We start from the raw sequence: 144,179 nt of genomic DNA, 5'->3' as shown, positions 1-144,179 counted from the left end.
AAGATAGTGGGTATTCATTTGGTAAAGATTTCTCTAGATTGATGCTAAAGAATCCTAAGATAGTATTATCCCCGATGTTAATTAGGTTAATACGTCTTAGGAAGTGTAAGTGGTCCATGGAGTCAAGATATTTTGTAAATGAACGATTTTTTTTTGAATATAACCTTTGAGTTCCTAATCACGCAATTCCAAAACAAAGATGATTCTATGGTCCATGAAGTCTAAAAAGGTGATTACATAGTCAGGATAGGACTGTATGCCCTTCGTATGATGCAATGAAGTCCTTGACGGAGGTAACATAAATATTATCGTATGATGCAATGAAGTTTTATCATTTATTGATACATTAAAATGAAAAATTAGAATTTTATGGTTAAACAAACCCTAAATCATTTGAGAATCTCATGCGTAAGAAGGATTATACATACACATTAAATGATAAAGTTAAAAGGTTCTGTGAGAAATTTGAGATATTCCAAAAGTAGGAGGTGTAGCTGGACAACCCACGGTTTGACAACTCAACCTATTAATTAAATAATTTTTATTTTTATTAATTTATCTATATGTTGATGTAATTAATTAATAATATTGGTCAATAAAAATTTATTGGGCCAAGAAAATATTATTTAGACTCAGACATGGTATCAAAGGGTCACAAGTACAAGAATTTTAGATGTTAGTGCAATTTCTTATTCATATCCTTCTTCATCTATATCTTCTATCACGATCAAAATATGGTGAAAAAATCCAAAAATGTGTCATTTAAGGGTACAAGATGGGTAGAGTAGTTTTAGATGCCGAAAAAGTACTGTAACGAGAAAAATGAAACATATAATTTTCAGAGATGCACAAATTAGTAAAAAAGATAAAAAAATTAATGGCCTAGATTCATCCACTTTACAAATTAATTAAATAACATAGTTTGAGTATGAAGATGAAATTTAAGGATGGTTCATCACCTCTCCTTTTCTTGGACACAATTTATCCCCAATGATCCATACATTTTTAGACTGACTGAAAGAAGTTATTTTCCTTTACCCATGAAGTTTTTCTAGATGTAGTGACTTACATGGTTGTTGGAGTCCATTGAGCAGAAGACTAGATCGTCCAAAGGTAAGTTCTTCACTTCTAGTCATTTATCCTCCTTTCTTGTTAACTATCTTAGTGTATATATTTACATATATCTACAAAAGTATTTCATATAAACTATTCATTATCATCCATTACGATTCATCCATTTGCTCTACCATTTTATCAGCCATCAATTCATTACACAAACACATATGTATTTATATCTCTATACCCATTGATATACCATCTTTCACAATTTATTCTTACCTTACTAAATATTTCTTTCTTATATCCTTCTTCATCTAAATCCTCTATCTCCACATTTCATACTTAAACCTATATATTTTTCATTGATAACTAAGTAGATGATCCTTTCTTAATCCCTAGTTTCTGAATGAAATACCTTGACTCTCAAATATACTTAAAACACAGAACCAAAGCCCCAAAACGGGTCTGTGATTGGAACCAAATTTCATGTAGATGAAGCTGTAAATCAATAGAGAACCATTCTAATAAACAACAGATAACCATGTTACCTTGTTGTAAATTAACTACATCCTCAAATATCTCCTTGGGAGAGTCTCTTCAAGCTGATCATGTGTTGGGACCCTCAATGTATTGATGCTAGAATGGATCTCCAGTATTTCACCTCCAACTCTTCTTGAAGATCTAGTAGATCTGCTCACCATGAAGTCTCTAAAGTTGAGGGAGTGGACTAGTCTTTAAATCTGAGATACCAAAAAAATTATGGATGGAGGGTTGTACTTAAACTTGGACCTATGAGGCATGGAATTTTAAACAATCTTTGTTTGGGAGCATAGAGAAGTTTGTGAAGATGATTGAGTTCTCAAGATGCAATCTTCCACCCTTGTTTAAGGAGATCATTCAAGGTGCACGACTTGTTGAAGTCCTTGGCCGAGGTAGGCAAATATTACAGAAGATTTCTATGATGATTTCTGAATGCAAGAGTACTAACTCAGATGACTGATGAGGTTTCAATTATTGATTTTATGCTAAGTCATCTTGGGAGCATCAAGATGATGTTCAACTATATGTACATGGCTAAGATAAGGGCCCCAAGGGCTAAGATCAAATTTATTTGGTAGAATATAAATATGAATTTGGGTGTAAGAAAGAAAAAAGTAAATAATATAAAATATGTAATTACAATTATTATGATGGGCAGGTTCCATGAGAGATTCAATACACAATCCTTTGTATCTTCTCGAACACTTTGGCACCCTACAGGCGTAGTTTTAATTGATTTTTCATTAATTAATTTATATGATGATATAGGTAACTAATTTGAAGCATTGATATATGTTATAAGGCCATGAGATTCATTAACCAGAACAAGCCAATAGGGCCTTACACATTTGGTATTTTGGACGTCAAAATATATACTTAAAGTTTGGAGATTTATATGGAATATACTCGCATGGTATAAAAAGGGAAAGACTCTAAAAAATACTCACCTAAGCAGAATATTTTAGGTTTTTCCCCTTTTTCTCCCATATCCCCATAGCTCATCTCTATTCCCAATGCAATCACGATGACATGAAGAGAACGATGGATGAATCTTGTCGAGGTGAAGGAAGAGATTGGATGTGCTAAGGATCACGTGGATATTTCTAGAGGCTGCACACATGAGCAGCTCAATACATCTCACTTTAGGGATCTAAGAAACTACAACTGTAATTTGTGCCTAAGTGATTTGATCAATGTTTATGTTAATGTTGTTTCAATTACATTCAAAGTCGTTTGCTGTATAACTTCATTCTTGTTTCATCCATATCAAGGCCTTAAAACTGAACAATATCCATCTAATTAATAAGTTTAGTGGAACCAAAATATTTATTATCTATTCATATTATTTTATTATTTCAACATATGGATTAATTAAACAGCAATTGATTGTGCCCAATTGATAGATTAAGGTTCCAGTTTGTGGGGTACCAGGTTACACATCATGCTTTAGAAGATATACAATACTGATTGAATTATTTCATGAAACCTTTGCCATAATTTGTTACATTATATGTATATTGATTTGTTTGCGCGATACTCTTGAATGAGTTAAGGTTTAGTTCACCACCAAGCTGCAAATATGTCATTCAGTTAATAATAATGTGAATGGGAATTATCGGAGAAAGTCTTCTAATATCTACACTACCATATCAAAAGATCATTGGAGATCATTGCCAAATATTTAATGGATCTTATTCCTCAAGTCAATGTCCTCCTATACCAAAAGTAGGTGAACCCATCTTGCCCACTTAATCACCTTTGTGCACTTTGTTTTGTATCCAGGTTAACACATTTAAATCCCATGATAGGCCTCGTAAGTCAAGTCATAACTGAGATGTCTATTCATAAGATGTTTTTGGTGTCTCAGGTCAAAGGGGCACTCATAGGACAATGACATGAATAATCCTGATTTAAGTTTTTAGGTATAGTATTATTCACGGATTTGTAAGGATCAATTCTATGAACTATTTTCTCAAACATACACACTATTTGTCATTAGAGTTTTCACACTATGGGCACAAATCAGCCTCACTTATTATTATTAGTAGGATCATATAGGTATGAAAAAGTCATATCTATCTCAGACATCCGTTGAATATGAATATTTAGATTACATGTAATCTCGCAATATTATAATCTCATGAAAATCACACAAGTTATTGCATGTATTTAGGACTTCATTATGAACAACATAACTTAGACGTGTGACCGGTTCGATAACCCATTGATCATGCAATTACATCCATATTTGGCAACTAATGTAGAATAGTTGTGGGCATCTGTGACATTGGTAAATAGTTTTTCCCATTTATGAGCCTCAATATATTTCCTTAGTTTTTATCTATGACCAAATATTTAAGTATCAACAAGTTGCTTTGAACATGCAGAAACGAAAAAAATTGAACCCGAAATTTCAAATCAATAATAAAAATTTAGAAGTACTTACACAAAAACATCACGAGACTTCATATTTTTGCTTAAAAATATTGTTTGGTTAGTGTTATTATACAGTTGAATAGTATTTTTACTTCTCATCATTTACTTGGTTCTAATAAATCCTCATACATGGTCTGAGAAATTGATAGTGTCCATGAACATAATCACATCTGTTTCTCCCAATTCAGATAGGGTCTTAGATATTAAGCCATCAAAGAAGAATGTCCCTAAGACTTCAAACAAACTATTTGGTTAATAGGTTACCTGTTCAAACATCAAGTTGACCTCCATAATCAACATCTTAATGTTCAGGTTTGGTATCCAAAGGGCATTGCCGGTGAACTGATTAGGAATAATAACAAAGATTGTGAAGTTAAAATTCTAAACCATTGCACTACATGAACAGAAAATCACTACTCTATCCATAGAAGCCAACTCACTGTGCAACGTTCATTGAAGAGAAAAAACCCAATTTATTGTCCACGAGATGGACTGACAGGCATTTTGCAAACTTATCGAGAATTTTATAACATGATGCACTGATGGGCTTTGGATTAGACAGCATTGATGTCAGCATGAAAATATCACGATCATTTCAAATGTTAGGATAAACTGCACAGTACCTTCAACATAATCATCCGAATAAGTTATATTTCCTTGAGCAGCTATTTAATTTTGATTAAAAAAACATTCATCCTTTGAGAAAGAATTTGCTAAAATATTGCGGACACTTGGATATAGATCTCAAGTAAGAACTACATCGGGGATAATCTTGGAAGGGTAGAGAGAAGTAGAGAGAAATATAGAAGAAAAATGGTTAAAAGGCCCGGATTGATATCTCCCAGCTGATTCAAATACCACTTCTGGTCCACCCTTTTAAAAGAGGTGTGCCAAACAGACCCTTTTGAGGGGCTACAACCTATTTAAAGGGAAATTAATAGAAATAAAAAGGACAAAAACACCTTTGGTAGGGATCGTAACATACAGAAACAACAGTTATGACAAGAATGAAATGTGGCAATAACTCAAGCAAAAACCTATACCCAAATCCACATCGCTAGCAAAAATACTACAGCTGATTGACAATTGAATTCTGCAAATTTTCTAACGTTTTGAGCTTCAAATGTCAGAAAAACTTTCAAGGCCAAATCGGCGAAATGACTCACCTTATGCATGAGAGAGACTTATCCCAAAAGCTGAACAACTCCACAGTTTTATGGGAGAAACAGTAAGTCAGAGGTAATCTTTACATCATAAACTTGGGCGTCTAATTATAAGGCGCTTTCAGATCCATGAGATGAAAGGAAGCCCACAAACGCTTACACTTTGTCATCATGGAACCACCATCTTGTCTCCTTGGGAGACCTCCCATTCTGGCAGTTCCTCACGTAACGATCGTTGTCAGGGGGCTTTTGCTGTATCAGAAGAAAAGAGTTAGCCAAGTTCCACTCATTTCATGTAGGTTGTAAGCTGCTGCGAGAATTTTACTATATTATCTTAACTCATAAACTGCGCAAAATTGCTTTTATTATGTTTTACAAAAATACGAGTTGGAACCTTTGCGGTTGAGCTAGACAGCATGGAGAGAATACTGATGCACACCGAGCTCACAGTCATGGCGGGAGACCAGGAATCATAGAGTATATCTGTCAGACTCAATCGAAATGGAGAGAAGAATCAGAGCAATTTCATGTACATAAGACAAAACCCACATTGTTCTCATGCAACCATGGAAACAAAATGGCGTCCCCAGTAATTTGAAAAGATCCAGGAGCAAAAATCCTAAACTGAGAGCAAAATGCTTTAGCACAAATCGATGGCCTTGTTTCAGATAGGGTTTGATGTCCAGGATGACTATGACAACAACGATGAATCATCACTGTTGTCGCCATGTGTTCCCAAAACCTCCATTGACAAATTCTTCATCGCCCCCCCCATAATCTCATCATCGCATTGTCAATTATCACATACCAAACTTGGATAATGATGACTAAACAATGGCGATGACAATTTCATCGTCCTTGGTTGGCCCAAATTCCAAGGTTCAGACTTATTTACATGAGCCAGATAATTAACATTTTTCTTCTCATGTAATAAGAATAATTTAGTGCACACCCCGAAAACAAGTTTCGATCTTGGGAAAACCTCCGAAGGGTATGGTACCCATTGGGTGTAAAAGGATCTTTAAATAAAGATAGGTGCTAATGGACAAGTTGAAACTTTCAAAGGCAAACTTAATGAAGGGTTCTGACTAGCTGTAATGGTAAAGTCGACCAGTGTCGTTCTCAGAATAGAAGCACACCATGATCATGAAATCTGGGAAATGGATGAAGCTGTATATGATGCCAACCTAAAACTAAACGTCCAAGGTGTGAAATTTGTGAGGATCCAATTATGGACTGAAACAAGCTTCCCTAAGTTGGAGTATGAGTTTCGATAAAGTGATCAAGCCCTACTACTTTGTCAGTTTTTTGCCATGTAAAAACAATGTTAGGATAAATCAGTATTAAGTTTATATGAGTAAAGCTTATGACACTGAAACCAAATAGCAATGTTAAACTGAGAACAAAAAACATGAGATCGACTATCTCAAAGAAACACCAAAAATGCCTGTAAGACCCCTCAGCGACAAGCAACAGGAACAAGAGTCAGTAAGACCTAAAGAAGCTAGAATAAAGGTTACTAAAACATTGTAACAAGGGAGGATGCCAAGTGGAGAAATTTTGAGATGATAAAAGTAGAAAGTAGTTAAAGTAGTTGTCCAGTCCAACGATATTCTTTTCTGAGATTCTTCTACTGCAGCTTTTGTCATCCTTTTTATCTGAGAAAATACAGGGTAGCCTGGCGCACATTGCACAGCAATTACTTACTGGACGCATAAATATACCATAATTAAGAAATTAACAAAAAAATAAAGGAGATGGCAACAAAAAATAAATGAAAATTGAAGTGTCACGCACAATGCTGCCATGTACAGGATAATAAAATCAGTCAGAAGAAACCTCGCATCAAAAATACCAAAATTCTTCAATCCCACAACAAACTGTAACTACATGAAAAGAAGTAAAAGAGTAATTAAAAAAGATTGATGGTTGCGTTAAAATATCAATAAATTTGATACCTCTAGAGCCATCTTGTCCTTAGATAAACAAAACATTACTTCCATAATTTCAAATTAAAAGAATACTCAGGCATTCACAAAGAATCGCTCACACTCTGTTTAAAGTTTGAAAATGTTTTCCCCTTAAAATCAAGGAAACTCAAATAGAAACATAAATCAGGTGAGATGAGCGAACATGAAAACAGATGAAGGTGACCACAAACAACATTAATTGTGGCACAAGATAAAGAATACCATAAAAAATGACCAGTAGAAAAAAATTCTGGAGACTGTTAAAACGCAATGAATTGTACAGCACCAACCTCGCGGTAAACATACATAAATTGCTTACCTAGACATATATGGCCGTTGCTGTAAATGTGAGGATGTAGAGGAGCAGGATGAAGAAAAATGACCTAATCCATGAAAACATAGAAAAAATTAAAAATATGTAAAAAAGGGGGAAAAAACCCCAATATCATGTTTTCTATGAACAAGGAAATAAAATCAATCTTGCAAACTTCAATCAACCTGGGGAGCTTCCATGGGATAATGTTCAGGGAAGTCAACCTGCAACTGGTATGTTTCGCTTGCATAGAGAGTCCCCGGCGCGCCGGCCACTTCAATAATCCACCTGCACCGTTTGCAAAGCTCATAAATCAACGCCAAAAAAAGACAAAAAGATATATAAATCAAGATGGTCGTAAACGAAATCCCTGACGCAACCTTTGAAGATTATCAGAGATTTTGTGCTTGAATCCAAAAGGGGGGTTGACCTGCCATTCAGCGAGCTCCTTCTGAAGCCGATTGCACGCGATTTTGCTCAAAGCCTAAAGCAGAAAAAAAAAACGAAAAGACTAAACTTTTGGGTCATCAGAGCGGGATTCGCCAAGAAGATCGAAACCCACGAAGGCGAAAACAAAAAAAAGAAATGGGTACTAAAAGAAAATTTGAATTTCTTTGCCGGTCGGCCAGGATTCTCACTTTGTTTGATGTCGCGGACGTGCTGGTCATCATTCCGCCGGCCGAGAGGGGGATTGAAGACCGTTCTCCCGGCGGAGAGGAAGAGAGACCGACGAAATTCGAACCCAAGAGCAGATTCGAGGAAGCCGGGGAAAATCAACTGCTTTTCTTCTCCCCAATTTGACAAGACCGCAGAAAAATTTAAATAAGCGCGTTTTCACTTTATTTAACACGTCTCCTACTTTATTCCGAATCGTCAATTATGCCAATTACTTTTATTCATATTTTATTCAACCTTTGAAGTCTTTGGAGAAAATTATTGACACATTAGAAGGTAAACTATGAACTTTCAATCTATTAAGACTAATCAGAGGGTATATTTTATGGGGGGTGTGACCATTCAGCTCTTTAAGTTTATTTCATATCCATAAAATCAATCAGCCAATTAAGGGCTTCTTCAGTTTATTTTACAGGTGTTTTCTACTTTACTTATTCCAAAGTTTAGTTGTATTTTCATTAACAATTAGTAAGACTGATCAGTAGGCAAATAATGAACTCTCAGTCTTTTCAGATTGATTAGTGGGCTTTTTTTTGGGGGGGAGTGGAGTAGCCATTTCAGCTCTTAAAGTTTATTTAGTAGCAATAAACTCTAGCCGTCAACACAAGAATTATCTAGTAATTAGTCAATAATGTATGATTTTGTATTATCCAAGTCAATCAATAATTTCATGGATGAGGAATTTTAGAAAACAAGATAATTTAAGTGAAAAAATATAGTGAATAATTTTATGTATGATATTTCATGCTTTTACATTGCAGATGATTTTGTTTTGTTGTATGGATTAAATCAAATTTAGGGTGTTAAATTGTTATTGATATTTGAGTTCAACAATGATAATTTATGAGACCTTACTCATAAAATAACGTGACTAGTCAGTGATGAGCAAGGGTCGTCTCCACAAGGAATGGATATTAGGGTTCAAATAATTTTTGAATGATGATTGAAGAAGGATGATAGGAGATATGTATAAAATAGATGATTTTGATCTGATAAATCTGAGGTGATGAGAGGCTAATAAATATTATTTAATAAGGCTGATATGAATAATAATATGAGGAATAGGTAGGAGGTTGTGGATATATCAAATGGAAATAAGAGGGTGACATATATTAAGACGTTTTCTGCATTAGAAATATATATTAATGTAAAGCATGATATCTTTTAAATATAATGTTAGAAATATATAATAAATGTAAAATTTGATATTTCAGCCTCTTTTCCATTAAATAACTCTAAAAAAGATATTAATTCAGAAAACGTTAGAAACATATATTAATTCTAAAATATGATATCCCTTCGTATATAATGCCAAAAATTTTAAGAAAATCATATTTTGACTCAAAAGAATTACGTTCTTTCAGAATATGGCATCATAAAAAAATTGAAAATATCATTCTAAATATGGCACTATATATTAATTGTAAATATGATACCCCTTTGTATATAATGCCAAAAAATTCAAGAAAATCATATTAACCAACTCAAAACAGTTATATTCTTTCATAATATGGCATCATAAAAACGATTCAAAATATTATTCTAAAAAAATTAATCATTTTAGGCTTGATAACATGCATATATAATCAATTTAATGCAAAAAAACATGCAAATATGTGTCATATTAACCAACTAAAAATGTGTGTATCAAGTATGTTATTAAAAGCTCTAACTATTATGACTCACTCTGATATGTTTTCAGAGTTTACAAAGGACTGACACCAAGTTAACTGGTATGGTCTATGCAGAAGTTACAAGTTTGTTTGTTTTGTAGATGACTATTTAGACAAAAACTTTTATTAACACCATGTGTTGATATTTTAAAGAGTTAAAAACTGTAGAAGTAAAGATAATTCAGACATTTTGATAAGTGCTCAAAGTTCAGTTGGACCAATTTTTATATGCATAATAATTGTGCTACAACATCCTTGCTTAACATTTCAGCTGATATTTTAATTTTCTTCCAAGAAAAATGTCAACGTTGTGTTACTATTTTAGAAAAGTATGAAAATGAAAACATCCCAGTTACAACTACAATTCCATAGTTTATTACTTGATAAATCACATATACGACAGGTAAGTTAAGAGCGTCTGGAATAGAATATCTCATCATATCACCTCATTTCTACTTGTCATCTCTGCAAAACATCTGACGTGAACAACAATAGAACTGATTTCTTATTGGAAATTCAAGCTATCATTAAAAAAATTATAGGATCTAATTTTTTGACAAAAGGGTTGAAACTAGAAAACTCTTGAAAATTCTGAAGTCTATTGGAAAAACCCATGGTAAAAATGGACCCAGATCAATATAAAGCAAATTTAACTGCCCTTGAGGGAATTCTACAGATTTATTTTTTCACAGCTTTGCCTAATTCTTAACATGCTATAATTTTACGAGATATTTTGAATATTAAAATGGTAGTCAATTCCTCAATTCAAAAGAGCTCAAACTCCTTTAATTGAGATGTAATTTTTAATATGCATTGATATAAACTTATGTTTTGCGATTAAGTTTCAATATACATTGCTGAATGAACTTAATGATTCTAAACTTCCTTTTTTGCTAAAAAATGTGCTCACGACTTGAACATTTTAATGGTTACATCTTAATCATCTTATCAATGTCAGCCACTAGTCTCGCATACATAACTTTTAAAACATATTCCTAGGCCAAAGTATAATAATATAATCATTCAGTGAAAGCTTTTTATAGTGTAGTATTTTTTAAAATGGCATGTTTTAAAAATTATTTCATAATGTCTGAGCTGTGCATGACATATTTTTTACATCGTAATATATACACGTTGGATCAAGTAAAATACTGTGATTCATAAATTTTAACTACATTCTAGATACAAAAACTTTATCTTCATAGGGTATTCACACATAAAAATTCAAAGATGGTTATATTCACAATTAAAATCTAACTTCCAATTTTGAATTTAAGTGTTATATGAAGTATTATTTAGAAACACAGTTTTAAGAACTGAAGGCTAAGACATTTTTATGAAATTCTATGCATCTCTTTGTTAAGTAATTGTATATAAATTTAAAAATGGCGTGGTAAAACTTTTGTCAATGGGCACAGACTAGGGGTTACTTGTATACAATGTTTCAAGAAGTTCCAAACATCTCTAGAAGTCCAATGAAGATATTAATTTCACCTTAAACTGATGAAATGTGTATTTAATATATTTCATTACAATGAAGAGAGTTGATATTTTTATTACAAGGCCAGCAGGTTTAAAACTTTTGTCAATGGATACTGACTGGGTTTTGCACTTTGGCAGTTACAAGCCTTTGTCAGATCTCACGCTCAAGAACAAGAGAAGAAGACGGAAGGAAGAGAGAAAAGGAGGAGGAAGAGAAGGGGGTGGAGGGAAAATCTGTGCCACCGACGTTCACCGGCGTCTACTCACGCACGAGGACTTCATGGTGCCCTGGCCATTTTGTTGCACCGCGACTTCATGGTGGACGCAGCCTTACTTGATCAATAAACACCCTAGCTGTGTCAGTGGGCCTTCTTGGCGGGTGCTCACCGAACGCACGACTATCCTTATTTTTGCAAACTATAACCAACCGGCCACTCTCCTCCTCGAAGTCACCGTCAGTTTGGCCCAGCCGACGAATTCCCCTCTGGATTGTGGTGTTTGCCCTTCCGCTGAGCTGCCAAATAGGTTTGCTGCACGCTTGCTGCTGCCTAACTACATGCTCCGCCATAGTACTGCCCGTTCTCATTCACTTATGTGGCCTTACTCCGCCCCTGCTGACCATCCTTGAGGTCATCTGGTTGTGGTTGACTGAGTGACCCGCATCTTGCCGTGTGATTCCTCCTCGCTTCCAACCTCCGGTATCACACTCCTGCTCCGATTCATCGGAGCCAATCGAGCCAACCGTACCTCTCTACGGTACACCTCTCCCTACATCAATCCGCTCCAGCACTTGCGCCGACGGACCGTCCAACGATGACCGACGACACCAACGAGGTATGTTGTCCCTTGCTCGTCCGTTATATTACTTTCTACAGTATATTTTTGGTTGCACTCCACCACACTCGGGTTAGATTACGTGAGAGAGAATTATTTTTGAGAAAACTACTTGCCAGCGTCTTCCTAGGTACAGGTCGAGCCCGTGCATTAAGTGAGAGCCCCTACAGAAATATTTTGTTCGGCGCTGTGGTCGCCGTCGTCGCTCCGACGAGGGTCAGAAGGTCACCGTCACCGGTCGCCCATTTCAGAGCTCGGAGTTTGGCGAATCCACGAGTCAGGTCCTGAACGTACATCCGCCTAGGTTCATTCGCATCACGTAGTTACATTCTCTTCGTGATTTTACCCGTCAGACGACGCCATCGACGACATCCGACATTAGAAGTAGGCAGAAATAGCTGCATTGAAGGAGAGGGGACATGTGGCAGAGTCCTAACCATAGATTGAGAATGAAAAGGCGAAATACAAGCCAGTCATTACGTTAAATTTGAGATAAATAAAAGATCGAAAACCTTTTCCTACTGTGGAGGCTGTAGTGATCAGGAGAGAGAATACTTTAATACAATCAAGGAGCTAGGATTGCTCTAATTTCAAGGCTTGATATCAGAAGGTCAATTGAGCTGATTTTTTTCAGGACAACTTGTCTATACTCCCTCTTTCCACCTATTCCCTTGGATATATAAATTAAGGTCGTGATCTCTGTCAAAACTGTCTTTAACTCAACTCCTATTTTTGTAGGCTGATTGAAGGAGAGTGAACTCAGGGATCTATCAAGTGATTCATTGAATAATTGAGGAGAGACAAGAGAGAAGTGGATAATATTGCTTGTATTTGTAAAGCACTGTGTTCATAGTGGAATGTAAGGACCTAGGTTAGATATATTACTTCTTATTAGGGTTCGCCCGTCCCGATACCGGTACCGGATGCCGGTATCGGGACGGAGACTGTATTGGATACCAAAAAGGCATTTTCTGGTATCCATTTTTTTGATATCCGGATACCGGATATCGGTATCGAATATCAGTTGCTACAGTGCCGATATCCAATACCGATATCCATCTCAATGTCGGCATCCATCTCCGCCTCAACGGGGCAGATGACGATGTTGGCATCAAATTATAATAAAAATAATTTTATTTATTAGATATCTCGCATTTTGCATAGATAACGTGGGCACGGGTGAACCGGAAGCAATTTCTATTTGGTCATACATCTGAACTATTATATACAGTTGCGGATTTTTAATTTTTTCCATATGGGATAGAAGGATTCAGGTTTTCTGTTAAACTCGGAATGCCTTTATCCCATATGCAAAGATGTAGAAATTTTAGTTTCTATTTATTGGACGGTGTACTCATTAATTAAATAATTTATATATATAACGCTCTTAAAATATAGTTATAATAGGTATAAATATTATTTTAATATTAAATAATTTATCGGCCTCATTTAATTTATACATAGAAAATTTTCTAATATCTTCCATGTGGGATAACGGGATTCAGAGTTTACATTAACTTTGAATCCTGTTATAACTTATGGAAGAAGGAAAAAATTGCACACTATATATTAATGGGCATTGATCATAAATCAAAAACCATACAATGCGCTTAAAACTAACAGGTAGAATGTGAAATATAGTTTATTTTTATCGGTCGATACCGGTTCTGATATCCGGATACCGGTTCCGATATCCAGATATCGAAAACCGATATCCGGCATCCGATATCCGTCTCCGAAATCCGGATAACGGAAAACCGATATCCGGTATCCGATACCCTATTCGTCCTCACCCCCCCCCCCCGATATCCGATACTGATATCCGTCTAACCCCTTCTAGACGGATATCGACCGATATACGATATCCGGTATCCGATATCCGACACCGTCCCATTTTTTCCCGGATATAGGATAGAGGTTGTCCGATACCGGATGACGGACGGATATCAGTTGGGCGAACACTACTACTTATCATCACATCTAATGCTACCTTTGTCATTACCTCTTAACCCCTCATCATCATTAGCGTCCTCATTTTATCTCATCCTCACGTAGTCACTAAATGCTTTAAAGCATTGACATCCATTCACTAAACTTGTATTTCTCTATCCACCTCATCCCATAACCATCTTTTCACTCCATCTTCCACATCTCTGTCCCATTCTTTCTATCGGATCACTATATAGTATCTTCCCATGTTCATATTAATATACAAATATTACCTATCAAAACAATCTCTATCCATTTTGCTTGTCGTACTATCTTGTATTTAATGAATATATCATCTCATCTTGTTAAACCTTACTTCAAAAGTTTTAAATTCTGAATAACCGTTCTATGTGGAAGAAACCTTTACTCATCATTAATTGGATCTATTTTATTGATTAATGGTCTAAATAAATTTTATTGATTAAATTCAGTATCTAACAATGAAAATTAATTAACATACCATTTATTGCGTTTCAGTGAAAATTATAGAGTTTGCTGACTCGTGGATTCTTGACCTGAGCTCCTCTTATCATGTGTCAGCATGTTGTCTGGTTGGACTCTATAGAAGTTCAATATGGAAGGTTTGTAGGGCTGGCATGGGTAGCTGCATGGGTAGCTTGAAGATTCAGATTTATGATGACGTGATGAGTGTTGGGGAATGTGTAGCATGTACTTGATTTTTTATTTGCTATAGTAAAATGGATGTTCTTTTTGGGCTAAGAATGGGGTACTCAAGGTTTATAAAGGCTCACTTGTCATTATGATGGGGAGATGACATCAAACAATGATTAACAAGCTTGTGGGGAGCAATGATGTATGTTGAGCTACCATAAGAACACCATATGTGCCTATGAATGAGGACACCTTACTATGGTGCTTGTAGATAGGTCACAAGGGTTGAAAAAGGTATGAATATGCTTCATGCATGCGTGCAACTACCTGGAGTTAAATCTTAGAAAGTATATTTTTATAAATTGTGAAATAGGAAAGCATACCAAGGATAGCTTCAAAGTATAAAATCATACTACTCGCAATATTCATGATTATATTCATGTTGATGCATGGGGCCCTCCAAATGTATTGTCTAGAGGAGATTCTTGTTACACTTTTACCTTTATTGAAATTTTTACACAGTTTTTTTAATTATGTCTGCACAAATTTGACATGCTTTACCTTTTTTTCATTTATTATTACATATTTCAAATGTTTATTAATACTAAAATTATTATATGGTCATGTTATTATGGTTAAAATTGTTAATTTTAAATTTATAGAATTATTATGATTACCTAGATTGTTTATCATCTTTAGAGAGTTTTCAGATACTGAATATTGTATTTTAATTTAATGTCCCATTCAGAAACATTTTTTACTTACTCCAGTGATTTTATGAAACTTAGTTTAATTTAACCAATTTTTAATCCCAAGATGAAGTCAAATTTTGGGGTGCTATCCATTTTATATGAAATATGAATTTTCTACTTAATACTCCAGAATTATTATTGGGTAAGTAATGGATGAATACCAAATAAGGCAGAATTTGTTCTCAATTTTTTTCTGTGCTTATAAATAAAATAAAATAAAAATTATAATAAAAATATATATTTTACAAAATTTATGAATTTTTAAAAATTTTATACTTTTCAGAAATGTATATTCATTAGAAAGGCGAAATTTTTTATCTAAATCTATACTACTATAATAGGAATACATGTGCACTTCTGGCCTCTGATTGGCTGTCAAAAGAGTGAGAGAGAAGAGAGAGAGTGAGAGAGTCCCCTCCCCGCCGCCACCCCGCCCTCCTCCTGTCCTCCCGCGACCCCTCCCCGCCGCCGTGCCACCCTCCTCCCCCGGGCTCCCGCAACCCCTCCCTGCTGCCCGCACCCCCTCCGTGCCACCGCCACCCCCCTTCCCCGCCGCCCGCCCCCCCCCCCCCCGACCCCCCGAGCCCCCTCCCTCCCGCCGCTCCGCCCTCCTCCCCCCCCCCTCCCGTGCCCCCTCCCGTGGGCAGCCGGGAGAGGGGCAGGGCGGCAGTTGGGAGGGGGCACGGTGATAACACCCTAATTTCTGTCGTTATTTCATGTTATTAGCATGATTTTATGCATTTAAAGAGCTTAAAATTGGGCTGTTATCACATATTTACATGAAAATAATGTTTTCAAGTAATTTCTGATTTTTCCCTAATTTTCTGTTAATTATATGAATTTTAAAGGATTTATTGAAGCTCGAAATAATTATTTTTTGAATGAAAATGACATATTTAATATTTTATTTCGACATTTATCAGCATGGGAATGAATCAGTGAATTTTCTAGAATTTTTTAGAATTTTCTTACTAATTTTTAGGATTTTTCTGAGATTTATTCGAAGAGGAAATGTATTTATTTCAAGAAAAAAAGGTATTTTTATAATAGAAAAAGAAGTATTTTTATTATTTTTGAACTTTCAAGGGCCTTTTTGCGAACTTTCGTTGCAAAAGACCCTGAAAACAGCTCTCGATCACCACGGCAGGCGTAAAGATCCAATTTAAAATTCTATAGGGTTTTATTGCAATTATGTTTTAATGTTTAGAAAAAAAACGGAGGAGAGAGAATGCGGGAAGGGCATATACACGAATATTTTGAGGGCGGCGTCCACATGCAAATTTTAATTTTATAAAGGGTTTCATTGAAAAAAAAAGCAAGGAGTCTCTTTTCGTGTCGACGTGGCACTCTCGTGGCCGTCAGATGATGATCGGATGGGGCGTGAAGAGAGAGAGGCTGCGGGAGGTAAGTTCACCGCCCGTGCGGCGCATGCGACGTGCACGCACGGGCAGTGACGTGACGCATTATCAATGGGAGCTCTAGCGCCCAGACGCACGCAAAGGTGCGTATCGGTATGTATACAAATTCCGCTTTTTGAATTTTCCTTTTGTTTTCTTTGTTTTCACGAGGGGTACGTGGCGTGACGAGAGAGCATCCGCCCAAGGGAGTTGAATCGGCACACCCAATAGGAAGGCGGCACCTCAGCCTGCGGTTCAGAAAAAAAAATTGATTAATAAATGAATTAATACAATGGTTAACATTGGTTTAACTTCATTTATTAATAACGTTTGATCCAGAAGTCCGATTGAGATGATTTTTTAATGGATTTGTTCGTCTTGGCCCCCTCTTTCTATCTGTATTGTTGGATCATCAAGATCAAGCTTGTATTGATAGATATAGATTAATCACTCCTTAGGGGTAGAATGGTAATTTATTACATTTTACCTAGGTATAAAAGCCGAATTTCGAGAGGAGGGGGTCATTCTTGATGGTTCTCTATCACAGCTGCAAGACAGAGAGGACCCCAGCCTGGATCAACCCTTTTGGTACTTTTTCCCTTCATTGTATTTGAACTTTGATGCATTTTGAATGAAATTGGTTAAGTTGTTTGTTTCTTCTTCTAGATTCTAATCTGAACTTCTAAATCGCTTGGCTTGAGCGGCATGTACAAGCCCTGATTAGGATTGAGAGGAGAAATTGAGGGATTCATCCAGGCATTCAGTTGCATTACCAAAGAAAAACTCTAAAAAATTTTAGTTTTAATTCTTAGGAGATTGAATTACCCATTTCAGTTCTGAATTACCAAAGTTGCAAAAACAAACCAAACTCAATTTAAAAATTCCCTTTTAACCTCTCTAATTGACCTCTTGGATCCTTTCACTAGGATCAAAGAAGCCAACTTAGAGTCCATAATTCTTCTACTCATCTCACCTCTTCTACCCCCCTTTCTAAATTCTCATCTAATTAGGGTGACTTGATCCTCATTGAAGATTAAATTCACTCTAATTAGGATTAAACACCAAAAAGATCATCAAAGTTAATTTCTTACTCGCTTCCCTTGGACGACACTCGTACTAATCACTATACACCTTAAGTAGAGGTCAATTAGAGAGGTTAAACTTTGATGAGAATTTAGAAAGGGGGGTAGAAGAGGTGAGATGAGTAGAAGAATTATGGACTCTAAGTTGGCTTCTTTGATCCTAGTGAAAGGATCCAAGAGGTCAATTAGAGAGGTTAAAAGGGAATTTTTAAATTGAGTTTGGTTTGTTTTTGCAACTTTGGTAATTCAGAACTGAAATGGGTAATTCAATCTCCTAAGAATTAAAACTAAAATTTTTTAGAGTTTTTCTTTGGTAATGCAACTGAATGCCTGGATGAATCCCTCAATTTCTCCTCTCAATCCTAATCAGGGCTTGTACATGCCGCTCAAGCCAAGCGATTTAGAAGTTCAGATTAGAATCTAGAAGAAGAAACAAACAACTTAACCAATTTCATTCAAAATGCATCAAAGTTCAAATACTTTGATGATTTTTTTTTATAAATTTTATTGCTTAAGCCAAAATTCACAACGACATGGGCTAAAAATTCATAATTTTTACCCCTATTTTCGGCTTATCACACAGGCAGTCAAGGGAGGGCTGGGCCAGCGGCTGGGAGGGGGCACGGGTTGCCCGAGGAGGGGCGGGGCTGCAGTGTGTGCACATAACTGCACCACACAAACCCGTGTGCGGTGTGAGGTGCGGTATTGATTGGCTGACAAGAGAGTGAGAGAGAAGAGAGAGAGAGTGAGAGATCCCCCTCCCTGCCAGCGCCCCGCCCTCCTCCCCCAGCCTTCTGCGCCCTGCACAAAGGCACGAAATTCGCACTACACCCTGCACAAAGTCACAAAAAATTATCTAAAGCGAGCATTGCGAGCAGACCCCACTAGTATTACTATAATTCTATTTCATATTAAAAACATGAAATATATTTTAAAACTTTTGGAATTCAATTATAATAGCAAAAGACTAGAAATTATAAATATATATTTCAGAAATTTCATATATATTATTTGATATTAAAATGAGTATAAAAATATTAATCATTTTTGTATGTTTTTTGCTTTTACTGAATATTTAAATGATACAAGAGTGAAAATCTTATTAAATAAAATATAATAAAATTTCACTCTTTTATTATCTTTGAAGGAGATTGGATAGCTCGGGGCAGATTCATCCATCTCTGCCCCTAGTTGGGAAATGGACTATGGCAAAAAAACAAGACTACAAGCCATCCAGCGGCCCTCAGAGGACCACCCAAGGCTGGGTCATGAGATGTATGGCCATGGGAGATCTCTCCTTGGCTTTAAAAAAGGGTTTTCAGCCCAACTTTATGTATCCTCCAATGAACATCCAACGCTGCAGAAAGAGACCCTTTCAGTAGAGGCACAAGTCAAGAAAAGGAGTGACACCTCTCCCACTATTTCAAATTCCTAGGATGTTGCCTTAGTTTCTCTAGAGCGTACCAGAAGTGCTCTGGCACATAGGAGTTTAGCTGAGACACAGCAAAGTCAGGGGCATTGAACAATGCCCCCATCCTCAACTGCCCAAATAAGGACACTTATGGTGATATTCTGATTTTCTTTGGTAGAAATTGAGTACTCATTCCTTATTTTGTGTCTCGGATGTGATCTACATCTAAACTGAAACCAAAGTTTGAATATTTCTTCATAGTTAGGCTTCTTTGAGTCATTTTCATGCACACCTACTGGGCACTGACGATTTTATCAGATTTTCTCTTGAATTCGTCTTATAACAAATATTTATTAAATATATAAACATTGTAATTTTTACTATCTTACTATAATACATTCTCTATTTATATATTAATATTTATACATCTATAATCGTCTTGCTCTCTGTCATTGTCTAATTTTGAAACTCTTCTAAAAGTCAAAATAATTCTCCACCTACAGCTCTTAATCTTAAACTCTTATCATATTCACGTATTTCTTATTTCACTAATCTACATATCATTATATAATATATTTTCCCTTTCTATCCTAATTATTCTTTCTATTTGTCTCCATTATCTTTCTTATCTTCCCCTTAAAATAAATACACCTAGTTCCTATCTCCGTAATCTCTATAGTCCTGTACTTATTATATCCACCTAATATATTTTAAATGTAATCTAAATATCAATGGAAATAAACCATAGCACTAAAAACATCTTATACAAGGAATCTTCTTGCCTTATATTAAAAATCTAAAAATAATTGTTCCACTATATTTCTTACGCTCTTCATTTACTATAATATTAAAAAACACTTTTAAATTTAACACTTATTCACCATCTCTAATTTCTATAAAAATATTTATCCTAATAATCATATGAATAATATAATATTATAAATACCTTACCTCTACCTTTCCTTATTTCTTTCTAGCTCTTACCAGTTATATTCCACCTTTTCACTATCTTTCTATTATCCTTTTATCAATTATATTATTTTACAATATAACTATTTTCTCTTATTACTCATATTACCATTTTATTTTCCTTAACACTAACTCAACAATAGATATATCTTAAAAGGCCAGTCCATGTAGAGATGACCTAACTCCCATTACTCATACTTGAGTGAGTTTCTTTAATTATAAATTTTGTTTGAATTTGGCAATTAAATTTACAATAAAATACAAAATACATGTCCAACCCTGTCAAAGAGCACATCAACCCCACCCCTGTCATTAAATGCTTTCCTTACTCTCCACAATGCCCTACCACACTGCATTATCTTCACAGGACCAGTCTTTCCTCTTTGGTGATCCATAGTACTCCCTATAGTGTTTTCCCTAGAGTGTTTTCACATCCATCAGATTTAATAAAATAACTTAGTGGAATAGGTTTCAGTCTTTACATGATCAGTCATTTGGAATTTTAGATTTGGAGATTTTTCCCCTCTCGACTGAGGAAACATATATGCAACATAACTTTTATCTGTATTTACATATTCAAATCAATTATGTTCAGGCGTGTTTTATCCATCCCTAGGTTGCATTTGTTCAATCCATCTGCATCTTTGCTAGTCATCCTGCATTAGAGTGCCTATAAGATAGTGAAGTAATGTTTGACTGGGCTTTCCCATCTGCCAATGTAGAGATTATTAGAGCGTTCGAATCTTTTAGGATAGCAGGCTGCTTAGGCACTTTCTTCTTGCCTATTTAATGGTTTTATTTATTCTTATTTTGATGATACTTTAGAGATTTCCTTAATAGATGTCATGGAAAATAGGAGTATCTCCCTCTTGTTTCCTCTTTTTCCTTCACTCTTTATTTTTCTCTCTCCACTGGAAGGAAATTACTCTCTCGAAGGTGATGATGCAACTATAAACTTCAGCCACCTTTAGGGGAATATAGCGGATCCTCAATTCTACAGTATAAAATATACAAACCATGAACATGTCATTTTTTACAATGAAAAATACACTTGTACGACATGGTATGCTCCTTGTATTAATTACTTAATAATCCCCATCATCTTATAGATTTGTTATCGTGGGTATTAACTTTCGTGAGTAATTATTATCTACAGAGGACAACCAAACTTTGATTTCAGAAATTGGAGAAGGTTCAAAAAAGGCGCACATTGGCTGGTGAAAAGTTCTCTCCAACCCATCTTCCAAAATCACCATTGTTGATTTAGTTTCAAAATCAAACTTTCCTATGTTGGTTTTTGGACCTTTTTCCAAGTTACCCGTCTTGTCTTTCCCTTGGGTCTAGCCCACCAGACTGGTGAACCAGCAGCACAGCCATTCAACCTCGCTGCAGCAGCCATGCAAGAGGCCACAACCATCAGACACGTTGTTTTGTTGGCTTTGTTCTTCGCCTCTGCCTTTGCCACCTTCTTTGCATCCCACGCAGTCACCTGTCTCTCTGCCATTATCCTCTCATTCTGCACCCCCTGCATTATTATCATACGTTGATACAGTTATGTCATTCATCAACCAAAGCTTATTGAAAATGAAGGTTGAGGTCAACAGTCAATAATGATCCATCAACACCAGTTTCACTGCAAAATTTCGTTGACATCGTCATAAAAAATTAGAAGTGGCATCATCATCATCATAATACGAAATAGCAATGGCATCATCAGCAATGGCATCTTACTCGTCATCGTCATACAAAATTAGAAATGGCATCATCATCAGGGGTCAATGAAGTTTATGGAGTTGTTGATTTAAAAGCAATTTTTTTGTAAATATGACTGTTGAGAATTATTACAAAAGTCAATGATGATCCGTCACCATCATTATTGTCATAAAAAAGTTAACGGATTTGTCATCGTCAATGAAGTGTTTACACAGTAGTGGATGGTATCAATCGTAAAAGATGAATATTCACCATTCAGAATTGGTCAAGAGCATAATCATCGTCAATACGGATATATAACTTTGAAGTCATTGTCCATTTTCCTTAAAAAATTTAGTGAAAATGATGGTTAATGACAACAAATGGTTGATGCGAACCGTCAACGATGAACAGTCGATGTCCACATCCATCATTCAATTTGGTCAACACATTGTCATCGTATCCTGAACAATGTAGATCATCATCAACATCAATGTGTATCATGTCCTTGATGTACTGTTGATTAGGTGGTTGATTTTTCAATCAAGATTTATCATAGGGTGACTGTGGACAACAAATAATCAATGTCACAGTCAACATTTTTGATCCAGAATGAGTCAACGTTTTTCATCCAAAAAGGTCAATGTCATAGTCAACATGTGTCGTCCAAACTTGGTCAACGACATAGTGATTGTCAACCAAGGACAATGATGTTGACTTTGACTTTGACACACGATGTGTGCTGAGACCAAGAAAGAGGAACCTCATCTGAGAAGTCAATATATCACCAGAAGGACGCTTTGTAGTGTGATCCCTTCGGCGAAAGGGGGCAGCCGAGAGTTAACCCGAGCCGCCGCTTGAGCCCGGGACGCGACGTCTCCGGGCCTCGGAGAGGCTGATCCCATGGCGGACTGAATGGCTGCGGCGTCTGCAAAGTCAACGAGTTTTTTCCCAGCCACCTGTGCAGCTGCCTCTAGTGCTTCTCCAACAGTCACACTTCCATAGCCAAGGACCTGCACTCGGGGACAGACGAGCTAGAAGGCTTCAGGACGGATGACAGATGAGGGATGACGGAATGGAGTAGGGTTTGGCATGGATGACGATGAAGTTCCTCATTTACCATTATTTAGTACAGATAAAGGTGAACGTCATTATTCAATGATCTAGCATCGTCAACATAGGACGATGATGTTGACGCGTTTGTTAATGGCAACGTTCATTACCCAAGGTAGTTAGGAGACGTTGACCTGACGGTTGACGAGTGCAAAACCCTAATGGACTAATGGAGTAGGGTTGGGTATGGATGACGATGACGTTTGTCATTTACCATGAGTTAGTAGATACAAAAGTCAATGTGACTTCAATGATCTATCATCGTCAACGTAAGACGATGACGGCGTTTGTGAATGGCAACGTTCATTACCCAAGGAAGTTAGGAGCTGTTGACCTGATGGTTGACGAGTGCCAGACCCTAACGGACTAATGGAGTAGGGTTCGGTACGGATGACGATGACGTTTGTCATTTACCATGAGTTAGTACGTACAAAAGTCAACCTCATTATTCAACAATCTATCATCGTCAACGTAGGACGATGACGTTGACGCAAGCACCAACGATAGTTATCCCAAATGGTTAGATGACGTTGACCTGACGGTTGAAGAGTGCCAAACCCTAATTGAACGTTGGATGACGACTTGGAACGGGTCTGGAACGGGAGCCTTGGCGAACAGATGACAGATTGTCTCCCGTTCCGTTTGTTTCCGTTCATCATCCGTCCTTCAATGGGGACGGAAGGAGCTGTTTTCTCACCATGTCTTGGATCAACGCCACAACAGAGCGGCCGCCGAGAGGCTCGTTGTTGACGACACGGATATTTTCTGACAGTAAACGCCCCACCACGCTAAGATCAACAATGCCTTTGTGATTATCGTCGTCCATGTCTCTATCTCTCTCTCTATCTCTCTCTCTCTACGTATGTGTGGGTGTGAAAGAGTATACAGGAACGTCAGCTATGGTTGTTGAATAATAGAGGACGGATAATCACACACACACTCTCTCTCTTTACGTATTGAAGTTTATAAAGGAACGTCAGCTATCGTGGCACCATGCAAAATAATATGGGCTAGAGCGACTCCCGCTGATAGACACGTAAGTGAAATCTGTCAACATAATCTCTCTCTCAACGTTCGGGTGTATTAAAGGGTATACATGAAATTCAGATATCGTGGCAGCATGCACAAAGAGAAATAGAAGGCGAGAAGATAGAGCTAGGAAGGAAGAAGATAGAGAGACGTGGAGAGAGAGATAGATAGATAGAGGTAGAAGGAGAGAAAGAGTAGAAAGAGAGAGAGAAGGGAATTCCCTGCTCCAAGAGAGAGAAAGAGTAATAGCTCCAAGTTAAAGACAGAAGAATGGCAGTATACACAAACGGAGAGATAGAGAAAGAGATGATACTTCGAGTTATAGAGAGAGATGACTTGGCAATAACTCAAGTAAGAGAGAGAAAGAGTAGGGGTTAGAGAGAGGGGACAAATAATAGAATAGAATACATGCAGAATAATAAATGGCAGATCAACTCTCGCTTATAAACACGCAAGTGAAATCTGTCGACATGTCTCTCTCTCCATCTCTCTCTATCCCTCTCTCTATGAACGTGTCCGTGTAAATGTTTATACAAAAGCCGGCGATAATAGAAAAGACTGGCTCAACTCTCGCTGACAGACACGCAAGTAAAAAAATCGTTTAATATTATCTCTCGCTCCATCTCTCCATCTCTCTATCTAACGTATGTCTTCGTGTAAAGCTTTATGCAGAAATGTCAGCTGTCGTGACATCATGGATAATAGAAGAGGCTGCATCAACTCTCGCTCACACATAAGTTAAGATATCTTTCAATATAATCTCTCTATCCATCTCCCCATCTCTCTATCTCTCTCTCTACGTACGTGTCCGTGTAAAAGATTATACAGAAGCCTCAGCTATCGTCAGCTATAGAAGAGGCCGGATCAACTCTCGCTGACAGATACGTAAGTTAAAATATCTTTCGATATAATCTCTCTCCATCTCCCCATCTCTCCATCTCTCTATCTCTCTCTCTACGTACGTGTCTGCGTAATAGGTTACACAAGCGTCAGCTATCGTGGCATCATGGATGATAGACGAGCTTGGTTCAACTCTCACTGACAGACGTAAGAACAAAAATCTTTCAATATAATCTTTCTGTCCATCTCTCCATCTCTTCATCCCTCTATCTTTCTCTCTTCGTATGTGTATGTGTAAAGGATTATACAGAAATGTCAGATATCGTGGCATCATGCAGAATATAGAGGCTGCATCAAGTCTGTCAACCACTTAAGCTGGAAACTATAAGAAACTTGTCAAGTTAGGATTAAGGATTTTTTTTCTTTGAGGATCTACTAATGGGTTCTTGTGAATCTCTTGATGATTATATGTGTCGAACAAATTTTTCCCTTGTAAGGTATAATTTAAATCTTAACTCCTGTCTCTTTAATATTAGTGATGTGACCTTAATCAATGAAAATTAATTTTCTTTTCTTTTGTGTGGATTACACTGCTTAAGAACTTTGTTGTCATTAGATAGTGTTCCTGTTTGGTATTGGTCCAGCCGCCCAGGTTTACGTTTGCGGACAATATCTGGTGTCCGAGTAGGAAGGAATATATATAACATTAGTTTTTAGATCTGGCACTAACCTAATTATATATAAATATAGTTAACTAATCGGTATCTAAACTTTGTTGAAAATAATATGTCATATATCAGAAAAATTGCTATGTATGAACAAATATCATATCGGCCCAAATGTTACCGTGTTTAATATTGTCATGCGGGCAGGCAAGTTTCACTACTTGTCGGGGTTTCGTTGATATGGAATTCTCCAGGTTGAGGACTTCCTCCAAAACATTTTGGTAGATAACAATAATGTCACACAAGTGGACAAGGTTTTTAATTTTTCACCCTCCTTAGTAGGTGTGTATGAAGCTAAATTAGGGGTATTAATTTGTAGTTCTAATAAATTTCTGTCAAATCAAATAATATTTATTAACTTGTTATCTCACCCAGGGCAAGGTAGTCTCCTCAGGGATTGGTGTCTAGAGATTTGATTTAATAAAATATTAAAAGAAGGGAAGAAGAGATATTATGATCATAAGCCTAGTAAGGGATTTCATTATTAAAGCTCGAAGCTATAGGTAGAAATAGTTAGAAATGGTAAAGATTTATGTATAGGGGTTAGAGAGGAAATAGGGAAATGGTTAGAGGGACAAAGAATTTTGACAAGAGAGAAAAAAGTGAGAATTCAAGGAAATTAAGAAGACATTCCAGGTGTTTAGGGAATGGCAGCCATCATCCGTCATGTCACACGTCATGGTGACGGCAACATGACGGATGACGTGATGGTGATGGGGATGAACTTAGGGGCCCGTGATGGTAACAGTAATAGATGACAAACTGGGCGTGACGGTGACACGACGGTGACGGAGGGCCTTGGATGAGTGACGTGGCGGGACGGCCTTCACGGATGACAGCCGTGACGGATTTTTAAAAATGACCAAAAAAGTTTAAAAATCGTTAGATTTAAGCTTTTTGACCGCCGAGATTTTGTCACGTGGTGTCGCTAACTCGATTTCTTGGCATTTTTCAGAAAAGTCCCTGCATTAACTTGCTCGCGCAAAAGGATGCCATCCAAAGATAATTGGAGATATGCTCCTCCAATTCTCTTTCCTCCGGATGGTTGTTTTTCCCGTCACATGTGATGGTGACGCCATTCAGTGACGGGGACATTACGGGGACGCCACAAACCATGACGTGTGACGGGACGGTGACGTGACAAAATTTTCATCACGCACCTTCTGTCACAGATTGTCATCCATCCCGTCACATCCCGAACATGCCATTCCCTACAGGTGTTTGTCGACAAACCTAAATAAGAGATTGTTTATCTAATTTTTTTGAAGAAATAAAATTAATTTTTATTTTTTATAAGAAAATAGTTGAATAAGATGGGATGTTATCAGAGAATTTAGTTGTTTTTTAGAGATTTTTATTGAACTAAAGATGATGGAAAAAATGAGGAAAAGTAGTTGAAAATTCAAATTTTCGAGAAGTGTTCTACAAGATGCCTTGCCAAATTCTGGCTTCGATTCAATTTGTTTATCTTTTATGATTTTTAAGGATCATATAATTCTTTATGTAGGAGTTTATTCAATAAGTTTACTTACCGAAATTCCTTGTTGTGTTGGAGGGTCGCCATCGGCTTTACACCTTTCTGCAGTGGCATCTTTGTCTAGGTTAGCCCTCATTTTCTGTTGTCTCCTATCATATTCTCATTTTTATTTCTTTAGGTCCAAGCCTGTCACCACCTTTGACCAAAAGAATTCAAAGAGTAATGAAAATAAATATGAGGATCCTCTTCTGTTCACGATCCATAATGGTTTTAGATTATAATGAGAAGAGATGGCCGTAGCACATAAACATAGAAGATTTTTGTACATCAGGATAGGCAGGATTTTGTCATTTACGAATGTGGGATGATTCCTAAAGTTTCTTTTTGCTGTGGACCACTCCCTTTGCCTCTTTGTTCCCAGAGTCCACCATTCACCATGAAAAGGGCAGGGACCAATATAGGATCTCTAGAGACCCTTTCAAACCGTTCGATCTCAATTAGGATTCAACGGCTATGATTAAATCACAGATATGGAGTCCCTTTAGATGCAATGCTCCTCAATCCACATCATTCGTACCACATCAGCTTCTCTTACATGTGTTGGCTTCTGATTTAGGTGTGTCAGAGCCCGCGGTTGCCAACTCACAGCCTAAGACATATAAGAAAAAAATTACAAGGGATAGGCATAGATCTTGACTGTTCGATCTAATTTCATAAGATCAAATGTCACTATTAAGACATAAGCCTTCTTTTAAGAAGTCCCGCTATGTTCAGGCTTTGGGCCGTGACAGCACAAAGCCTGCATCTCACTTTATTTGGTTGTGTTTATACACTAAGGCCCATAGGCCTTGGTCAGCTTCTTCTATAAGTGATTTTGGATTGGCACACATTTCAGCTGAATAGGATAATTGGTTAATCTCCTATTCAAAGATGCCAAAAAATGATACACGAAGTAAATTTCAAAACCATAATCTTTTGGAATTCCAAAAGACAGCATTTCCCATGTGTTCACGCATGTGGCCTATGATACCGAATCTGTTGGCCACAGGCGGTGCTGCAGCCTTCGGGTGTGGCCAGTGGCCAGTGGTTCCCATGTGGCCAGTGGTTCCCTTTGTGCCCATGGTAACCATAGCACTTACAGTAGTGTCTACTGCTTTTGATTATAAACCCTTTTTTCCTTTTTTTTATGAATTATACTTTTTATAAATTCTTTGATGACTGTCATTACCTCATAAACTATCCAATATATTTTTTTCTTACAATTATGGGTCAAACAGTCAAATTCAATGAAAATGTTAAGGTTATATTTGTTGTCTCATTCACACATAAATCATTCCAAATTCAGGAAAAATATCAAAACTTATAGAAGATGTGAAATAATGTATGTAATGAATTATTCCTCTTAAGGCAAAGACTTGTATCATAATTCAATGTTTTAAATATGAAACAACATTTAACATAAGCTCATTAAAGAAAAAGTTTATGTCAGTTCCATAAGCTCGATGACTACTGATACCCAGATCCAATAAAGAAAAGAAAAAAAAGGAGTGAAATTAGTAGGTACATCTAAGGCAAAGTAGAGGCGAACAAACTGACGTATAATTTAAGTGAGGAGACTATCCAGCCATTGGTTGGTGATCAGGATACTAATGACTGCTAAGGGGGATAGAGAGCTGATGATTGGAATCCTTTCAATGCACTAAGTTATGTCCATATACACTTCTTAATTCAGTTCACTAGGGAAAAGCACATTCTTTACATACATCCAGCTTAAGGTCTACCCTTTTATGAATAGCTGTAAGTAAATTAATATGTATGAAATAACCATCTTGCTACTGGAAAAAAAATGCTTCAGAATATTCACTTCACAGGTTTGGGAATATCTTGGAAAAAACTGATCAAGTTTAACCATTGACACCATCTTTGATGGTAAAAGCTTACCAAATATCCAGTCCTCTTTTCGTGGGAGGTAGCATGTATTCTATTTATAAAACTTATGAATATAATTTGACCCTTGACATGCAAGCCTGCATCAAAATTCTCATTAACAAGAAGAGAATTGTTGGTAAGACCCAACTTTAGATTGCAAGCTGTTTCTCCCTCACACAGCTTGTAATTCCCTTTTTATAGGCAATTAATGAATTAGTATTTAAATCATATCTGATCAACAGATAGATCGTATCTGTGAAGGTATTTCTGTTTATAGATGACAGTATAGAGATAAAAATTCAATAAAAATATTTTCTATACAAATTCTTGCATTAAAGATAACTAGGTAGGTTATATTTTTTGAGAAGAATATTTTTTAATTGAAAAACTCACCAAAAATGTATTTTGGTACTGGGATGGATATTTGGTGAGAATAATATTTTTTAATTGAAAAAATCACCTAAAATGTCTTTTGGTACTGGGATACAAATTCAATTAAAAATTATTTTGTATACAAATTCTTGCATTAAAGATAACTAGAGAGGTTTTATTTGGTGAGAACAATATTTTTTAATTGAAAAACTCACCAAAAATGTCTTTTGGTTCTGGGATGGATATCCCTCATGGGCTTCTTGGGTCATATATACCATGTGAGGGGATGACTCAATCACCTCACATCTTGTTAATTTATGGATTTTGGCATAGGATTATATCTTATTTTTTCATGTAACAACATATGTTATCTTAGAGTTAAAGTTTGTTTAAATGTGGAGTAACTCTCAAACACACAAGTATGAGTCAGTCGATATAGCTTAGATACATAATGAAGATGTGGCTAATAAACACGTAGAAAGATCTATTGCATAAATTTAGTTCTAAACTCATATAAAGACCTATGATCACATTTGATTCGGTCATGTCTTGATACTTAGTTATATATTAAGGGGGGCTAGACTTAGCCCCCCTTAATATGAAAAAATCATATAGTGATACAACAATCATATAGTGAGATATGCTATGGTTATGGTCTCTCTGTTAAGAAAATTAGGCACATGCATGCTGCAGTGATGTAGTTACCTCCAGAAATGATTATTCATAAAAATGACTCAAGATATCTTCTCACTTCATTAAAATTTAATCATATCATAATTACAGTATTGTTGGGAATTTTATATTTATCCAAAAAAATCTCAGTTTGCCATTTAAGTATATTTTATCCAACAATGTAATACTTTAAAACATGTATGAATTGATATTGGAATGCATGTAGAGACTGAAAACTTTACTTTATCCATTGATGAAGATGATAAACCATCTAGAGCCATTGTTGTCTGTCATCTGTGGACATCCCTTACATCAATACATCACTGCAGCATGTATGTGCCTAATTTTCTTAACAGAGAGACCATAACCATACCATATCTCACTATATGATTTTTTTATATTAAGGGGGGCTAAGTCTAGCCCCCCTTAATATATAACTAAGTATCAAGACATGACCAAATCAAATGTGGTCATAGGTCTTTATATGAGTTTACAACTAAATTTATGCAATAGATCTTTCTATGCGTTTATTAGCCACATCTTCATTATGTATCTAAGCCACATCGACTGACTCAGACTGGTGTGTTTGAGTGTTACCCCACATTTAAACAAACTTTAACTCTAAGATAACATATGTTGTTACATGAAAAATAGGATATAATCCTACGCCAAAATCCATATAGTGAGATATGCTATGGTTATGGTCTCTCTGTTAAGAAAATTAGGCACATACATGTGCTTTTACATAGAAAAAATATCTTAAATTCCTTTCAAGGAGTCCATAATGAAAAAAAGGTTTAAAGCAACAATGCATGATGGCATAACCTTTAACAAACCATAAATAATATACAGTCCTAATATATAAATGTTTTGTGCCTGTTTCTTAATCCTCTTCAGTTTGCAAGGAAATAACATCATTCAAAAACATATTATTACATTATTCCCCATAAAGGTGAATACATGTGACATTGGCCTTGCATATAGTAAGTATTGAGCAAGTAACAAATGGTTAAATTGGATAATATGATTTTCAAGATAAGATTCTATTGCAATAGACGAACATACCAAAGTTGTCGTAGGATTTCAATGGGGAATATTTTATATGATCATTCTCCAGTTAATGTGAAAACCTTAGCTTCAACTGTAACTATTCTTTATCAAATCTGAGATGATGTGTATAAGTAGAATCAACACTCGTTTATATTAGTATGATCTGTAACTATAGTACAAAAGTTTACACCCATTTTATTTCGAGTCTTGAATACTATAAAATGCATAATGATTGTGGATGAGAAAACTTATGTCACGCTTATAACTTATCATGTGAAAATTAAATTATATGTATTTCTTAAGTTCCCACTTTAGTTCCTATATTTCATTATTTTGGTATGTGAGAGAACAGCCAACAGTATATCTTATAGTTAATGTTAACTAGTTAAAATTCTAATTATTCAATTTCTCTGGAAGAAGAAAAAAATTAAGAAAAACATATCCATGCAACAAGGTAAAAAATAGAGGGAGAGAAATCTAATTAATGCAGAGTAAATGTAATATAACGTACACCAACATATATCATAAACCTACATTTTGATCTAAACTAAAAGCACGTTAAGCCTAGCTTTTCCAGCCCAAGCTCAGACACGACTAGTCGAAGCAGCACTTGAACCAACTCCCTCACTCTAGATTCCCTTCAATTAACAATGGCGAGGATTAACTAATGAAAGTCACATATGATTTTTTTACGAAGATGAGATGATATAAAATGATACAAAACTATCAAAGAAAATTATTTTTGAGGATATAATTGCAGGGAGCTCTGGTATCAAATTACTATATCCTTTAGGAGTTCAAAGTGCAGAATACGTGCCCACGCCATATTCAAAACTTAAGGGTTGATCTCTGGTCCGGAAAAGTCAAAAATATATTTAACATGTTAAAAAGGTTTTCACAAAACATAACTATGATCAAGAGACAAAAAAGGAGAGATGCAGAAACCTAGAAAAAAACGAGGGTCAACCCTCATAAAACAGTTTTAGGGTTCATTAAATGGTACTTATCGTGGGGAGGAGAGCCCGATTTAATGAGCTATTAGATAGAGGGATAAAAGAGGAAAATAAACAATGTCATTCAAAAAGAGATTTTCCAGTGTTTTTCATCTCCACCTAATTTTTGTAAGAACATTCACAATGAGTAAATAAAATGAGAAATAAAATCAAATATTTAAATAAAACAAAATGAGAAAATAAGAAAGCACAGACCTTGACGAGACAAGCTCGCAAAATGATGGAAAAAGAAGCAAGAGGTGCGATCTTCGCCCGACCCCCTTTTCATTTGATTTGTTTTCTTTGAGATGCTCAGGTATAGAAAGAACGGACTCAACATCAGGATGAACAATCATCCTAGCAAGCTCTTTGAGAACATGAACTAGTTCCTTGGTTCTAACTGTAGGCAGCGTACTTTCGCCTATGCGAAAAATTAAGAAGACAATGGAAAATAATTTAATTAAAAAAATGAGTTTCTTGATTGAGTAAAATCAACTGACAATGAATATAAAAACGATAATGGGTTTGGAAAGAGCACCTAGATCGTTTTCGTCCCTCAGGTATTGATTCAATATGATGTTGGATCTGTTCATGAGAAACCTGATGGAGATTCTGCTTACCTCAATTCTAGTGGTGTGCCAAGAATCTTCCAATGCATAGCTGCTTTGAAAAATAAAAGAGGAGTTAAAAGAAAAGATAAAGGACACTGGCAGTACAATAATTACGTTAGCGACATCTTCTAAAGAAAAATAGTTTCTTGGTATATTTAATAATTTCAGACATTTTTGCCTGAAAACAACGATGTGCTAATAGAATACTGACCAACTTTGTTGCAAAAGCTTTACCTTCTTTTAATATTTTTTCTAAAAAACCATTAAAGCATTCAAAACAAGATGTCTGCGTTTGAAAGCTAAAAAGAAACAGACAAACTAACTGCTCAAGAATGAAGAGAAAGGAAGCAGGTTTTATGAGAACACAAAAGATAATAAACGAATGATTCTATTCTAACCCCATTTGTATGAGTGACAGTTCACGAAAACACTCAGCCATTTATAGTTCTATTTCTTCCCCTCTTGCTCCATTTCTGTTTTCTGATTTCTATTCTACCATCTATTTTAATATTTTTGTGAATAAGACTTTAAGTGGACTGCATTAAATGGTGAGTGCTCATGCAAAGACTTCCGCTGTACCAAGACGATGAGAAGTGTAACTGACATTTACAACCATGTTACAACCATTATCAGACTTTTTTTCAGCTGGAGAACCATGTTACAACCATGTTAGTGGAGAAGCGGCATTTTTTTGAAAAAACACATGATATCCTTCCATGATAAAAACTGTTATGGCGTAGCATGGGTCTGGTACGAACCTAATCTAGGCTCGTATCGAAAGGAGGGTAGAGAACGAGGCGAGGTAGAAGTTCCCGGGGTAGAGAGGTGAAACGGGAAGGATCGGAGAGGAGGCCCAACAGAGGGGGTAGGGATCGGCTGAGGACAAGCTGCCTGAAGACGATAACGAGGGACGGGAATCGTTGAAGGAGAGAGGGAGACAAGAAGACCTTACTTCAATTTACTTCTTCTTCGCTGCCATCCTAAAAGGAGGGCATCCCTATTTAAAGGAAATACAAAGATAGCTAAATGACTGAAATGCCCCTGTGGGCTAACATGACGAAACTACCCCTAGATAGGTTGAGGATCCTATCAAGGATCCTATCAGTGTCACTTAAGCCGCAATTTTACTTAAGCCGCAAACTACCCGCTAACGATCTCCCTAAAAGTGCAGTTGTTTAGGTGGCTGCTCCTTAGATGAAGATTGGTGATGCAGGCCTTTAGGAAGAGATGGCTTACAGAAGCCCCGAACTGAGGAATTGTCCCACATGTGTGGTGCCTGCGGGGCGAAGAAGGCTACTCCCAATTCTCTGTGAATGCCTATTTGCCCAAGCAGTGTGGGCCAGCCTGTCTACCACGAAGGTGGATGTCTCCTCAAAGGAGGCCTTCTGGGACTCCCCACGAGAAGTGGTATCTAGGGAGTTGGAGGACCAAGGATGGCTCGGTGTAGTGCTTTGGGTAATATTTCTGCATCTTCATGAGGTTATTCCCACTAGTTGCGATAGTACATGAACGTGGAGAGTTTAGTCTCCTTTTGTTTATAGGGAGGTGAGAGGAAGGGTGGAGTCTTATGGATTAAGTGTGAACTTATAATTTCAACATGATAAGTATATAGAGAGGATCAGCGATTTTAGGTGGCCTTTCCCTCTTTTTCAAAAAATATATGAAAAAGAGAGACCAAGATTCCAATGCTATCCCCCTCTTCGTAAGAACACTGAGCCATAAAAACTTTGATTAATTTTAAAATGCTTCTAAATTTGAGAGTATTTTCTCAGCTATATTGAAAAGGAGAAGTCAGTCTGATCCAGTTTAAAAATAAGAACATTGAAGCCCACTGAAACTATGCCATACAAAAGTTTTTCAAGGTAAATGGAAATACCTTAGTCTTAATGAATGTTCCTATAAAATATGCACCCACGGAGAAGGAAATAATGCAGAACCAAAAATACCAAATTTAATGAGTCAATACCTAGCAAGAGAAAACAACTTCAGTAAGCAACTCAAGGAAAATCTGCTGCAGCGTGGCGGAAGAAGACTGACTGTCTCTAGTGGCAAAGAACCAGTTCGAGATGCACAACGATCTAAAACTGAAACAAGGCGCTCCAAATTCTGAAATAGCCACAATAACCAAATCTGATGTAAGACGGTAATTTAAAAAAAATAAAATGACATAGATGAAGTAACGAAGTTACATCAAATGGTGAATCTAGTTGCGCCTTTAAAACAAGATCTCCAAGATTGTTTAATATGGCTATCTCCAGTGATTCATCGGCACTGAGAGTTTCAGCAGAGAGGGCACCAGATGCAATGACTCTCCCACACGAACCAACTAAAAATGTATCATAAATATCTGCAACTTCCTTCCACAACCGACTTCTCAATATGAGATTTTTTTTCTCGATCTCGTCAGATTTCCCCCTGGTCACGACATCAACCATAACATGGTTGAAGCCTTCTGCTGCCAACCTCCAAAGCCTCCCACTAGGATTGTCCCTCCTAGTGCTCATGCACCTAGAAGAAATTAAAACAAAGATTGAAGCAAAAGAACTTGGTTTCATTTGAATAAAGGAACATGTATTTTGCCATAGGAACATATTATTTGAAAGGTTAAATAAATCTTCAGTTGTTATTGCTTTCATAATAAAACTTCATTTTGACAGATGAACACATTACAATTGACAAATGTTTAAACTCTCTTAAATGTCTGGATGCAAGCTGAACCAACTGACTGGTTAGGTTAACTACCTGTAGACTGCACATTAAAAGACATTCAATTCAATAAGATGATTAAGTTAGACAGAATTCGAAACACTTTATTCCAGGAATTGACCATTAGAAGAGTCTGCCTGCTGGCTCAAGTGCCATGAGTAAGCCATATCAATACAGAAAAAATGGCACCTAAATATAATCAAAATCAAGGATTTATGAGTATTCTCGGATGCAGAATCTTTTCCCATAAATGATTTTCCTTTTTAACTAAAAATAATCAAAATAGTACATTTTGTATTCCTAAAAAAGTCCACTTCGGAAGAAAAAGCAACTAACCTTCCAAGACAATGAAGAAATTCGGGAAGTGTTATTTCCCTTTCAGTCTCAGGAGCTCGAATAAACATCTCCACTACTACAGGAATAAGCTTCTCTCCAAACACATTAGCTGAACCGCATGCTGCAGCATCCTTGGGGCTTAGACTATTTCTTGCCACTTGGTTTGGTACGATTAAATCAACATCAGACAGTGCATTCCTTTGCGCATTAGAGGAATCATCTCTTAAGCCCTCTGAGTCATGTATTTTCGCTGTGGAATTAGTCTCATCTTTCTCATCACCTAAAGAAGACCATGATCCTGGGAGAAATGTGAGCAATTTTTCGAGAAGCTGAGGCCACATGGAAGATAAATGATCTTCAGGGCATAACATGGGTATAACCTCAAATATTGTACGATACATAGATTGAACATTTCCCTGCAATAATACAATGAAGTAGGAACTAAGTAAAGATAGAAGATATACAGAATTAGCTACAGTTGATGCAGGATTATGCAAGTAACTCACTTTCTCACATTATTTAAGCTTCTCAACATCAATCAATACCAAAAAAATAGTTAGCCTCCAAAGCATAATAAAGTTCAGACATGACAAGAGTATAGCGGCATAAAACATATGGAACCAAAAATTGATAAAAGCTAGCAAGGCTAGTAGTCATACAAATTCTGCATCAATGCTCTCAGAGGGGACAACAGAACGTCTGATAGCCAGTTGAAGAATCACAAGAAGCTGTGCATACATATCATTGTTGAACATTAATCTTGCCTCAACAAAGAGGCTGCCTGAAAGCCATGGAATTTCTTTCAGGGGAATCAAGCATTAAGCCATTTAAACCAAAAGGGAAAACCTTAATTTTCAAGAATGTGATTAGAATATATGATACCCAGTCCAGTTAATATCTCTTGCGTCACTTTGTGGGCAGCAGTGCTGGTGTAGGAAGGAGACCTTTGAAGAACGAGTTCATAAACATCAAGAATGGACTTAAGCTGGGACACAGAAATATTTCCCTGATTTATGATGCAAAAGCAAAAAGATTTAGAATTATATCTACACCAGAAAGTTTATCGGACCATAGAACATAGAAATAAATTAAAATTTATAATGGTAATCCAAAAAACAAGCCCCACCTTAGCACAATTAGACATAACGGTTGTCTGCAAACAGCTTATGGCAGCAAAGGCAACCTCTTTGCTACCGTTGGAAATACTATCTTTCACAAAGTGAAGCAATCTTTCCCACGCTGTGAGCATGAAAAGGATGTCAAATGTGATTAAATGAGTTGGAAAACAGAGACAAGTCAAAGTCATGACGATACTCACCACCAGAAAAATTGTCCAAGGTTTGGAGAAAAGGAAAAAAAGAACGTAAAAGCCGGGTGATTCCACTTAAGACAAGTACAAGGGTCTCATCCCATTGCTTCTGTGCGGTATTGCGGCTGTAAAATATAGTTTTTATTCTAAGACTGAGATATGATACAAAGCCAATCTAAAATTTAATAAACACTACAAAACAAAATGAACCTGTGATGAATTAGCATGTGAACTGCTTTCCCCCGTCGAGTGCCCAGTTCTTTACCCTGCCATTCATCTCTGGACGATGTTGTAGCCTGCAGATTACAACATTAGAATATACATTTTCACACATATCAGCAAAAATTACGTTCAAACCAGGACCCACCAAATGATTAACGTCATCAAGAATTGGAAAAACATAAGTCCAGAGACAGTCCTCCCACATCTTTCTCGAAAGTTTCTGACCATAGCTACCAAGAGTTTGAAAAAGTGTACGAATTACCGCGTTCCTTACCTGCACGCCAAGGATTTCACATAAATTCAAGCTTCACCAAAAAGCATCCACATGTCATCAATGAGTTCAATGAAGTAAAACACAAATTATAGATGCAATAAGGTTGTCATTAAAAAAAATAAGTTAAACTCATATAAAAGATTTCTGAGCAATGTATGGCCTTCAATATCACACTATAATAGCATGCATCATAGTAAGCCCTCTATGTAACTCTGTAGTAAGCATTATTTCAGGATCAAAAGATGCAGAAGTATTGAAGAACTGCATATTTAAGCCAGAAAATATGGGATTATTTATATGCTGAAATGCCAGAAAGGAATTTAATTTTAGAGCAATACTCGCTAAAATATAGCTGCTGCATGATAAATCCTCCCCAAATGAAAAATAAAACTGCTGATACGAGAAAATCCAGAAGCTTATGGCCTCTGCGCAATATGTTAATTTACTTCTACTTTGTTGAATTTCAGTTGAGCCAAACAGATAATTAATATACTCTAAACATGGAGTACAGAAAGAAAAATCACAGGTCTAACAAAAAATGGGTCCGAAGGAGAGGCATGTACCTCAGGTCTTTCATCTGCTCCAAGCTTTCTAAATATGGAGAATACAGAAAGTAGTAACTTATTACTATGAACACTACTCAATGAGGAATTGTCTCCTCTAGATTCTCCAGTTGGCTTTCTTTCAGATTCATCTTGGATATTCTCCAACTTATCACTCATTGTATCATATGTCACGTTACGTATCCCCCCTACAACAGAAAAAAAGGTTAGGAAGGTCTGCGATGCTCCATTCATGAGAAGTGGCTTCTACTGAAGCTGCAACCAGGAAATGGATACCAGTGTCCATGTCACCAATAGTTTTGTCACGAAGTCCTTTGGCAATAAAATCAGATGATGTCCACAGTAAACCAATAGCGGTCAAACTAATATTTAAGTCTGCTTGTTGTTCACCATATGACCCCGTCACTTCAATACAACTGCCATTTAAAATCATTCAAACTCAACATGGAGCAAGTAAAGTTAGGTCATAAATAAAAAATGCCCTCAGGATTCTATTCAGGTGCGTGTTTACCAAAAGTTCCATAAGAGTTAATAGAAACACATACGAGTTAATGTTGCCGAGAGAAAGGATCTCTTGAAAAAAGGGAAAATTAGAGGCCAATATAGTTTTATCAATCTTTAATTAGAAACCTTCATTAAATTAAATACCAATAATCATATCACACCATAGAGAATTTTCATTAAGTCAGAAAAAAGGTCAAGTCATCTCTACAAATTTATTAGTAATGCTACATTTAAGATCAGCAACATCATTTGGGAGAATATTTGTAAGCTCTCCAAATCACCCATCAAAAACTGGTTGGGATTGCATAGATTACTGGGGCAATCTATATCAAAAACTGAGCTGGCGTTCAGGAATGTTTTCCCAGAAGTTTGAGAATGCTTCTGTGCCATGCTACACTGGCTTTTTCTGGAAGACTAGTCAACTTGAGGCAACCTAAGAAAAGAGTTCCCACTCGTTCCTCCTCTTCCCGAATCCTAAGGCCAAATTTTGGGAAAGATGGAAAGACACGTGAAATCCATGCTTGGTAGACACCCTGTCAGACTGCAGAGTGGAGGATTATATGAGGATGCAGCAGTTCTTACAAGATATACAACCACTGTGTGGTACAAACAATGGTTGAGGGTGGATAGCCACATCTTTCTCTGTTGTGGAAGGGAAGAGGAAGATAATGACATTCACATAACTGAGTACATAGGTGGGAATGTATACCCTAAGAGAGAGAAGGATAGATTGGCTAATGGGCTTATAGAATAGGGCCCATTAGCCCATAGTAGCTAGTCTCTCACTAACACCCCCCCGCAAGCGAAGTATGAATATCTTCCATGCCGAGCTTGGAGACGGCACGTTGAAGAAGTGGGCGGGAGAGGCCCTTAGTGAGGACGTCCGCTGCCTGGTCGGAGGAGGCAACAAAATCAAGGTCAAAGATCCCTTCGTCGACTCGCTCCTTGAAGAAGTAGCCGTTGCGCTCCATGTGCTTGATACGTCCCTGTTGTCCAGGGTTCTTGGCTAACGCGATCGTCGATTTGTTGTCGCAGTAGAAGTGAATCGGGCCGGCGTACTCCACGCGGAGATCGTGAAGGATGCCATAGATCCACTGGCCCTCGGAGGCCCCATCGGCGAGTGCGCAGTACTCGGCTTCGGCACTAGAACGGGACACTTTGTCCTGCTTGCTGCTTTTCCAGCTGACAAGACTGCCAAAAACAAACGTGCAGTAGCCCGTGGTAGACCGATGATCCACAACGGAACCGGCGAAGTCAGCATCAGTGTATACTTTGACGGTCCGGTCAGTACTGCGAGGGAAGAGCAGGCCCTTGCCGGGGCAGCCCTTCAGGTACGCAAGAACCCGGTGGGCGGCCTGACGGTGAACCTCCCGGGGAGAATACATAAACTGACTGAGCAAGTTGACGGCGAAGGCGATGTCAGGCCGAGTGTGCGTCAAGTAGAGGAGTTTCCCCACCAGTTGCTGATACCGGTGGGAATTCGTCAGCGGTGAATCTTGTCCTTTGCCCAACTTGACGTTGGGATCAATGGGAGTGCTCACCGGCGCACAATCGGTCATCCCAGTCAGTGCTAGTAAGTCGACGGTGTATTTCTGCTGTGAGACGAAGATCCCACGAGGAGAGTAGGCCACCTCGAGACCAAGGAAGTAGCGAAGAAGGCCGAGGGCCTTGATCTCAAACTCCTTAGCCAAGGCGGCGCTCAGGCGGACAGCTTCAGCAGCATCAGACCCCGTGATGAGGATGTCGTCGACGTACACGGCAAGAATGGAGATCCCGGTCGGGCTGTGACGGAAGAAGAGGGAGGCATCTCCATTACTCTGAGTGTACCCTTCGGTCTTCAGAACGGAGGAGAACCGCCCAAACCACATGCGCGGAGACTGCTTGAGTCCATAGAGAGACTTCCGCAGGCGGCACACGTGACCGGGGGGGCCGAGAGAATAGCCCGGCGGCTGCTGCATGTACACCTCTTCCGTCAGATCGCCATGCAAGAAGGCATTCTTGACGTCGAACTGGCGGATGGTCCAATGGAAATGGGCCGCAAGAGCCAAAAGAAGACGGACAGTCTCCATCTTCGCCACTGGTGAGAACGTCTCGAAGTAGTCTACGCCATAGGACTGAGTGAACCCCCGAGCCACAAGCCGAGACTTGAGGCGTTCGAGAGTCCCGTCCGCATGATGCTTCTTGGCGTGGATCCACTTGCAGTCCACAGCCCTCTTGCCAGGGGGAAGTGGAACGACATCCCACGTGTGGTTCTTGAGGAGAGACTGCATCTCCTCATCTATCGCCGCTTTCCAAGAAGGAGAGGCGAGAGCATCGGCTAAGCGACGAGGAACGGGATCGGACTCGATGCGGGAAAGAAATAACCGGTAGGGAGGACTCAACTGGTCAAAGGAGATAAAATGAGAGAGAGGGTATAGGGAGGCCTTAGTGCACTGACGGACCCCTTTCCGTAGAGCAATAGGCCATCCCAACTGATCGTCACCATCGACAGAAGGAGGAGCAGAAGCAAGGGGGAACTCCCCGGGAGGAGCAGGAGATGACACACCGGATGAGGAGTGTATGTCGGCGGTAGGAGGGGAAGATGAGTTGGATGGAGACGAGGGCTGGTCACGAACGGGTGACAAGGGCGACTCACCGGGAGGGGACGAGGATGGTGAACCGGAGACCAATGGGAGAGGAGGAGTTGCCAAGGGGAGGGGCAGGAAAGCGAAGGCGAAGTGGAGGACACGTCCAAGGACCCGCAGGGGAACTGAGGAAGAGGAGGCAAGGAGAGAGATCATGGAGGGAGGAGGGTGGTGTGGTGGTGGTAGACTCCACGATCAGGCGGGCCCCAAGGGGCGAAGGAGCCTCATCCAGCGGAAGGCGTGATGAGGTAGAACAGTCCCCAAAGTAGGGTTCATGCTCGGCAAAGGTGGCGTTTGCGAGATGAAGAAACGCCGAGAGGCGGATGGTAACACCGATACCCTTTTTGGAGGAAGAGTAACCACGAACACACACCTGAGGCGCGAGCATCAAGCTTTGTGCGCGTCGGAGAAGAGTCATGGGCGTAGGCCGTGCAGCCGAAGATACGAGGCAAGAGCCCCGTCCTCAGGAAGCGTCGGGAAGGCCGCAGTCATCCGGTCAAGGGGCTGGAGAACTCCAGGAGCGGGGTGGGGATACGGTTAACGAGATGAGTACTCGTCAAAACGCACGCCCCAAAAACGCCTAGGCGCCTTCGAGTCCAACAGCAACGTGCGCGCTGTCGAGGTAACATAGCCGATCCGCCGCTCAGCCATGCCATTCTGCTCGGGGGTGGCCACACAGGAGGACTCGTGGAGAATGCCCCGGTCGGCAAAGAAAGAGTCGAGGTCAGCGTTGAAGAAGTCCCGAGCATTGTCAGACCTAAAACGCTGGATGCCGCGACCGAACTGCGTCTGGAGCATGGTGCAAAAATGTCGAACATTCTGCGCAACCTCCGACTTCGCAGTCAGAAGGTAAACCCACGTATAGCGGGTAGCTTCGTCCACAAAGAGTAGGAAGTAGCGATGCCCCTTCAGACTGGGCTGTGGGGCCGCGTCCATACATCACTGTGGACGCGGAACAGCGGGGTCATAGTGTGAGACGGAGAGGAAGCAAAAGAGGATCTACGATGCTTGGCCAACTGACAAGCTTCACAAATCACAGTCTTGAGGTCCACGCCCAAACATAACGACGGAAACAAACGCTGTAAAGTAGAGAAAGGTGGGTGTCCAAGACGCTGATGCTCCACCAGAAGACGACCCCGACACTGCTCAGCCGCCGAGAGTAGAGTCCGGTGCACCATGAAGCACTGGGAGCGGCCTCCGTCATCCAACAGCAGCAGTCCATTCTCCCGCCTAATCGGTGTAGTCCGGCCCACCTTGTCAGACAGAAACATACCGTCAGGCCTGAGGTGGAATGAACAGGAGACGGCATCAACTAAACGCTGTGGAGACATAAGAACTGCCCGCAGGTCGGGAACATGCAGGACGTTGTGGACCACACCAAGACCGTCCACATAGACTGCCCCGATGCCAGCCACACGAAGTCGTCCACCCCCTGCCGTGAGACCCGTACGGCCACCCTGATGCCGCTCGTAGGACACAAACCGGGCATTACTCGGGTCATATGTTCGTGGCCCCGAGTCAAGGACCCAAGTAGTATCGGAGACGACAGGAGAGTGAAAAGCCGTATGACCACAGTACCATTCATCGGAAGGGGAAGGAGTGGAAGACGCACCAAAACCACCGAAGTAAGCCGTGGATGGATTCTGCAGGGCTGCCATCTGGTCACGAAGTCGGGCCAAATCTGCCTGGAGCTGATCCATGGTCACTGAGGAGGCGCTGGCGGAGGATGAGTCAGACTGGGCCACCATGGCCTTGCCATCGGCGGCCTCTTTCTTCTTTCTCCAATCATTCAGGCGCTTCTTGCACTTGTTCTTCCCGTGGCCCGGTTTGCTGCAGTATGAGCAAACCGCCGTCCCAGCTGGTGGAGCAGCGGATGTGGGCGTAGGGAGGATCGCCGGGGGCTTGCCGCCGGAAGAAAGTGCAGACGCGGTGGGGGCAGAAAGCAGGGCGGTCGACTCGCCCGGAGGGCCGGAGGAGGGAGTCCCATGGAGGAGAAAGTGACTTTCCTCCTCTTGGAGCTCCTTCACCAATTCCTCAAGAGCAGGTGAACCTTCTTTGCGGTGCAAAGCACGACGACGGACGTCATCATACTCGCGGTTCAGGCCGCTGAGGAAGCCCATGATCCGCAAGAGGAGCACATTCTGGTACGTCTTCGACGTCGGGTCGTCGGGTGGAAGATAATAGTCCACCTCATCCCACATCTTCTTGTGGGCAAGTGCATATTCAGAGATGGTCAGCGTCCCCTGACGGAGATTGCTGGCCTGACATGCAAGAGCATAAAGGCGCCACCAGTCGTTGTCCCGGCCACAGAAGGAGCGCGCCTGATCCCAGAATCCTTTGACCGTTTTCTGATGCGGAAACCGGTCGCGGAAGTCGAGAGCCAGGGTGTACGCATACAGCCAGCCGAGGACGAACTGTTCCTCAACGTCCCACGCCGCATGGTGTGGGTGGTCGACTGTAAGGGGCTCTTCAGTGCAGTGCTTGAAGAGCTGATGTGCCTTCAGGGCGGTTTCGACAAAGCGCATCCACTGAAGGAGATTCGGGCCCCGTAGGAGTGTCACCTCCGGGACCGATGGGAGCGGATGGGCCACCTTGTAGGACAAGGGCCTCTCGGCGAAGTCAGTCTCAGTGAACGGCATGTTAGTTTTGGTGGCGGCGTGCGGCGGCGGCTGGCGGCTGCGGCGCGGGCGTGCTGCGGCTAGGGCTGTGGCGCAGGCGCGCTGCGGCTAGGGCTGCGGCGCGTGCGCGCAGCGGCGGGCGGCTGCGGCGTGGGCGCCCTGCGGCTAGGGCTGCGGCACGTGGCGCAGCAGCTGGCGGCTGCGGCGTGGGCGCCCTGCGGCTAGGGCTGCGGCGCGTGCGCGCAGCGGCTGGCGGCTGCGGCATGGGCGCGCGGCAGCGAGGGCTGCGGCGGCGTCGCGTGCAGCTGCTGGCGGCTGCGCGCGGCGCGCTGCAGCTAGGGCTGGCGCGGGCGCGCTGCGGCTAGGCTGCGGCGGCGTCGCGGCGGCTGGCGGCTGCGGCGCGTGCGCGGCGGCTGGCGGCTGCGGCGCGTGCGCGCGGCGGCTGGCGGCTGCGGCGCGTCGCGGCGGCTGGCGGCTGCGGCGGCGCGCGCTGCGGCTGGACCTGCGGCGCGTCGCGCGCGGCGGCTGGCGGCTGCGGCGTGGCGCGCTGCGGCTGGAGCTGCGGTGCATGCGCGCGGCGGCAGCTGCGGCGCGGCGCTGCGGCTAGGGCTGCAGCGCGCGCGCAGCGGCTGGCGGCTGTGGCTCGCGGCGGCTGGCGGCTGCGCGCGGCGTCTGGCGGCTGCGGGCTGCGGCGCGTGCACGCGGCAGCTGCGGGCTGCTGCGCGTGCACGCAGCGGCTGCGGGCTGCTGCGCGTGCGCGCGGCGGCGATGTGCTGCTGCTGCAAGAGCGGCACCGGCGATGTGCGGGCGATGTCAAACCCTAGGTGAGGAGCTCTGGAGCTCTGATACCATGTTGTGGAAGGGAAGAGGAAGATAATGACATTCACATAACTGAGTACATAGGTGGGTATGTATACCCTAAGAGAGAGAAGGATAGATGGGCTAATGGGCTTATAGAATAGGGCCCATTAGCCCATAGTAGCTAGTCTCTCACTAACATTCTCCTCTAGGGATGGTGATGTAAGGCTCAGACACAGATGCCCAGAGGAACTGAAAACCATCCACTATTGACATGCCATATCTAAACAAAAGATCCCCCTTAAGGTGTGGATCTTTGGTTGGATGCTGTTAAAGACCAAAAGACGAAAGAGGGCTGCCACGTTACGCGCCAGCCTGGAATACAAACGACAAACAGAATGAGAACAACCGGGAGCAGAAGAGAATAAAGAGGAATCTCAGCAGAGGCGGCGGAGCATGCATTTTTCCAGAATCAATTAGACAGGAGATTCTCTCAAGGAGGAGGGGGGAGCCAATCCAGCTCGTTCCATGACCACTGCAAGGAGGGAGCCGATCCGGTCTCGCCTGCGTCCATCTAGTTTCGTATTTCAGTTCTTCCCAGTGTAGTCGAGGATCTACTCACTCTACCTTATTCTCGTGGATCTTGGTTTCATCTCTCTTTGAAGTTCATTGTTTCTAATACACGTCGATCGAGTACATACTCTATCAACTGTTTCGTCGGATTCTACAAACGTACTATGTTCTGGGCGAGGATCATACCAGTTGCTCCTTTGGGGAAGGCTAGTGCCATGGGTCATCAAGAAGGGGTGGCTCATAAAAGCCTACGGAGAATGTATTATGGAATAGATAGTCCAAAGAGAATGTGATGGAAGTGGAGTGCCTGCCAGCAGAGTTTTCCCTGGCAAGGAACAGGGTGACCCTGGCCATGCTCTGTCCTGTTGACAGCCGCAGACGTGACAAAAGCTTTGACAGCAGGAAACTCGGGGAGAACATCGCTGATCGACAACACTGGAATGGGGATCGCGCAGCACAAAGATAACAATTTCAGATCTATGCCGATCCAGGCGGTCAACGAGATTACATCCACGGCAGGGGGGAAGAATGGGGAGATTGAAACGGAAGAGGCAAACTCTACCAGTTCACTGATCCGGAGGATTATTGACCGCTCGGATGGTTCAGCCGATGAAGATCCAGCAGAGTAGACGAGGGCACGCGGAGAGCTCCGTTGGACCCCACTGGATCACTCAAAGAGGCACTTCCACTGAGGTGGAAAAACTTGATTGAAGCCGATCAGAGAGAGCGCGATATGGTGGTGGCGGTAGGCCTAACAGCGGCAGTGGGCCTGACAATAAAGCTAGATGAACCAAATTGTCTTCAGATGACAGGCTCCAGTCAGGATTGAGACAATGATTTCCCTGTAGGACAACCAAAACTGAAGGATTCCAGGGACAAAGGCAGGTGCGTGCACCTTGAGGACTCATCATGTCACAAAAGGAGATCTTCTATGTTTTAGTGGTCTGGTACAGCATTGGTGGAAATGGGCCATCAGAGACACGGAGGGAAGAAAGACATGGGAGGTGGCCGGAAAGAACAGTAGCTTGCAGGTAGGGGACAAAGTACAAGAAGGGAAGACACTGGAGCCCAGTCAGGATCCGAAAGGAAAAACAATAGGACCAGCAACTGCCAAGCGGAAGGAGATCGTGGAGACACCGAGTCACATAGAGGAAGTGGAGATAGCAGGATCCCATCATGAACTGAAGGGCATGTGCACTTGCCAAGTCAGTGGAGTTGCAGACAAAACAGCAACTGGGAGGGGAGTCGTCGGAGCCATTATGAAGTGTGTCCCATGGAATGTACACAGTCTCAGGAATGAAAGGAGATGCGCAGTAGTGGAAAGATATTTACAGGAATGGGGAGGAGGGGGGGGTAGTCTGTCTACATGAGACAATGTTAGAAAGGTGTGAGGCAAAGGAGTGGAACCTGGTGGACGGAGGATTCCTCGATGGGATCTTGGCAGTAAATGCGACTGGGAGATCCAAGGATTTATTGGTGACTTGGAATATGATGTTATTCGCTAAAGAACGGTCCTGGACAGGACAATATGTGGTAGCAGTGAAATTTAGGAGTGACAACTTTCAGTATGCGGTGGCATCTGTTTATGGGCCTGTTAACACAACCCGGTGAGACATGCTGTAGGAGGAGCTAGAAGGGGTGGTCTCAATCTTCCATGGTATCCCAATGTTGTTCGGGGGGAATTACAAGGTGACCCTGGATATGCAGAATAGGCCCCATAGTACTGGAGGGAGGGACCAAGGGGCAACAGCCTTCTAGTCTTTCATATTGGGAGCCAGACCACAAGAAGTAGGGCCCACCGATTATACTTGCACATTGCGCCGTACGAAACGGCCTACCACACTCTCTTGCGCAGTTGGATTCTTATGCTCAATGGAGATGTTGGAGGAATACCCACAGGCTGACGTGCAAGCCCTTCCCCGACCTTTACTGGATCACACCCCAATTATCTGGCAAGGTAATGTAGGTCAGACCACACCCGCATATTTCAAAATGGATAGATCATGGGTACAGGAGGGGTTCAAGGCTGAGTTGGCATCATGATGGACATCCCAAACCAGACAGGGTACGGCCATGGCAAGACTGTCCAACAAACTGGTGGGCCTCCGGCAGCATCTTATAGGGGTCAAGAAGCAAATCTGAGATGGGAGAAACCATACAAGGAATGATGCCCTCTCAAGAATCTGACAACTAGATAACCTGGAGGACACCCAATGCTTTTGGGAAGATGGAACTAGATTGGAAGCAGCGATCGCGGCAAATTTCATTGAGGGAGGGCGATGGCAGCACACAGTTCTTCCACTTAGTGGAGATTGGACGGAGGTGTTCAAACCAAATACTAAAAGTGCAAGTGGGTGATAGAGAATATGCTGGGGCACAAGCCGTGGAAGGCACAGTAGCAGCTCACTTCAAGATGGTAACTAGAGGGGGGCCCAAAACTATTGGCGATGCAGTGGTAGATGGGCATCCAAGGAGACACAAGATCAACAAATTGCATTGATGAGGCTTTTTTTGGTGGACGAAGGGAGGGAGGCGATCCAAGGGCTAAATGGAGGAGCACTAGGCCAAGATGGATTTCCAATATTCTTCTTGAGCGGATTTTGGAGCTGGCTGGGCCAAAGCTCATGGATGCTTTGGAAGAGTTTTTGCCTGGCAATTTTGGGCTAGAGCATGTCAACCACTCATATCTTTTATTCTGCCCAAAGCCCAGGAGCAGTCAGTGTGGGGAATTTTATGCCTATATCACTATCAAATTCTGTTTATCTCATTATCGCTAAAGTACTGGCCAACCAGTAGAGGGGGGTAATTGGATACCCCTTTGGACCTTTTCAGGCAGCCTTTATCACTATCAGTGTGGGGGATTTTATGCCTATATCACTATCAAATTCTGTCTATCTCATTATCGCCAAAGTACTGGCCAACCAGTAAGGGGGGGGGGAGTGGTGGATGGGAAGAGGGGGGGTTGTAATTGGATATCCCTTTGGACCTTTTCAGTCAGCCTTTATCACTATTAGCCAATCAGTGGACGGGCCAGTTGTGGCCGGGGAAATTTTATCAGCTTGGGAGAGAAACGGGAGTAAAGGCTTCATCTGGAAAGTGGACTTTGCAAAGGCATAGATTCCCTCGAATGGAAATTTCTATGGAAAGTTTTGTGAAAACAATTATTTCTGGATGATTGTGTGGCATGGGTGCCGCATTGTGTTTTCCTTTTTTAAGGTTTAAAGTGATTACCTGATAAAGTGGTATCCAACCAAAAGTACACATGTTGAACCCTATGGCTCTGTGCTTAGAGAGTCAACCTTTCCTCTAACTATTCACATCTCAAGAGAACCATGCCTCCATGAGGCCCTCGATCTCATGGGCTAACCCGTCTGTAGAAGCCTTCCCCCCACCGAAATATCTCTTCAGTTCAGTGTAGCCAAATTTCCCAGAGCAATGTCATTGCTCGGCTCCCCTCTTCTCGCCATCTAGGACAGCCTCTCCGTACAGTTTCCCAGAAGGCCTTCTTTGATGTCGTATTCATCTAGGGTGTGGCACTGTGTTACAGACCATTCTGTTTGTATCCTGGTGAACATGCACCAGTAAGAATGGATCCATCCACACAGGGGAGTCAGGTAAGGTTGGTCATTAGCCCCATTACTATTTGTCTTATCTGTGGACACTTTACCCTCATTTACCCTTAAAGCACGCGAACACAGCCTCTTAAGAGGCTTCCAGACTGTGAGCTATCCAAATGGTATTCCCCTACTTCAATATGTGGACGACACAACATCCTTTATGGAAGGATCTGTGGAGGAAGATCGAAATCTCTCTGCATTATCAGACTTATTTGCAGACTTCTCAGGTCTACAGCTCAATCGAGCCAAGTCGGCTTTTGTGGACTTCTCAGGCCTCCTCGAAGGAGGAGACACACTTAGCCAGTGCTTTAGGCACACCTGTGGGGTCAGTTCTGATGCAGTATTTAGGTCCACCAGTTCTGATGCAGTGTTATTGTTGCAGAGTTGCAGCCGATGATAGAGAAGGTGGAAAGGAGATTGGACAGATGGCAGAATAGAGTTTTATCAAGAGGAGGCCAGTTAATGTTATTGAGTTTGGTTATTTGCAATCCCAATTTTCTATCTCTAGATATTTAAGATACCCATGAGAGTAGTAAAGCGATTGGTGGGATTAATGAGGCGGTTCTTTTGGGGAGGAGCTGGATCCGAGGCATACGGCAGGATGCCTTTGGTCTCCTGGGACATAGTTTGTAGACCTGTGAAGCTGGGTGGATTGGGGAGTCTCAATCTATGACCCATGAGTTTGGCTTTGTTGACCAAATGGGTGGAGATATTTACAACAGCAGAAGAGGATCTGGTTTTGAATGTCCTGGAGGACAGGTATAGCTTGACGCTTTATTGGGAGGCACTTGATTATATTTTGAGTGGAGTCTCCATTTTGGTGCGGTATGAGACAAGTCTTCCCCCATATCAACGATTTTATTGATGTCAACTTGGAGATTGTTCAGTTTTTCGATATTGGATGGATAATTTGCAAAATTTGCAGGCCACAATCAGAGAATGCTGGGATAGAGCTTGGAGCCCAATATTCGGGGGGCCTTGTCAGAGCCACGGTTCCAAGAGCTGATCGGTATGCAACAGAAATCAAGCATCTCAACCCTTTGAGCATGTCATGAGATGCTTGATTTCTGTTGACTTGCTCAAAGGGTTGAGATGCTTGATTTCTGTAGCTCTAGGCAATCTGGCTGCATCGAAATGAGGCGGAGTTCAGGGGAGGACCGTCTCAACGGATAGTGTCATCCATGATGTGAATACATGAATGTCCTGGTTTGGAGGGGGTGAAAGGAGAGCCAAATTGATCACAGTGTGCATGTTATGTATTGTGTCATCAGTTCCAGGTGGTCCTCCTTATCTCATTCAAAAAAAAAAGAATGTATTGTGTGCACAGAGGTGAAGAAGACTACTCCCATTTCTTCTTTGAATGCATCTTTGATTGGCCAGTATGGGCCCTCCAGCCAAACATTTTGGTCTACCAAGAGTCTTCTGGGATCCTATACAAGGAGGTGCAACCAGGGTGTAGGAGGAAGAAGGTCAACTGTCGCAGTGCTCCAGGCAATATGGCTGCATTGGAATGAGGTTATCTTTAAGCAAAGGAGGCATTGCTGGATAGTGTTGTACAAGCTGTTGCGACTCTTGCCTGTTCAAGGTTTAAAGGGCCGCAACCAGAGGGTGTGGGGCCCATGAGATCTCGTGTGTACTTATTGATCATATCTATTTCTTACATCGAGAGGCTCACCAATGTACTGGATGATTTTTCCCTTCACCCTGTCAACACAAATATATTTCTTTTTATTTTTCTATTGACAAAGTCCAAATTATTGAGCAATGCCTACTCACAAAGAATACCCATTCCCTCCCCCCTCAGGGATGTTCTTTCCACGAAGAGAATATTGAAGATAGTAAATGTGATTCAATATTTATCTGTCTATAGTTTCACCATGGCAACCCTATAAAGTATTGATAAAACAAAAATGCAGAACGGATAAAATATTGACTAGATAAAAATGAAACAACTACATAGAAATAAAAACGAAACAACTAGATTGAAATAAAAATGAAACAACTACTGGACAAACAAGTTGTTCCCAATAGTCATGATGAAAGAATCAAGAAACATACGTGTCTAGGTATTGAATAGGTATAGTTGATAGTTCATCGTTCATGATCACGCGTACACTCTGCAGAGGAAGCCTGCAAGTTAATAATTTGGACTTTGGCATTTCCATAATTCAATAAGCCATCAAAAAATACTTTAATGACTTAAGATTGAACTAGAAACGTGAGAACTCAGTGGACCTCTAATTAGATCAAGATAAACAAACTCTTCTTTATATTAGCGAATAACTGGGCCATAACTTGCCAAGAACATTTCAAAAATCAAACCAATTGTTTGAATTAAAAACATAGCTGACAAGGATGTCAGACCGACTGACCACGGCTAATTTGTTTTTGAAGAAAAAAGTTAGCCTTGGTCCAAACTAAGAGAACACATTGAAAAATCTTGCATTTCTAGCACGTTATGCTCATCATAGATGAACTGTTAGTTGGGAATGTATTCCATCTAATTTCACATACACATAGCAGTTCTGATTTTAAAGAGCTGGACACTTTATTTTGAATGTACTGTGATGGTGGACAATCTCCCTGCGCATAGACATAAAAGGTAAGACCACACTGTGCTCTCAACTACCATCTTTTTAAAGAAAAATAAGATCACCTGTGATCTATGATCAATTCAAAGCTAATAAAGACATGAAGATAAAATACATAAATGACCAAATTAGCCCTCCCGCAACCTTCACTCCCTCTTGAACAGTATGAAACAAAGCTCTCCACATCATCTAGGACGCTCTGTCAAGACATCCCTTCCCTAAAGTACAATGGTATTGTGGTGCAGCCAATTGCCCATATAAGTGCTAGGAGCCTTCCCCACTCCATATGCCTCCTGCATGCGCCTCCCTAGATTGAGCACCAGCATTGAAAGCCACATTCACCCCGGGCTCTTATGTGAGGAAAATATCACCTGGACAAATGAAGCTCGATGAAAATGTGAGAATAGTCTTCCTCGCACCTGGTGCACATAGGCGCTCTGTTGCGGTGTCACAATGCGCCGCCATTTTAGCACCTTCGAGGGAACCTCATGTTTCCATAAAAGCCCATTGGCGTGAATGGCTATGAAGTCCTCCATTTGACCGTCTCTGATCTTCATATAGGCATCCAAGACAGTCTTCTCTACACCCAGCCATCTTGTGTACAGCTCAAAGATCTCAGATTTAATATAGATTACTGCATGCCCAACAGATCTCCTACCCTCTGATCCAATAGAACACCCTCCAATATTTAGATTCAATGTGTCATCCCAACAGTCCCTAACCGTCAATTGAGGGTTCTGTATAAGAATGAATTGCCATGGAAACTCCTCCCATTACATGCCTCAGGCCAACCAATAATCTAGCAAATATAAAAAAACGGCCTGCCTTCCAGCCTGATTCAAATAATTACCAGATTGGAGGGAAATTGTGTCATGCCATGGCAGAAAGAAGATGTCTGATAAGGGCTTTACGTAGACATATCATAGAAGGCACAAGAGAAGGGAGACCTCACATGCTGACTGGTAAAGACATGTGTGGAGGTCATAATAAAAATGACGGGAATCAAGAACAGAATAAATAAAGACCTTGCTGACATCGCGTGCGCGAGATGGCTGGCAGGAGATAATCCTGACCAGAGGAGCAAGAGCCGACCCGGCCTTGTTCTTGGCTACTAGTTCTTGTTTTCCTTCCCTCTTATCTTTCATCTCTGTTCAGGACTTCTTTCCTTATTTCTCCGCCCTCGTTCGATAGATCCACGGGATCGTCTGAGTACTATTGTTCTCCCCAGAACGTTGTTTCATTTTCTTGAGAATTCTTGGGCTTTCTATCTTCTACATTGACGGGATCTTATTAATGTCCTTCTAACTGGAACCACCCAATGCTCCCAATTCAGCTCCATATCTTAATTTTTCCTTCAAGATCTTCAAAACCAAGTTCTACTATGTTAGCAACACTATGATCATGGTTTGCAGGTGTAACACCCCAACTCCCCCCCCCTAATCCAGGGGTTTGTAAACCACATACCAAGAGACCAAAGACACCCGATTGTCATTCCCTGACCTGAATCCTTTCCAAAATAATCTTCTCATAAATGCTTCTAAAGGAATCTCCAGCCGTTTGCCTTCGGCCATCATATGCCTCATCATCAACTGCCATCTTTTACTGCCTAATGCCAAAAAAATGGACGGACTAGAGAAAAAAAACTGGCAACATCCTAAGGAGAGTTTCCCCAATGAATCAAGAACGTTATGAACAAGAAGGTGAATACTTCAAGGATCATTGCATAAGACATAAAAGGGAACAGAGAATTTCACCCTGATGTACCATCTACACCTGATTATTCATCAATAAATTTCCTTCTGAAAAAAAACCTACTTAATAGTTCACAAGACAAGCCAACACACCTGAAAACCTAGTGGTATGAGATCCTTTTCTGATGCACTTGCCACAGACCTAATAAAGAGAAAATGGCAGATAACATTCAAACAAGAGGACAACCGTGACCCGGTTTGTTGGAAACCAAACCAAATGTTACTATGATACAAACCTCAACATTTCAAGAATTTCAGTCCAGCTAAAATATAATTTTTCTGCATGTCTCTGAATGAAAAGCAAGATAAAGAGGATTATTCTTTGGTTGAACAGAATGGGTTGGTCATGTACTTTTTTCTCTAAAAAAGCACTATGTTTACCTCCAAAACGTGCAAAAGGATTTTCAAACACCCTGAGCGAACATCCAGAGCTTGACTAGATGTATAAAGATACCGAATTGGTGACAAAACTGAGCGCTCAAACATGCTTGAAGCTAAATCTTCATCCTCAATCTGAAAAATAATGTACAGCTAATGAAGAAAATTTTGATAAAAATCCTTCAGAGACATTAGTCTCACCATAGTTCCACATTGACGAAAATTGAGTTCTGCATTCTGGAACTTATCAGATGCCAATACAGAACAAACAGATCTGTCCAAGGCATCCAAGGCCACAGAGCGTACATGAAGACTGGGATTTTTGTTCAGCTGCAACACCAAAAGTCATGTTTAAGGAGAGGTAAACCACATGGAGGCATTTGAAAAGTAATTGGTGATTGGATCACCTCAAGGAAATGACTAACAACTTGATCCCACAAAGATTCTACCCCTGGAAAAAAACAAACAAGGACAGAGGATTCCACAAGTTAAAACAAGGCATGAAACTATCTATTGTCAAACGTTAGTAAAATAAAAGTAGAATATTATAACATGCAGAATAAGACCTTTTAAATTTTAATTACCCCCAGATATTCAAACGTCCCATTAGGTAAAAGAAAAGATCTATAAAAAAACGAGATAAATTTTTGACCACACATGATTTGGCTTTCAGGTGTGTTGGCTTGTCTTGTGAACTATTAACAATATCACTCTGTGCCTTATCTCTGTAAGGGATAAATTTTCAATTTCCTTAGAGAGGAAGATTAATGCATTTATAAATAGCACTGATACTCCATTATTTCCTGTGAACAATCTTTGTCTGCTAAGCGCAATCTGCGGTCCAAAATATTTCAACCAGAGTATAAATAAACATTCTAGCCCATATTGGGCAACATAATCCATATTTCCTTGCACTTCAAGCATTGATGAACCTGAGAATGCAAAAATTAAGCTCAATCATCGGAAAGAAGCTACTGGACGGCAATACGTCAACATCTACAATGATGCTTCTTGATTTTCCTTTCAACCACTTTTTTCTGCCGAGTCCAATCTGAAGTTTTATTAACAACTGTTACCAAAATATAAACAGAATATTCAAGATTAGGAGTCATATTCATTGTAATGTCACTGAACGTCATGTATTTTAAACTTAATTGAACCATTAAAGCTCAATCATGAAAAATAAATTAATGGACATTCCATAAAACATATAAAATGACTAAAATATCTCAGCTTAAAATCGGGAAACTTAACTGTGAAGGTTGTTTTCTAAAATCAGGATTGTTCGTTCAACTGAAAATGAAATGTTGCTAAGCTGCAGAGAAGAACTTTGTCCCAAGCCGCCTGAGCTCACAGAAATAGACTGATTGGACAGCATGTGCAATGCCGAAAGAAGCGATTTTACAGCAGCAACATCCATGAGGGCTGAGCTCTCAAATAGCTATAGCCCAAGAAACTAGTTAGAAGACTGAATCAAGGCAAAAAGAGAAGCAAAAGGGTTACCATTTCTGCTAACCTTGGAGTCTAAAGAAGAAAGGATACTGAAGTCAGTATATTGTCCAGATGTTTCTCTAGTTAACCGAGGAACAGATGCTGACACTTCCTATTAACACAATACTGCAACTCAGGAACAGAGTAACACTGAGCAATAAAATCATGAATTCAACAAAGAGAGTGAGGAAGTCAAAGCCATACTTTTGGAATGGCAACCATCCTTATTAAAATATCAAAACCATAACATACATACATGGGTAAAAAGATAAAGTTCCAGCATATGCATACAAAGTAAGGTGACCTACAAGTCAGGAAGACCAATTTTGAACGATGTAGTCATAGAAGCTAATGTCTCAAGTAAATGTTTATGAATCACCTGCGTGGAAGCATGTGGTGAATGAATAGCCCGGTCAAGAGTTGCAACAGTCTCCAATACCTAGAAAATATCCAGTAATTCATTTCAGCATGAGACAGTAAACCATTTTTTGGCACATCATTACAGACTGCATACCAAAACCCAAGATGCTCCAAGAATATTGTGCAAGCGGTGGGACACATTGAACAGAGTCCGCAATGCCTACATAAAAGGTAAGATGCATAGCGCATTCAAATCCACTGTTAAAGGTTATATTCAACAGAAAACAGATACTTCAACCAGTACATAATGGACAGCTACCAACCACTATAAAGAAGCACCTGCACATTCTTTGGTGTGAGGACAATGCCTTCCTTCTGATCAACCAAGAGTTCTGACTTCTTAGAAGCTGATGAAGGCTGACTACTGATAAATTTACAATAAAAAAGTACATGTCAGGAATAACACAACTTTAGAGGGGTAACAAATCTCTGAATGAACGAGAAATAAAACAGGTCCACAAGCTATCAAATTTGAAATCAGATGATGAAAGACACTGATGTGTATGGGCACATCCTCTGACGAAAGGTGCATGTCATAAGTCTTCTTCATAAGAATGACCACCAGAAGATCTTTACTTTCAGCGGAATTTATTGATGCCAAATAGCCCAGCATGCCTGTGTAGTCATCCGCACCTCCTCTGGTCCCTCTCGGATCCTCTCATATGCATTTTGGATGGAAAATGAAGAGATTGTCCATTCCCAGCTGTTTTGTTACCCAGGTCTTAGACTCTATTGACTCAGGGCTTCCTGCATGGTCAAGAGTTCTGCCACCCTCTGGTCCCACAGAGCCAGTGGTCGGCAGGCACCATGCGCCATCCAAGCAGTCCCCCACCGTGGCATTTGGACGCAGGGCCAACATGAATAGCCTTGGGAATGTCTCTCTTAGTGAGCCCCAGGGCAACCAAGCATCCAAGAAATACTGAAATATCGAGCTATCACCAAGCCTGGCCGGAAAAAGGTCTTGAACTTGAGGGAAAATCTGTCTTAGTCCCTATCAGAATGCTGATGGCCCTCTAGACAAGGCTGCTTTTTTATTCCAGTTTAGTCCCTGATCATAGCTATCACCTATTATATTGATGGCGAGGCCGTCCTTGGGGTTCATGATCCAAGTACATCTAATCTCACAACATTTGGAGGAGCAGTTCGGGTTTCAAAGTTAAGAGTAATTTTAAACGACAATTTGGAACCAGATATAGTCTTCCTCGAATAGCAAGTATCAAGCTTTTTTGCTCTACAACAGATTAATTATGTCAAAAATGTAGGTAGGAATCTGAATTCAGAGTCCTCATTCAACACCTTAAGTGCAAGAAAATCCCTTTTCTGCAGTCTGAAAACAGAAGTTAAGGTGATCTGATACATGGTTTGTGGTAATCAAGAAAAAATGAACCTCCCAATAGAGAAGGAAATAAATTTCAATATTCTGTGGCAAACATGGCATGGGGCTCTACTCTCTATTCTCGACACCAGGGCCACATCAGTACTGCAAAGAGGTCAATCCAACCACTATTACCCCCTAACCTTATTTTATCAATTGCCAAAAGCAAGTCCAGAGGGAGTAAGTTCTCTTCCCAAATTACCCCCTTAGTCATCAGTTCCTCCCGAATGTTGTCAGGAAGGTGTGGTTCCTAGAAACCTCTCTTTGAAGTTCATTTACCCGAACAGTGAGCAGCAAAGTAGACTATGTCCATCGCTTCTTTGAATTCCATTTACCCAAACAGTGAAGGCCCACAAGCAAAATACAATGTTTCCCATGTCTCCAAAGAGGATGCCTTCTGGGACTCTATACTAGGTGGTGCACTCAAAGGCGAGAGGGCGTGGTTGACCCTTCGTGGTGCACTGGGCAATATGAACACATAGGAACAAGGTAATCTGCAAGAACGAGTCTCGCCTCTACATGGTTTGAAGGGCCGCCGGCAACAGGCAAGGTGGTTCTAGGCATTATGTGTACTTAACAATCATATCTATTTATCACATTGTGAGGGTCACCAATTTTTGGTGATCTTCCTTAATTTTCTTAAAAACAATTATTGATACAATTAAGGAAAAATGAGGATTTATGGAGGTGAGAATTTAGCATTCAGGAACATAGGAACCAAATGAAAAACAGCAAAGATGCCCTTATGGAGATCTCTTTACAAAATTCGATTTAATGTCTCTCTACAAAGTATACGATTTTCTCATCCAGAGTTCTGTGATAAAAAGGATTGAAATTTGGAGTCATGTAATTTATCTCCTTGCGTGGACATAAGAAATACTTTGGGAGAAAAGGTATGCTTAAGAGGGATGGAACATCTATAATTGCTCTATCCATCCACAATCACCATAACGGGATCACATTGTGCATATGTTAGGACTTCCGTAACATCCAGGTAGAGGTTTCCCAAACATAAATAGGGCAAAGGTTGAGCTAACCTTTCGGGTGGTAGAGATAGAGACTTGTTCTTTCAATATGTGATTAATGGAAAGAGAAAAAACAAGAGAGAAGAATTTGGGGCAAGAAGGAATAATTTTTATTGCTGAACTGGGCCCCCTTTTATAGAAGAAAAACTTCACTTGTTAGAAAGGGAATATTCCTAAGGAATATTCCCTGTTTCCAACGGTCATATATTTTGAATATATGACTGTTTGAAACAGAGAGGTCCAGCTGCTTTTAAAGCAGCTGGACTCTCCAACGGCTGGGTTTCAGCCGTTGGAGAGTTGGGCCTGACTGTGGTCAGGCCCAACATATATTAGGCCCTACTGGGCCTAATATATGGGCCCTACTGGGCCTACACTAATGGGCCCTTAATGGGCCCTTAGTGGGAAGTTAGGCGGCCCATGTTGGGCCTGAAGTAGTTATTTTTATTAATATCTCCTAGGGTTAGGCTATTACAGAGTACAAGGCCTCGGGCCCATTAGTTAGCTTAAACCCTACTAAGTATCCTCCATGACCTAACACCCCCCCGCAAGTTGGGTATAGATGTTGATCATGCCCAACTTGGACACCAACACCTGGAATTGTGGGCCTGGGATGCCCTTCGTGAAGATGTCGCGGTCTGTTCCAACGTAGGAACATATTGCGGGACTATGTGTCGCCGTCAATGTTCTGCTTGATGTAATGCCTGGCCACTCGTGCGTGTTTAGGCGCTCATGTTGGACGGGGTTCTTCGCCATCGCAATGGCTGATTTGCTGTCTGACTGCAAAATCATACCTTTACCGTCATATAAGCGTAGGTCCTTCAGGATGCCTTGGAGCCACATGCCCTCGCAGACTCCCTTCTTCAAGGCTCGAAGCTCTGCTTCGGCACTTGAGAGGGAAACTTCCTTTTGCTTCTTGCTGCGCCATGTAACAAGGTTGCCACCGAGGAAGCTACAGTACCCGGAGGTAGAGCGGCTGTCTTCAAAGGACCCTGCATAATCAGAGTCAGTGTATAAAGTAACACTAGGCTCACCTCCTGTCCGGAAGTACAGTCCCTGTCCAATAGTTCCCTTCAGGTAGGCTAAAATTCTGTCTGCTGCGCCTTGATGAGACTCCCGTGGATCGTTCATGAACTGACTCAGGGAGTTAACTGCAAACGCAATATCAGGTCTCGTATGATTGAGGTATAGGAGTTTACCAATGAGCCTCTGAAACGAGGTCCTGTCCACCGGAGCATCCTTCTCATGCTGTTGTGCCTTCAGTTTGACATTAATGTCGACTGGTGTGGCGGTTGGACGACAGTCCAGCTTACCGGTTTCTTTCAACAAATCTAGAATGTACTTGTGCTGAGACAGTACAATCCCAGTCCCTGAGTATGCCACCTCAATTCCTAAAAAATACGTTAGAAGTCCAAGCGATTTAATATCAAATGATGAAGACAGGTACCTTTCAAGGTTCTGAATTTCTTAAATCATCGTTCCTGTTATGATTATGTCATCCACATAAACAATTAATATTGCTACCTTACCTTCCTTACCGTGCTTTATGAAAAGTGTATGGTCTCCTTCGCTCTGGAAGTATCCTGCTGTCAACATGGCCCGAGAGAACTTACCGAACCATGCTCTGGGGGACTGCTTAAGTCCGTATAGGGACTTTCTGAGGCGGCAGACGTCGCTGGGTTTGTCGCTTACCTGATATCCAGGAGGTTGTGCCATATATACCTCCTCTTCAAGTTCTCCATGTAGGAAAGCATTCTTCACGTCGTACTGGTGTAGTTTCCATTTGTAGATTGCTGCTAGTGCAATCAGGATTCTGACCGTGTTTAGTTTTGCGACCGGGGCAAACGTCTCATTGTAGTCAATCCCATATGATTGCGTATACCCCTGGGCCACCAATCTGGCTTTGTGTCTTGCAATTGACCCATCTGAATGGTACTTAACCGTAAAGACCCATCTACAACCTACTACCTTTTTTCCCATAGGGAGAGGGCCTACTTCCCAGGTGCCGTTCTTCTTAAGTGCTTCCATCTCCTCGTCCATTGCCTCTCTCCATTCTAAGGATGTCAGAGCTTCTCTGACGTTCTTTGGGAGAGACATAGCTATCATAGCCTGCACAACCTGAGTGTATTCTGGGGAAAAACGACTGTAGGAGACATAGTTGCTTACCGGATAGATTTTGGTCTTCGTACACTTCCGGGTTCCTTTACTAACCGCAATCGGCCATCCATAGTTGCTTCGGTTTGGTTCTTCTGCTGGTATTTGTTCTTCACTTATGGCGTCGGCTATCGGGCGTGGTCCCTCATTTTCCGTCAAATCCGGCACAGTGCCCTCTTCAAGTTCCTCTGCACTATCCCTATGGGAAAAACAACTAAACTCCATACCTTCGGCATCTCCTTCCTCTGATTCCAAGTAGTCCCCGGATCTGTCTGTTGTCTCATAAAACATCCTGACCTCGTCGAATCTTACATCTGCAGAGATGTACACTTTCCTTGACTCCGGATGGTAGCACTTATACCCTTTCTGCATGGTAGAGTAGCCCAAAAATACGCACTTTACTGCCCGATGATCCAATTTACTTGCATTGTGGACATAAACATACACAACACAGCCAAATACTTTGGCCGGCAGGTTAGTCTTTAATGTTATGTTAGGAAATTCAGCGGATAATAGGTCGATTGGGGCCGGGAGGCCCAATGTCTTTGACGCTGTCCTATGTATTAGTTGTGTGGCTGTAGCTACTGCCGCGGTCCAGGGATGTTTAGGCAATTTCCCTGAAATAGGAGTGCCCTGGCCGATGTCATAATATGGCCAATTTTCCTTTCAGCAAGCCCATTTTGCTGAGGAGTATTCACACATGAAGATTGATGAACAATTCCCTTCATTTCCATGTAGTTATTTACTTCTCCACAGAAGTATTCCTTGGCGTTGTCTGATCTCAAACATTTAATCCTTTTCCCAAACTGATTTTGAATCATTTCGCAAAATAACAGAATAATAGATGGTACTTCTGCCTTGGATTTCATTAGATATACCCATGTATACCTTGTGAAATCATCTACGAAGAGAACAAACCATTTCTGGTGGGATAAACCAGATATGGAGCAGGGGCCCCATACATCACTATGAACACACTCGAAGGCCGAGGAGGCTCTGTGGTTCGTACTGACGTATGGGGATCGTTTGAGTTTCGCGAATTGGCAACTCTCACAAATTAAATTTTCAAAAGGAATTCCTTTAAACATATGAGGATGCAACTGTTTTAAGATATGAAATGAGGGGTGTCCTAGTCTCCTATGAAGAAGGATGACCCGCTCCTCGTTCTGGGCAGTATAGACCATCGACTGCCCTTCTCCTTCCCGTGATTCATCTAGCATGAGAAGACCACCTCTCCGGTTAACAGATGAAATCTTCTGTCCGGTGTCCTTTACATATAAAAAACAGCAGTCAGAATCCAAGGAGAACCGCCACCCGGTATTCTCCACTAGCTGAATTAGAGACAAAAGATTTGCCTTTAATTCAGGAACGTGAAGAACACCCTGCAAGATTTTTCCTTTAATGAGGATTGTTCCTCTTCCTTCTACCCGTAGGACTCCACCATTGGCGGTAAAAACTTTAAGATTCCCCTTCTCAGACTCATAAGTCTGAAATAAGGACCTGTGGGGTGACATGTGATCTGTCGCCCCTGAATCCAACACCCATGATACTGAAATTGATTTAGTATTTGTAAAAGTGGTAAATGCGAAACACTTACCAGACTGCACGAGGATGTTGAGCTCATCTTCTGCAGGATTTTGCTTATTTCCGCTTGAATAAGCTTCTGAATGTCGCTCCCTGATTCCTCCTTCTCGGTGGAGGGTGGTTGGTCGCCTCGCTGGCCACGTAGGCCTTCTTCTGCTGACCTGGGTTCCAGGTCCCTTTCTTGATCTGCTCCTCCTTCCACGCCAGCCTTGGCAGTCCCGCTTGATGTGCCCTGGCTTTCTGCAGTACCCACAGATCAATTCTGAGGTGTTACCTTCCTTTGGAGGGGCTTTGGCTTGCTGAGAAGATGGTGCCACGGGGTGTGGTGGTGCCCCAGGTTGAGACTGCTTTTTCGCTTAGTGAGCAGCAACGGTAGGTTTGGAGGTGTATGCTCCCTTGCTGGCCAATGTCTTCCTGCTTTATGTTCCTTGGGGCTCTGAAATTGCCTCTGCTAGCGTGGGAAATCTTTCCGGTGTAGCAGCTGACTTCGAGGGTCTCGCACTGAATTGAGGCCCATCAGAAACTGCAGAGTTCTGAATTTTACTTCACGGAGGTATGAGGGGAATTTTTATCACCTGTGGGCCACAGGAGATCTAATTCCGCCAAATCGCCTTCAGCCTGGCCGAATAGGTGGAGATCGTCAGATTTCCCTGCTTTAGCGTCCGCTCTTGCTCGCGGAGATCATAGACCCGAAAATCGCTGTGCATTTCTGCACATGACTTGTTGACTTCTAACCAGAGGTCCTTGACGCCGTCGATCAGAAGGTAGTCATCCTTCTGTTCGTCTTCCATATTCTTCAACATCCAATTCATAATGAGAGCCTCTTCCGACTCCCATACTTCCCAACCGGCTTTGTCTTCTGACGGAGCTTCAGTCAGGTGTCTCCCAAGGTAGGCTGCCTTGAGAGCCCTCTGTACCATAGTGATCCATTTTTGGCCGTTTAGGCCATGGTACTGCATGTCCAGGTCGGGTAGGACAGGCCTTCCCTGGACTGGTGTGGTGAACTGCATGGCGGCAGGGGCTGCTGGGGCAGCAGCTGGAGTGGAGGCAGCTTGGGAAGCCAGCTCCTCAGCCTCCTTTTCTGCTTTGGCTGTGGCTCTGGTTCTTCTGGTGGGCTTCAAACAGTGCTTCAGAAATGCCTCGAACAGGGCTTCAAACAGTGCTTCAGGAATGCTTCGAACAGAGCTCTAATGGAGACTTCAATCAGGGCTTCATAGGGCTTCAATCAGGGCTGCACTAGGTTCAGATCAAACCTTGCTCTGATACCATGTGTTTAATGGAAAGAGAAAAAACAAGAGAGAAGAATTTGGGGCAAGAAGGAATAATTTTTATTGCTGAACTGGGCCCCCTTTTATAGAAGAAAAACTTCACTTGTTAGAAAGGGAATATTCCTAAGGAATATTCTCTGTTTCCAACGGTCATATATTTTGAATATATGACTGTTTGAAACAGAGAGGTCCAGCTGCTTTTAAAGCAGCTGGACTCTCCAACGGCTGGGTTTCAGCCGTTGGAGAGTTGGGCCTGACTGTGGTCAGGCCCAACATATATTAGGCCCTACTGGGCCTACACTAATGGGCCCTTAATGGGCCCTTAGTGGGAAGTTAGGCGGCCCATGTTGGGCCTGAAGTAGTTATTTTTATTAATATCTCCTAGGGTTAGGCTATTACAGAGTACAAGGCCTCGGGCCCATTAGTTAGCTTAAACCCTACTAAGTATCCTCCATGACCTAACACAATAGAAGTGCCAATTGTTGATAAGCCTCTTAATACTTTGTGATGCAGGACACAAAATTTGAGCTGATGTTATGCTATAGGTTTTAACCAATATAGCATGTTTCCCTACTACAGAGCTGCGAGATTTCATTAATATCATAGGTATCAAGCATGGGGCAATGGTATAAAGATAAGATCATATAATCTCTTCAGAGAAAAAAATGTGAAATTTGTAATGAAGAAAGACAGATCGTTGCTTTGAAGAGAGAGTAAGGAAGAGGGGAAAGGAAATCATAAAATCTTATGAGAGAGAAAAGAGAAGAGAGACTTTTGAGGGGGGCAGTTTTCAGAAGTGTGTCAATAACCAGCTCTCATGGGACACTAAGATCCATTTTCAACTGTGTCCACCCACCCACCATTCATCATCAATCCTTCTTGTTGAACTCCATGTAAGGCTCCATTGGATGGAGTAGGGAGTTGGAGGAAACAGGGGAAGATGGAGCAAAACAGATAACAGAGTAGATTAAATAATATATTTTTAGAAGCTGTTTAACTGAAAGTAACACCAGAATTACCAGAGTCAAACACCATAAGTGTCCAACAAACTGCATAAAGGATACAAATGTAAAAATAACCAGATATAGTCTAAAAGAATACAAATGTAAAAATAAACAACTGTCTGAAGCAATAATTATGATACGCATATAAAAATCCATTACTGAGGAGAAAACAAACAATAATAGTTGACTGCAGAAATCACAACTAATTTCTAAGCCATCTCCCACAATTAACACAGTTCTCCAAATTTTATCAAACATCCATGTTAACACGTGGTTGAAAAGCTAAAAGCAGAGGCTACCTTTTTTTTTCTGCTTCACCAGGGACACAGATTGTAAATTTACAAAGGGAAGCCAAAAAGGAATTTAAAGGCTCAACAGCATGGAGAACTCCACATGCCTGAAAAAAGAATCAATCAACCATTCAATTTATAAAAAAGAAATGCAAGGATCACTAAACGATGGAAAAAGAAAGTTTACCTGGGTAAATGCCTGATATCCCTTAAGTATCTCCAGCATTATCGCTTCTCCATGTGACCTTCACACTCATTAACATTTATACAAAGAGAAGACAAATAAAAGATTTTTTTAACTATCTGAATGAGTTTGATTTGCTGACCTTGTTAAAATTAGAGATAAAGAGTCCAGAATGATCAGCCACATAGATTCAACCATTGCCAAACAAAGGATTGTTGTTATTCCTGCAGGTTCTCTTGGTAAAGAGGTGGTGCATTTAGGGGACTCAAGCTGAAAATGAAATTCAGAAGAGCCCTAAATTAATGATTTCAAATGGTAAATGCAAGCAAAGAAATACTTCAATTATTACCTCACCAGCTTCCACAGCCTCATCGGTCAAAGTAGCGATTGTGAAAACAACGCCTAATAAACCTTCGATTGCCAATGTAATCGCATGAGCCTCACTGGCAACAACCACTGTGGCATTTGACGCATCGTTTTCCAGGCTCCACTCAATACCTTAGGTGAGAAAATGAAACATCATCATTGAAGAAAAATTTCACATAATAAATTCTAATGACTCTGCCATGAGATGAGTGAAAACTGCAGTTGATCGTCATTACCTTTTCAATCATTATATTACATTTATCTTTGAAGTTAACAGGGTTGTCTTCTCTGGTGATCCCCCCACTCATATGGATTAGTGTAAGGCCCCAAAGTAGGTGGCATTCTTGCACAGAGGCATGTGTGCTAATTGTGAGGATATGTCTGTGGACTTGGACTCAGAATAGTGGATTAAGTCCTTAAGCATGGACACCGCACGCATCAAGAGTGGTGAAATTCGACCCTTATTTTTTGAAGCCAACACCTGTTAGGTGCCTGTCCTTGTCGGCGCGCAATTGCAGTGGATCAGGGCAGGCCGCTGAGGATGCACGTGGGGGGCTGTGTAGGCTGGGAAGCAAAGGTGCGGCCACTGCGCACGGATATTGCGCAGGTACGCAGGCATGAGCGCTATGTGCAGGGCGCTGCACAGGAGACATCCCGCCAGGAGAATAAGGTATTGGCGCAAAGAGCGCCAAGACATTTGCGGGGCACGTGGTGCCCCTGCGTGTAGTGCTGCAGCATGCGGGGCCAATGCTTGGGGCACCGAGCACGACGACGCCAATGCGGCCCGAGCGTGGAGGTGTCAGCACAGGTGCCGGTAGCACGTGGAACGTCAAGGCTGTGACGGACTGGCTGTGGCACTGAGTATCATGACCCATGGGCGCATGGCGAGGACACGCTTGTAACCACGGTACCAGTTGGCGTGCGTGTGGGGAGCGGGCCTCAATGCGCAAGAGCGCCACTACCCAGGCGCGCATTGCACCTCATCTCGTTACTTCGCTATCATCCCTAATCTTCCCCCATGTAATGGCTACGGCCTACAATATAATCCCGTTCCTTATAATAAAATGACCCAATTCATGTATGGTGCCTAGCCTTACCTTGTCTCCTTAATCACAAAGCAATCTAAAGATGTCTCAAGAGGATTCCACCATACAAGAAAAGGCTGCTCGGCTTTTCTGCCCAAGCGTTGAGGCCTGCACGCGTTTGATCTGAGTTTTGTTCATAGCTTAGGATTTGACCTCATGACAATAAGTCATAGAGAGTGTAATATCATTTGTTTGCCTCAACATGGAAAGATGTGGCAACCGGTCCTGGGGAAACGGGAACAGAGATTGTTAACAAGGAGGCAAGAGAGCAGGCTGAAGAGCTGAATGGGAGGGAGGACCTTTTAAAATGCCAAGAGAAGGAGTTTGCTTCTGTGGCAGGACAGAAACCAATAGAGAGCAGGGAGGGAGAATATTTGCTCACCCATGAAATGTGTTTCATGGAACATTCTTCGCCTCTGAGATGAGCAAAGCCGCAGAACACAATGGGATGCACTTTACGTAGTCAGAAATCCTGGGAGAGTGGTGGTACCTTGGAATGAGGTAGTGTTCTTGAGAGTGGTACTTAGACAGGTCAATTTGCTGAAGCAATCAAACTGAAAAGGTGATAAGCACCTTCTGAAAACTTATCAAAGAAGACAAGGCGTCACACGCTGATAAGCACCTTCCGAAGACTTACCAGAGAAAGACGAAGAGTCGTACGTACGGGTCACCTGAAGCACGTGCGAAAGTTTCAATAACTGGCGGGAAGGGAGGCTATAAATAAAGAGGGAAAAAGGGGGAAGGGTATCGAGTTGGTTTTTCTCAGTCGCAAGGGCGCGGGCTGGTGGGAGATTCTCTACGCCAGAGGAGAGAGGCCGATCCAGCCTTGATCCACCTCTATCTCTTCTAGAATTGTTCCTGCTCTATCCTTGCTCTCTTCTCCACAACACTTTCTTCTACATTCCCAGTTTTCCCTCTTCACAACACAGATCTGGGATTTTCTTGGTTGCTATTATATTTTCTTGAGATTCTTGATTCAAGAATTCTTGAGATCTACCAAGGAATTCCATCAAAAGGTAGAGTGACAATTTTGAAATAATCGTTGTCTCAGTCTGTGGTCCATTGAACACCACAAGGAGGATTGCCCTATGGAGGGATTTGTCTGACCTGGTGATCTCATTGCTCCTAGGGCGATATTGCAATGGGATTTTAGAGAGGGACCAACCCAATTACACAAGAGGGCAGGATCCATATTCGAAAGACTTTTGTTTGTTCATAGCAGAGGCATCCCTACAAGAAATGGGGCATGTGGACTGAATGTATTCATGGAGGAACATGACAGGATGCAGCAGGCGATCTAGACTGGACAGGTTCCTAAGTTCAGTAGAGTTGGTGGAGCAGTTCCCACTGGCAGACGTGAAATCACTTCCATAGCCACTATCAGATCATACATCGATTGTGTGGGAAGAAAATGAGACATACAGAAGGTTCACATATTTCAAATGAGACAGATCGTAGTTACAGGTAGGCTTGGATCTGAGACAGCAATGCTTGCGGCTAGAATTAAATTTGGCGGCAACACCATGTGATATTTTAGAAGCATAGACAGGAAAACAGGAAGAAGAGGAGAAAGTGAAGCTTTAACAAGGATAAAACAATAGGATGATCTAGAGGACATATTAAATTATTTTTTTTCCAAAGAAGAGGCCAAAGAACGGATGAAGTGGAGGGGAGTTGTTGCGAAGGACAGTAAATTGGAGATGGACTGGAGGCAACGATTGAGGAAATTATGGCTATGGGCAAGAGACTGATACGAGATTTTTCCTTCTTGAAGCATACGACCGAGGACTGAAGAACCACTGATGGTGGGAACCAGGAACATTTTGGGACATAGTTGGTAAGGTACACTGACGCGGAACACTTTCAGTCTTTTTCCAAGACGGGAAAACATAACCGGTGGAAGTTTTGTGGCAGGGGGAACGGATGGTGAATCAGGAACAGGCAGAACCTACTAGACCTTACTTATATTAGATTAGGGCAGTAATCAAGGGTCTAGATTGAGAATGGCCGCTGACCCAAACGGCCAGCCGGTATTCTTTTTTAGGGAGTTCTGAGAGCTGTTCAGGCCAGACGTGATGGTCCTCTTTGAACAATTTCACCGACAGAAGGGGAATATGGGGAGAATCAACATGTCATATATTTGGAAGCAGGTAGAATTGAGGACTTCAGACCCATTTCACTGTCCAACTCCATCTACCTAATTATTGCAGAAGTTTTGGGAGACAAGTTGAGGGAGCGAATCAGGGACAAAGTATGGCCTTCCAAATCAGCATTCATACGGGAGAATATTATCAGTAGACACAGTAGCGGGGGCAGGAGAGATATTAGAATCATGGAGGAGAGGATCCAGGGGGTTAACGTTAAAGGTCACTTTCACCAAGGCATAGGACTAACTAAACTGGGATTTCCTATGGGCATCACTGAAAAGAAAAGGCTTTCCAAAAGAATAGATTATGTGGCTAAGGCGCTGCAATACTTCTCATTCTTATCAGTGTTAGTGAGCAGACACCCAGGGAAGGGAAAATTCAACCCTCAAAGGGGTGTCAGGCAAGGATGCCCACTAGGCCCGTTATTATTTGTCCTTGCGGTGAATACCCCCACAACGTGAAGCATTCAAGCATGCTCTCGAGAACTTTTTAGGGGTGACCAAACCATGAGCTACCCTGATAGCATTTTGTTACTATAGAATGCGGATGACACCATTTTCTTTACAGAAGGCTCAGTGGAGGAAGCATGGATCTTGTCCATTCTACTTGACCTATTTGCATATTTTTCTGGACTTCAAATCAACCAGACCATGTAAGCCTTGCTGAGTAGTGGACTATCCTATTAAGAATCTAACCAATGGCGTCACAACAGAGAATAGAAAGAATGTGATTCAACACGTAGATCTCGGATATGTGGTAATATTTCCAATCTATATGGAGTAGAACTGAACAGGATGAGTGATTCGGTATAACAGAATAAAGATCACACCCTAGTCTACGGAAGGTCCGTAAAACTAGAACAACATCAAGGAGTAAGACGGAGAACACTCTCCTGTGAGGATCTTGGAAGCTGGTGGCCGGATTGGTCTCCAACAACTTCCTCAGTGGAGAATCTCCCTCCTCGTACCTGAACGTCTGACAATGATTCTTCCCGCTTCAACCAAATGTCGCTTCTCCTCTTTATATCTTTATTCCACCAGCGCTTTTCCCGCACTTTATTCAAGGCTTCCAAAGTGCCACATCACTCCGCACGTGTGGTATTACTCATGCGTCTTCTCTTCGTATGGTAAGTCCCCATTAGGGGCTTATCATATCCCAAGAAGATTCAGGGTGTAAAGGCCTAAGCAACACCGACTGAGAGACTACATATGTGGTATTTGGGCATTCCATTGACAAGGGGGAACATGACTAACACAGACGGGCAGAAGGTTGTTTTTTTTTTGAACTATAACAATGGATGAACACCCGATGAATCGGTGAACTTCCCATTTGAACCATAGAGGCCCTATACCATCCTTTCAGTCATCATCAATATCTCCCTTCACCTCCCGTCGTTTGGGAGGACCATGCTGCCATAATTCCTTCCGCTTCATGTATTACTCCATCTGTAGAAGCCCGTCTTCCTCGGAACAACACCTCGTTTCTATGTAACCAGATGGCCCACAACACCGCTAGAGCTCAGCCACCGTCCTTGTTTCCTCTACCCGCGCAATTCTGTGCCGAGTCCCAAAAAGCCAATTCAGATGTCACCTTCATCCTTGAAAGTGGCTGGCTGGCCCAAACCGTGCGAGCAAAGGAGCATTCAAAGAAAAGATGGTTGCAACCTTCCTCCCCATTCATACATAGCACGCATTGTGACAAAGTATCTGGGTATAGCCTTTTGCGAAAGACTCTTGTCATTAATCTTTTCCTTGCTAGCAGCCATCCAAAAAGCCATATGAACCTGCATGCGCTGACTAATACCCTGTCTTCTGTCGGATCATCGTATAAGCCTTCCGAACCGAGAAGGGGCCATTTGTCCACTCCCACCTGTCTTTTTCTCCCCTCCTCTGGTCGTAACTGTAATAGGGATTGCTGCATATGTATGAGCTCGGACACACGCTGGTCAGATAAGGCCCCATGTATGATCGGGTTCCACGCGCCCTCCCAGCAGTTACGCACGTGGGCATCTTGATCCTGGGCAAGAGCACACCGTCGGGGGAATATCTCACTAAAAATACCCCATGGCGACCATGCATCTCTCCAATATCGGAATGCCGTCCCATCGCCTACCCTGGCCGAGAAAAAACCTTGTACTCTTGGAAAAACCAGCCTCAACCCTTGCCAGAACGGGGATGCTCCATGATACGGATCTGCCATTCTGTCCCAATTCAGTCCCCTACCATAGATGTCACGCAATAAATTGATGACCAAATCCTCTTGTGGATTCATTATTCGCTCCACCCATTTAGTTAGGAGTGCCGTGTTCATACTCTGCATGTGTAGGACCCCCAGACTGCCTCTCTTTACGGGACGACATACCATATCCCATGCCACCATCGCACGCCCCCCCCCTTGTTCTGGCATGGATCCTCTCCATAGAAAGCGCCTCATCATGCCTTTTATTCGCTTCTCGATTCCCGTGGGCATCTTGAATACTGAGAGATAGAAAATTGGAATGGATGATAAGACTGACCTCAGCAGCACCAAACGTCCCCCTTTCGATAGCACTTTTGCTTGCCATCCCTCTAGTCGTCTTTCCATCTTCTCAATGAATGGTTGCCAATCAGCTTTCTTCATCCTCCCCTTCGTCAGTGGTAGGCCAAGATATCTCATTGGAAGTCATCCAATCGGTGTTCTTAGAATCTCCGCACACTGTGCCTCCTCTTCTGGCGGGAGCCCGTTACAAAAAGCTGATTTGCTCCTATTTATTTGAAGTCCGAGAAATCTGCAAAAAGATCAATTTGTATGGATAAATTTCTGGCTTCCTGAATTGAACCTTCGATGAAGAAGGTGGTCTCATCAGCGTATTGTAGCAGGGGAATTCCATCTGATTGCTCGGATAGTTGATAGTCTTGCAGTAGGCCCTTTGTGCACGCTTGCTCAGTGCAAACTGCGAGTGCATCCACTGCCAAGACAAACAGTAGCGGTGCCAATGGGCAGCCTTGTCTCACTCTTCGTTGAGGCTGTATTCGGCTGCCTTCCGGTCGCCCGTTTACCAGCACCGTGCAGGAGTGCGATGTGATACATCTCTTCACCCATACTATCCATTCCTTGGAGAAGAAGGTTGTTGAGAAAGTAGATCGGCATTTGGAGGGATGTCAAGCCAAAGTGTTGTCAAGAAATTCCTAGAACTAGGGTCAAAAGGAGCATTTGCTGCAACTTTAGCTGGAGGATGCCAACTCTCGTTTTTTCCATCTGATGGTGAATGGAAGGCGGTGTTCAAACCAAATACTGCGTGTGCAAGTGGGGGGACCAAGAATTCGTTGGGACACAAGCTATTGGAGTAGCATTTGCTGATCAATGCAGATCGGTAACTAAAGTTGGGGCTCGAAATCAGTGGAGAACAACAAGGTGATGCAAGAACAACAAGCCAAGCCAGTGAAGCCATTCCTCATGGAAGAGGTATTGGAAGTGATCCACGGATTAAATGGAGAAGGACTGTACCCCGATGGATTCCCAGTCTTCTTCTTAAGCGTGGAATGTGGTTGGTCTGAGGTAATGGATACATTAGACGAGTTCCGGCGAGGTAACTTTGGCGTGAAAAGACTCAACCGATCACACCTACTTTTGTTGCCCAAACGAACGGGTGCAATTAACGTGGGAGATTTTAGGGCAATTGCGCAATCGATTTCCATCTACCTCATCATCGCCAAGTTGCTGACTTACTGGTTGAGGGAGGTAATTGGACCCTTCCAATAGGCATTCATTCCGGGCAGGCAACTGGTGTATAGTGCGGTGGTGCCGGGAGAGATTGTATCAGCATGGAAGAGAAAAGGGGCAAAGGGCGGCGTTATATGGAAGGTTGACTTAATGAAAGTCTCCTATTCACTTGATTAGAGATTTCTTGGTCTGTTATGCGAAGCGAGGCTTTCCCAAAGAGTGGGTGTCCTGGGTGAGGCGATGCGTTACGTCCCACTCATTTTCTGTCCTGGTCAATGGTCGGGGGGAAGGAGGATGGATCCACCCGCAAAGGGGAGTCAAGCATGGCTGCCCGCTAGTACTCTTATTGTTTGTCCTAGTAGTGGCCACCTGCACTAATGTAATATGACAGACACCGGGATCGAACGGCTTGTGTTACACCTCAGGGAGGGTGAGGGCAGTCATGTCATGTAGTGGAGACGACTTACGTAGATTAATGCAAGTGATGATGCAATGATGAAATCGATGAGAAGATAGTCACCCGACGTCGATAGACACCAACGAACACTAAGTCACGGTAAGTAAGACCTGGGAATGCCACTAGGCTCCTGATAATCTGGAAGTCAGGTTAAAGACCGACGGTGTGAGCTCGTCTACTGCCGCTAATGCGCACGCCCTCGATGGTCCCTACCAAGGACGTACCGATTGAAATCCTAGCCCTTCGGAACGAGAATCCTATCTATCACTAATCTAACCCCGGCGGTGGAGAAAACGTTCGGAGGCACTGAAAGAAATAATATAACGCCGAGAGGGAGTTATGAGCGTACCTGTCAAATGTACTGATTTCTTGGAGAAGAGAAGACTCAGAGATTGGATAAGAAGAATGTAAACCAAAAACATACATTCATTTCTTCTGCGATATGTATACATTTAAATAGCCTTGCCTGTAACGACCAGTTCAACGGCGAATAACGGCTAGTTTGACTAGCCGTTACGGGCCTGATCTGTTATCTGAACAGATCGGGTACTGGGCTAGTTGGCCCAATACGTTATGGCCTGTAACTATCAGGCTTTTATGCATATATTTTTACATATATCCAACACTCCCCCTCAAGTGCAGGAATGGATGTTGGCCATTCCAAGCTTGGACACCAGATGATGTAAGCTCTTTGTAGGTAGACCCTTAGTGAACATGTCGGCACATTGGTTTTCGGAGTTTACATACTCTGTCTTCAGAATTCGCTGCTCCAAGTGACCTTGTATATAAAATCTGTCAATATTCACATGGTTCATCCTGTCATGCTCCACTGGGTCATGCGCTATGCTTATAGCCGATTTTTTGTCGCAGCGGATAATGATTGGCTTTAGATACATAATCTTTAAGTCATCCAACAGGTGTTTAATCCACATCACTTCATCAATTCCCTTCGACATAGCTCTAAATTCAGCTTCAGTACTGGATTTGGAGACGACACTCTGCTTCTTGCTCCTCCACGTTACTAAATTCCCTCCTAGTGTAGTGCAATATCCAATAGTTGACCTGTAGTCAAGTCGAGATCCAGCGAAGTCAGAATCGGTATATAGAATATGGTCAAGCTTACCTGTTTTTTTGTACGCAATACCCAGTCCGGATGTTCCTTTTAAATACCTGAGAATCCTGTTGACAGCTTGAAAGTGAGAGTTTCTAGGTGAGTGCATAAATTGACTTAAAACATTGACTGCATAGCATATATCTGGTTTAGTATGTGATAGATACAACAATTTTCCTACAATTCTTTGATACGAGCTAATTTCTACTTTAGGGTCACCCTAAGTAATGGTTAGTTTATGATTAATTTCAATTGGTGTTTCACTGATACGACAATTCTTATGTTTACTTTTGTCAAGAAGATCAAGTATATATTTTTGTTAAAATACCTTCACTTGATCGCGCAAATTCTATGCCTAGAAAATATTTTAAGGGTCCTAATTGTTTGACTCTTAAAATTTTTATCCAAGCGTTTTTCAAGTAGTGTGATTTCTCCTAGGTCATTTTCGGTAATTATAATATCGTCTACATATACTATCAAAATAGTAATCAAATTTGAGGTCTGATTTTTGAAGAATAATGTGTGTTCCCCATTACACTGATTATATCCCAGATTTTTCATAGCTTGAGTAAATCTTCGGAACCATGCTCTGGGTGATTGTTTTAAACCATATAAAGCCTTTCTGTTTACACACTTTACCTTGTTTTCCTTCATCTTCATATCCTGGAGGAATGTCCATGTAGATCTCTTCCTTTAGATCCCCATGGAGAAATGCGTTTTCAATATCATATTGGTTTAATGGCCAGTCTAGATTTACTGCTAAGGAAATTAATATCCTAATGGTATTGATCTTTGCTACTGAAGCAAAGGTCTCTTGATAGTCAATTCCGTATGTCTTGAGTATACCCTCGAGCTACAAGTCGTGCCTTATATCTATCTAAGCTACCCTATATTGAGGGCGGTCCTGTCAGCAATCCCTATATTCTATCTCTCTGCATTCAAGATGCCTACTGGAATCGGCCAGAGACTCGAAGGCTTGATGAGACGCTTCCTCTGGAAAGACAATGGTACTGATCAGAGTTGAGGGCTCGCACTGGTTGCATGGGATACCGTATGCAGGCCCACCAAAGTGTTGTCAAGAAATTCCTAGAACTAGGGTCAAAAGGAGACTCATAAAAAACAAAAAAGATGTATGTTCAACTCCTACTTTATTGTAATGAAATAGAATAAAACAGCATGCACTGCGAACAGAAGGTACTCTTCATTCCCACCAAAGCTTAAGAAAGTCTAGGAGAAAAGTGTTAAAATGAGTGACAATCAGAGATGAGAGCAGAAATGCTTCCATTACAGAAATGGCAATCTAGTCGTTTAAAAATCAGTTTTTTCAAATATTAATATTTAAGTACGATATGAATGAGTAGTAACATACAATGTATACAACTGATAAATAACCTGTTACGACCCCATGTAGATCTAACAAAATCAAGAAATGGGACAAGGGAAAGAGAGGAGAATGGAAGAGATGGAAGAGGTAAGAGAGAAGAAGAGAGAGAGATACGTAACTGAACCCTTAAGAACTTCCGAATCGGGAGTTCTTGCCCTCACGGCAGCCATATGCAGCTACTCGTGCCAAGAAACCACAAAATGATTAATCATCAAAAGGTTACCTTACAAGGGGGTATTTATAGCCCTATGATTTTCATGAATCAGTTATCTTATCAGGACTCTAACATAACCTCAAGAATTTTGTCACTAAAAAGAATGACTCAAAATTAAATCAAGGATTATGAAAAATTTAAAGATAAAATTACACAAGAGAGTAAAGTAAAATTAAATATTCCTGACTATATTTCTCCAAATAAAAATATTCCTGACTGTTAAAGAAAATATGTGAGGTCAGTAATTATATCAGGATCAATCTTGGCCTTCAAAATGAATACCTTTTGCTTTGCTACTAAACATTCCTGCAACAGCAGCAAGACTCTCGTCAGCAGAATCATGAACCTAAAGAAAGATATTAAGAGAGAAGACAAGGACATGTTAAGAACAGTTTTAACTACTTAAAATGGGTGTGAGAAAAACTGTTGTAAGCAACCTTATCTGATCTCAAAACATCAAAAAAAGGATAAAAGGACAACATAAAGTTATCATTCTTTTGACTCTGGAAAACAGGACATCCTCACACTCAATGAACCCATGTTCTATGATAACAATAATGAATGAAACCTGTGTTCTCAAGACATACAAGCTTAACAGCCCAATTAATCATATGTCTAACTTTAAAGCAATGTCTGACAAGACTTAACATGGAAAAAATGTGAACTTAACATGTAAAAACAGTCCCATAATATATTAAATGACTTGCAGCATTGAGATCTCTCTCCACCAAATGAAGCAAACTTTCTAATAAAGATGCATCCAACCAAATATCCAACGAAGGTTTACTTTAATTTTGTGAAATTTTCACTTGTCATGATTTTGATAACAGAATATTTATGTCAACCCATCGTCATCTGCACAAATTTTAAAACCCACCAGAAGACAATGACTTTTGAACTTCAAATTTTATCATCAATAGATATTGTACACAATACAGTACAGCATGAGAGAACAAAGTACGTAGAAACCAACAGTAGAGGATTTGTTGAATTTTTTTGAGAAAAAAGGGGGAAGATCACCTCAGATTGGTGATCCTCCCTATATGATTCATTAGTAGAAAAGCTATAGTACACCCTTTACCCGAGGAGTCCCCACATCCACCATTCACCGCCATCTAAACCAAACAGAAACTAAACTCCCCATGTTGTGAGCTATGCAGACCAGCTACTACTCATGTTCTTTGAAACTAACCTCATTGCAGTATAGCCATATTGCCCAGAGCACTGCAAAGAGCCGGCCCCATTCCTCTCGCCCCTTAGGTACCCATCCTGTAGAGAGTCCTAGAAGGCCTCCTCAGCAGAGACATCCAACCTGTCATAGGCTGGCTGCCCCATGTTGCCTGAGCGAATGGGCATTCGAAGAAAAGATGGAAGAAATCTTGTTCACCACTCATGCACATAGCACATTCTGTTAGGACTTCCAGTAGCATCGCTTCCTAATGGACCGCATCACCAACCTTTGTCTATGGAGCAGCCACCCAAACCACCACACTTTTAGGGAGATGTTGAAACTCCTTACCACTTGTCATGAGTTGGTGCTCGATGATTCCTCCTTTGAGTGTCTGCATCTGATTTTAACATATGTACCCTTAGCAGAGAAGGTTATGCCAAACCACATCCACCCATCTTGTGCCCTGATCATAGGTTCACAGATGTAATAGGAACTGCTGCATCCTTTGGTAATCCTCCGCCCCTTGTGCTGGCAAGTTACAGACAAACAGGGGATGCCACATGCTGTCCCAACAGTCCCTCACCATGGCCTTAGGGATCCTCATGGTACATCTTGTATCAAACTGGGTAAGAGAATTGAATCATGTATCGAGAGCTGAAGCTGCCGCCTCAGATCCTTGCAGATCACTTGACCTTCGACCCCCAACCAGCTGCTTCCATCTCTATTTGCAACGGCAGCTCAAACAGTTTTAGGAGTTTCAAGGTCTAATGCAAACCACGCTCCCAGATGGTCTCTTCAAATCTGATTTGGTGACCTGCAAGTGATGACTAAAGTATCTTCTTTTTTATTTCTAGCCTCCATTTCCAGTAACCAATGGGAGGCAGAATAGCATCACCTTGAAAGAGTGAACAACCATGGGAACACAGTAAATAGGGGTCCCTAGCTGACAAACAGTGGATTTGTTGAATTTGTTGCATTAAACTCCAGTGAAGATGTTGTGTTCCTAGAGCAAGAATTTAACATTGGCCGTGAGAACAATATTCAGGTCAATCTTCTCCTTAATAAACTTCGGTTATTTACTTCTGGCGTCACTTGGGTAAAAGTGTCAGCAGTCCCTTTTCTTTGCTCTTTCAGTCTCATTAATGTGTATTTTTATCATTTTTATCTTTCACCCCTTGTATTATAATGTTGTAAAGAGACCCTTATGAAACCCTATTAAGGAAATCTTCCAAGTGAACTTTCTCGGGTGGTACCAATTGGGACCCACGATGTAATTTATATAAATATGGCACATTTTATATGAAGAGAATTGAAGTCTTGTTAAAATTGGTTTCCCTCACACGGCAGCCAGAGTAAAATAAGGTCAACGTTGGAGACTCCCATCACTCCTTATTGGGTTCAGGTCTCAGAATGAGAAATCCAATTCTCTTGCACTGGCTACATTTTTATTTGATTATGAACGTAGGACATCTAGAAGCTCACTCTCATGTTTCTTTAGTTGTTATCGGTCATTTCAGAAAAAAAATGGGAGCCCAATTCTACTGGAGCATAAAAGAGAAGTTTAAAGAAAGTGAATAGTCCCATCATATTTAAGAGTACTTTCAGCATTATGCCCAAAAGGGTATGCCTACCATTTTTATCTACAAGGGATATTTGAAGTGACAATGTTCTCCCCCAGCAAAGCCCACCTCCCAGGCCAATCCACTCCGTCTCTCACATCTCCTTCCCGTACTCTATTCCCCACAAAAATAAGCAGCTTTGTATCTTCTTAACTAAATTTTCAGGCAGATCCAACGTATTATACCGAAAGCATCACAAATAGAGAACATTAATACAAAAAGATGACAAATAAAAATTTTGAGAGGAACAAGCCATTAACCTGAACAGAAGAAACAACTCGAGCAAAGGCGTTGGCCATATTCTCCACAACATTAGTATTTCGAGGATCCCTGCAAGAAAAAATATCAAAATATTTCGGAAAACTGAGTGATAGTATAAATAATTATGCAAAAATAAGTGTGAAAAGATTTTATCAATCATCCATGTTCCTTATTGACATGGAGATTATGAATCCATAATGTCCAGTATTTAAACTTATGGCTTAATGACCAAATTTAATCCATAACAAGATGTATTTGAAAAAAAAAACAATAAACAAGGCATCTGACCATCTTGTACAGGTATGCAGGTGTCTGACCATCAAACAGAGAAGCCATGACATCTTGATTGAGCACGATTGGAACTGTGCGAAGTTAAGAGACATGGGTGGAACCTGACGATGGTAGACCTGAATATATGAGAATGAGGAACATCATGAACAGGTGTAGGAGGGTTCTGCAGGATTATTCATCACTTAATGCTCTATGAAGAAGGCACACATAACCAAAAGTCGCACTTGCTATTAGTTTATAATCAAGGGATCATCACTTTGAATCCTAACTCCTGGTAAACCTCTGCTTCCTGATTTGGAGATTCTCTGATTTTCCATGAGATATGACCCAGAGGCTTAAGTCCCTGCTTCGTCCACTTTTGCATCCAGGAGTAGTATCTGTGAAGTCTGTGGTCCCGTCATCATCTAAGAGTATTTTCATGCCTTCAATGTCAAGAAGTTGGTGCAGATTCACTTAACACACAGGAAGAGGATCCTGAGTTGCTGAATCCAAGTCACAAAGACAGTAGAAAAGAACCCACACAAATTGTGGCAACATCTGCAGATCTAATGTAGTGATGTAGAGAGGAACAGAAACAGCAGTACCTTTTTTTTAAAAGATTGCAATACCTATTTAACGACGAGATTAACCGAGAATATATTTAATGGGAGTGTTGGAACCTATACAAGGACCACCTCCTCAGCATGAGGTAAACCATAGGAGCTCTCTCATACAGGTTGCACAGCCAGAAGTCATGAGGTCATACAGGTACGAACACCTCCATAAGAGTGAAACTGAAATTTTGATCCAAAAATTGCTATTGTCAGACATTACGAAGTCCTCTAACAGCCTATATGGCATGCATCCCAAACACATCAGCATTGTGCCCCATGTGTGCCCAAGGACAGGAAGACTGCTCTCACCTGTTTTTTGAGTGTTCTTTTGCGCAGGCAATTTGGAGATTGTAGAAGCTCATTTGGGTGGATGTGATGTGACAAACCCTAGAGAGTTTGGAGGAGAAGAAGGGTCGATGGAGGTTGAGAAATGAGAGAATAGATTGACATAAGAAAGTAAGTGGCTTACATTAGGGTATTTATACCCTATGAGAGAGAGGAAATAAGAGGAGGATAAGCACTTAACTAACACCCCCCCGCAAGCGAAGTATGGATGTCGTCCATATTGAGCTTGGATACAGCACGTTGAAGCAGCGGCCGGGACAGTCCCTTGGTGAGGACATCCGCTGCCTGGTCAGCAGAGGAGATGTATTCGAGGTCGAAGAGGCCCTCGTCCATACGTTCCTTGAAGAAATAGCGGTTGCGCTCCATGTGCTTGATGCGCCCTTGCTGTCCGGGGTTCTTGGCCAAGGCGATAGTGGATTTGTTGTCACAGAAGAAGTGGATTGGTCCCACATACTTCACGTGAAGATCAGCGAGGATGTTGTGGATCCACTGTCCCTCGGCTGCCCCATCAGCAAGAGCACGAAATTCGGCCTCGGCACTAGAGCGGGACACCTTGTCCTGCTTGCTACTTTTCCAGCTGACGAGGCTGCCAAGAACGAACGTGCAGTACCCCGTGGTAGACCGACAATCCACAACGGAGCCAGCAAAATCGGCATCGGTGTACACCTTCACCGTCTTTGTCCGAGCTATGAGGAAGAGGAGTCCCTTGCCGGGCAGCCCTTGAGATACGAAAGTACCCGGTGGGCGGCTTGACTGTGGATCTCCTCGGTGAGTGCATGAACTGACTGAGCAGGTTGACCGCGAATGCAATGTCGGGCGAGTGTGAGTCAGGTAGAGGAGTTTGCCCACCAACTGCTGATAGCGGTGAGCATTCGTCAAAGGAGAGTCCTCGCCCTTGCCCAACTTGACGTTGGGGTCGATAGGAGTGCTCACTGGCGCACACCCGGTCATTCCTGTCAAAGTCAGCAAGTCGACGGCGTATTTCTGCTGTGAAACAAAGAGGCCCCGTGAGGAGTACGCCACCTCAAGGCCGAGGAAATATCGGAGAAGGCCAAGGGCCTTGATCTCAAATTCCTTGGCCAGGGCGGTGCTAAGACGAACGGCTTCAGCAGCATCTGATCCCGTGATGAGGATGTCGTCGACATACACAGCAAGGATGGAGATCCCGGTCGGACGGTGGCGGAAGAACAAAGTGGCATCTCCGTTGCTCTGAGTGTACCCTTCGGCTTTCAGAACAGCGGAGAACCGGCCGAACCACATGCGCGGGGACTGCTTTAGTCCATAAAGGACTTCCGCAGTCGGCAGGCGTGGCCAGGGGCCGAGAGAGTAACCCGGCGGCTGCTGCATGTACACCTCCTCCGTCAAGTCGCCATGCAAGAAGGCGTTCTTGACGTCGAACTGTCGGATAGCCCACCGGAAGTGAGCCGCAAGGGCCAGGAGGAGGCGAACGGTCTCCATCTTCGCCACAGGTGAGAACGTCTCGAAGTAGTCCACTCCGTAAAACTGGGTGAACCCGCGAGCCACAAGTCGAGACTTGTAGCGCTCAAGGGTGCCATCCGCATGATGCTTCTTGGTGTGGACCCACTTGCAATCCACCGCCCGCTTGCCAAGAGGAGGGGCGATGTTCCAAGTGCGGTTTCGGAGTAGAGACTGCATCTCCTCGTCCATCGCCGCTTTCCAATGAGGAGAAGCGATAGCATCGGCTAAGCGGCGAGGGATGGGATCCGACTCGATGCGAGCAAGAAACAGCCAGTAGGGAGTACTCAGCCGGTCGAAGGAAAGAAAATGCGAAAGAGGATAACGGGGCGTCTGAGTGCACTGACGAACCCCTTTCCGGAGGGCAATGGGCCATCCCAACTGGTCGTCATCGTCGAGAGAGGTTGAGGATGGCTCGGCCAATGGAAGATGAGCGGAAGCAGTGGGGGAGGGGGAGTCCTCGGGGGGAGGACGAGAAACCTCCACGGGAGAATCAGATGACGGAGCAGGGGAAGAAGACTCGTCATGGAAGGGAAGGAAAGGGTCATCAAGGGGAGGAGGCGCAACGGGAAGCGAGGAGGATGACTCGAGAGGGGACTCAAGAAGGAGATGACTCTCTTCCTCCTGGAGCTCCTGAACCAACGTCTCGAGATCCGGAGGGCCATCTTTGTTGTGCAGGGCCCGACGACGAATGGCCTCATATTCCCGGTTTAGGCCGTTGAGAAACCCCATGATGCGCAGGATAAGCATGTTCTGATAGGTCTTGCACTTGGGGTCGTCCGTTGGCAGGTAGTGGTCCACTTCATCCCACGCCTTCTTGTGTGCGAGAGCATAATCGGAGATCGACAGAGAGCCCTGTTTCAGGTTGGAAGCTTGAGCAGCGAGGGCGTAGATGCGCCACCAATCATTCTCCCGCCCGCAAAATTTCGTGGCTTGGTCCCAAAACCCTTTGACCGTTTTCTGATGGGGAAAGCGGTCGCGGAAATCGGGGGCCAATGTGAACGTGGACAGCCACCCAAGAATGAACTGCTCCTCGGCGTCCCAAGCCGCATAGTGAGGGTGATCGGCGGTCAAGGGATGCTCGGTGCAGTGCTTGTACAGTTGACGGGATTTGAGGGTGGTCTCGATGAAGCGAGACCACTGCAGAAGATTCGGGCCGCGGAGAAGAGTTGATTCCGGGACCAGAGGCAACGGATGAGTGATCTTGTAGGAGAGCGGCTTCTCCGCAAAGTCGGTCTCTGTGTAAGGCATGGTCTCTGTGTCGGTCTCTGCGCGGCTGACTGCGCGGCTGGCTGCGCGACTGGCTGTGCGGCTGGCTGCGCGGCTGGCTGTGCGGCTGGCTGTGCGGCTGGCTGCACGGCTGGCTGTGCGGCTGGCTGCGCGGCTGACTGCGCTGCGGGCTGCGCGGCTGGCTGTGCGGCTAACTGCGCTGCGGGCTGCGCGGCTGGCTGCGCGGCGGCTTGCTGCTGTGCGGCTGGCTGGTCGCGCGGCGGCTTGCTGCTGCGCGGCTTGCTGCTGTGCGGCTGGCTGGTCGCGCGGCGGCTGGCTGCTGCGCTGCTGGCTGGTCGCGGCGGCTGGCTGCTGCGCTGCTGGCTGGTCGCGTGGCGGCTGGCTGTGCGCGGCTGGTCGCGCGGCTGGCTGGTCGCGCGGCTGGCTGCTGCGCGGCTGTGCTGGCTGCTGCGCGGGCGGCGCGGCGGGTTGCTGCTGTGCGGCTGGCTGGTCGCGCGGCGGCTTGCTGCTGCGCGGCTTGCTGCTGTGCGGCTGGCTGGTCGCGCGGCGGCTGGCTGCTGCGCTGCTGGCTGGTCGCGCGGCTGGCTGGTCGCGCTGGCTGGTCGCGCGGCTGGCTGCTGCGCTGCTGGCTGGTCGCGCGGCGGCTGGCTGTCTTGGCGCGGCTGGTCGCGCGGCTGGCTGGTCGCGCGGCTTGCTGCTGCGCGGCTTGCTGCTATGCGGCTGGCTGGTCGCGCGGCGGCTGGCTGTGCGTGGCTGCTGGTCGCGCGGCTGGCTGGTCGCGCGGCTGGCTGCTGCGCGGCTGTGCTGGCTGCGAGGAGGGAGGGAGGGTGAGATCAAGGGGATCTCAAACCCTAAAGGGTGATGTCAAACCCTAGAGAAGGAGAGGGAAGATCAGGAGCCCTAGAGCTCTGATACCATGACAAACCCTAGAGAGTTTGGAGGAGAAGAAGGGTCGATGGAGGTTGAGAAATGAGAGAATAGATTGACATAAGAAAGTAAGTGGCTTACATTAGGGTATTTATACCCTATGAGAGAGAGGAAATAAGAGGAGGATAAGCACTTAACTAACATGATGTCCGACTAGGCATGCCAGAGCTCACTCCATGGCAGTGTGTGCAGAGACACTCAGGGTGGGGAAAGCTCCTCGCAGTGCTCTGGGCATTATGGCTGCACCACAACGAGCTGGTATTTAAGGGAAGAGACGTGTTGCTGTACTCGGTAATTCGTGATGTGAACTGTATATCTGACTAGTTTAGTAGGAAGAAGGGACCAGCCTGGTCAGCCATGTATTTTTCACGACCATATATATTATCAATTTCGGGTCGATCACCGGATTTGGGTGATCTTCAAAAGTTTTAGGTGGTCACCCGACAAAGAGGTAACCACCCAAGAAGTGCGTGTGCCGAACCCTAAAGCCCTGTTCATACATGATAAATTTCCCCACTCTCCATATACATCTTGAGGGAACCTCGTGGAAAGGCATCTGGACTGACCAGAGTCGAGGGTGGGCATTGGTAACGTGGGATTCCATTTACCAATGGGAATCCTACTAGCAGCCTGAACACTGACGGATGAAAGATGGGAATTGTTGACAGAATTGACCTCGATAGCACCAGCAGACCACCTCTGGACAACACACTGGCTTGCCATCCAACTGACTCTCGACTTCTTTATCGCTGGCTGAGTTGTAATGTATCTATTCACCCATGTGACCTATTCTTTATGGATGTCCCTCCCTTTCATTGATGCCCAAAAGGGAGTGTGTTGTATCCCTTCGCAGAGTCGACCTTCCACATGAAACCCTAGGTCCCATGTCTTTTCCATGTAGCCAACATCTCTCCTGCCACAACGGCACCATCGACCAACAACCTGCCTGGTATAAATGCTGATTGGGAGGGACCTACGGTCTCCCAAATTACCTCCCTTGACCTGTTCGCCAAGTCTTTTGCAATGACTAAGTAGATGGAGTTGGACAATGGGATTGGCCTAAAATCCTCAATTCTTTTAGCACCTTCCTGCTTTGGTAAGAGAAACAGAAATTTCTTGCTTATTCTCTCACTCTCCGGAACTCATCAAGCGTGGTCATCACATTTTGGTTGCACCAACTCCCAAAATTTGTTGTAAAAGAACACTGGCAGACTGCCCGGGCATGGGGCCTCCTTGTCGTTGAGGCTTTTAATTACCTCCTTGGCCTCTTCTTTCGGGAAAGGACAAATCAGCTCATCTTTGTGTGTTGGGTCCATAGTTTGTGCTCCCTTGCCGCACCACATTCACCCGTTGCATCTTCCTTTCTTATACAAAGCAAAAGTGATCTGCAACAGTACACCCGACCGAGTGTGATCCAACATGTGCTTGGCTTCCCACCATCAATTTCCAAATATTACTGGTCTGCCGTCTCCCATTTGCTGCTAGGTGGAAAAATCTTGTGGTCGTGTTTCTCGCTTGTAGCCATAGTTCTCTAGACCTTTGTCTCCCCTAGCCACGATCTGTCTAACTTGAGGTAAGTGAGCCTCCTGATTGCCTCATTTCCATCCCATACAATCGATGTAGAGTCTGATATTGGGAGAGGACTTGATCTCACGTCCACTAAAGGGAGGTACCGTTCTGCCAGCTCTACTGAGCACAAAAACTGATCCAAATGGGACATCTTGTTGCAACCCATTGTGCGTCTCCATGTATAAATGCAGTCGGTGGGCCCCATTTCTTGGAGTGATGTCTCTAAAATGAAGCCGAAAAATCCTCTGAATCAGTGTCTCTCCCACCAATGCCTTTCAATCGGTCTTTGCAAGTTTACAGGGTAGCACCCTGTAACTGCAAAAATTTTTATGGTTTTATGTGTCTTTTCACATGAAAAAAACCTTTTTTACACAACAAATAGCCTCTGCAATCACTTGTAAAGTATGCTTCATCACATGATAGTGAAAGGGAGTGCAGAATATTCTCCCTTTCTCTTGCGTCTATTCTCTTTACTTCTTCTAGTTCTACTCCTCGTGTCTCAACAGCCTCAACTCCGTATCGCCAAATAATCAACAGCGAGGTATCTGTAATCTGAAGGCAGAACAGCATCCGACAAACTGTCGTTAATGGACATTCCCCACACACTCTATTCTCTATCATATTACCTTATACTTCAATTCCATGAGAATCGAGTGGAAAGAAAAAACATAATAGAATCACATGACTACGAGCTCTCTTCTCTACCAGCACTGTACAGTACACCACGATGGCCATATGCATAAACAATGGGGAGCGGGAGAGAGAGAGAGTTATAAGGGCTGAAGCCCATAGAACACAGATAACATACAACAATAGCATTGAGGAATAACGTGGAGACACTTCAACCATTTGCAATAAACATCCCCATGAATGAGCCCACTTGAAAATGTCCTACGCGTAAATCCGATGATCACTCTTGGCAATTAACATGGTGAAGTTAGAGATGGAGAACTAAATTTTTAGTAAAGCTGACAGCATAAAATACAAAGAAATAAGAATAATCCACTCACATATCAAAAGTCTGGTACAAAATACGTAGAGTAGATGCGTCCACACAAAAACCCTGGGCGAATGTAATAGCTATTTTAGCACCAGTTTCCTTGATGGCATCAAGGCAATATTCATTTAATGCAAGTGAAAAACGTACTCTTAACACTTCAAGAACAAGAATACGATGCCACAGTGAGATATCCAGGGCCGTAGCTTTTACCAACACATTAAGGAAGACCTGTAAAAACAAGGGATTCAGTAGCCCCCTGCAGGTTCCATGGATTCTGATAAAAAGAGGTACAAATTTCAGAAAAACAAGAAGTTCAAAGTAGACAGTATTTGTGAGATTTGGAGGGCTGGAGCCCTAGACGACAAGTGAAAAAGGAAACAAAATAAAAACTTGACTGAACCCTAACTACACCCACATATCCCTATATATAGCATACTAACATGGGCCAAATATTAATTGGCCTATTATAATAGGCCATACTGTAAATAGACCGAGAGTGTAAAAAATAGAAAATACACAGCATATATTGAATGCAAATGGGGGTAGTCGACTGTTAGCAAACAATGTTGAATGGGCTCATTCATTTATCTCTTATGTCTCTTATATCTCTTTGTAATGGCCATTTTACATCGGCCCATTTCAGATTCTCTCTCCTCCAGACTAGAAATAACATGTCATGAATTCTTGTTTCCTTCAGAGCCACTTCCTCCATCTCAATGTTATGTTTCTTCTGATGAAGCTGGAGTATTTGAAAAAAAAACATAGCGCCAGAGCACTTAACTAAGGCACTAAAATAAAAGGATCAATCATTTAAAGCCACCGACTCAGGTAGTGACTAGATATCGGCATGGTTACTGCTATTACAGTGGTTAGGATATTGTACATCAATTAAATACTGCTCTAACATAACAAAAAAATTATCAAATGTAAATAACTACAATTTGACTTCATTTTGATCCACATGAGAATTACATTTGCCACCGATGAGAACACAACATAAGCTTAATGACATACTTGAAAGAAATATTTCATATAAGCAGTTAAATCCGGAAGTGTCCATCATGCCATAATTCAGAAGTAGAGATTAGATGACCCTCAGTAAAGCAATGAAATCAGATATTTGACACAAATATAAAATATTTTTATGCCCACCTCACATTCGGTCACAAGGGATGAACTGTATAATTTGATGACATGTGCCACAGTCTTCAGGACCAGTCGACGAAATGCAGGTTCTCCCGCTTCACCTTCAAGCTAGTTTTGATTCTCCATAAGAATGAAAAAGAAAATGATATCAACCATGGCTAATATATTTAGGCCCAATTTATTTACCTCAACATTAGTCCGAAGAGAATTCATTAAAAGTGAACATATTTGATGCCGCAAAACCTGGAATGAGACCAAAAATATCAGTTATAATATCTAATGTATTGATTCTCAGGCAAAGAAAAGATTGAGAGATGGGGGAAAGAACCTGTTCATACAAAACAAGAGACCGAAAGACAGCAACATAGTTTGATAGGATGAAACTGTTCACAAAGACCATCGGTCAATGCTGCAATACCGAAGACTATGAAAAAATAAAATACATCTTGGGAATGGTGGAGAAGTCCTGGACGAAAAAAGGCATGGTTGAGAGCAAAAGTGAATATGACAGATTAAAGAAGTTATGTTAGAAAGAATATGGCATGGCTTCTGCCATAAATCTACTAAAGAAATCAAGAATGAAAAGAGGCTCAACCCTCATAATTCGTTTTTGGGTTCACTACATGCTATTTATAAATTTTTTTAAAAGAAACTACATGATATTCATAATGGAGAGGAGAGAGAATACAAATGGGGCCTTTTTTTTTTTTAAGAAACAAATGGGCCCATGTTAATGGGCTGTTACATAGAGATATCAGAGAAATAAAAAAGCAAGCTCGTTCAATATCTACGCCAGCTCTATTCCAGACCAGTTGAGACAGAAGCACAAGTTGGGTATGTAATGTTTGGATATGAGTGGAAGAGATATTCAGGCCTGATAGAAGAACATAAGTGTTTTGGGAGTCCATGCAGAGGATTGGTGCCAGATATAGAGAAGTGGGGGGCTGAGCGCTGACAGTGCTCTGGAGAATCTGGCTACACAGAAATGAGGTGATCTTCTGAGGGGGGAATACCTCTACAGACGGGCTCGCCCATGAGATAGAAGGTCTCATAGCATCATGATTTTCCTCGTGACCGGGATGAAGAGGGAAGAGGAAAATGAAAACATGTAATAGAGTCCTAGCGTTCGAACCATGTACTTGTCAGGTGGTTACTGATTTGTTCGGGTGACCGCCTCATATGTTTTCAAAAAAAAAAAGAACCTAAGTGTTCTTATCTTTATTAGGGAGAGAGATAAGGGTGATCCAGAGAAGTAGAGATGATCTCAAGAAGAGGGATAACCTGGGGTGGAGGGAAAGACTAAGAAAAGTACGGGAGACAGAAATGACGACCCAATGGGTACTTCCAACAAGGAGGCCTACATCTCTGGAAAGGGAAAACTAGCATAAAAGTTAAAATTATTAAAATGCCCTTGGTGGGCTAAAATGACCAGCCAAACCCTAGATATGATGGGGTATTGTATCAATATTCCACCTTTCCATTACCACCTTCTCATTAAGTTGGGAATAAGCCACTTTGTTTCTTTTTTTTCAGGAGAACCCAGACTGGTTTGGTGGGCACAGAGCTGTGTATTTCTAGGCCTAGGTCTGGCCCGCTGCTTGACCTGCGCTGGTCTGGAAGCTGGTTCTTGCTGGCATGAAGGCTGATCCACTGTTGTACACCAGCCAGACCCTCAACAAGAGTCTTCTGGGACCCCTCAAAGAGCTTCGAACAGATTGTGATGGTGGACGCAGGTTTCACAAGTCTGGATGATCCAGACATTTTGCTCTTCCTCTAGTCAAAAATGCTGACCAACAGAAAGACAAATGGAGGCTGAAAATTCCTTTTCCTCTAGTCAAAAATGCTGACCAACAGAAAGACAAATGGAGGCTGAAAATTCCTTTTCCTCTAGTCACAAATGCTGACCAACAGAGAGATAAATGGAGGATGCAAGATCTTGATCATTGAATGGAGCTATCAATTTCTCGTGATCTCACTATTTGAACATAATGTGAAAAATAAAATGAAAAAACAAAGTCCGCTACACAGGTATGACATCTCGTGTCAGGCCACCAAACAAGAAAGTTAGCAAATAGCATCCTCCAGTACTCAATAATAGTTAATGTGTGATAAAACGCACAACAATCTTCCATATCGAAGCGTTGATGTATCCCTTTCTCTTTCTCGACATAACCCATACCAAAATTTACCTTCCATTAATACTGGCATATCTCTTTCCATTTCTCAACCTAAGTAAAAATGCTTCACAATCGTAGATTTTCCAGATGGTTAACGATGTTTCACTTGGATTTTTGCAACATAAAACCTAGAGTAAACAGCTTCAACTCTGACTAAGCACAGCAGGTCCTCCGCCATCTCAATAATTAAGATACGCTGCATTTCTAAACAACTATTTTCATTTTGACGCCATGGAAAAGTAAAAGTCCCCTCGTCATGAGCAAACATAACATCTAGAAATATAAGAACTTGCTGAAAGTATGAATACTGTAAAAGACTTACTCCACTATATCGAGGGAAAATGTTCTCTGTAGAGAATGAACAGGCAGCCAGACAGCCTGAACGCAACACCAAAGTTAAAACAAGAGTTAAAATCCTAAGTAGAATCAAAGGATATGAATAAAGCACGAGTGAGAAGATATTCTTTGTGCAAGATTTCAGCATCAGCTAAACACGTACAGATCCACCAGAAGCAAGGGCTGTCAGGTCTTCTAGCAAACAGACCCCCAGTTTTCCTGATTTACTTAGGTTTTCCGCTGATGCTTCAGATAAATCAGGGTTATGGACATTTTCAGGCGACCTGTAAATACAAAACCTCAAATACAAATCAAACATAGCTTGCAGAGAGAATCACAGATATGAAACAGTGGGTTCGCCAACATCCGCACGTTGAATACCTTGGATGGCGACGGACGTCATCAATGGGAGTCGATGACTGTGAAGGTTGATTCGGGTGGCCCCCTTTTTCAATTAGATGCAATTCGGTTGCAGTAACATTATCAAATGTCAAAGCAACAGCTTGTCTGAATGTAGCAGCAGCAGTACTGGTAAAAGTAATGTCAATTAATAAACTTCATGGAAATGAAGGCTCATGAAAGATGGCAAAGATAGACCATACTTGTGGACGCTGTCAGAGGACCTAGTATTTTCCAGTAGCCGCAGACAGATTCCAAGAGCTTTTGAAAGGTTTTCCTAAAAGTAAAACCAGAGCAGCATTCTTCAATCGTCTTGACTAAGCAAACTATTTTTCCTTTTTGAATGAAGACTGAGCAGACTATTTTTCTTTTTTGAATGAAGCAAAACAAACAATTCAAACCATTAACAAATGAATCGAGTATTAATTCTTCCAAGGGTCATAATATTTATGCCATCTCAGAGAAAGGTTTTAAAGATTTTAACTGAAAGAATGCCTATACAGGTAATAATTGATTTTCAGTCTTGTTTTTAAAGGATCCTGTAGAAGTGCACGCAGAGGATGGAATACCAACACCTGGAGGGACACCGCCTAGGCAAGGGAAATGGAAGAAGAAGAAGAAATGAAAGTCTTACCATGGACAGTAAAGGCTTTAGTATTCTAGATATTTTGATATTAAATCACTGGGCTCCATGAAAGATTTTCTGGAAATTAAAGTGGAATACTTGATAAAAGGTATAATTATATCACAGCACAAATACATTCTCGACTTAGTCCAGGAGAGAAACATGGTTTACTGTAAGCCAGTGATATTGATGTGAAGCTGTGTAAAGGAGAAGATAGTCCTCCAATGGATGAAGATTTATTCCAGAGGCTGGTAGGGAGATTTCACTGTTTTAATCATATCCAGCCAGAAATTTCCTATGCAGCGATGAACCAGTTTATGAGTGATCCACATAATTTCAAGTCCAGGATACTTGAAGAGTTCTATTGAACAGGGCATTATTCAGCAGAGATGGCATTCCATTCGTGGACACTTATTCACATACTGACTATGAAAGCTCAACTGTGGATGGAAGATATACATCAGGACATTGTGTAGTTGTTGATGGCAGTCTGGTCACCAGCATCTCTACTTCTCTAGATCGCCAGTATCTCTCTCCCTAATACAGATAAGAACACTTAGGTTCTTTTTTTCTTGAAAACATATGAGGCGGTCACCCGAACAAATCAGTAACCACCTGACAAGTACATGGTTCGAACGCTAGGACTCTATTACATGTTTTCATTTTCCTCTTCCCTCTTCATCCCCGTCACGAGGAAAATCATGATGCTATGAGACCTTCTATCTCATGGGCGAGCCCGTCTGTAGAGGCATTCCCCCCTCGGAAGATCACCTCATTTCTGTGTAGCCAGATTCCCCAGAGCACTGTCAGTGCTCGGCCCCCCACTTCTCTATGTCTGGGACCGGTCCTCTGCATGGACTCCCAAAAGGCCTACTCTGATGGCAAGTTCACCGCCAACTGTGCTTGGGTGGCCCAAACTCTGCGTGCGAAAGGGCATCCAAATAAATGATTACAATCTTCGTCATCTCTCGTGCACAACACGCATACCTTCGGGGCATCTAGATACATCCTCTTGAGAAAAACGCGGGACATCAGTCTCTTTCGGAGCACGAGCCACCCAAAAATCTTGGCCTTAAGCGGAACCTTAAGATGCCAGATGGCTTGGCACACTAGGATCATATTTTTGTCTTCCTCATTGCCCTGTCGGATCCGTGCAGAGGCTTTCACCACTGAGAAAGGAGCTCTTGTCCAATCCCAACCATCTAATTCCCCCGAGTTACGGCGGATCTGATTTAGAGCTTGTTGCAAGCCCAAGAAATCAGTTAGTCGTTGGTGTGACAGCTTCAACCCTCGGATTCCAGGTACTGTCCCAGCATTCACCTACTGTAGCCTCGGGGCATTGCGCGAGGGCAAATAGCCGAGGGAATGCTTCTCGCAAAAGGCCGCGCGACGACTAGGGGTCTGTCCAGAATTTAAAGAGAGAGCCATCGCTTATTCGGACAGAGTAGAACCCCCGGACCTTGGGGAAGATTTGTCTAAGGCCTTACCAGAATGCCGACGCCCCCTTGATTGGTGTTATTTTCTTATCCCAGTTCAATCCCCGACCATACTTGTCTCTCAAGATCCGTATGGTGAGTTCATCGCTTGGTTGCATGATCGTAGTCACCCACATAGCTAATAATGCCGTATTCATGCTTTGGATATGCAATATTCCTAGTCCATCATGTTTGGTGGGCCTGCATACGGTATCCCATGCAACCAGTGCGAGCCCTCAACTCTGATCAGTACCATTGTCTTTCCAGAGGAAGCGTCTCATCAAGCCTTCGAGTCTCTGGCCGATTCCAGTAGGCATCTTGAATGCAGAGAGATAGAATATAGGGATTGCTGACAGGACCGCCCTCAATATAGGGTAGCTTAGATAGATATAAGGCACGACTTGTAGCTCGAGGGTATACTCAAGACATACGGAATTGACTATCAAGAGACCTTTGCTTCAGTAGCAAAGATCAATACCATTAGGATATTAATTTCCTTAGCAGTAAATCTAGACTGGCCATTAAACCAATATGATATTGAAAACGCATTTCTCCATGGGGATCTAAAGGAAGAGATCTACATGGACATTCCTCCAGGATATGAAGATGAAGGAAAACAAGGTAAAGTGTGTAAACAGAAAGGCTTTATATGGTTTAAAACAATCACCCAGAGCATGGTTCCGAAGATTTACTCAAGCTATGAAAAATCTGGGATATAATCAGTGTAATGGGGAACACACATTATTCTTCAAAAATCAGACCTCAAATTTGATTACTATTTTGATAGTATATGTAGACGATATTATAATTACCGAAAATGACCTAGGAGAAATCACACTACTTGAAAAACGCTTGGATAAAAATTTTAAGAGTCAAACAATTAGGACCCTTAAAATATTTTCTAGGCATAGAATTTGCGCGATCAAGTGAAGGTATTTTAACAAAAATATATACTTGATCTTCTTGACAAAAGTAAACATAAGAATTGTCGTATCAGTGAAACACCAATTGAAATTAATCATAAACTAACCATTACTTAGGGTGACCCTAAAGTAGAAATTAGCTCGTATCAAAGAATTGTAGGAAAATTGTTGTATCTATCACATACTAAACCAGATATATGCTATGCAGTCAATGTTTTAAGTCAATTTATGCACTCACCTAGAAACTCTCACTTTCAAGCTGTCAACAGGATTCTCAGGTATTTAAAAGGAACATCCGGACTGGGTATTGCGTACAAAAAAACAGGTAAGCTTGACCATATTCTATATACCGATTCTGACTTCGCTGGATCTCGACTTGACTACAGGTCAACTATTGGATATTGCACTACACTAGGAGGGAATTTAGTAACGTGGAGGAGCAAGAAGCAGAGTGTCGTCTCCAAATCCAGTACTGAAGCTGAATTTAGAGCTATGTCGAAGGGAATTGATGAAGTGATGTGGATTAAACACCTGTTGGATGACTTAAAGATTATGTATCTAAAGCCAATCATTATCCGCTGCGACAAAAAATCGGCTATAAGCATAGCGCATGACCCAGTGGAGCATGACAGGATGAACCATGTGAATATTGACAGATTTTATATACAAGGTCACTTGGAGCAGCGAATTCTGAAGACAGAGTATGTAAACTCCGAAAACCAATGTGCCGACATGTTCACTAAGGGTCTACCTACAAAGAGCTTACATCATCTGGTGTCCAAGCTTGGAATGGCCAACATCCATTCCTGCACTTGAGGGGGAGTGTTGGATATATGTAAAAATATATGCATAAAAGCCTGATAGTTACAGGCCATAACGTATTGGGCCAACTAGCCCAGTACCCGATCTGTTCAGATAACAGATCAGGCCCGTAACGGCTAGTCAAACTAGCCGTTATTCGCCGTTGAACTGGTCGTTACAGGCAAGGCTATTTAAATGTATACATATCGCAGAAGAAATGAATGTATGTTTTTGGTTTACATTCTTCTTATCCAATCTCTGAGTCTTCTCTTCTCCAAGAAATCAGTACATTTGACAGGTACGCTCATAACTCCCTCTCGGCGTTATATTATTTCTTTCAGTGCCTCCGAACGTTTTCTCCACCGCCGGGGTTAGATTAGTGATAGATAGGATTCTCGTTCCGAAGGGCTAGGATTTCAATCGGTACGTCCTTGGTAGGGACCATCGAGGGCGTGCGCATTAGCGGCAGTAGACGAGCTCACACCGTCGGTCTTTAACCTGACTTCCAGATTATCAGGAGCCTAGTGGCATTCCCAGGTCTTACTTACCGTGACTTAGTGTTCGTTGGTGTCTATCGACGTCGGGTGACTATCTTCTCATCGATTTCATCATTGCATCATCACTTGCATTAATCTACGTAAGTCGTCTCCACTACATGACATGACTGCCCTCACCCTCCCTGAGGTGTAACACAAGCCGTTCGATCCCGGTGTCTGTCATATTACATTAGTGCAGGTGGCCACTACTAGGACAAACAATAAGAGTACTAGCGGGCAGCCATGCTTGACTCCCCTTTGCGGGTGGATCCATCCTCCTTCCCCCCGACCATTGACCAGGACAGAAAATGAGTGGGACGTAACGCATCGCCTCACCCAGGACACCCACTCTTTGGGAAAGCCTCGCTTCGCATAACAGACCAAGAAATCTCTAATCAAGTGAATAGGAGACTTTCATTAAGTCAACCTTCCATATAACGCCGCCCTTTGCCCCTTTTCTCTTCCATGCTGATACAATCTCTCCCGGCACCACCGCACTATACACCAGTTGCCTGCCCGGAATGAATGCCTATTGGAAGGGTCCAATTACCTCCCTCAACCAGTAAGTCAGCAACTTGGCGATGATGAGGTAGATGGAAATCGATTGCGCAATTGCCCTAAAATCTCCCACGTTAATTGCACCCGTTCGTTTGGGCAACAAAAGTAGGTGTGATCGGTTGAGTCTTTTCACGCCAAAGTTACCTCGCCGGAACTCGTCTAATGTATCCATTACCTCAGACCAACCACATTCCACGCTTAAGAAGAAGACTGGGAATCCATCGGGGTACAGTCCTTCTCCATTTAATCCGTGGATCACTTCCAATACCTCTTCCATGAGGAATGGCTTCACTGGCTTGGCTTGTTGTTCTTGCATCACCTTGTTGTTCTCCACTGATTTCGAGCCCCAACTTTAGTTACCGATCTGCATTGATCAGCAAATGCTACTCCAATAGCTTGTGTCCCAACGAATTCTTGGTCCCCCCACTTGCACACGCAGTATTTGGTTTGAACACCGCCTTCCATTCACCATCAGATGGAAAAAACGAGAGTTGGCATCCCCCTCCAGCTAAAGTTGCAGCAAATGCTCCTTTTGACCCTAGTTCTAGGAATTTCTTGACAACACTTTGGCTTGACATCCCTCCAAATGCCGATCTACTTTCTCAACAACCTTCTTCTCCAAGGAATGGATAGTATGGGTGAAGAGATGTATCACATCGCACTCCTGCACGGTGCTGGTAAACGGGCGACCGGAAGGCAGCCGAATACAGCCTCAACGAAGAGTGAGACAAGGCTGCCCATTGGCACCGCTACTGTTTGTCTTGGCAGTGGATGCACTCGCAGTTTGCACTGAGCAAGCGTGCACAAAGGGCCTACTGCAAGACTATCAACTATCCGAGCAATCAGATGGAATTCCCCTGCTACAATACGCTGATGAGACCACCTTCTTCATCGAAGGTTCAATTCAGGAAGCCAGAAATTTATCCATACAAATTGATCTTTTTGCAGATTTCTCGGGACTTCAAATAAATAGGAGCAAATCAGCTTTTTGTGTAACGGGCTCCCGCCAGAAGAGGAGGCACAGTGTGCGGAGATTCTAAGAACACCGATTGGATGACTTCCAATGAGATATCTTGGCCTACCACTGACGAAGGGGAGGATGAAGAAAGCTGATTGGCAACCATTCATTGAGAAGATGGAAAGACGACTAGAGGGATGGCAAGCAAAAGTGCTATCGAAAGGGGGACGTTTGGTGCTGCTGAGGTCAGTCTTATCATCCATTCCAATTTTCTATCTCTCAGTATTCAAGATGCCCACGGGAATCGAGAAGCGAATAAAAGGCATGATGAGGCGCTTTCTATGGAGAGGATCCATGCCAGAACAAGGGGGGGGGCGTGCGATGGTGGCATGGGATATGGTATGTCGTCCCGTAAAGAGAGGCAGTCTGGGGGTCCTACACATGCAGAGTATGAACACGGCACTCCTAACTAAATGGGTGGAGCGAATAATGAATCCACAAGAGGATTTGGTCATCAATTTATTGCGTGACATCTATGGTAGGGGACTGAATTGGGACAGAATGGCAGATCCGTATCATGGAGCATCCCCGTTCTGGCAAGGGTTGAGGCTGGTTTTTCCAAGAGTACAAGGTTTTTTCTCGGCCAGGGTAGGCGATGGGACGGCATTCCGATATTGGAGAGATGCATGGTCGCCATGGGGTATTTTTAGTGAGATATTCCCCCGACGGTGTGCTCTTGCCCAGGATCAAGATGCCCACGTGCGTAACTGCTGGGAGGGCGCGTGGAACCCGATCATACATGGGGCCTTATCTGACCAGCGTGTGTCCGAGCTCATACATATGCAGCAATCCCTATTACAGTTACGACCAGAGGAGGGGAGAAAAAGACAGGTGGGAGTGGACAAATGGCCCCTTCTCGGTTCGGAAGGCTTATACGATGATCCGACAGAAGACAGGGTATTAGTCAGCGCATGCAGGTTCATATGGCTTTTTGGATGGCTGCTAGCAAGGAAAAGATTAATGACAAGAGTCTTTCGCAAAAGGCTATACCCAGATACTTTGTCACAATGCGTGCTATGTATGAATGGGGAGGAAGGTTGCAACCATCTTTTCTTTGAATGCTCCTTTGCTCGCACGGTTTGGGCCAGCCAGCCACTTTCAAGGATGAAGGTGACATCTGAATTGGCTTTTTGGGACTCGGCACAGAATTGCGCGGGTAGAGGAAACAAGGACGGTGGCTGAGCTCTAGCGGTGTTGTGGGCCATCTGGTTACATAGAAACGAGGTGTTGTTCCGAGGAAGACGGGCTTCTACAGATGGAGTAATACATGAAGCGGAAGGAATTATGGCAGCATGGTCCTCCCAAACGACGGGAGGTGAAGGGAGATATTGATGATGACTGAAAGGATGGTATAGGGCCTCTATGGTTCAAATGGGAAGTTCACCGATTCATCGGGTGTTCATCCATTGTTATAGTTCAAAAAAAAAAAAGAGAAGGGGGGGGACGAGGAAGAGAACCCCATCAATAATGAACCCTAGTAAGCATATTCCCTTTCCTTCCTCTCCTTCCCCCCTCTCGTCCCACCCTAAGATCCTCCTTTCCCGTGCGACTGGCTTCTCCAGGAGCACCGGCAGCCGGATCGTGGGCGTCATGGCAAGGAGATCACACTGCACATCTCTTCCCTTTCAGTGTCCTTCCCTCTCCACGTCATATCCCCTCTCCTTATCTATCTAACCTCAACTTCCATTGCTGTTTCGCTGTGAACGATTTATTGCAAATTTGAAATCTACTTAGTTTCCTTTGCGTAATCTACTAGGGTTCTATCAGGTTGTACACTATGATATCACTACTTCCTTGAACCCCTTCTCACGCAGGCACAACCTATCCAGCTTGAAATATGTGGGTCTATTATGGCCGACATTATCCTACCAGAGTAGGAGGTGGTTCAAATAGCGGTCTACGAATTGCTCGCACATCGGCCAAAGGGTATTCATCCCGAAGTTCCACCGAGCAGAGAAATCTGTCTTGGCGAAAGAATGTGGTAGGACCTCTCGTGCTTTAGCATATGTAGGTACAATTTGTCGGCCCCATTTCATTAATTCCAGCTCCTCAGATGAAGCACCGGAAAGTCTCTGAACCTGGGTCATGCCCTCCTGTCCCAATTGGCCTATCCCCCGATTCAAGGTCACATTGAAATTCCCTTCCAAACAGCACTGGAGTCCTGTGAAAGAGTGAGACCACTCCTTCCGGTTCCTCCCACAGCCTATGTCAGAGGGCCGTGATAACAGGGCCATAGACCAATGCCACCACACATTGAAATCCGTCATTCCTTCTCTTCAATTTTACTGCAGCCACATATTGTCCTGTCTAGGACCCCTCTCTAGCAATAATCGTCATGCTCCAAGCCACCATCAGCCCCCCACATCTACCAGTTGCATTGACTGCCATGAAGCCCTCGAGGAATCCTCATCCCCTAGTGGGGATATGATAAGAGAGAGAATGTATCAATTTCCAATGGGTTAAAAGACACTTAAGTGGACTTTGGCCTACTACCCTGTAAGTAGGAGTGAGATTATTTTCTGCCTCAAAATATTACTAGAGACGCAGAGTAGCACGCATGCAGGAGAAGAAGTCACAGAGGATATGATAGATCATGCATCAATGCAATTCCAATAGGATGAAATGCGCCGCTTGTTAAGATCATAGAATGTTCCGATATATCAGGATTGTTTGGACATTGCAAGATACGAAGAAACTCTCTCCTTCGGTGGCGCTCCCCCTCCCACGACGAGGCGACTCCTCTCAGGAGCTCCTCCTCTTCGATCGAGATGGCTCCAGCTCCGTCGGACTTGACCTTCCTCTAGGTGGCTCCCCTCGATGGCGAGCTCCTCCTTCCAAGCAGTTGACGAGATCTCCCGCCGACTTCTTGGCCCTTCCCGATTCGAACGACTCGTGTTCTTCTTCAAGAATTAGAAAAGACATACCTGCCCCCTCCAGAGCGTGTCTTTATTTATAGAGTAGAGAGGTCCCTCCCCCTCCTGGTTTACTGGTCTCGGTCAACGGCATGTTGACCAGATCTCTGCTTCCTCCTTCTTTGGTATTTCCGGGAATAGAACTTATCAGAATAAAATTATTTTTCTAATAGTTAACAAGAGTTTAACCATCTGAAAACGTAATGTGAAGCTTGTGAAAACTCTCAAAGCCAATCTAAGTCTGCACATAGTCTATTTTTTTTTCCAGGTCATTTATCGAAACCAATGTTTGGAAAGGCTCCAGGTCAGGGAACAGCAGGGAGATGGCTCTGTTCTCCTAGGACGCTGTTTGCAGACCCATAGATCGCCGAGGGCTAGGGGTTCTACAGCTACAGTCAATGAATGTGGCACTATTGACAAAATGGGCAGGCAGGATTATGAGTTCTGAGGAGGATCTGGTTATGGAGGTCTGAGGGAAAGCTATGGCATAGCGCTGAATTCGGAGAGCCACACAGTTCCAGTCAAAGGGCATCAACTCTCTGGCATAGTGCGAGGTAGATTTTACCTTGAATCAAGGGGAATCCGTTGGCACCAAACTATGGGATGGAATTTTATTTTGATTTTGGATGGATGATGAGTCAGCTGAAGGCATGTTGATTTTGATTTTACACTCCTATTTTTCATTTGTGTTCTTTACATTCATTAATAGCCTCGGGTAGATCACTGATCTCGATTGCTCTTCCTTATTTTCTTCAACTGAGAATAGTGCGTAGGGATGCTCATGGACTCCGCCTTTGTCTTAGAATTTTGAACCTTGCAGCCTGAGCTTCTGTAGAATGTCTATATTTATATGGCAAAAGCTATTGACTACATAATTTCTTGCTTCATAAAGGGTATACAATTACATGACAGTGAGATGAAAATCAGGCAAATGAAAACATTTTGTTAAATAAATGCATGATGACCATTAAAAGCCAGTTTAACTCCAAAATACGTGATCTCTACCTCATTTTCATGGTACAAATGGGACTGGAATATCATCAACACTGTTTGTAAAGTTTTAAGTTGAACCACCTCATCTGCTATCTCGGCATGCTGCATGGAAACATTAACTATGTTGTCAGAGCTGATCAACAGAAAATCAGTAAACAAATGAGATTATTTGCATTCAGCCTCCATGGAGGAGCATATGACAGAATTTTACCTGTCACTTTCTTGCATGAATACATCGGAGATAAAAGCCAATTAATTAAACAATTAGATTTCAGGTTCACAAAATGCAACAGTAGAAAAGGTATCCACTGCAAAAATATAATGCTTTATCGAACGGTATAAAGATAAACGAGTGTCCCAGAATCTTATGATAATGAAGGAAACTGAGGAAATGGATTTTATACTAAAACTGTGCGCATACTTTGAGCCTGCAATAAAATGTGTTTTCATTATGGCATGAGATATCAATCAGACAACAGGAACATAGTCCTCTGTTTCAAACCAGTCAAGGCCTCGTAGACATTTTCTTTCAAACTTGGTGGTCTCAAAAACTCCATTGAACATGCTGATGAAAAAAACTCAGAGTTAAAGTGAAGAATTCAAAAGTGGGCATTGGAATAGTCCAAATCTTTGAAAGAAAAGGTACGAAAAACAGATGCCTGCAGGTTCAGTATCCAATTCTGAAAACAGAGGACCAATTCTGAAAAGGTATGAGAGATCAATTCGGAGTACGATGGAATTCTATATGCGATAAAGTCTCATGATATTGGAGGAATAATAAACAATAAACTTTATGAAAGCTATACGTTACACTTCACAAAAATGAGTTTCAGACCAAGTTTAATTAAAAGCCTTACATTTTTAAGCATCGAAACTACATCCCCAAGAGAAGAACTCAACACTGCGTCATTTGACAGGAGCTTCTGAATGCATGAGAGACCAATCACGCTAAGTTTCACCGACTTGACTTCACAAGCCATGAGAAATATCCGTACTAAATCGTTTTGTGCAATTTCTTTGGCTCCAGAAGAAGAACGAAGCTGCAGCCAACAAAACCATGAAGCAAATAACTAAAACAGAAGTTGTCGGGATCAATGACAGCACATGAGAGAAAACCATGGACAACACAAGCTTTCTTCGAATTGAACGATTGCAGCGCATATTGGTTTCGCAAAATAAGTTTGGCAGAAATATCAACGGGTTGAATTCAGTTCTCATCTCTCTTATTCCATTTGGACCACGCAACACGACCAATTGGCACTAAGTCTAATGATCAAGCAACTTTGATGATCCTATCTCTTCCATCGTACTCAGACCTTATACAAGGCTATCGATCCACGCGCATATTTCTTTCACCAAAATAAAAAGAAACATAACTTTCTAACCACTGAAAGCGAATTCCAACAAGAGCCATCCGCACGCAGTCTAATGATCAAGAAAATGATCAAGAGCCATCCATCTCTATCCATACCATGAATAGCGAAATTAAGACAAGCACGATCGATGATGAGGAAAACACAAGACAGATTAACTCGGAGAAAACTACACGAAATTCAAATTAGCAAAAGAGTAGTACCTTCAGGATCGCATGCTCGGCTGCGTCCTTCAAGGCCGGGTGCCTCCGGCGAGCCTCCGCCGACAGCGATCGCAGATCTGCTTCGATCGCCGCCATGAACGCCATCATTCTTCTCGCTCGGCGAGATCTATTCCGACTCTGCGTTCATTCGAGCTGGCCAGCTTCTCTGACGACCTTCTCTGACTTCGAACACTATATATCACTCTGAGGTAGAGCTGTTGGACGAAAACGGATGACGTTTTTGAACGGACGGAACGGTACTGAACGGACTTCCGTTCCGTTATCCGTCCACGGAATTTTTTCGTCCGATTCGTCATTTGTCACAGTTTCGTCGTCGTCACAACTCCGTCATCCGTCCCGTTCTGTCATTCATCCGTTCGAAAAAATGGAACAGATAACAGACATTTAGATGACGGAACGGGGGCCTTTTTTTTAATGTTCCCCATCGACCTCTCCCGCTCCGTTAACGACTTCATGTTCGTCGGCTTCTCCGCTGCCACCCAGGCCAGCACCGAGGCCCACGACAGCCACTAGTGGACCTTCTCTCTGCCGGCCAGGCGACGGCGCCGGAGCCTGCACCAGAAATGAGCTCTGCCGGGGGGGACCCAGGGTGGTGCCCGGAGTGGCCACCGGCGGCGTCTTCTTCCGCGTCGCCTTCACCGGCGCCGTTGTCCGGGCGCGCCAGCATCGATCTAGCAGTGTAGATCACTAGCTCGCCGCCGGAGACCTTGATCTCCACCATCCCCCGGCGTCGAATTAGCTGCCCCTCCATTTTCTCTCTCCTCCGTATTTCCAAAAAACATAGAAAAATCTATATTAATATAATCAAACCTTGCAACTAGTTTTATTGGATATTTACCCCAACAACACGCGACTGAGATCCGTTTTAAGGGCATATTTGCAACCAAAATTTAAAAAGAGTCCCTTTGACTTTTGAAATTACTTTAAACTTTTATTTTTCTTATAATTGTATCCTTTTCTACTTAAAAATTCTTTTCTACATCAATTAAATTCCCAAAAAATTCAATAAAATTCCAAAAATATATAGAAATTTCAGTAATTACTTCCCACGTTAATTAACATGAAAACTAATTTTTAAAATTGCCATTTCCATTTAAATAGAGTTATTACAAGCTTAAATAAATTCCATAAAATTCATAAATTAACAAAAAATTAGGGTAAAATCAGAATTCATGTGTCCTTCCTAGATGGGACAAGAGTTATGCATGCCCTAAAATTATCTTGAATGGTACCAAACAAGCTGATTTACTTGGGACACTAATTTGATTAATATATTGGTCAACATGTATCATCCTAAAGTGAAATTATAAGATTTATATATTCCATCTGAGTTTCAAATCTATAACTGCATCACTTCATCCCAAGAAAATCTGATTTTCTCTCTATCTCACTCTCCGCCTCTTTTTTGTTCTCTCTTTTTGTCTGTGATAGTCTCTCTATTGTTCTCTCTCTGCATCTATCTTTCTCTCTATGTATATCTTTGTAAACTTCAATTTCTCTCTCTTTACAATGGCCTTGCTTTATTCCTCAATGATTCAATGTTCTACATTAAGAGCAAAACGAAAATTTAAATGGTTAAATTTAGTAATGGGAAATTGTACACATTTCTTTGACAGATTATTTAAATATCAATAGGACTTAAAATGAGAGTGCACATATGCAGACTTGAAGTAAAATGATAGATTTTGTGGGGGCTAAATTAATCGTTCATCCACCACGTCAAAGGACAAGACATAGGCAGAGTTCATGGGGAATATAAGACAAAATGTACTCTCAGCCGTCCATCCAACTTGCACAAATTCATCTTCCCAATGGTGTAGAATGGTAGTGTTGAAATGGCCTTGTAATATTTCAAAGTTTTAGGCAGTCTATAACGACACATGAAGAACAACATATCTGCAGAAAAGTGAATTGATTAATTTTCTTTCATTGAAAGAAAAACCGATGTATAAGGCCTAACGTGTAGAGTTCAAGGTTACAACGGATGTCTGCTCATTTATTAGGCACATATAATAGTAATAAAACTACAAAATAGAACCAAAAAGGGATTTTATGAGGTATTTTATGAAAAATATTCAAACGGGTTCAAGTAAGAGGGAACCCATTTTCAAGGGTCCATGTGAACCAGGCCTGGGAATCCCCGTTTGTTGTCTTCGTGTCGAAAATATATAACTTCTAGTCTAACTGAATGGTGATAAATTTTCCAAAGTTGTCAAATGTGTTCAATATAATTTAAGAGGGGATCCAACATTATAAATAAAAAGTATAAGTAAAACCAGAAATATCATAATTAAAATGATGTGTGGCACATATCAATCACAGCAATCAGCAGATTCCTCTTGAAATTATGGACATGTGTTTATTTGGCAAAAAAATCATTACCAACATGTTTTGTTCCAGGACAATGAACCAAATAAAAATAGGGCTATTTGAACATCGATAGTAAAAGGTTTTTCAACTTATGGAAAATAGTAAAAAAAAGATAAATCACACCAAAAAATAAGTTAAATTTAAATTTTATTATTATATTGCCACACGCATGCTGTTTTTAACAAAGCATATAATGATAAATAAAGTAAACTTGGACGACTTACACCAAACGTTAGAATGAAGCAACAAAATTATCCCATAGACTGCCTTCCAGTTGTCCCCCTCCCGTTATTCTGTTACATGAAATAGAGATAACTAAGAGAAAGAAGCATGATTGCACACAAGACAGAAAGCGATTGAAAAAAACTTACCAGCACATATGTTTTCATTGTCATCATAGTCTGAGTATTGGTTTGGACGACGGAATGATTCTTGTAACATCATCAACATCTCAACGCTTTGTGCATGTAGGTGTGATCTTCAATATGTGATGATGCCTCGGCTGATTGAGAAAAGTTGCTCCACCTGTGCGCTAGTCGGGCTTACGGCAAGAAATTGGAGGGTAATTTATGTCAAATTTGGAGAGTATCGCGTGATGACCTCCTTCCACCAGCTCAACGAGGTATCCTCCTCCGCGCTACGTGGGATATTTTGAGATACTTATCTAGCTCTTGTTTGGGCGTAGAGTATGGTCTTTGACAATTGCTCGGACACATATATTGCCATCTATAGGTAGCATACTGCAGTAGACTTCGACCTTCTAACACTTGTCCCTGCTCCGAGTGACATTGTGTTTTTTAATTTCTCCATTCATTGTGTGGAACCCTGAATGGCATTAACGATGGCTCTCATAAGAGAAACATTTGATCTGAAAGGTGCAAGTTTCACCGCCGTACTTGCGTCGACTTGTGAATCGAATGGTTCATCCATGTCTAGCATTGTGTCCGGGCAAAAGTCTCATACGCGTGGTGTATTACTCCCTGGTACCTCGGGATTACGAATAATCTTGAGTCCGGCCTGGACTACAAGGTTGAGGACGAGGGCAACACATGGTACGTGGCATTCCATAGTGAATTGAGGATTTATTGTCTTTAGTGAATCCACATCGGCGGCTACCATCTTTTTATTGCTAGAGGCATTGCCCATAGTGATGGCACAAAGCTTTGACTCAATATCATATTCATATACAACTTCCATGATGATCCTTGCCCAGTTGGTGCCATTATGTGATCCCTTGATTTGATGGAGACCAAGAAGTAGCTCACAGAGCTTCCAATCAGTGCCAATCCAGTGGGCAGTGACACCTAATAGGGCGATGTTATTTCGAGATGTCCAAGCATCCACGATAAGAGAGACATTGTAGACGTCTGTAAACATTTCCACCAATTTTCCTTCCACTTCTCTATACATACTTTCTGATGTCACTTTGACCACTGGTGTCTAGGGACCTCCCCGACCACTTGTGTCCCATAGAACCATAGTCTTCGGAACTACTTCTTCTCCACAAGTCTGCTCCTAATGAACTCCTCCTTAGTCTGCTCCATGATGAGACCACATAGGTACAACTTGTTTGACTATAAATCATATTGGAGAAGGGTTCTATGCTCCATCGAGCCTCCCCTGATGTCATCGTGCAATTTACGATGGGCTTTCTTCAAATGTCTCCAAAGGATGTTTGTGCTCTTATCGTTATTCCTCTTGATGATGAACTTATGGGTGGGGTTTTTCTCTTCACAAAGCGTACACTGGTACTCATATGGGCCAACTTCAACAAATCAATCTAAAATTTTAGACCGATTATGTCTTTTGGTTTGAGACGAGACTTTGTCATCAACCTCTATTCTGAGGTATTCAACATGAAATTCTGGCATAGCCCTAGCAATCGAGTTCGGAGTGGTAGCAGATGTGGACTCCATTATTCTACCAGATTAATTCAAAACATTCATTCATTCATACAATGCACGAAAGCATAAATAAGAGAAATGCTAGAAGCGCATTAAAAAATAGAAAAAACCATGTTGGAGATTTAATTGTATTTCAAACTCTAAGTTCATAAAAATAATGTTCACAAAAAATCAAGTAATGACATTTGTATTTAAATTATCCACGTGAAAGAATATTAAATCAATCAGATGGAACCATCCATAAATCTCAACTTCACAGGTAACCAACGTTTGATCATTACAACGTATAATCATGATTGCTAGATATAGGGATGGAAAGAACTCATTTCTTACTTTTTCTATTCTCAAACCCATTTAGTGATCACCATTGATAGTCTATCAAAAGTTTTTGATGTATTGAACTATCCATAGATCAATGGATTCAAAATAAAGGTTGTTTGACTCTTACACATTAATCACCGCTACACATTCTTTTCACCAAGCTAAATCCTAATCCTATCACTAACTGAATACATACATCAGCTCAGCGCACTTTCATGTAGACCCTCAAACAATAAACTGGAAGATGTAATGATAACTCAGATTTTAGTGTGTATTAGTGATAAAGTAATCACTATTTATAGTCGTTTAGGTAATCTGAATTTAAAAAATAATATTTATAAACCTTACTAGCCTAGGGAGAGTAAGGGTTTATCCTCAAAGAGCAAAGTAATAGTTTTCAGTTTAAAATATTTTTTGGTAGATTTGTATAAGTTTGTTTTATACTTAAAATTTATTATCTATAAAGCAAAGTAATTAGATTTACTGAAATTATAATTAAGAAATTTTATCCATATTAAAATCAATCCTAGAAGGAAATATTAGACAAAGTATGATTTTTGGAAATGTTTAAGATTTTTACAGAATTATTTTAAATTTATAATAAAATAAAATAAATGTAACCGTCTAGATGTTAGAGGCGTTGGAATCGTCTGGATGTTGGCTAGCTGCTCCAAGACTAACCTGCAGACAAAGGTGAACAGATAGGGATGAGGGGAAGAAATAGTGATCAAACCTCTTTGTCACACCCGCCAAGGCCCAAGGTGATCAGGACTCTTCCACTTCTGCAATAGCTCTTGCTCTAGAACACCCCTGTTCTACCCAACTCTTAATAAAGGTAAGAGGACTCAAGAACAATTGCACACATGCCACAAAATCTTGGATTTAGATTGAAACAAGAGTGAGTATTACAATGGATTGTGAGGGGTTTATACAGGGAAGAGAGAGAAATGATGACCCTAGGATCTCCCGACGCCTTGAATGGTCCAAATTTTTTATGCAGCCTCAATCCTAGTGAAGAGTTGTCCTGCAATCAGGTTTGAGTCCTCTTATTGCTTCTCATTATGGTCACTCACTTGGCTTACCCTTTTTTGAATTTTTGGCCTAAATGAGATTAAAGGCCCATTAAAGGCTCTTTAAAGTCATGAAAGCTGTAACTCTGGGCCACTCCTGGATCTTTGAACGTAGTTGGGCTTTCTTGAACCTCTTTTCCTTAGCCTCAATAACCCCAAATGAGACCTAAACCTGAAAATGTTAAAAACTCTAAAAGAGAAGTGAGATTTATTCCACTTGATTCATAGAGTCGAGTAGGGTTAGTCTAAAATAATACTTATAAATACTCAATTACTCATTTAAGCCAACTTCATGAATTAAGTGCTAAATGATGTTTAAATGATAAATTCAAATATTTATAGTCATTAAACAGTTCGCTCAAATATGTCCTTTAGCACCTACTATTTGATTCATCATGTACTAGTCTTACAGTGTTTAGGTCACGGCTTCAATCAGCAGCCGCCTCATAATCTTACAGTGTTTTACCCTAATAAACCTGAATGGAGAGGGAGGTAGTGACTCCAAAGGAGGATTAACTCTATAAATTCCATTAGGGTTGATTACATGGTATTTACAGAGAGTAGGACAGAGAATCTGAAATGGGGCCACAACAAAGAGGCTCAACAGAAATAAGAGATAAAAGAAGAAGTGTTATTTTGAGTCATAACAACATCTCAAATAGTAAAAAAATGTTTCAGTATTTTTTTTGTCACTCAATGTGTGGTCTTCCTGATTAAACACTAGTTATAGCGTAATTATCATTATTTGAGATGTTTGTTAAAATGATCAGACTTTTATATTACTAGGTTTTAAATGATTTAATTTTAATAGCGATTTATTATTTCTTGGTATTGTTTTGGAATTTTATGACACCAGATTATTAAAGAGAATAATTTTATGATTTGGCATGTATTTGAAATGTACTTAATCATTTTGTGGCTCTAAGTACACTTAATTATGAATTAATCCTGACACACTAAGTATCACAATCCAATTTGTTCTGATTGCAGCCAATGATTGGCTTCCCCAAACATTACACAAATCATGGACTACCTTTATCACTTTTTGGTGTGCAGGGTCATGTTGTGGTGTTCTAGGGATTAAAATATCAATAAATATGTCGAGATATTTAACACATGCCTACATATCGCAATCAATATAAATTCAGCCTTGAGATTGGCACATGCCTACACATGTGGTGAATCATGATCCGAGGAAGGGAAAAATGCATAAAATATGGTGATGAAGACTTATTACTTTATTTCCGACATAGGGACACCTGTATGGGCACAATTAAATTAAAGAAAAGACACAAAATTTAAGGCCATCATGGGAGATGTGTCAAAACATGAAAAGTGGATCGATGAATAATTGAAATCCCACCACCAATCATGGGCTTCAATTTTAGAGAAGTCGAGGATATACTCTTCACTAATGGGACGTGCATTAGAGGCCAATTAGTGTAATCTTCAAAAAACATAAACCAGGGTGGAGTCATCAACAAATCTGATGATTAGGCCGGTATGCTTATGGTTAGTCATGGAGGAGAGGATGGTCAATGGTCAGAAATGATTTAACTTTTGGGATGATATCCGATGGCCCAGAGAAAATTTTGAGAACACTTTTTTACCGTTGTACTATCTTCGTCTTTGCTACCCGTCTATAGACGGTCCAGAATGCTTTAAAACCTATTTTAAATTTTCTCCAACATTGGTAGGCCTAATGAAAGAAATTGAGTTTGAGATTCATCACATTTGTTGGTGCAAATCGTTGATTCAAGTTTGAAAGGAAAAATTAGAGGGGCTCATCCTGCAGCAGAAAACTGAATTGATCTTTGTGTAATAAATGGATCTAAGGTGATTCAGTTGCATTTTTAGTTTCATCTTCTTCTTAATGTGCCCCTTTCATTAGATCCATCCATCCTCTCCATCCAAATCAATTTAATCCATCTCATCCAAGTATGTTTCATCGCATCACATTTTCTATCATTCATCCACCTATTCCATGGGATTCCTTTTATTTACCTTAAGACACATTTCGATACATATTTATCTATTCACCTTTTCATCTCCCCATCATTCCTACACTCAATTCTATATCTCTCACATAACCTATCTCTATATCGATGACCCTCCATCCTTCCACATTTCATTCAGATATTCATTATATATTTCTCTTTAGCATTTCATCATTTCAAAATCACTCATCATTCTCCGTCCCTTATCTTAATAAAATTGCCTCATCCCCTCATCACATATAAAGAGACATTCATTCCCTAACATATGCTCCCTATGGAGAATACCTTTCGTCATCACCATCTAATCATATTTTTAAGAATCAGGATTCTTTATAAATATTATTGTTTAAGAAAATTATCAAATGCGTAGACCAGGTCTATGCATTCAACAATTCACAGTGTCTAAAAACCTTGACCAGAAAGCAATGATTTCAAAATATCAAGAAACACAGAATCTACTTAATTGAATCTACATAAATAGAAATTAATGCATTCTTGAGATAACAATGTTCACTACTACAGATCAAAATCCTATTAGATTTTAGCACAAGGAGATAATTCATACGGTTTATTCAAACGAGAATGTCATTTCAGATAATGAAACCTCAGTAAGAAAACCTACCAAGTAAAACCTTGTTCCCAAAAGAGTACAACATAGTGATTTTCAAAATACATAATCCAATGTATATATAATGAAAGTACCCTAAAAAGAGCTTTATAAATATTTTTGGAAAAAATTCATTCTATCTAGAAAAAAAGAACTTACAACAATTATACTGATAGTATCATACCTATTTCACAATGTCATTCATGATACTTACCTAGATCGTCTTCACGGTGTCCGATGAGAATGGGAGTGAAGGACGTCGGGGAAGTGAACTCCAATAATGAGGACGAAAGCGGTGGCCGTCAAGGGACACAGAAAGGGAGTTGGCAACGGTGCACAGGAGGGGCATAGAGCCAAAGAGGTAGTGTTTAAGGCATTAAAAAATTGTAATTTTTTTCATCTGGGACGAGGGACATGACAATTTTTTTCGGACGAGACAAATTGGCAGACTCGGGACAAAGACGAACTATTTCTTCATTGAATGAATTCCTGGATGGGACGATTGGATGAAGCTGAAATATATGGGCACCAGACGGAATGATCTTTGTCCCATCTCGTCCATCGTCCACGTCCTGGACGATCCAGAACTATAACGGTACAGGCCAGAACAGTTCGTCCGTCCAGTGTATAGATGGGATGGCATGGTTTTTCATCTCGGGATGAAAATATCATCCCATCTGTTAGCAGCTTGGACAGGTGACGAGACTGGAAATCATCTAGATGACATAGTACGGTAATGTGTTTTACCACTTGGACGAAAAAATTGTCTTGTCTAGTAGTTGGGATGAGTGACAAGATGGAAAATCATCGAATAGACGAAAGAGGAGACAGTTTTTTGTCTCGGTCCCAAAAAACTCATCCCGTCCGATAGTTGGGATGAATGACGGGATGGAAATTGTCCTACAGACAAAGAATGGGATAGTTTTTTGCCTTGGGCCAAAAAAATCATCCCATCCGCTGGCTGAGATGAGCAATGTGGTGGAAAGTTGTACAATGAACGAATGACGCAAATGTGTTTTTGTCGCTAGATGAAAAACCATCTTGTTCGAAGGCCTTGGAGGGCGGATACTAAAGAAAGGAATAAAAATTTTGGTTTATTTTTTGTGTTATCATTTATTAGTGTTAATTGATTTTTTCCCTCAAATATATGTCTTATCAAACTGAGGATTACCCCCTTTATAGCATGCAACTTACTGGTGATCGATAATTATTTTTGTGGTCCATTTATTACTTTAATTTGATGTTTTGGGTATTTTTATATCTTAGTTCAGAATTGTTCCAATTCATGTGTACAATTGTATTAATCGATATTAGTGTAATATGGTTGAACATTGGTAAATCTGCAGTACTTGGATATAATTAGACATTATATTAATTGAATTGCATAAATGGGTTGCTCCTGCAAGAGGGAATAGAAAAAGGGAAGGAGATGAATTGAAAAAATGAGCTAGCACAAGAGTGAAAGAAAAAACTAAATGAAGATTCATAGTTTGAGAGATAGAGTGAGAGCTGAAGACCAAGCAATAGGAAGAGGGGTATAGATTAATGGATACTTCTAGAATGAGCTGAAGGCAAACAAATTCAAGAGGGAAGAGATACATATAAAAAGTTGAGGTAGAGAGAGAAACTAAATGCACATATATTTAAATAAGATAAATAGATGTAATAAGCGGGAGCGAGGGATAAAGAATGTGGGAAAAATAGAATGAAAGATAAAAGTAAAGGAAAATAAAGAAGTTGTGCAAGAGGATAGGTTAATACATAGAAATACAAAGTAAAGACATTGGTGGCGTGGACGCCATCGCATCGACACCGGACGCGCCGCCGCCATCAACCGAAGTCAACGTCTCTGCCACGGACACACCGCCACAGTCAACCGACGTCAACACCTCCGCCACGGACACGCCGCAACCATCTCCGCTATGCACGTCTCCACACACGCACGCTCCTTCGCGCATCATGACACGTCGCCAATGGCAGATCCACAACTGCCCCTTGGCGTGATGTGAAGCACGTCTTGCGTCTTTAATTTCTCGTCTTTAAGTTGTATTTTCTCTTTCCTCCAAGGCCTATATGTATAGGCCATTGTTTCAAGAAACAGTTAGGCAGTCATAATTCAAGAATCAAGTTTTTGTTTAACTCTTCTTGGAGGACTGCCCAAGCCTCCCTATCCCTTCCTCAACCTTACCTCCGCCGCCTCCGCCGCCACCACCTCGCGTCATCGGTCGGCGTCCTTCTCCTCCCCTCCATTCCTCCCCTTCCTTCCCGTCCCTCTTCTCTCACTTTCTCTCCCCTTCTTGTCCCTTTGCTCTTGGCAGTCCTAGGTCGCCGTTCAGGCCGCCCACCTTGGGCCACCAAGGACGCCCCCAGGGCACCCATCTTGAGCCACCAAGGATGCCCCAGGCCGCTCCATCAAGGGCGGCCCATGGCCTCCCCAGGCCGTCCACGCAGGGCCGCCCAAGGCTGCCCAAGGCCGCCCCATCAAGGGCCGCCCAAGGCATTCCCCAGGCCGCCCAGGCTCTCTGCCCAGGGCCGCCCAAAGGACCGCCCCAGGAAGCCCCTGCCAGGACCGCCCAGGCAACCCCTGCCAGGGCCGCCCAAGGCCGCCCAAGGGTCACCCAGGCCGCCCCATCAAGGGTCGCCCAAGGCCATCCCAAGGCCGCCCATGCTCTCAGCCCAAGGCCGCCCAAAGGACCACCCCGGGCAGCCCTTACTAGGACCGCCCAAGGGCCGCCCAGGCAGCCCCTGCCGGGGCCGCCCAAGGCCGCCCTCAGGCTGCCCACTTGGGGCCGCCCAAGGGCCACCTAGACCGCCCCAACCAGGGTTGCCAAGGCTGCCCCAGGCCAACCCCAGGCCTCCTGCCCAGGGCCGCTTAAGGGCCACCCCTGGCTGCTCGCCTAGGGTCACCCTCAGGCCGCCCAGCCGCCCAGCCGCCCGGTTAGGCCTCCTGCCCCGCCTCGCCGTGTCTGCACTCGTCCGTCTCACCCACCACCATGGCCGTTCAATGCCCGGAATGTCCAGAACCCATCGTCCAGTGGGCCTCTCAATGCCCGGATTCGCCCAGCCTCGTCACGATCAGAATTTTCCCCATCCTCTTCACGCACTATGGTGCCGAGGTATGCCTGAACTCTTTGGTGTCGAAGTGTTCTCCGTCCAGTATTCCTCGAGAAGTCTCCACTGCCATCAGATTTGTTTTGATTTGGATTTTCCTCAAATTCTCTTACAGTGTTTCTATCGTGACGTAAATTCGGGTATTGATTTTGGTGCTTCGGCATCGTCGCGGTGGGTGAAGACAGTACTCCCGTCCTCGACGAGGATCGGAGCTGCACCACCAGTATTTCATCGATTTTAAACTCTGAATTCGTCCGTGTGGATTTTTGTGGTTTGTTTTATCCTCCCCATTCAAACTCCTCCAGTACCCCACATAAGTCGTTGTCGTATCCACCCCCTCAGTCGCCCTTTCATTAGTTTTCCTACATCAGACATACTTTGTTTTAAAATTCTATCAGTATTTCTACATAAACAAGTCATACATAAATAAAAGACAAATGGTCATTTTTTTCTCCAAAAATAAAATGAACAGGTGGAAGGCCAGTTCAACAACACCTTATATGAGTTTGAAGGCGTATCGCATCCCATAGAGTGTCTTCCAAGAGTTCTCCTTGATCATTATATTAGATGGAGTAGCAATTAGTGTGTATAGGAAATATAATTGTTTAAATAAAATAAAGTGATTGAAGACAACTCACTAGTGGTAAATTATTATCATTGTTGGCTTTGTCATCAGATTCTAAGGAGCATTGGTCAAGATAATGAAATTATGCTTGCAACATAATTATCATCTCAATGCTTTATTGAGTTCTAGAGCCTTCATTTGGATGAAAAACATAGAATGATTTGTGATAGAAGACTTAAAGCGGAATCATTAGAACATAAAAAAAACATGAAATGAATAACTTGTCTACATATCACATTTATGATTCTTTGGATCCTCGAGTGATCTATTGAGTTGTTCATGTGCGCAGCCTCTATAGTATCCATGATATGCAATCCTCAATATTTCAAATCCCCTCCTTTGCCTTAAAAAACTTTATACATCCTTTGTCATCATCGTTACGCCGTCCTGATCACATCAGGAATGGAGAGGAGCCATGCAAAATAAGGAGAAGAAGGGGAAGCCCCTTGAACAATTTTAGCATGGGTAAATTTTATTTAGGGCCTTCCCCTATTTATAATAAGTGAGTATTTTTCATAAAACCCCCCAAAAATTAAATATATCTTCTATTGTCTAAAGACCATTTGTGTGTGACCGTCTAGCCCCATGTACCAGTCTAGTTAACGACTCTAGTGGCCCAGTAAAATGTATTGGCTACCAAATTAATTAACTATATCATCAAATAGATTAATTAATATCATACTAATTTAACCCAATAGATAGGTTGAGTCTCCAATCCAGGGGATGCCAATCTACCACGCGTGCTTTATATGATACAAAATGAGTGCGTATCGATTCACTGGTGAAACATGTTCATCATCGATTACCATGTATGTATAGTCCCTCATCCACTTGACCCTTCTAGGACAACTTAGGGTATGTTCAATTTTCAAACCCTAATCAATCATTTGAGTTAGTACAGATGAGTTTGGAAATCACCAGAGATAGTCTAAGTACAATTGGTCAAGATCATTTAATCATCTTCGTGAAATTCTTAATGCACCGAACTAATACTCTTTAGAATCACATGATTAAGAACGCGTAGGTTATAGTCTAAGTACAATTGTCTGTCCACAAGACATCTTTGGTGTCTCAGGTCTAAGAACTACTTGCACAACCATGATGCAAATCAACCTAATTGATAATTTGGTATAATATCATTCAAGTATGCATTTAGATTGATTTAGTGAAATATTTTGACTAAAGATCACCCACTATCTATCCTTATTGTCTCCACATTACTAGTAATGGGACCAACCGTACTCATCACATGAGTGAGGCTAGAGAGTGTTATTTTATTCGGATAATTTGATGTCCATTTATAATAACCTTCGCATTTGAATGTTTAGAACACAAGCTTAAAGACTTGTGATATGTGTATTATGATCTCATCTTAATTCACCAAGTTTGATTATGTTTCATGAACTTCATTATAACTATCGCATTTGCACTTTAATGAATACATTCTAGTAATGAATATGGAATGAGATATGGAATGTGGGATTGGTTTGTTGACCACTTATATTTTTATCATGCTCTGAACTTGAAGGTGGGTGCAATTTTGGACAACTTAGGAAAGTATCTTGTGCCAATCTCCTTCCACCATCTCTAAGGGGTTTCATTGTCCTCCTTCATGGGATGTTGAGATACTTCTCCAGCTCCAACGCATGGATTGAGTGTGGTCAACAACAATCGCCCCCTTGCATAAACTGAAGCGCAGTTGTGATGTAATGTGGTGGTTGTCAGCCTTGTAACACTTGTCACTATAGAGACATCGCATGTGTCTATATCTGATGTATAAATAAAGTAATTCATATTAGAATATATATATAATTACTTTGGCATTATATTCATGTTTATGCCACTTTGAGTCAATATCAATACAGTGACCTACCTAATTTTGAAGGTATGGTCAACTAGCCAAACCTGTTTTACTCTAATGTGGGGTGGTCAACATTGCATTGACTGATTGATCGTATCTCCGTGATTTTTATCAAGTAAAATCTATTTATCTAGTTAAATAAATTGTCCAAAATTTGGATATATGTTTTCAGGTCAATCATATAGTATTTAAATTGATGTATTTTTTCAAAGCAAAGTAAAAATTTAAATACAAATTAAGGTATGCTTTCAAATAAAACTTTTTAATTTTAAAATAAGATTTACAATAAATTTTACTTCATAAATTTATGATGAGTATTGTAGTGTGTAGGCCTGCTACATCAGACACAAGTAAAATGGTGACTTTTAAATATATGATTTTCTAGAATGTCATGTATAGTATTCTATATTATTTTTAATCACCATAAGGATGTCAAAGGGTTCTCTAGGACATATCAGAACTATCCTCAAAAGACTATGTGTCAGTTTAAAGATAGAAAAGGTGGAAAAGGTAAAGAGACAAATTTAATTCAAATACTTACATATTAGATGTCGCCCATCTCCTCTTTCCAAAGCAACCTCATCTCATTCAGAACCAGGTAAGTCAAAAGTTTGCATTTACTAGATTTAACATGTGTCTTTCATCACAGATAATAGGAGGCATCCTCCTCAAATGATGCTAGGAATCCCCTCAAGTTTCAAACTTTGATATTGGCGGAAACTTAATGCGTTAGTAATTTGAATTAATTACTCTTACACTCTCTCTTACATTTGGCTTTTAAATGGACCTCTCCAGGACATCAGGCCCATCTTTCCAAGAAATATCTCAAGCCAGGGCTCACCCACCTGAAAGAAATAAAATAAGGCATTAAAAGCATCCAACTTTGCCATTGATGATCATTTGCAAGGCAACCAAGGAAATGGGTAGAATCATTAATTCATTCCTCATTCCAACTCCACTTAATTTTCCTTATTTTTTTGAATTTATTTAATTTTGCATAAGATAAAGATGGATGTTGAAAGTGATGGATATTATGTGGTCGTCAATCCAATCACACCACCATGTTTATCGAATAAAATATTCTGTTCATTATTATTCCAGTGTGATGTTTATAATGAAGTCCACGAATACATGCAATGTCATAGTTAGTTATGATGAGATCATAATCCATAGATCTCTGGTCTTTAAACATGTATTCTAAATATTCATATTCAATGGATAGTTGAGATAGACATTGAATTATCTGGATAAAATAGCACTAATTGATCCTGCTTGTAAAAATAGTATAGTTGATCCTATGGCTATTAGTGTGACAACACTAAGAACAAATAGTGGATGATCTTTATAGAAAGAGTTCATGTAATTCATCGTCATGAATCCGTAAATGAATTTATACATAAATATCAATCATGTTGATTCTTGTCACTGTTGCATAAGCAATCAACTAACCTAAGACACTAAGGACAACTGATGAATAGACGACTACATTCAAGTTCCCCATAAGCTACATATGATGTATTGTTTTAAAGATTGATTGAGAATTGATTATATACTTCTGCATCATGGAAACTATGTTTTCCATGGCTGAACCAATGCACAGAACCCAACACAAAGAACACAGGGAAGGAGAAAAATTAAAGGGAAAAGGAAAGAGGCAAAGATTCAGGACAAATCCCAAATAGGTAAACATTTTCAATTTTCATTTTTCGTACATTTAGGAAAGAGTGAAAGATATAACTAGTGAGAGGTAGTTAGGAATACTTGAAAGGAAAGGAAAGAGGGAAATTTGTGGATAGAATATAAAGGAGCTGTGGGAATAATTTAAGACGGTTTTGAGAAAAGGAAAGAGGGAAAATTGATAGTTGAATAGAAGATATTTCTGTGAATAGTAAGGAAATATTTTAAAAGAAAAGAGGGGAATCCAAGCATTGAAATGGAGATAGATTGAGTAGAATATTGGAAATATTTGAGATGAAAGAATATTGGGTTGATTAAGACATGACTATTGGTATGAATGTAAGGAGTACTTTAACGGGCTTATTGAAGGATTTTTTGGGCTTTCTATTGTGCATCTTTGTGGGCTTCCACCTAAATTATATTGAGCCCATTTTGAGAAACATTATTAAACTGATTTGAGGAATCATATTGGGCCTATTTAAAGAAGAATTTTAAAAACATATTGGGCACATTTTTAGGAAAAAATAAAGATATTTTTTAAGCAAACCTTGCTGGAAAAAAATAAAAGACTTTAGTAAGTTAAAGTTGGAGAGTCATAGAGTGATGTGGGACGTCATCGATGACGTCGTCCGACAGGTAATTCCCTATGGGGGTGAATCTACGTGATGCAATGAATCTAGGTGTAAGTATGTGCAGGCCCCGACTCGTGGGGCTTCGCCGAGGTCCAAGATCTAGAGTGACAATGACGGTGACCTTCTGACTCTCGTTCGAGCGATAATGGAGACTACGGTGCTGAGCGAATTAAATCTGTTGGCGCTCACACGTAACGGACAAGCTAGGCCCGTATCTAAGAAATCACTCAAGAAGTATCCCTCGTAGTGTGTTTTCGTCTCACCTATTCTAACCTGAGCGCGGTGGATTGCAGCCGAGAGATAAAATTAATTGATGAGCTTGGGGAGTGGTGTGTCTCATAGGTTGTATTGTCTTGATGTCGTCATAATTGTCGGTGCAATATCCAATGTGGGCAGACTCGGAGGGGCCATGCTAGAGGCAAGCAAGACGTCTCTCGATTGACGGCAGAAACACGGCTTCAGGAGGCATGACATTGGGAGAGGTGGCAAGGGAGTGAGAGTTCCGAGGCGGCACAGTGCAGGCACGCCAAGTGCACAAGCGCGACGAAGGGCCCGCGGGCAACATGACAAGTAGCGCAGATGGCGGGTGCAGCGGTAGCGGCGTGGTTGGCTGGGCGGGCAGCGTGGGCGGTCTGGCGGCGGTGTGGGCAAATGGGGGGGCACAGGCAGCCAAGTGGGCGGCGCAGACGACCGGGCGGGAGGCGCGTGCGGCCGAGTAGGCGGTGCGGGCAACTAGGCGCGTTGTGCGGGCGGCCAAGCGGGCGGCGCGGACAGCCGGGTGGGCAGACGGCGCGAACAACCAGATAGCGCGGACGCGCAGGCAGTGCGGCGGGTGCGGCCAGCCAAGTGGGTGGCGTAGACGACTAGGCGGGAGGCGCGTGCGGACGAGTAGGAGGCGCAAGCAACCAGGCGCGCTGTGCGGATGGCCGAGCGAGTGGCGCAGGTGGGCAAACGATGCAAACAACTGGGCAGCGCGGGCGCGCAGGCGGCGCGACGGGCGGCACTCCATCTTCTCCCTTAACCTGTACTCTTCTTCTCTCTTGTTCTTCCTCTCTCAAGAGGCTAGCGGGTGTTCAAACTTCCAAATAAAAAAAACCTATTCTACTTGAGTTGGGCGCCCATCCTCCTCTATATAGGGGTCATGATGGGCCCCTTAAAGTGGGTCCAATATGGGTGCCCATTGAACATGGGAGCCCCTTTTTTCAATCTAAACAAAACAAAATACGAAATACGAAAGGGCCGTGCCCGAGTAAGGTATGACCAAAACGTGATGAACACGCGGGTCGGCCAAAATACGGTGGACGCGGACAAAACTCACGAACTTAACAAGCACATGATGGGTTAAACTCAAAACATCTAAATACCTGGACGTGCATACTACCTGGCCTTACCCAGAGTATTTGAACCCCGGTGTCTTCACCTTGGCCTTGGCATGCCGGTCAGGCTGCACATGACCCGGAAAGCTGTCGATGATGAGGGTGATGGCTCCAACGATGTCTCCAATGGAGTGGGATTGCTCGCTCCATCATAGAGGGCCTACATTACATTCATGTTGGGCCAACCAAATGATATGTGTCGTCAACTATGAGCTTGTGGTAACATCTCACAACGGCTAAGGTGGCCAAGTGAATCAACATGTGTGGTGATAACATGCATTTATAGTACTTTAATATGACCATATTTACATGTTATTTGAATTAATTCAACTATATATACAAGTTATCAAGCTTAGAATGATTGAATTCATTTTTAGAATGATATTATGAATTTTCACATTTTTATGTATTTTGGGATTCTTATGACAATTTATTATGAAAGAATATAATTTTCTGAGTCAGAAAATTATATTCTTTCAGAATCTATTGTCAGAAATTCGTAAAGGTCTGATTTTCCAGAGTCGAAATCTAAGTTTATTTAATTTTTTGGGCTATTATTTTATTAAATATGAACATTAAAAATAATTTTAGAATAATTTCAAGCGTCGCCATGTTTTTTCATTCGATTCATTGAACAACAACGAATCATGCCTTACGGTGATGATTGGCGATAACCAATCATTTAATCTTTTTTTAATTTTTTTGGCGCAAGGATGACTTATTAAATATCATAATAAGTCATTTAATAAGTCATTAATGTGCGCGTGGACGAGGTAGAAATGAGAAAAATGACTTTTCCTTCTATTCTTTGGAATAGTCAACAAGGACGGTGGGTGACGTGGTTGCAGGACACAGGGCCACATGTACATGTGTACATGTGGCGTGCACATATACACATGAAAAACTACTGATGTGGCACGCGACATGGCGCCACATCAGCCACGGGATAGCACCTTATTAAATATCATAATTAGAAAAGCCTTATTATTTTCTTTTGTCTTTTTTCCAACTGCATGTACACGTGGCGCCTCCAAAAATGTCGAGCGCAGAAGACGAGGAGACACAGAATTTTAAATGATTTGACATTATTCAAGGGCTAGGATTGCTCCAACTTCAAACAACGATATGTGACGATCTACATGTCCTGTTGAGCTGAATTTTTTAGCACTGCTTCGTCTCCCCTGCCTCTTTCCATCATACCCTCTGATCTATGAATGGAGGCCTAGATCACTACGAAATTCATCTTGAATTTGCTTCCTACTTATGTGGGATGATTGAAAGATAACGAGTTTTGAGATCCATCAGGTGTGTTCTTGGTGACTTGGGTCTGTGGGAAGAAGCGTTAGATAAGAGGGGGAGCTTATCGGTAGTTGCAAATTGACGTGATCCTTGCGCAACGTAAGAATATAAGGTAAGCATCTTTCCCTTACGTTCCCGACATCGTCACTATCATACTTAGAGTTTATTATCATCTTTTCACTATAATTCCACTTTCTTACGTACCCATTATCTTGTCTCTCACTCTACCATCACACTATTCATGCACTTGATCACAACCATAGCCATCACATCCTCTGCCTTATTCCTGTAACACGTCGCGTAATTCTACTTTTTTTCTTTGCTAATTTTAGTTTGACTTCTAAGTTTTACAACATTTTACTCAATATTACTATCTTGCATATTATATTCTCCTGTTTATCTTTGCTCGTATCATGAATCAATATAGAAGGAAAATAAATCCTTAATCATCATTCCATATTGAGGCAATCTACACTCATCAGGAGTTAAATATTCCCAAGTAAGTACATGTTAATTTATTTTCATTGAATAATGTCAATTACGGACGACAAATAAAAACCCTCAAATTTGAGATTAGCATGTGGCCCAAAGAAGAAGAGGTGGAATTATCTATTATCCAACAAGGATAAGGGGGCTGAGGACATCAGAGCATAACTGACTTTGCTTTTTTATTCAATTGACATGTGTAACTTGTTACCAAGCATTTTTCTTGTGGGGGTTTTAACTTCAAGTTTGGCTTTTATTGAACATTGAGTAAGGACATCCCCCGTACAGGTGTAAGGGAATAGCCCCAACCTCAATACAAATTAATGCATTAAATATTATCAACTCTAATAAACTCAGATAGGTACAACATCACATAGAAAGGTGATAAGCCAGAAAAGGGTATAAGTCACAGTTAATTCATGGATTAAACAAAAAAATTATTGTGTTTACTTATGTAAAGCTGAGTTAGGGTGGAACTACAGAGAGCCATAAATCAATTAGAATTTCTTTTCGTGTGATTATTTAGATACTTGTTATAAATAAAATAAAAACCAAATATGAGAGAAGCAATAGTTTCATTTATAAGCAAATTAAACGAAGGAAAGTTTAAATTATGTTGAAAACAACTTTAAAGATATTTTTGAGAATTTTTTTAAATATTATAATAAATCAAAGAATAATTACTAAAGATAGCTTATGGATATTTTTTACAGAGGGCTCAGGGTTTGCCTGCATAAGCACTTCGAACTTGATGTGGTGGCTCCAAAAAATGTGTGAAGGATCCCCAGTTTTTCAGTTCATTGAAAATGCAATAAATTGAGCTGTAGGACCAATGTTTTAGCACCATTTGTTGCGTTGGAAAACCCTGTGTCTTAGTTATCGCATCCTTAAAAATCAGGCTAGAAAAATGAACTGTGGAAGGTTGGAACCTCCGAGAATGCACGAACCTTTGGTGTCACTACCTTCAGGGCCAAGGATGCAGTCTTCTTCAATTTCCTCCAAATTTGATCATCTGCTCCTTCTTCACTTAACCTGACACTCAAACAAAGAGGATCAAATAAACACTAATGCACTCAAGGCTGCCAAAACAGATTTTGGGACAAAAATTCATCGACAGTTACAATGTGGGAGAAAATGTGTATAAATAGGGATAATAGATTCTGAATGTGAGAAACCTAGAATGTCAAACTAGGATTTGGCGATCTGGCCAATCAATTGCCTGCCCCCTTTATAGGGAAGAAACAACAACCACCCACTTATATTTATCCTCAAAAATATGCCCCTCCATTGGTTGGGCTTAAGTTGCTTTTAAGATCTAGATTGGGCATGTTTCATAGTGGGCTTCATTGTGCTTTAGCTTCCTCTTTTATCCACAATTGATATATAATTAATATTCCAATTGACTAAGTCCTATTATGGAATGAAACTCCAAGGAAATCAGGAGAAAAATAATCCACTTGATTCAACATAATGAAGTGGGGTTAGTTCATAAATCATTAAATCCCATTATTTATGAGCAATAAAAAGATTGTGTGTTGATTTCATTTTCAACATGACTAAGTGACAATTTTTGTGCATATTCTCGATAGAAATAGTAAAATAAATCATAAAACACATATTTATGACTAAATATTTGATGTCATAAATATGATTAAAGTTTGAACCATGACAATGGGTGGTTGGGTTTGAACCAGCATACTTTATAAATTTATGATATTCAATAAATAAGATTAAAGTTTGTTGTTTTTTCAACTATTATTTTAGCTCACTATAGGAACTGCATCGTGCTTGTAATATAATTCACATGATTTTTTTGGTAGCAACACAATAAGAATATGTGCAAGTTGGCTCTTTGTTCGGGTAGATGCAAAAAAAGCCTTATGTTGATTTGTAGTCAAAATAACTTGGACTTAAAGTTCATAATATTAAACGAAAATCAATTTCTACATGCTTGGTGCAGGAATGAAAGGAAGGCTTAGTATGGAGTAGAAGGTGATGTTATAATGTAGCACATGATGCTTAGGTATTATGTTTCTCGATATGCCAACTGGCCATTGTAATGGCTCATGTAGTTATCAGCTATATGTGTGTGTGTTCTACTCTCCTTTAATTGTGTGATCCTATTCTGCTCAATCATGCCCTCCTGGCATGGTAAAAGCATGGAGGACACGATAAATTTACCTGATGGCTTCATACACACTCCTCGTCACCTTTTGGCCTACACACCAAGTTCTTGTTAATGTAATCTCAGTCTGCTGGGTTTCTCAAATGACAGCTCTTGACCCGTGAAGATATTTACTTCATTGTTGCTTCATCATGCTTACTAAGTGGGACAACAATATCATCCTCCAAGGTTGTGACAACAGACATTGGTATCTCTTGGTACCCCTTTCCGTGTGCGCATTGTAATTTCATTGTCTTGATTGGCTGGGACAATCATATCATTTTGCAAGGTTGTGCCAATAGACATCGACACCTCTCGGGACCTCTTTTCCTATGAACATTGGGTTGGGAATTTTGAGATTTTCATCAACAGAATATTGAATAAACACTAAATCTGAAAACCAAAACATAGGAAAACCAAAAACATCACTTTATCATTGATTGAATATATCATTTATTGGATCCTTCAGTGAGGATCTTCAAGTTGTTCATATGTATGGTATTTAGATGTATCCACAAAATATTTAAAGCATTTAATATCTTCTACTTTACACGAACTCTACTGCTAGAAATCTGATTTCCTCTCCATCTAGTCCCCACTAGAATCAATATTCAAGGAATAAGAATAAAAAAAGAGGGAGACATTCAAGCTAACTCACATGGGTATCAAATGAGGGTTCCCCCTTTTATTTATCCTATATGGGAAAATTTTCATAAAAGTCTCTATCATCGTGAACAATTAATAAAAGTCGATAGACTTCGAGTATATCCATCAACGTCCAAAAACTTTTTGTGTATGACTCTATACGCCCATGTATTAGTCTACTTAATAACCTCAATGATGCTATAACCTTTATTGGGATAACCTTAGTAATTAATTATATCACATATAGATTAACTAATCAAGGATAAATATAACCCAATTGATTGGTTAAGTTTTTTGCCAATGGGGTTAAATAGATTAACACCATTTTTCAATCAACTTTTTATAATTCGTAGGTTTTTTTAGTCAAGTTGGATTTTATGACACTCATTATATTTTTTCAAAATATCTTTACCATTCATATTACTACTTATTTAATAATATGAATTTTTCATTGAGGATAAAAATAAGACCAAATTTTCCTGCATTGAATAAACCACTGATCGAGGCATCAAAACTTCCTGCGAAGAATAAATCACCAATTGGGACCCACATTTTATTTTTTTGTAATTAAATAAAGTATTTGATGGTTGGACAGTTAAAGAGAAAGATGATCACGTAGTATTGTTACTAATTTTTTATGGGAAAAAACACGGTGCCTGTACGATCAACGCAAGGGTTGTGCTCGTAGACTGATATAGACGTGCCCTGGACGCCACCTATGGGGTTTATATATGTAAGGTTGAGTGTTTAGAAGAGTTTATAGGCATGGAGCAAGTGTAAATGTCTAAATTACACGCTGACCCCACTTGACCACACCCATGATGCAAAGGGAAAAGATACAATAGTGATATTACCGCATGTTATAGTGGAGACCGCATGCACCAGCAGCTCGTTTGTGTCCCCTGAGTTGGTGATGCGTGGAGCAGGTGTTATGTTTGCACTCATCAGGTGTCATCTTGGAGCTACGCAAAGGGTAGAACACCTAGTAAGGGTTACACAAATTCATAATTAATTACACAAATGAGAAAGAGCTTTATATATGAACTTTGTGCATGAAAATTTTCTACTTTTATATCTTAAATTGTAATAGATATATATATAGGTATACAATCATTAAAATATGAAGTTTCTTAAAAAAAACAAAATTAAGGGATGGACTCCTTTATTGAGGCTTTCATCAAAGAAATCAAGTGGCATATAATATGTAGTAAATGTATTTAATCATCATTCAAGGACTAAGAAGCATTTAATATGTTACTAAAGATAGTGGATGTACTTCTTTGTACTTTATTTGAGTACAAGGTGTAGCTTGGCTTCCCAGGAAATGGTAACAAACCTATTGTTTATGTCAAATCAATTCTTAGTCATTAATATATATATATATATATATATATATATATATATATATATATATATATATATATATATATGTTAAAATAGTTAAATAGATTACATAACAAATACTACTCAATCATTAAAGTTGTTACCTACACTTATACATGGTCCTAAACTGTCACACACACAAATTTTTTGAATCCTTGTGGCTATGGAAGTATATGTGGACAAAAAGGCAATCACACATTTGATCTATTTAAACATTCACTAATGAATAGGTTCATTATAGTGCACATGCAATACGTATATTGACGTCCATGAATGCATATAATGACTAAATGAAATAAAATCATATCATAGTATAGATACCATTAGTATTTTGACATATGCTATAATATTCTTAATCAAACCACGCTTGATAAGGACATCGAAATATCTAGATAGAATACTATTATCTAATAGTCACTCACACGATGAGTATGGCTGATTCTATAGGCATTGGTGTGAATACATTGAGGACAGATAAAGGGTTCAAGGGCCTTCATTAAGATAAGAAATGAGTGACATAACCACAATGGTACTTATAAATTGCTGATCAAATCATATGTCCACTGATTAGACCCATGATTTCTCAGTTCACAGTCCTTTATGAGCCCCATCATTTCTCCTTTGTCAAAGTTAGGCTTTTGATTTGTTGTTGGTGCTTTGGGGTTTACTCAATAAAAATATAAAATTTTAATCATATAAGTAATCTAATTAGTGATGAGTACACATACTCTCTGTAAGGAATGCTACTTAGGAATAAATTTTATTTCAATTGCAATGAGATGAGAATAAATACATGTAAAGATACAACGTCGAGAGACAGGAGAATGTATGGTAAGAAGATGATAAGTAAAACTAAAATTAAGAGGGTTATAGTAGATGGAGATAATGATGATATTAGAAGAACGAGTGAGAGCGAGAAGGGAGTGATTATATTGAGGTTGAAGAGTAAATATATAGGATAAATGTGATAAAAATGATAGTTTGTGTAAGGAGATGACGAGTGAGATGATGAAGAGACAATGACGTAAAAGATATGAGGTATGATTGAAAGGTGTAAAGACATAATATGATTGAAGAATGGAGCGATGAAATGGATCCAAGCTCACATTGATGCTAAAAAGAACCAATGTACGTCAATGATGCTTTATGTAGATCCTTACGTTCCACCATAATCTCTCCCCCAATTTTTGCGATGCCTGGCAATGTATGGTGACTATTTCTGCCCCAAATTGTGAGTATAGATAGCTTTCCCTATTATCTATTTTCGCTCTTCAAACACCCAGTACAACAAGACCATACTTCACGCATTTCAGAAACTCATGATTTTTTAATCAGCCCACAAATGTAGAAATACATTTTAATGATTATTTTCATGAATTCTACCTAATTACAGATCAGATGTATATATAGAAAAGAAAGAGGGGGGTAAAGACATGGCTACCCTCAAAATTTTAGCAAAATTGGGCTTTGAGATGGTCAGATATCAAGATTTATACTTGGATAAATCTTGGACATCCATGTTTCTCTCGTGTTGTCAATGTCGCTGTTGATATATTATTTCTCCTCAATGATTTTGAAACCCACTTTATTTCCTTTTTAATGTTTGACATGTCTTGATTGACGTCTTCAAGAGTGACATGCTTCTTGTACTGAATAAGAAAGAAGGAAAGGTACACTTTAATATTTACCTAACATATGACATGGTGACATATCACTGCACGCCACTTCAAAGCATTTCTGTTTATGTTAGTAAGACACATATGTTTATCTTTCTCATAGTATTAAAAAGAGATGAAAATTTTTCATTACTAACAGGTCTAACATGGCGACATATCAGCAAGTGACACATCTGGTTTTTTTACTCACCATTTACATGGGGACAAGTGTGATCCACTTACGCGCACATGCAGCACATGTACGCATGTACATGATGCATACAGGCCACGTAGGCTGCCACAATATTTGACTTTTGTTTAAATAAAATAATGAAATTTTTTTTTTTTTTTTGTATCTTCATTGTGTGCTTTTTCTATTCTACGTCACCCCGGCAGATTAAATAATAAAAAGACACTGGTCAATGATGTGGTATTGTGATTTGTGATGCCGTAATGACATGACAGTCAATCATTAGATGCCTTAATCATTGTTGAAATTCTTGATTGGTCCCCACACGATCTAATCAAATGAAGATGCGTGGTGGGACACGATTTCAAGACTGGAAATATTGAGTAAGTCACTTATATATAGAATATAGATTTTGACTTAGAAAAATGGCATATCATGAATATAATGTCGGAAAATCCATAAAATATATCATGACTCTGAAAATTAAATAATTTTAAAATAAATCTGAGTAAAAATATATTTAATCATTTTAAAATCAATACATACAGATATGTAAATTGCATTGAATTATCCCAATTATTGATATATTCATGAATTTAATGTCCAAAAATTCATAAAGATAAATTCTGACTCAGGAAATGAATTATTTTAAAATATAGTCTTGATATATTTAATCACTTTAAGCTTGATAGCACACATACATAATTTTCCCTATGCATAGCGATGTGTAAATTGCATTGAATTATCCCAATTATTCGGGTGTTATAAAAGGGCATCCATTTCCAGCAGTATGTTTTTCAGAAACATCTGAATCGGTGTTTAATTTGTATAGATTACCTGTGAAGGAATATGTTTGTGTTAATTACCCAGATTTAGGATGAAAGGACATATATTTTTGTTTTGAGATAAGTTAATAGTGTTGTGCTCATCTGTGCACATTATAAACCATGCTCAAATAATTTACTAAAATGGAATTTATTTGAATGCCTTTCTAATTAGTCTTAAGATTATTTATTACGATCACACTTTGGTTTCTACAAACACAGATATCCATGTTTGAGTTCAGGCGAAATTTAATTCTTTATCTTTTTTTATCGAATAGTATGTTTAATGGCCCACTCATTTTTGCATCTTAGTTTTTATACATTTATCAATCTTCCCTTCCAGTTTCTTCTAAAACCTTTACCCAGTCAAGTCATTATTCCCTGTGAATTTAATTCAGTATGATTCGTCAAATAAATAACTTAAACAATCTACATGTGTTGTCAAAATCCTGAGATTGTAAATTTTATTTCAATGATAAACTGCTGTTCACCAACTTTCACGTGGGCAGTTTCTGTTCCTTGGGTCATTACTCCTGCATCTTTTGATAAAATATTTCAATTGAAGTAGAGAAAGTATATAATAGCGACGATTAGAGATATCAACTGACAAATCCAAGATAATATGCTTTTCTCCTCCTCTCTCGTTCAATAGAGAATCAAGCCTCAATATTTTTAAGTCTTCTCTCATCGATAAATTTAATACCTTCTGGCTCTGTCCTCTTATTATGTCGTCTTTCAGGGCAAAAAATGAATTAAATAACTATCTTTCAACACGTTGAGTCTCAACTAGTCATTGTGTACTTCTAAAGACAAGGATAAACAATAGGCGCCGAATGATAAATAAATATATATATATTTTTATTTGATGAATTATTAAGGACCTTCCACATTAACTTTAATACTTTCTCCCTCTGTCATCTCATCGATAAATTTAATACCTTCTCCCTCTGTCTTCTTTTTATGTCGTCCTTCAGAGCAAAAAATGAATTATATAAGTCTCTTTCAACACGTTGAGTCTTAACTAGTCATCGTGTACGTATAAAAACTAGGATAAACAATAGGCGACGGATGATAAATAAATATTATTTATTATCTTATTTGATGAATTAATGTTAATACTTTCTCCCGATGTCATCTCATCGATAAATTTAATACCTTCTCCCTCTATCTTCTTTTTATGTCGTCCTTCAGAGCAAAATATGAATTATATAAGTCTCTTTCAACACGTTGAGTCTTAACTAGTCATCGTGTACGTATAAAAACTAGGATAAACAATAGGCGACGAATCATAAGTTAATATTATTTTTATCATATTTGATGAATTAATAAGGACCTTCCAAATTAAATTTAATACTTCCTCCCTCTGTCTTCTCATCGATAAATTTAATACCTTCTCCTGCTGTATTCTCATCTGTGTCGTCGTTCCGAGCAAAAAGTTAATTAAATAAATATCGTTCAACACGTTAAGTCTCAACTAGTCATCGTGTTCATATAACAACTAGGAGAAACAATATGAGACGAATGATGAATAAATATTATTTTTATCTTATTTGATGAATTAATAAGGACCTAACGCGTTTAGAAAAAACTAGCGACATCGTCGTGGATTAGGCACTTAGAATGTTTAAACACTAGAGGGTTTTACATGCTTAAGTCAGTCTAAATATAAACATTTGGAAAGAGCACCATCACTAATATTTAATCTCCGGCTAATAATCATCATTTTACTAGCTAAAGCTCTGGCCAATGAAATATAAAATGTTTAAACACAAAAAGGGTGTTTAAAGACTCAGTCTTAATGTTTAAACACTTGGAAAGATCATCATCCATAATAATTAATCTCCTGCTAATAATCATCATTTTACTACCTAAAGCTTTGACCAAGTAAATATATACTGTTTAAACACATAATGGTTTTACTGGCTTAAGTCGGTCTAAATATAAACACCTGGAGATAGCATCATCCCTAATTGTTAATCTCCTGCTAATAATCATCATTTTACTAGCTAAAGCTTTGACCAAGGAAATATATAATGTTTAAACACAAAAGGGTTTTACTGTCTTAAGTCAGTCTAAATATAAACACCTGGAAAGATCATCATCCCTAATATTTAATATCCTGCTAATAATCATCATTTTACTTGCTAAAGCTCTGACAAAAGAAATATAGAACATTTAAACACGAAAGGGTTTTAAAATTTTGGTAGCCCCCACTCAAATGAATACAAACAAAAGAACAAGGCGTAGGTACGTGGGCTATTGATTAGGGGTCTGCAAATTTGGGAAATTCTAGTACCTCATAATTTGCAAGAAACACCAAGAAACAGCCACCTTCATTTATTTTAATTGTCAAACAATAAATGAGTGCAGAAGATATCTCAGAAGCACTATGCTGACACCTGAGATTGGCTGCAGCCCCACTTCTATAAGCATTTAATATGTTTGTGGCGGCGCCGACCACTTCCATAACGACAGACTTATAGAATCACAAGTGCACTTTTCATTCACTGCTGCTGCTGTTTCTAGGAATGTTAATCGAAGTCACAGATAACCAATGGAAAGTATTAGTTTATTTTAGTTGCAATAAACTATCCTAGTTTTTTGCCAGTGAGCGTGGACAAAGCGTGGACAAAGTGACAGGTCGTAGATTCCGAAGCCATCATGGGGAGGTGAGGGGACACTGTATAAGTAGGTTTATAGGTACGGATTAAATATATAGGCCAAAGGTGGGGAGAGAGAGAGAGACAAAGCACATGCCCGTGAGTGTACATGCCCATGATCTTCTTTCCCCCATCTGGGTCATGCTGTAGAGAGAGAAAGAGAGATCGTCTGGAGGGGGTTGGGCATAAAAAACTGATGAGAGAGAAATAGATGTCAGAAGAAGACTGACATCGTAGGGCTTCTAGGAGGAAAGAGAGATATAGATGTAAGAACAATGGTAGGGCTTCTAGAATGGGAGAGATAAAGATGTAAGAACAATGGTAGGGCTTCTAGAATGAGGGAGACATATAGATGTAAGAACATTGGTAGGGCTTCTAGGATGAGAGAGAGAGATATAGATGTAAGAACAATGGTAGGGCTTCTAGGATGAGAGAGAGATACATAGATGTAAGAACAATGGTAGAGCTTCTAGGATGAGAGAGAGATATATAGATGTAAGAACAATGGTAGGGCTTTTAAGATGAGAGAGAGAGATACAGATGTAAGAACAATGGTAGGGCTTCTAGGATGAGAGAGGGAGAATCTTTTAAGGGAGAAGAGATCGCTTGCAGGGTTGGGGATAAAACTGATGAGAGAGATAGATGAAAGAAGAAGATTGAAATGGTAGGGTTCTTGGATGAGAGAGAGAGAGACAGAAGATGGGGAAGACGGTGATAGTGTGGGATAAGTATTTGACACTAATAACTTGGAGGGTTTGAGAATGTCTTGGAGCCATTTGAGGGAGAGGAGATTAATTGCAGGGTTGGGATTTGAAAATGATGAGAGAGAGATATATTGAAATGGGAAGAGGGTGATGAACTGGGATAAACATAGGATTGGAGATGCGTAACTCCGAGGTTTTGAGAGCCTTTTGTGAGTGAGAGGAAGATTGCTTGTACTGTTGGGCATCTATTATGAGAGAGAGATATTGAAATCGTAGAGCATCTATAACGAGAGAAAGAGAGATAGAGAGATGGATAGCGTTAGAGAGAGAAATAGACTTGTATACGAGAAAAGAACACTTACAGGGCTGGGAATGAAAAATAAAAAGAGAGAGACACTTGGAAGAGAGAGAAATAGAGGTGGCAGAAGTTCTACGATGAGAGAGAGGATGACTTAAAGGGTTGGATGTAGAGGTTGAGAATGAGGAGTTATTTCATTAATGGAAGAGAGAGAAATAGGAGTGGAAATCAGAGTCAACAGGTTTGGTTTCTGCATACTTGACGGAGATGGCTTTTGTGTCCGGAAGTTGGGGGAGAGATGGGAGTTGACGGGATGGTTCAGTTACGTTGAAAAGCGATATATATACAGAGGGAAAAAGATAAAACAGTAATCTCATAGAGATAGAGATAGAGATAGAGAAAGATATATAGATAGATATATAGTTAGATATATAGATTGATATAGAGATAGAATAGAGATAGATATAGAGATAGAGATAGAGATAGAGGGATGGTTCAGTTACGTTGAAAAGCGATATATACACAGAGGGAAAAAGATAAAACAGTAATCTCATAGAGATAGAGATAGATTTTTAGATAGAGATAGAGAGAGAGATATTGATAGATATATAGAGAGAGATATAGATATAGAGATAGAGAGAGATATTGATAGATATAGAGATAGAGATAGAGAGAGACATAGAGATAGAGATAAAGATAGATGATTAAAAACTTCTGGTTAAATAACACGTTAGGGTAACGGGCTGGTTAAAAACTTCTGAGAATTGTCCAAGACAAAAGAGATGAGTTGATGAGAGGATGACATGGATTGACAAATCAGATAGTGATAGCTGTATCTAACAGATTTTGTGAACTGGAAGATGATGGAGGTGATTGGACGGTGGAGAATATATAAGACATAGAGAGAGAAAGAAGGTGATAAGGATGGACCATTGCTTCATTTATAATTATTGTTCTGGAATCAGTCAGACGTGGGGTTGGTTGGAAAGAAGATGTCAAAAGTTCTCTCAGTGATAGCGAGAGGGTAGAGAGACAGAGATAAAATAGGAGTAACCCTGCCCCCATCCCTCGGTGAAGAGAGATGTATAAGGGGCAGTTAAGTCATAGATACACTCATACGTACTAAAGATAGGAAGAAGGTAAGAGAGAGAAACCATGACCCCATCCCTCGATGAAGAGAGATGAATAATGAAACAGTTAAATAGATAAGTATATAATATACTTATCTAATAGATAAGTATATAATATACATTCATATATACATGAGATAGGAAGAAAGTAAGATAGATAAACCATGATCCCATCCCTCGATGAACAGAGATGAATAAGGAAACAGTTAAAGAGATAAGTATATAGATACATGCATATATACATGAGATAGGAAGAAAGTAAGATAGATAAACCATGACCCCATCCCTCGATGAAGAGAGATAAATAAGGAAACAGTCAAATAGACAAGTATATAGATACATGAATATCATATATACATGAGATAGGAAGAATGTAAGAGAGAAAAACCATGACCCCATCCCTCGACGCAGAAAGATGAATAAGGAAACAGTCAAATAGATAAGTATATAAATACATGCATAAATGCATAAGATTGGACGAAAGTATGAGGGAACAACCATGACCCACATCCGTCGATGAAGAGAGACGGATAAGTAGGAAGTAAATAGAAAGATATATACATACATACATAATAATGGGAAAATGTCAGAAGACTCGGAATTCCCTTCTCCAAGAGAGAGAGAGAGAGAGAGAGAGAGAGAGAGAGAGAGAGAGAGAGAGAGAGAGAGAGAGAGAGAGAGAGAGAGAATATAACATCTCTAAGTGTAGACACTTAGAACGGAAATGTATCTAAACGGAGAAAGAAAGAGACCAGGCAGTGAGTTAGAGAGATGACTTACCAATAGCTCGAGTAAGAGAGAGGATAGAGAGAGAGGGATAGAAAGAGAGAAGATATAGAAGATAGAGAGATAGAAAGAGAGAAGATATAGAAGATAGAGAGAGAGGGATAGAACGATAAAAGATATGGAAGAGAGAGAGGGATAGAAAGATAGAAGATATAGAAGATAGAGAGAGAGGGATAGAACGATAGAAGATATGGAAGAGAGAGAGGGATAGATAATTAGAAGATATGGAGGAGAGAGATGGATAGAAAGATAGAAGATATAGAAGAGAGAGGGATAGAAAGCGAAAGAAGATAGAGAGAGAAGGATAGAAAGAGAGAAGAGAGAAGATAGAGGAAGAGGAGTAGAAAGAGAGAAGAGAGAAGATAGAGAAAGCGATAGAAAGAGAGAAGAGAGAGAAGATAGAGAGGGATAGAAAGAGAGAAGAGAGAAGATAGAGAGAAGAGAGAAGATGGAGAAGATAGAGAAGATAGAGAGAAGAGAGAGCAGATAGAGAAGATAGAGAGAGGGGTAGAAAGAGAGAAGAGAGAGAAGATATAGAGAAATAGAAGGGGAGAAGATAGAGAGAGATAGAAAGGAAGAAGATAGAGAGAGGTATAAAGAGATAGATGAAGAGAGAGAGATAGAAAGAGAGAGAGAGAGAGTAATAGCTCCAAGTTGAAGACAGAAGAATGGAATTATACACAAAACGGAGAGATAGAGAAAAAGACGATACTCCCAGTTAGAGAGAGAGATGACTTAGCAATAACTCAAGTAAGAGAGAGAAAGAGTGGGGGTTAGAGAGAGGGGACAAGTAATAGAATAGAAGTGGAAGAAAAAGTGGCACTGTACTGGTAAAGAGTGGCAGCAAATAAGCTGGACAAGCTAGAAACCCGATTATGAGGGCTCCACCAGAGGATTAAATAAGAAACATCCGCCACGTCACCTCTCATCTCAGCCGTCCAAAATTCAGATACAAGTCCCATAGACAACAGTCCACAAACGCTTACCCTTAATCCCTCTTTTACCCCTCTTCTCCAATATTATTACAATTCTGCCATTTCCGATCCTGGCCCACCGATCTGACGGCCAGGACTTGTCGCCATCGCTTTCTCTCTCTAAAACTTTCTCTCTCTAGACGTTTCTCTCTCTAGAAATTTCCTCCGATTTGCCTGATTTGGTTCGATAGGGGGTTCTGAGCCGTACGATCTTGCGACAGACTGATCGTGATGGGGAAATCGAGGCCGTTGAATCAGTGTAACCTGGCAGAGACGTGACGTGGTCGTCCGTATCTCTGTTGACTTAGAATCTATGGATCTGTGCCTTTCTTAATAACGCCGGGATAATTTTATATTGTAGATATGCCATTGCTTTTAAGTCCCTCCGAATCTGCGAGGCGTGGTCTTCTCCCCTATAAAACGTTATCTTCCGATGCCCATTGCATTTCTCTCCCTTTCTCTCTCTTTCTCTTTCTCTTTCTATCTCTTCCTTTCTCTCTCTTGGGGGGGACAATACTATCACCTGGGTCGGTCCGCCCCAGGGTTTTCTGATTTGCTGGCACGCCATAACGGGAGAGTCTCTTCTCTCTCTAACTTTCTCTCTCTGTGTCTCTCTCTCTCTCTCTCTTCGAGCCCATGCGCCGCGGGCTCCTCGCCGCCGCCGTCGCGCTCCTCTTCTTCGTCGCCGCCCCCGGTAAGATCTCTTCTCTTCTCTCTCTAAACTCTCTCTTCGTACCTCTCTCTCTAGCTCGTCAACGCCCGGGACAAGCGGAAGATTAACGCTCTTTCTCTCTCTATTTCTCTCTTCGTCTCTCGTTACTTCGCCTCTGGCTCAGTCGATGTTTTCCTCTTTCTCTCTCTAGTTCTCTTCATCTCTCGTTCCTTCTCCTCTGGCTAACTCGAAGGTTTCCTCTCTCCTTCGCTCTCTAGTTCTCTTCTTCTCTCATCATTTGCCTCTGGTTAAGTTGACGATTTCCTCTCTCTCTCTCTCTCTTTCCCTCCGTCTCTCACTACTCCGCTGCCACCACTGGAAAACCGAAGATTGCCTCCATCTCTCTCTAACATTCTCTAAATTTCTCGCCACTTCTCCAGTGCCCTGTGTATGCTAAAGACTCTCTCTCTCTCTTTTTCGCCACCGGTTCGGTGAGCCTACAATTTTCTCTCTCCCCCTCTCTCTCTCTCTCAATCTCTCTCTTCTTGCGACCTCCCGCCTCCCTGGGCAAGCCTAATATATGTCTCATTCTCTCTAATTCCCTCTCTCTCTCTTTCTCTCTTCTATTCCCTTCTTGCGACTTCCGGGGGAAGTCTAACATCTCTCTCTCTCTCTCTCTCTCTCTCTCTCTCTCTCTCTCTCTCTCTCTTCTCTTCCCTTCTTGCGAGCTCCTGTGGCGATTCTAACATATTTCTTTTTTTTTCTCTCTCTCTCTCTTCTCTTCCCTCCTTGCAAGTTGCAACTTGCAACCTCCTGGGGGAGTCTAATATACCTATCATTCTCTCTGTAATTCCCTGGGGCAAGTCTAACGTATCTCTTATTCTCTCCCGGGCCATGTCTCTTATTCTCTCTCTCTCTCTCTCTCTCTCTCTCTCTCTCTCTCTCTCTCTCTCTCTCTCTCTCTTCCCTTCTTGCGACCTCCCCGACCAACTTGGCCAAGTCTCATACATCTCTCATTCTCTCTCTCTCTCTCTCTCCCTTCTTGTGACCTCCCCGGCCAAGTCTCATATATCTCTTATTCGCCTCTCTCTACTCTTTCTTTCTCTCTCTCTCTACTCTCTCTCTCTCTCTTCTCTTCATGCGTCTCTCTCTACTTTCTCTCTCTCTTCTCTTCTTGCGTCTCTCTCTACTCTCTCTCTCTTCTCTTCTTGCATCTCTCTCTTCTCTTCTTGCGTCTCTCTCTCTAGTCTCTACTCTTTCTTTCTCTCTCTCTTTCTCTTCTTGCGTCTCTCTCTACTTTCTCTCTCTCTTCTCTTCTTGCGTCTCTCTCTTCTCTCTCTCTCTTCTCTTCTTGCGTCTCTCTCTCTAGTCTCTACTCTTTCTTTCTCTCTCTCTCTCTCTCTCTCTCTCTCTCTCTCTTTTCTTGCGACCTCCCGGGGCAAGTCTAATATAACTCGCCTTCTCTCTCTACTTCTCTCTCATCCGGCGTGTTTGGAGTTGCAGGCGGAGGACTGGCAAGAAACTTGGAGGAGGGGAGGGTGCGGGCCGGCCCGGCCCCGTCGGAGGAGCGGCGGCGCCTGGCCGGCCCGGGCTCCGCGCCGCCGACGTGCCGCAGCCGGTGCGGCCGGTGCGCGCCCTGCCGAGCCGTGCACCTCTCGGTCCAGCCCGGCGCGAGCCAACCCCTCGAATACTACCCCGAAGCCTGGCGTTGCAAGTGCGGTACAAAGCTCTTCATGCCCTGACCCTCGCTGCCCTCTCTTAGAGAGAGAAAGATCTCTAGAGTGAGAGAAAGCGTAGAGCGAGAAACACTGGTCGGCGACGGTATATCTCTCTCAAGCTTGCGCCATGGGTTGAAGGCGTTCTAGAGAGAGAGATCCTGCCGGGGAACGATATCTTGCCCGAGCTTGTGTAAATGGGTGGCGTAATTCTTCTAGAGAGGGAGAGGGGGGGTATGTGTGTGTGTTTCTATGTGTGATGATCATCTGCGGAACTCATTGATAGGACGACGGTGTAATTAATTGTCTGCCGCAAGAGAGGTTTTGTAATCGGCTTAGAGAATTTGGTTTTCTTATTCAAAATTTTTTCTGTTTCACTTGATCTCTCTCTCTAACATGAGCTCTCTAACCGAGGATTGTCCTTCCTCTCTCTCTCTCTATATCAATCTTGAAAAAACATAGCATGTGCTCGCTCTAGCATGAGAATTTGGTTTTTTTTTTACTGTTTCACTTGATCTCTCTCTCTAACATCAGCTCTAGCCGAGTCTCGTCCTTTCTCTCTCTCTATCTCAATCTTGAAAAACGATAGCATGAGCTTTCTCTAGCATGAGAATTTGATTTTCTTATTCATTTTTTTTCTGTTTCACTTGATCTCTCTCTCTAACATCAGCTCTAACCGAGTCTCGTCCTTCCTCTCTCTCTCTATCTCAATCTTGAAAAACGATAGCATGAACTCTCTCTAGCACGGGAATTAGGTTTTCTTATTCAATTTTTTTTCTGTTTCACTCAATCTCTCTCTCTAATATCAGCTCTAACCGAGTCTTGTCCTTCCTCTCTCTCTATCTCAATCATGAAAAACGATAGCGGGAGTTAATAAGTATCCTTATCTCTCTCTCTATATCACTGTAATGAACTTCTTCGACATGATATGTCAGCTCTATCTCTGGCTTAGGTTCGATTTCAAACTGTTGATAAGAACTTCTCTATCTATCTCTCTAGACATGGATTCTTCATGTCTCTCTCCTCGAGCGATTCCTGCCGAAGCTGACGAGACTATCCAGTCTCCCGGACCAGATAGATTTCCCCATTCCTCTCTAAACCTGAAGAAAGCGAAGTCTCAGTGATGGAAAACGAACCGAACTAGCAAGTTGGGTCACTCTCTCTCTCTCTCTCTCTCTCTCTCTTTCTCTCTCTACCACCTGCCGACAAGATCAAGTGAGGAGCTTGACCGCAGGCCAAGGCTTTTGCCAAGACTAGAAACTCAACAGAGTCCCCTCTGTCGATCTCTCTCTACGCCTGGGGTTCTTAATGTAGCTCTTTCTCTCTCTTCCTCTCTTGTTTCTCTATCTTCTAAGGGAAGAGAGAGAATAACGTGCACCCGGGGGAACACTGTGGGGCGCTGCAGCCGAAGTTGACTGCACGTTGCCTGGTCGCATCCTTCCCTCTTTTTTTTTTAATTTCTCCTCTGCGGTGTCCTCCAGTTCCTATTCCCTAGGGTTGCTCTTCTCTCTCTCTCTCTCTCACTCATTGTCTGCCTCTTTCTCCAACTCACTTTCTCTCTCTCACTCTCTCATTCACTCAATCTCTCTATCTCTCGCTCTCTCTCTCTCATGCACTCACGCTCTCTCAATCTCTCTCACTCTATCTCCTTTTCTCCCATTCACTCACTCAATCTCTCTCTCTCTCTCTCATTCACTCACTGAGTCTTTTTCTCTCCCTCTCTCTCTCTCATTCACTCACTCAGTTTTTCTCTCTCCCACTCTCTCTCATTCACTCTCTCTCATGCACTCACCTAATTTCTCTCTCTTTCTCATTCACTCACTCAATCTCTCACTCTCTCGCTCTCTCTCATGCACTCACTCAACCTCTCTCATTCACTCACTCAATCTCTCACTCTCTCTCATGCACACACTCAATCTCTCTCTCATTCTATCACTCTCACTCATGCACTCACTCAACCTCTCTCATGCACTCACTTAACCTCTGTCATTCACTCACTCAATCTCTCACTCTCTCTCATGCACACACTCAATCTCTCTCTCATTCTCTCACTCAACCTCTCTCATTCACTCACTCAATCTCTCACTCTCTCTCATGCACACACTCAATCTCTCTCTCATTCTCTCACTCTCTCTCATGCACTCACTCAATCTCTCTCTCTCTCTCATTCACTCACTCAATCTTTCTCTATCTCTCTCTCATGCTTTCACTCACTCAATCTTTCTCTCGCTCTATCTCTCATACTTTCACTCACTCAATCTGTCTCTCTATCTCTCATGCTTTCACTCACTCAATCTTTCTCTCTCTTTCATTCACTCTCTCTCTCTCTCTCTCTCTCTCTCTCTCTCTCTTACGCTAATGTCTCCACGATCTCTTTGGACTGTGCTTGTATATCTCTGGACGTGATAGCGTTCTGACTCTCTCTGAGGCTTCATTTTTTTATACTCTCTAAAGCTTCAAATAGTGTTTGCCCAACCAATATCCGTCTGTCATCCAGTATCGGAAAACCGATATCCGATATCCGATATCCGTGAAAAAATGGGACGGTGTCGAATATCGGATATCGGTCGATATCCGTCTAGAAGGGGTTAGACGGATATCGGTATCGGATATCGGGGGTGAGGACGAATACGGAATCGAATATCGGTTTTCCGATATACGGATTTCGGAGACGGATACCGGATGCCGGATATCGGTTTTCGATATCCGGATATCGGAACCGGTATCCGGATATCGGAACCGATTTCAACCGATAAAAATAAACTATGTTTTACATTCCACTTGTTAGTTTTAATCGCGTTTTATGGTTTTTGATTTATGATCAATGCCCATTAATATGTAGTGTGCAATTTTTTTTTTCTTCCATATGGGATAACATAGTTAATGTAAACTCTGAATCCCATTATCCAACACGGAAGATAATAGAAAATTTTCTCTGTATAAATTAAATGAGGCCGATAAATTATTTAATATTAAAATAATGTTTATAACTATTATTGCTATATTTTAAGAGCGTTATATATATAATATTTAATTAATAAGTACACCATCCAATAAATAGAAACAAAAATTTCTAAATCTTTCCATAGTAGTTGAGATGTATGACCAAATAGAAAGCTCTACCGGTTCACCCGTGCCCACGTTATCTATGCGAGATGCGGGATATCCAATAAATAAATATATTTTTATTATAATTTGATGCGGATATCGGTTTTCTATATCCGCATCCGATATCAGATATCGTCATCTGCCCCGTTGAGACAGAGACGGATGCCGACATCGAGACGGATGTCGGTATCGGATATCGGCACTGTAGCAACCGATATCCGATACCGATATACGGTATCCGGATATGGAAAAAAATGGATACCGGAAAATGGCTTTCCGGTATCCGCTACAGCATCCGTCCCGATACCGGCATCCGGTACCGGTATCGGGACGGGCGAACCCTAGCGTCAAATATAGGCTCGGATAGATTACTCTTTCCAATATTCATCCTCTTTCCAAATTCTTAATTGTGTTGTCATCGTTTTCTCTCAGCTCTCTTCTCTATTATTTTCTTTCTCGCTCTAGCATGTCATGTCTCTCTTCTTCCTCTCTCTATTTTTTTGCTGCCCTTTATGTTTTTCTGTGCCTCCAACTTTCTATTCTCTTCTCAAAACTTATATGGATATTAATTTCGCTTTTAATGAAATCCTTGTTATATTTTTACGATTATGTTTTCTTTTCACAATATCATTTTTTTAAAAACTAAGTATTATGCAACAAAGTCAAAGTAATGACCTAAATTAAAAACTCTATCTATTTTTTTGAATTCAGAAAAAGGCAAAGCAAATACTTAATTTAAAACATTTAAATTACCAATTTTTTTTTCCATACCATATGTATTATGCATTATTTGTGTTTGATGTACGCCGTTAATTAAGTCTTTTATGATGGGAGAATCATGAAAATATCACCTTCATTGATTTTTATCCTGAACATGATCCAACTTTATATATTATCTATATTGAAATTATGATTACGAGGGAAATAGTGATAACTTTATATATTACCTAATTAGGTCTTTTAGGATGGAGTAATCATGAAAATATTATTTCACTTATTTTTGTTCAGAACAGGAGCCAAAATTTCATCTTATTTTGTTTGAAACTCCAATTACAAAGACGATAATGATAATGGAATATATAATGTAAAAAATTAAAATGACTGATTTTTTTTGCCCCTAGCAGACAGATTATGAATCATAAGTGTTCGATTTATGTAGCTGATAAGTTCTTTTACGATGGAAGAATCATGAAAACATTATCTCATGATTTTTATCCTGAAGATGAGCCAAATGTGTACCTCATTTTGATAGAAATTTCAATTTCAAATGCCAATAATCAAAATATGACATTTTTTATTAAATGATTACCCTTCTGAAACAAAAAACTTGAAATAGACAGACAAACCCGATTAAACCATTATATACAAAACAGCCCAAAATAAAGGACTCAAATCCAATATCATCAAACCAAGGGTTATGATCTCTTATTTGAACAATTGAACTTTGTGGAACCTTCTTCCACCTTCGTCCAGTCGTCTTCTTCATACCCACGGAAGAGCGGAAGAGAGAGAGATCGAGCGATCTAGAGAGAGAAAGAAGAGATTGAGAGAGAAATAAGAGAGAGATATGAGGAAATGGGGCTGGCAAGATCTCGAGCAAGGGGAGGCGTCGACGCTCCTCTATCCAACCATGCTTGAGAATCCGGAACTGCGATGGTCGTTTATTCGAAAAGTTTATTCAATTCTAAGCATTCAACTGTTCCTCACCGTCGTCATCGCCGCTGTCGTCGTTTCCGTCCGCGAAATCTCTTATTTTCTGGTCTCTTCTGGCCTTGGCTTGGCGGTTTACATCCTGATAATCATAACTCCGTTCGTCGGTGAGTTACGGTTTCATTTTTCACGTTTTTTGATTGATTTCTTCCATGATTTTGCTCTTTTTTCCTGATTGGGGGAATGGGTCGACGGGAATTTTCAGTTATTTGCCTGCTCCGCTTGTACTATCAACGGCATCCTTTGAATATCTTTCTCCTCGCAATTTTCACCATTGCGATCAGCGCTGCCGTTGGATTAACTTGCGCCTTTACCAGTGGTAAGGAAAGATTTTCTGAGTTTCTCACTTCTTCTTTTACTCAAAGTAATATTTTATAAATCCTCGCCCTATCTTGATCTTTACCGATCATGCGCTGGCTGTATAGGATTTCTATCCTTGATATGTAGGAGGGGTAAAAATAGAGCTTTTCTGTTCTTCATGAAACCATTATGGAATCTTGCCACCATTCGATTAAATTTATCTTATCCATCAATTGTTATCATGACTTGCCCGATCCTTTAGAAGTATTGTTCTTGTTTGCATGATTATATTTGCGTTTGATTTTAAAATTTTTATTTCATCCACTCGGCCTCAACCCTCAACTTAGTAGTGAATAAGCCAGCTAGTTGGAAACTCGATTTATAGTCATTAACGAGCGCGCAATACTCACGTTAACTTGAATCCCAGCTTTTCTTTGAGGAAAATGCGTCAATAGCGTTTCGATTTTAAAATTCTTATCCATCAATTGTTATCATGATTTGGCCGATCCTTTAGAATTATTGTTCTTGTTTACTTTATAATTTTTGCGTTTTAATTTTAAAATGTTTATTTCATTCAATCGGCCTCAACTGGAAACTCGATTTATAGTCATTAGCGAGCGCGCAATGCCCACGTCAATTTCAATCCCAGCTTTTCTTTGAGGAAAATGCGTCAATGGCTCAAGCACTGAAAATTAGACTGGAAGATCTAATTTTCAGATCTTATATTGAGTTCTTATATTTCCAGATCTGAAACCAACCTCCGGGGGATTAACTAAATCAATTCCTGTCATCCTGTTCACTGATTATTTTTTAAGACAAGAAGAGCAGCTGTCTTGATTTAAAAAAAAAAATTATCCAATTCAAAAAAATTCTGATGAAACTGTCTTGATTTCTCAAACTTATACATGGATTGGGAAGATTGGAGCGGACAAAACATGAACACGTTTGGATTTTCCTGTAGAGCTCTTCACAAGGTTCCAATTATTTCATGTGGAGATAATGTCAATTCCAGAATACTTTTCCAATCCCCAGAGTAATCATTCCACTGCCTACTATTTCTTGGGTCCACCCTGGAATTGGAAAATTATTCTGGAATTGACATTATCTCCACATGAAATAATTGGAACCTTGTGAAGAGCTCTACAGGGAAATCCAAACATGTTCATGTTTTGTCCGCCCCAATCTTCCCAATCCATGTATAAGTTTGAGAAATCAAGACAGTTTCATCAGAATCTTTTTGAATTGGATAATTTTTTTTTTAAAATCAAGACAGCTGCTCTTCTTGTCTTAAAAAATAATCAGTGAACAGGATGACAGGAATTGATTTAGTTAATCCCTCGGAGGTTGGTTTCAGATCTGGAAATATAAGAACTCGATATAAGATCTGAAAACTAGATCTTCCAGTCTAATTTTCAGTGCTTGAGCCATTGACGCATTTTCCTCAAAGAAAAGCTGGGATTGAAATTGACGTGGGCATTGTGCGCTCGCTATTGACTATAAATCGAACTTATACATGGATTGGGAAGATTGGGGCGGACAAAACATGAACATGTTTGGATTTCCGGGTAGAGCTCTTCACAAGGTTCCAATTATTTCATGTGGAGATAATGTCAATTCCAGAATAATTTTCCAATTCCAGGGTGGACCCAAGAAATAGTAGGCAGTGGAATGATTACTCTGGGGATTGGAAAAGTATTCTGGAATTGACATTATCTCCACATGAAATAACTTACACGTCCAGCCGCCTGTCTTTACGGATTGAGATCACATGTATACTAATATTTTAGTTCAATTTCCCCATTTTTTCTTGCTCCCTTGCACCCTATTTTCCAATTTTTTCAATGAAATAGAAAATTCCGTGTTGAAACAGGGAAGGTGATCCTGGAAGCAGCCATTTTGACTCTGGTAGTGGTCGTAAGCCTCACACTGTACACCTTCTGGGCAGCCAAGAGAGGGCAAGACTTCAGCTTTCTCGGACCCTTCCTCTTTGGTGCTCTCCTCGTCCTCCTCGTCTTCGGGTTCATCCAGGTGCGTTGACTCTTTCCCTTATCCTCATTTAAAGTCCACATGGCAGGTTGACTTATTATAATTGTTGACCAGGTCTTCTTCCCTCTGGGCAAGATCTCCACCATGATCTATGGGGCACTGGCTGCCATCATTTTCAGCGGTTACATCATCTACGATACCGACGAGCTCATCAAGCGACACACTTACGACGAGTACATCTTGGCCTCCGCCGCGCTTTACCTGGACATAGTCAACTTATTTCTCTCTCTCCTCACCCTCAGATCCTCTGAGAACTAAACATGTATCTTCTTTGTGGGTTCTTACTCTCATCTATTAAAGGTCTCCACTGATGTATACTGTTGATAACACTATCTGTGAAGGGTGTGAAGCTAATCAGGTAGCAGTCTCTTTGTAATTCCAATACATAATCTCAATTGGATAGAGGTGGACAATTCAAGAGGGAGATGAGGGAGAGAGTTCCAGTGATAGGGAGGAGAATGGGAGGGGTCAGGAAGAGGCCAAATGGAGGAGGTAGGGATTGACCAGAGAGAAGACGATGACGAGGATCGTAGAGGGGATAAGGGACATAAAATGTGATAAGCCAAAAAATGCACATAAATATGTCGTTGATTTTGGATTTAGACTTATACAATAAAATTTATAATTTCCCTTAATCACTAAATATGGAATATAGAGCAAGGGGTCGAACCATAGGGAGGCAGCAAGTGAAAATTTTATCCAATTTCAATGAATTAATTCAAATATGAATAAATTCTGCAATCAATAATCTTAATTATGCTTAATAATATTCTTTAATTAATCAAAATTAAGTATGACTTAATTTTGATTTTAAATATTTCGGTCAGAACATTCAAGATAAGAATATTTTAATTTTAAGATCAGATTAATTCAGATTATTAATTTCCCAATTATTATAAAATTTTAAAACAATTTTTATGAATTAAAATTGGGAATTAAA

General features: G+C 41.2%; 5 protein-coding genes across 7 annotated transcripts; 2 read left to right on the top strand and 3 right to left on the bottom strand.

Moving 5' to 3' along the window:
• Positions 1-5,227: 5,227 nt before the first annotated feature.
• Positions 5,228-8,291, bottom strand: LOC144711873 (putative ubiquitin-conjugating enzyme E2 16). The gene is made up of 6 exons (XM_078585992.1): positions 8,120-8,291; positions 7,862-7,965; positions 7,667-7,769; positions 7,488-7,551; positions 5,593-5,681; positions 5,228-5,450 (listed from the first exon to the last, which is right to left on the bottom strand). Exons 1-6 carry the CDS (start codon positions 8,150-8,152, stop codon positions 5,355-5,357), a joined length of 489 nt encoding a protein of 162 aa, XP_078442118.1. The 5' UTR covers positions 8,153-8,291; the 3' UTR covers positions 5,228-5,354.
• A 12,713-nt stretch (positions 8,292-21,004) lies between these two features.
• Positions 21,005-23,988, bottom strand: LOC144712056 (Seed maturation protein). Its single transcript, XM_078586233.1, has 4 exons — positions 23,860-23,988; positions 22,838-23,062; positions 21,676-21,882; positions 21,005-21,067 (listed from the first exon to the last, which is right to left on the bottom strand). The coding sequence occupies exons 1-4, from the start codon at positions 23,986-23,988 to the stop codon at positions 21,005-21,007; spliced, it is 624 nt and encodes a 207-aa protein (XP_078442359.1).
• Positions 23,989-31,711: 7,723 nt separating this feature from the next.
• LOC144711748 (ARM repeat superfamily protein) lies at positions 31,712-101,097 on the bottom strand. 3 transcript variants are annotated; one of them, XM_078585770.1, is made up of 44 exons: positions 100,939-101,097; positions 100,220-100,402; positions 99,375-99,464; positions 89,725-89,798; positions 89,504-89,650; positions 89,286-89,421; positions 89,109-89,164; positions 86,938-86,992; positions 86,796-86,852; positions 86,616-86,717; positions 85,611-85,691; positions 85,474-85,526; positions 78,032-78,101; positions 75,264-75,327; positions 64,865-65,013; positions 64,658-64,785; positions 64,519-64,576; positions 64,341-64,438; positions 55,914-55,998; positions 55,729-55,794; positions 55,594-55,653; positions 55,471-55,518; positions 55,240-55,326; positions 54,978-55,164; positions 54,131-54,174; positions 53,925-54,053; positions 53,727-53,858; positions 53,582-53,634; positions 53,439-53,487; positions 51,062-51,120; positions 38,546-38,685; positions 38,270-38,457; positions 37,578-37,706; positions 37,421-37,506; positions 37,220-37,335; positions 37,028-37,140; positions 36,784-36,907; positions 36,561-36,682; positions 35,902-36,317; positions 35,049-35,367; positions 34,826-34,965; positions 32,787-32,908; positions 32,465-32,669; positions 31,712-31,894 (listed from the first exon to the last, which is right to left on the bottom strand). In XM_078585770.1, the coding sequence occupies exons 1-44, from the start codon at positions 101,044-101,046 to the stop codon at positions 31,804-31,806; spliced, it is 5,019 nt and encodes a 1,672-aa protein (XP_078441896.1). In that variant the 5' UTR covers positions 101,047-101,097; the 3' UTR covers positions 31,712-31,803. The 3 variants fall into 3 exon arrangements, with proteins under 3 accessions (XP_078441896.1, XP_078441897.1, XP_078441898.1); XM_078585771.1 differs by lacking the exon at positions 55,471-55,518; XM_078585772.1 differs by lacking the exon at positions 55,471-55,518 and having other exon boundaries at positions 89,286-89,406.
• Positions 101,098-133,953: 32,856 nt separating this feature from the next.
• Positions 133,954-136,452, top strand: LOC144712432 (EPIDERMAL PATTERNING FACTOR-like protein 5). Its single transcript, XM_078586698.1, has 2 exons — positions 133,954-134,402; positions 135,864-136,452. The coding sequence occupies exons 1-2, from the start codon at positions 134,345-134,347 to the stop codon at positions 136,100-136,102; spliced, it is 297 nt and encodes a 98-aa protein (XP_078442824.1). The 5' UTR covers positions 133,954-134,344; the 3' UTR covers positions 136,103-136,452.
• Positions 136,453-140,654: 4,202 nt separating this feature from the next.
• Positions 140,655-143,621, top strand: LOC144712361 (protein LIFEGUARD 2-like). The gene is made up of 4 exons (XM_078586618.1): positions 140,655-141,000; positions 141,099-141,212; positions 143,064-143,221; positions 143,294-143,621. Exons 1-4 carry the CDS (start codon positions 140,751-140,753, stop codon positions 143,495-143,497), a joined length of 726 nt encoding a protein of 241 aa, XP_078442744.1. The 5' UTR covers positions 140,655-140,750; the 3' UTR covers positions 143,498-143,621.
• The last annotated feature ends 558 nt before the right edge of the window (positions 143,622-144,179 follow it).

The sequence above is a fragment of the Wolffia australiana genome, chromosome 14 (genome assembly GCF_029677425.1).
Source record: "Wolffia australiana isolate 7733 chromosome 14, ASM2967742v1".
Taxonomy (NCBI): Eukaryota; Viridiplantae; Streptophyta; class Magnoliopsida; order Alismatales; family Araceae; genus Wolffia; species Wolffia australiana.
This window is presented reverse-complemented; position numbering and strand designations above follow the sequence as displayed.

Bases quoted from the DNA above. Each gene is read 5' to 3' on its own strand.
- LOC144712056 (XM_078586233.1), bottom strand. From the start codon at position 23,988: ATGGACGACGATAATCACAAAGGCATTGTTGATCTTAGCGTGGTGGGG. The intron at 23,063-23,859 runs GTGAGAAAACAG...CCCCGAGTGCAG, and splicing joins TGGCGTTGATCCAAGACATG to GTCCTTGGCTATGGAAGTGT. The intron at 21,883-22,837 runs GTGATATATTGA...ATAATAATGCAG, and splicing joins CACTACAAAGCGTCCTTCTG to GGGGTGCAGAATGAGAGGAT.
- LOC144711748 (XM_078585770.1), bottom strand. From the start codon at position 101,046: ATGATGGCGTTCATGGCGGCGATCGAAGCAGATCTGCGATCGCTGTCG. The intron at 85,527-85,610 runs GTACGTTTTTCA...ACATTCGCCCAG, and splicing joins TTGTTCTTGAAGTGTTAAGA to GGTTTTTGTGTGGACGCATC. The intron at 37,707-38,269 runs GTACATGCCTCT...CTTGGCGTGCAG, and splicing joins GAGCAGATGAAAGACCTGAG to GTAAGGAACGCGGTAATTCG.
- LOC144712432 (XM_078586698.1), top strand. From the start codon at position 134,345: ATGCGCCGCGGGCTCCTCGCCGCCGCCGTCGCGCTCCTCTTCTTCGTC. The intron at 134,403-135,863 runs GTAAGATCTCTT...TTGGAGTTGCAG, and splicing joins CTTCTTCGTCGCCGCCCCCG to GCGGAGGACTGGCAAGAAAC.
- LOC144711873 (XM_078585992.1), bottom strand. From the start codon at position 8,152: ATGATGACCAGCACGTCCGCGACATCAAACAAA. The intron at 7,966-8,119 runs GTGAGAATCCTG...TTTCTGCTTTAG, and splicing joins CGTCCGCGACATCAAACAAA to GCTTTGAGCAAAATCGCGTG. The intron at 5,451-5,592 runs GTTCCAACTCGT...CTTCTGATACAG, and splicing joins TGTCTAGCTCAACCGCAAAG to CAAAAGCCCCCTGACAACGA.
- LOC144712361 (XM_078586618.1), top strand. From the start codon at position 140,751: ATGAGGAAATGGGGCTGGCAAGATCTCGAGCAAGGGGAGGCGTCGACG. The intron at 141,213-143,063 runs GTAAGGAAAGAT...GTGTTGAAACAG, and splicing joins AACTTGCGCCTTTACCAGTG to GGAAGGTGATCCTGGAAGCA. The intron at 143,222-143,293 runs GTGCGTTGACTC...ATTGTTGACCAG, and splicing joins TCGTCTTCGGGTTCATCCAG to GTCTTCTTCCCTCTGGGCAA.